The sequence below is a fragment of the Apus apus genome, chromosome 9, assembly GCF_020740795.1.
Source record: "Apus apus isolate bApuApu2 chromosome 9, bApuApu2.pri.cur, whole genome shotgun sequence".
In the NCBI taxonomy this organism is placed as follows: Eukaryota; Metazoa; Chordata; class Aves; order Apodiformes; family Apodidae; genus Apus; species Apus apus.
This window is the reverse complement of record NC_067290.1, coordinates 16,533,680-16,648,325: the sequence shown is the minus strand read 5'-3', so window position 1 is coordinate 16,648,325 and position 114,646 is coordinate 16,533,680. Positions and strand designations below refer to the sequence as shown.

General features: G+C 42.0%; 1 protein-coding gene across 4 annotated transcripts; it reads left to right on the top strand.

The window, feature by feature from the left end:
- Nucleotides 1-21,489: 21,489 nt before the first annotated feature.
- On the top strand, nucleotides 21,490-96,427 carry TAFA4 (TAFA chemokine like family member 4). Of its 4 annotated transcripts, none has more exons than XM_051627920.1 (7): nucleotides 21,490-21,634; nucleotides 32,273-32,400; nucleotides 46,436-46,571; nucleotides 49,460-49,575; nucleotides 83,322-83,477; nucleotides 90,875-90,958; nucleotides 95,414-96,427. In XM_051627920.1, exons 3-7 carry the CDS (start codon nucleotides 46,492-46,494, stop codon nucleotides 95,524-95,526), a joined length of 549 nt encoding a protein of 182 aa, XP_051483880.1. In that variant the 5' UTR covers nucleotides 21,490-21,634; nucleotides 32,273-32,400; nucleotides 46,436-46,491; the 3' UTR covers nucleotides 95,527-96,427. The 4 variants fall into 4 exon arrangements, with proteins under 4 accessions (XP_051483880.1, XP_051483882.1, XP_051483879.1 ...); XM_051627922.1 differs by lacking the exons at nucleotides 21,490-21,634; nucleotides 49,460-49,575 and adding exons at nucleotides 21,829-22,082; nucleotides 52,060-52,082; XM_051627919.1 differs by lacking the exon at nucleotides 21,490-21,634 and adding an exon at nucleotides 21,829-22,082.
- Nucleotides 96,428-114,646: the final 18,219 nt, after the last annotated feature.

Sequence of the window (114,646 nt, the reverse complement as noted above, 5' to 3'; positions counted from 1 at the left end):
GGCATTTTAAGATTGGCTTGTGGAAAAGTTTTGTGCATATTGAAGTTCCTGCAGTGCAGGTGGTGCTGTTGAAGCCAGTGTGTGACTGCAGCTTTGTGCTTGAGTCTGTACAGAAGCAGCTAATGAGCAGCTTCTCTTTCAAGCCATGGTAGCACTCACTAAAACAAGTGGTTGAACATATGGCTGGATGCACAGAGGGGAGGTTGTGGGGAGTTAATCCAAGGGCAAAATATCCTGCTAACTTTCAGCAGTTTCAACAAATTTGAGTGCAGCATCAGCAGTTGATGGCCAACATGTTCTTCAGCCTTTATGACTTAATATTACTGGGGTGAAAATATTGATTTGGTTGGTTTGCTTTACAGAAAGTCGCAACATTATCTTGGCAGCAGAAAGGGGGTTGGTTGGATTAATGGGATTTTTCCAATAGTCCTGAGGTAGAGTTTGGACAACAGCAAAGATCTGGCTTGTGACTTTCTTAAGGAGGGTCTGAGCCATCTCAAACTTGGAATTTGAGGGAATCCATGAGACTCTGGGGCCACTTGTTCCTCAGGCAGGGTATAGCTCTGGTTTATATTCTCCTGACAGACTATAGGAGTCTTGTTCTTTGCTACTTCTGGCTTATTGTGGGGGTTTTTTGTCTCCTCAGTTAACTTAAGCTTAGAGTCTGTATTTAACTGGCACTTGGACATCAGTCTGAGGAATTTAGCTTTGGGATCTAATGAATAGTGCCAATCCTGAGTCCTTACAGGATTGCCTATGTTTCATGTACAATGTAAACCAAAAGCTGTATTTCAAATAAAGAATGTATGGATGCACACAGTGTCTTTTCCTTTTACTTCAGGAGTCTTCAAGAGGTATTTTCAGTTTTTACTTGATGAGGTTCTGTGGAAACTGGGTAAGTGTGAGAAATGGTTTGTGATGGGGGGGTGGCAAATCAGGACTATTAATCTGAAGAGTGCAATTATAAATATTAAGGCTATACCTTTTTAAAAGCAATTAAATAATAATGAAATGGTTTAATCTTTGCTGTTAATCTTGCCAATTGCACCATTAGTGAGAACTCAGGTTTACAATGTCTCTTAATATTTTATTTTTTTTTAAGTAGGAGGGAAACTGAAGGAAACATTCTCCTTGAGAGCTTTTTAGCTGCTCAGAAGTGTAAAATGTGAGGGGATAATTGTGAGGGGATAATTTTATTTAATTTCAACAGTGAACTGTTGTTTCAGTTTGCAGTGTTTGCCTTGGAGTTGAGCTCTTGCTTCCACTCCTCTGAATGCATGTTTCTCATGGATGGGGCTTCCACTTCTCTGAAGTGGAAGAACTGCACCTCAGAACTCTTCTGGCTTTGGCCCTGACATGGCCAGTGTGGCCTGGCTCTTCACCATTCGTTCATGAACTCTTATTGTCCTTCTTGCATTTCAGTTCCTCACCTCACAGGCTTGGTGTGAGGGTGCTAAGCCTGAAGCTACTGATCTGCTGCAATGGGAGCTGCTCCTTGTGTCTATGGACTCCTTGAGGGCTCTCCACCTTGTTTCAGCCCAGGTCAGCTGCCTTAGCAAAGCCCACAGTGCCAGCTGGTTGCCACAGACTCGTTTTTCCACAAAGCCTGTGGTGTGAGGGATGGCTGTGTGATCTTCTCATCTGGGGTGGCAGTACCTCAAAGCAGGCAGGCAGGTCTGGGTTGTGGTTGGGGTAACCTTTCTAGAAAAAGGTATAGCTGGAATAAAATGACTGAGCCAGACTTGGTGAGCCCAGGTCTGAAGTTGTAGTAGCTTCTGTGTTGGTGGAATCGAGCAATTCATGGTTTTGGCTGTTAGAAAAGTATTTGATACAACATAGTACATCAAATGTGTGAAACCTTGGAGTAGAGGGTGAGAAATCAATGGCCTAATGCCCAGATACCCCATCACTTGGAATTTGGGTTTATTGTCTTGCTTGCTGAACATCATCTGTTCCATGGGGTCTGTAAATCTTGGAGTCTCGTTGTTCCCCTCAGCTTTTCAGAAGAGCATTCTCTAAGGTGGCTGCTGCTTATCCATCCCCTTGGTCTCTGTCGGCTGGAAAAGTCTCTTGCCTTGGAATAGTAAAGGTAAAGCTGAGCAGTATTTACTACCTAGTTTAGCAGAGAGCAGTAGGTGGCACTAGAGCCCTTTCCAATGTTCCCTTGTCAAAGGGAATCTCGTTTCAAATGCGAAATCAGCTCACAGAGGAGTACAATAAAGCAACTGCTCCTATAGATTATTATTTTGTTTTCCCTTCTTCTTGTTTGTGGAAGGAAAAGCCTGGAAAAAAGTCATCCAGGGAGATGTTAGTATTGAGCTTAAAATTGTTCAGATGCTATAATACCAGAATATTTTTCCTTACTTTCTCTTTAAGCAGCTTAGTCGGTGTTGGAAAATAATTTTCAGTCAATTCTCTGTAGCAAAATCCTGTTTCTCATTTTCTTGTAGAACTATTTTGTGCCAAACTGCCACTTTTTAGCAGTTAGTGCAGTTCCTGTTAGGCTGCAAAGTCTTGATTTTTCCCTTATGCAACACGTGATCCAGTTGTGCAACTGGATCATATCATGCACCTTCCACCACTGAATTGTCCACAAAGTGTAGTTCACCGGGGTGTGTGGGAGGGTGCATGAGCTTCTGGTGTCCTTGAAAATGTAGACCACTGACAAGCAGAAAATAGCAAGAAAATATTGGAAAACCGTGAAGTTCTTATTTAAAAGAACCCAATCAATTACCACAAGGATGTTTGTTTTTAAAGGAAAATATTTGTGCTTTGCAGGTTGCCCCTTTTCCAAACTGATCCCACGGTTGGTCATTAAAAATGAAATTGATTAACTTTCCTTTGCAGCTTTGAAACCCTTTGAGCTGCCCCAGGGTGGGATGCAGTGGCCTGCATTGCACCTTCTTGTTGGTTTAAGCTGGTGTTGGTTTCTCTGCCTGCTGTCTGCCCAACAGCTTTCAACAGCTGAGCAAAATGAAAACCAGCTTTAAAGTTAGTACAGGGTAGTAATTGTTGGATTTACTGTGTAAGAAAGTTGGAAAGCAGATGTAAGATATAATTTCAACATACAGTGAAGCAGAGAGCAAAATACCTATTTTCTTTTTCCATTTTTCTAATAAATAAGTAATTATTTTAAAAATAAAAGGACACTAAGGTACACATTGCTTCATTCATTTCCCTCTCTGTGGCACAAGAGCAGTGTGTCCATCGTTGACTTTGGTGTTTGAGTTAGGGCTCTTTGGAGTCCCTCTGTCAGCACACACCATGTAACCTGCAAACTGTCCTCCTTTCAGTGGTGCAGGGCTGAGACAGACTCCGAGGGGGAGGAAGGCTGCCACGGGTGGGGAAGGTCAATAACTGACTGCTACAAGTTGGCATCTGCAGGTCTGTGTCAGGTGAGGAACACGGGCAGATCCTGAGCATGCCAGGTACCTGTGTGCAGCTCTGGTGGAGCCTGCAGCAGGGGTTGTTGTCCCCCTTTGGGTTTTGATCTTTTGCACTTCGCAGATGATTAAAATCCTTGTTGCTGTCATGTAGGTTGAGGGAACCTGCCCAGGCCCCTGGGGTGTGCAGGAGGTGGCTGAGGGTCCGTGTCCATGATGGGGAGGGATCAGGGCTGCTCAGGGCTTTGTGAGAATGTTGGCAAAAGGATGTTAGTGGGTGGTGACCACCCTTGGACATCATTCATTACCCAGCAAGGACCCAGCAGATCAGTCAGTGAAAAGAGGTGTGTATCGAGCTGACAGCCCCGAATTGTTTCTTCACCAATTACCAGGCCACAGCCTTGATAGCGTAATGAAATGTGCCTCCCCCCATCACTTCATCTTTCTCAAACTGACTGGGTATTCTGAGTTTGTTGTGACTGGGAGGACTTCATCAGTGCTGGGAAAAATAAGCAAGCTATTCTCTGGTGTAAAAGGCTCGAAGGCAGAATGGATGCTGTTAAATAAAGATGCCTCAGTCCAGATGAAAATGTGCACAGCAAAGAACCTCATGGACTGGCTGAGCCCTCAGCTCTGGCTTCATTTGACACCCAGTGGGGGACCAGAAGTGGAGGAACTTTTCTTTTGCTAAACATCTTTATCCTTAGTGAAGTATGCAGCCTTTCTTATAACTTATTTATTGTGGCCTAGCATAGTCTAAAATATCAGACCTTCCTTCTCTGTCCTTTTACATATGAATTCTTTGATGCCTCTTAATTCATTATTTAAGCACCCTGCCTTCTGCTTTACAAAACTCCCTCCTCCCCGATAGCTTAATGTTAGTTGTGTATCCATGTCAGCAGCTTTCCAGCAGAGAAGGGGCAGGGTGGGATGCTCTGGTCCCTCAGCCCTCACCTCCTCTCCCACTTGGCTAGCAGCAGAGAGGTTTGCAGGGAAGGAGCTGGGCAGCCAGAGCTCGAGGGCCACAGCTCCAGCAGCAAAGCACTGAAATGATGCTTGAAAGTGTGTTGCTTTGAAGCCTGGGAGCTCTTCTGAGTGGGAAAGTGGCCCGGTGGCACTTTAGGGTAGGGAGAACAGGGCACCCTGGCTCTCAGTGGCCAGCCAGGTGGAAAACCTGCTCCTTGTGGGATCAGGAGTCCTGGCACATCCCATCCTGCAGCAGCGGCTGTGTTGGCGAAGTGCAGGGGAGGCCTTTGCTGGAGCTGCACTTGGAGCACAGAGTATTCCCTGCCTTGTCATTAGTTGGAGAACTGTCCACAGCTTGCAGCTGTAAATAGTGTCTGTAGATTTTGAAGTCTGAGTGATGCTTTGAATTCTCACAAGCAATCCATTTGCTCCCCTGGTTTGCTGTTTGGATTGCTGCCAAATGTGCCATTTCCCTCCCCACTTTCCTTGTGTAATGGCTGCAGGGCAGGTCTGCATCCAGGGTCTGGGAATCCAGAAGGTGTTATGTTGTTTGTAGCATGACTTTTCCCTAACAAAAAACCATGTGGTTAGTTCGATGCAGAATATTAAAACAATTAATTAAAAAACCCACCCAAAACCTTGGTAAATTAAGAACAACGCAGATACTCCAACCCTCCTTCTGATGCCCCTGGAGGAAGAACTGCCCTGGGCATCATCTATTCAATGTTTTTAACCTTTCACCCAAAGAAAAACTTGAGAATATTTTACCTTGTAATGCATGCTTCAAAGAAAACATTTGCAAATGGTATGTAATAAATCAATCATTACTTAATAACCATAATGTTTTCCTTTCGAATCAGGAACTCACAAGAAAGTCTAGGATTAAAAACCAAAACTGACAGCTTTCTGGTCATTTAATGTAAATTGCATTTTATTGATCAGATTTGAAAGCATTTAATATTAGCTTCATGCAATGACATCAACTGGGGTTGCTGCTGTCACTCTGGAGACAGTAGTGGAAAGGACAAACCCTCTGCCTGGCAGAAGGTTGTTCTCAGAAGTGACTTGTGTGAGGAATCCCAGATCCCACTGTCTCAGAACTCAGCTAAAAACTTTTTGCTTATGTTTTCAAGATGTTAAACAGTTTTCCTTATTTCTAAGGCTTTCTGGGTTTTGTCCCCTCCTGATAGAACAGAGTTTTCTTGTTCTCATATTTAGCTTCTAACAGCTCTCTGGTATCACATTTAGGCAGTCAGTGCTCTTCTGTTGGCAGATTATTTTTAACAGAGCAGTTTGTTAAAGCATCTTTTACGAGGGTACAGGCCTTGCCATGCTGCATCAGAGCACTGCTCTACAGGAAAGATTTCTCCTGAATGTTGCTGATCAGATTTTGTGCTGGGGGCATTTACATGAAGAAGGATAAAAAGGAACGTGACTGCGGATCCTGTGCAGATCCTTGTGCAAATCCCACTGTGGGTGAAATCCTGCTGGACAGCGACATCTTGTGAAGTAAGTACAGCACGTTCCTTGCAGTTTTGTTTTCCCCACGATATCTTTTTAAATTCCTTTCACCCAAGTTGTTCTTTTTTCTTCTTTTTAAGTGTTTTTTTCTTTTTTTTTTTCCCCCTCTCTTCACTAAGAAGTGAAGCCCAAGTTTATCTCTCTGGGGGTAGGTGTCAATTTACCCCTGTATATTCTGTTGCTTATCTCCTCTTGGAGTTAACCAGACCTGGACTGCTGCTCTTTGGTGTGGGGTTTTATATTTTATTTTTGGCTACACTGTGTTTTTTTGCCATTGATCCAAGCTGTAGGGTGGGGCTGGCACTGCCCACTCTGAGCTCCACAACTTGCCCCTCCTGGGACTTCAGCAGCACTAAGATTGCATCAGAGGTGGGGGCTGATGTCATTTTACATGGTGACACTTCTCCTGGCAGCCACTCTCCCAGCCAGCACTTCACAGTGAAAAGTTTTGGCAGGGCTGTTGCAGGCAGCTCTGATTCTTGTTGTTCTTTTTCACTACTGTTCTTGGAAGCAGTTTCCAATGAATGAAGAGACTCGTGTCTGCAGAGGAGCAGGGCTGTGTGTTTCTTTATCTGTATGTCTGTTGATGCAGACTTCCTAAGCCCCTGAGGTTTTTCCAGCTTCTCTCTAGTATTTGACATTTATTCTTTATGCGCTTTTCTAGCTCATGAATTTATTACATATCAACAATGATGCAGGTCTTAGATCCTCTTAAAAATTAACCAGCTCTGGAGCCGTGGCAATACTCTGACTCTCCTGGATACTTCAGCTCATCAACAGACCCTTGCTAGTATCTTTGCCCAAGATCTTTTCAAAGATCAGAAGATTTATATGTGAGTTTCCTTTATTTTGCAAATTAACTGGTGGAAAGGTGCAATTTTCCTCTGCAGAATTACATTGCTCACTTAGGTGGGTGTAACTTCCAATGACCTCTCAAAATAATCAACTTACTTGTGCAAGAAAAAAAAATCATGGCAAGAAAATGCATTTATCCTGAGCATTTCTTAAAAAAGGGGAACACCTGATGTTAATGAGAAGGGATGTCTGCATTAGCAGCTCAATTCTCTCTCCTTGCAGAGCTTTTGGGCGAAGCCATCTGGCCCTGATAGCCTGCTGGGTTTCACTCTCCTCTCTGCTGCCAGCTCGGGTGATGCTGCACCCTTCTTCTGCCAGAAACTCATAGAGCCATAGAATGGTTAAGATTGGAAGGGACCTTAAAGAACATCAGGTTCCAACCCCCCTGCCATGAGCAGGGACACATCACACCAGGCTGCACAGGCCTCATCCAACCTGGCCTTGATCATCTCCAGGGATGGGGCTTCCACGACCTGCCTGGGCAATCTATTCCAGCACCTTCCTACCCTCAAGGTGAAGAATTTCTTCCTGATATCTAACCTAAATCTCCCCTCTTTCAGTTTTAAACCATCACCTCTTGTTCTATCACTGCCCTGTCTGGTGAAAAGCCCCTCCCCATCTTTCCTGTAGCCCCTTCAGGTACTGGAAGGTGCTATAAGGTTTCCCCAGAGCCTGGGCATCCCCCATGCCAAATCCACAATTTGAATATCCTCACTTGCAGGACTGCTTGGTTCCTCTCCACATTCCCAAATATATTTTCTTTTTTACCTCTGGGAGGTAAATTACATCTCTGCAGTGTAGGGCAGCCCCTAAAACCTAGTGGTGCTGGTAGAGTTTCTTGCTAAACTTTGGTCCCCAAGAGCTGGGAATTTCTCTCCCTGGAACGAGCCCTTCTAAAAGCTGACTCTGAGTTGCTAAGGAACAGCTTGTCACTGTGGCATGGGCTGTAATCAGTTGTATGCAGGTAATTAGAAGTCACTACTGCTTTATTATTAACTGTTTGTTGATTAAAAAAAAGAATCTCCCTCTCTGTCCCCTGAGCCAACCCTCCTGCTACATCTGCATCAATTATGCATCATCTGTGTGATTTTTCTTCCTTTGGAAACTTGGCTTCCAGAGGCTCTTTCTGGTGCTCTAGCCATGACCTAACCCTCCTCTGCTGCATAATTCCTACCAGAGACAACACAGTTTCCCTGCTGTGTTTGCCACGCTACTGTGTTTCAGCAAGGCAAATAAATCAGGCTGTCTCCCATCACCGGGCAGCCTTGTTTGCTCAATTTTGCCATTCCATTTCTTGCTTTATTGAATAAGCATCTATTTATGTACCTCGTGTCCTTTCCCTGCCTGCCCATTTTTATTGAACCTTTCTATTGGCCGCACGGTTGGGTTTTCCTGACAGGGTTTTGGATCTTAAAATGCTATTTCTTCAGACCAGCTGTCACTTCTGTCCTAACCTTGTCCCATGAGATCTCTGTGCATCGCTCACATGTCTAGCTCTGCCTGCCTGAGCTAAGTGCCCCTTTGCCTTCTCCTCAGCTCTTTTTTTTTTTTTTTTAGTTTTAATACCTTTGTACACTACATCTTGCTGGGTTTTTTCCCCTGTCTTCCTATCAGCTGAGGGGAACATCTTATTTTTGGCACTGTTAAAAAACCAGCACCCATACAGTAAGGTTGTCTCACACTTGAGCTCCTCGTTGTGCTGGGATCTTGTGCAGGCAGTTTGGAGCCCACATGCATCCCCAGACCAGCATGGAGAACAGTGCCATACCAGCCCCCTTGTGAAACCATTTCCCCAGGAACAGAAGGAGTCTCCAGACACAGATTTCCAGGTTTATTTGAACACACATCAGTCTGCAATAGGGCCCCAGAGCTGCTCCCTGGGCAGTGAACTGCAAACAGCTCCTGGCTGGGCAGTTAGAGAGTCTCATGCTCCCTTTGCTGGAGCAAACCCAGCAGCAGCAGGGGAAGGTTGGGGGGTGTTACCCTGCAATGGGGAGCTGGTGTTGCCCCCCACCTAAAGAGTTCAAGAACTGGAGAGAAAGATCTTTCTGCTGATTGTTCAGTTTAGGAACATGGCACTTGGTGGGATTCCTCCCCACCCCAGCTCCCTGTTTCCCTCAGGAGGGGCTTATGGAGCTTTTGGGAGGTAGGAAAGCAGAAAGCCTTTCCCCTCATGGCTCCTGCTGGTGATCAGTGGCTGCCTGCCAGCTTCAATGTCAGGAGATGCTGAGATCTGTGGGGCTGGAAGTTGTTGTCTAAGAAAGGAATATCAGGATGTGAACGAGGTTTCTTGTCCTGCACAGCCAAACAAGAGGATGTTATTTATAGCTGCTCACTTGTGCCATAAGCACCTGTAGAGACTTTATTCTTCAGCCCCTCAGTGGAATCACAAATGACAGAAGGAGCTGAAGATGTAATGACCCTTGAGGTAGGAGAAATTATTTACCAAACCATAGATAAGACGACTTCTATCTCCAGTACTGTGTTTAGGGCACTCAATCTATTGCAAATAGTCATGCTGTGTAATTTAAAATTGTCCTGCATTCCTTGTGTCTCCAATTCTTTTCTTGAGAAACTAAATCCTTTCATAACCTAGATGCAACACAGGAGATGAAAACGGCTGGTTCGTGGATGTGTATGGCCATTCCAAGACAGCTTTATGTAATTGTTTTTTAAATAGAAATGCTTGCTCTATTTGTTTTGGTCTGGTCCATCCTGGTTTTGTTGTTTGCCATATGTTTTCTGATGTGTGCTCCTTGTCTAGGAATGAAAAGCTACCAAGACTAAGAAGCCTTTATTAATTTGTAACAGGCACAGTAAGAGCTCTTCTTGTTTTACTGATTTTGCACTTAGTGGCAGGTATAATGCAGGGATTATGAAGGAGTTCTTGCCGTTGGTTGCCTGGAATAATTTAATTTGTGTGTAGGGTAAGGATTAACAAACTATTAGGAACTGGGGATAGTAGCCCTGCCTGTTTGCCTTCAGCTTTTCAATTCTGCCTCTTAAAAGGGCAGGTGACTCTGGAGTGAGAAGACTTGCCACTTGCTTGGATCGAACATGGTCCCTACTCCCAAAAAACTTGTTTACTTCAGCAAATCTTTAACCACCACACACCCAGTGGGTCCTTCTCCCCTGAAATCAGGCAAGGATCCCAGCTTCATCTGTGTAGAAGGAACTGGTTTACACTGGTATGATGTTACACGGTCGGTCAGGTTTTTTATCTGTGCGTTCAGCCGCCGCACCGCGAGTCGTGTGTGTCCCTCCAGTGTCACCTTTATTTATCACTTACCAATCACATGTGAACCCTAATTTTAGTTTTCCTTCTTCTGAGGCAAGGTTTGGGAAGCACTTTAAAGGATGTCAAACATACAGCTGGAGACTGCCCTGGAGATTAATTTCACCCACAGGTTTTTCAGTCCTCTGGTGAGACCCAGAGGACAAGAGGGGGCATTAACCCACAGACCCTGAACTGATCTTCCTGTGACCTGATGGTGCTGTACAAATTAGGATGTGTTCTATGAAATGATATTGCACAGTGATAATCAGTAAGACACTAATGGAGTGGCAATCAAAGCTGTCAAGGAAAATGATCTACATGCAATGGCTTGATTATATTTGTCCTGAGATACTTTTATGCTAAAGGATTTTTAAGTTTTAATCAGTCTGCATCAACTGTGATGCTCTTGCAGTTGATCATGGAAGGAAAGCAACTGTTGATTGTACTAAAAGCATTAACTGGCCTCTGCTAATTAAAAGATAATGTCAATGGAACTGAGTGGAGTGTCTTTAGCCTTTCAGATAGACATTAAGTGAAAATCAGAGTTGGTAGGAAATAAATGTGGTAAAGGTAAGAGAGTTGTTTGTGGAAATAGCAGGTCGTGTTTCAGTAGAAGTTTAGTCCATTAATGATACCTAAAGTGCTGCATGAGCAGCAATGTGTTGAAAAAGAGCAGGCTCCCTCCTCAGCTGCAAGATGTCTTTGCTTGCCCTGCCTTGACCGCAACACTTTGCTTGGGGAAGCCTATGATATAGTGAACCCAGTGTGTTTCTGTTCTCCATAAATAAAGGAAATGCATTTCCTCACGAATTCATGTCACCTTTTAAGTGACCCAGACGTTCTGTGCTAAGTTCTGTGTTCAGTATTGATGCAGTCAGTGTCTACAAATGCAGCCTAACTTGCCTTTTTTCATTAATCTCAGTCTCTGTTTGGTGAATTAACTATGTACGAGCACATCCCTTACTCCTTGGAGACTATAAATGATAAACAGCCTCTTCTGCTTTCTACACTTACATAGATGCAGATTGAAACCCCTTGGAACAGAGAAGCAGTGGCACAAATTCTATATGAAGTCACCTGAAGATGCTGCCTATCATTGTCCTCCAAGGGGCCATGGTGGCCAGAGAGCTCTTGGAGGAGATGCCGAAGCAGCTGGTAAAAGTTTGGTGTGATTTTTCAGGCTTGTGCCTCACTCTGTGACTCCTGTCTTTGAGGACAAACAGAAGGGCCATTAAAATAACTGTTTTCCACGTGTTAGAAGTTAAGTCACATGAAGGAATATAGTGAGGAACTTCATGGTTCAGATTCTGGTATTCAAGAATGAGGTTGGCTCCTTGCGTAAAGCAGAGGCTTCACGGGGAGGAGAGGGGAGGTCTCTGCTTCTCTTCAGATTAGAAGAAATGTTCTTGAAACCAAAGGTACTCTCCTCCCAGGCAGTTTGTAACCGAGCTTTACGGCTGCCAAGTTGTATTTGATCACATTCGGCATCTCCAGCTCAGGAGGCTGCAGGGTGAGGAGCAGCCACTTCACTGGGGTGTGAAGGCATCTGAGCCAGCCCTGGCCTCGGTCTCTGTCAGAGGCTCCATCCAAAGTGTCTTTCCAGGCAGAAGATGTTAGATCTGCCACCAAGCTGAAATCTCTGGGATGAGGTGTGCTGACCCTCTGTGTTGCTGCTGACCTTTGGGTCAGGAAACCAGTGCTGGGATGAGCTGGTGAGCTGCAGACCCAGCTACTACTGCTCACACAAGGACCGTGGTGTCTGTGCCTTCCATCCCCTCACTCCCTGGGAAACAGATCCCCTCTGCTGGCCCCTCCTGCCCCCGTGCCTGCTGCACGAGGCCGGGCGGCCGCGGGGCCAGCACCTTCTGCACGGCCATATGATGCTCACCTCGGAGGAGGCAGCTCTCTAATTGTCTCTGACAAAGCAGCCTGGGCTGATCGGTGCCAGCTGCGTCAGGCCACTTGGAGGAGCAGATCCGTGCAGCTCCCTGCTTGCTCCAGCTGGAGAAAGGCAGAGGCACGGGTTTGTTTTGGGGGGTGTGGGGTGGGGGGACACCCTGCCCGCAAGCCCAGAGGGCTGGCTGCTGCGGAGCAGAAAAAGAGGACGACGAGATGAAGGGGAAGAGTTTCAAACACTTGAACAATGATTATTCTCAGTGCCATCTTACAAAAAGCATTGTCTATCTGAAGAGAAATCGAAATGGAAGGTTTTGATACAAACATCTTCTTTACAGAAGATTGTGTTTTTTTTTCCCCTTCTTTTTTCCAGCCTTCTTGGCAGTCCAAAGTTACATCTACTTATGGGAAGCCCCGAGAACTTTCACTGTGAAATTTTTCAGCTTTGAAAAAATGCCCTTTCTGTTTACCCTGAGCACTGAAACTTGTGGAATCCACCACTTTATTGTGCAGTGGTCAGAGGCAGATCTCTGTAGTGCCTGATGTCTCATTTCTCTCTGGTGTTTTAGAATAAGCTCTTATTTTCAGTGGTGGTTTGATTTGGTTGAGGGGTTTCTTTGGTGTTTTTTTTTGTTTGTGTTTTCTGATTTTTTTTTGTGTTGTTGTTTTTTTCTTTATTTTCATTTTTTTAAAGAGCAATATGTACACCTGAAGGTATTTTAAAGAAGCCACTTAAAAGGTTATAAAAATGAGAATAAATACTTGGCATCGAGATTCTTGGAGAGCGCCATGAATATTTTAATAGTTAAAAATCTAGCCAGAGAGAAATGAAATGATTTAGTGCTCTAAATAAATCTCTTTGTGGGTTTTAATGTGCAAAAATGGACAACAATGGCTTTAAAACCTCTCCACAAATACTTACATCTATGCCCTGACATACTTTATATGTTATATCCCCAGTCAGTGATGGTCTGTTTGATGCTGTTCTGGTCTGTTCTGGATGCTGAGGGAAGGTATCAGACCAGTTTTTCTCCTCTAGGATTTTTCATAATAACCTTTAGGTTTTGAGTAGAGAGTTTAGACCTTTGGCAAGACAGACATGGTTGTGAAGCTCCTGCTCAGCATCCTCATTCTCAGAGTTTTGGTGTCTTGTTTTGGAAACCAGAGAGGAAAGTTTTTGGGGAGGCTGGAAGGTCAAGGGAGACGTGGAAGAAGATTTTTCCTATACAGAGTGGCTCAGGCAGCATAAATTTTGCAGAGCTCTGTTCTCACCTACTTTCAAAATGTCTTGTGACTGCAATAAGTTTTAGACTAAAATGGATAATACTTGGTTTTGTCACTGCTTAGCACCTCCATTTCTTTCTCTCCCTCACACACACATCCCCCCATGTTTAGAAAAATGGAGCTTTTTGTAATACCAGCAGTGACAGAGGTGGAGCACTGCTAGAGATGTTGTTCATGGGACTGATTGACATACTAGCTAAGAAAGCCAGGGGTTTTTTTAATTAACCAAATGCATTACTGTCCATGAAACATGTATCCCTGAGTTCCATTTCTGTAAAATAATATCTTTCACCTGAGCAAGAGTACTTCAGTCCTGCTATAAGGCTGCCTTTCTGGCAGATCTCCCTGCTAATCAAATCTTCTGCATTGTCTTCCTTGCTTTTAAAGTCATCCTGGTTGCTAAATGTAGTGAATGCAGTTGCTAAAATGATGGTGCCAGTGTAAATTATTAAAATTACATCAAGTAATAAAGATGTGTTGTGTATAAAAAGGGGCAGAGCAAGGCAGTAGGACTTGAGCTTTTAAGTTACTTCAGAAAATCCTCTAGTATCTGTAACATGGACAAGCTATACATTCACTACAGTAGGTTTTTGTCTTCACATGTTTTCTACAATAAAACATTTGGATGCCAGGCTTTCTAGGCTTCCAGCTTTCCTTGAAAAAAAAAGAGAGATAGTCAGAAGTCTGCTCGTAGTGTTTTGTTTTGTTTATTGTGTGTTTTTTTTTTTTCCCATTAATTTTAAAAAGCATCTTGGGTTGGGTTGAACCAAAAACATTGGGTCCAAAATCCTAAGTTGCTTCTGAAAATGTGTGTAGGATGTTTGTAACAAGAAGCACTGGGAAGGTTTAATTGTATGAAGCCTAATCTGTATCTAATCTGTAAAGTAATTAATTTAGGGTGTAACATCTGTTTTCTTTTTTATTAAAACAGATAAGTTATTGAGAATCAATGAAATAAATAGAGCCTTTGTCACCTGCTGGCTCCTTGACCTCACAGTAATAAAAAAAGAACAGTTTGAGTTTTCCCTTTCTTGCAGCAGGCACTCAGAGCCTGGAGATGGGCAGTGTTATGGAAACTTGAAAAGAAACACTAAACAGCATGGATATAAGTTGGTGTTACATGAAAAAAAGAGTACAGTGCATAATCTCCGCTCTTGATGGAGAAGATGTGGTGAAATCTTGACTTCAGTTGCCATGGGACATAGATTAGCAGATGGTCCCATGGACAGACTGCTCTCCATGTCTATAAATAGTGCAAAATAATTTATGCAAGATCTTTCTTTTATTTTATAGCTATCTCCCAATGTGTCAATATCTTTCTGGCAAGGAAGCATCCAGCACTGGAGCTAGACTATAGGTCCTGTTTAAAGCCCTAGTATCGTATGATTATGTTACAGCAAAAAAGCATCTGATCAAGTAACTCATGATTGAAAAGACAGGCTGTGACAGCCTGATCTGAATGCACCTTCATTTAAAAAATAACTAATGGGTATCTGCAAGTCAGCTGGAATAATAGCTGTGGGAAGAGGGGAAGGCAGCACGGCTCCCAGCGGGGGCAGGGAGCTCTGTGCCATTTCACATCCCAGGCTGGCTGAGTGGCATTTTGCTTTGCAGATCTTGTCTGCCTTCAGCTTCCACCTCCCCACTGCTGGATGAATTTCTTTGCTTGTAGACAAATCTCATTGCCACAAGCTACTGCTTTTAGCTGCTCTATCCAGCTGGTCCTGCATGGCTTAGCTTGCTTGCCTCCTTCCTCTTTCCCTGCCAGCATCCTCTGGTGTTGGGGCTGGTCCCTGTGAAGCTGCAATGTGGGGGGATGCTCACCTAGGTTAGGACACATTGACTCCTATTGGGGTCCTGCTGCTCCTGTACAGCAGCTTGATGCTCAGTGGGATCAGCCCTGCTTTCTGCCATCTCACAGGCCAACATCTGGTCCTCGAGTCTCCCTGTGCTTCATTTCCAGCCACAACTGGATGTGAGCAATCCTGCCCAAGCTGGAGGAAAGCCTCACATCTCTAAGTGTCCTCCTTGCCTCAGGGCAAGCATGAAAAGCACTCACGTGTAAGTGGCAGAAAGGCTTTGTGTTGGTAGCAGGTACAGGAGATGCTGGTCCCCTAAAAAGGGCCCTGCCAGGGGGGCTGGGACCTGCCATCTCCTGCTCTGGGTTGGCAGTGCAGCCATCCCTGTGTGCAGCAGCAGCCAGCCTGCAGTCTCCACCCATTTGCATCCCAGGTTTTGCCTTCCCAACATGAAGAGCCCAGGTGCTCCAGCTGCTTCTCAGCAGGAGCTTGTTTCCCTCCTCACTGGGCTTTCCCAGGCCTCCCACTCTGTGTCTCTCTGAGAGTTTTTGTAATGGAAGCCTCATTTATTTTGGCTTCTCTTGTCACTCAGCAAACCTCATCCTGGCGGGCTTGGCTGCAACTGTTGCTTTACAATCAGGTACCAGATTCCCACTAATATTTATGCTTTGGGGTTGTTTGGGGTTTTTCTGGTGACGTTTGTGCCTCCTCTAAAGAACTAGAAAACCACACTTCTAAGCAAATGTGCAATCATTGTGCAATATTTACATGATGAATCAGTGGAGTGCAAGCAATCTTTCTGTCCAGTCCTCCCTTGGTATTACATTGAATTAAAGAGGTCCTAGCAAATAATAAATGAGCAAAGAATCTGCTAAGGTGCCTAGGTAAGTACAGGGAGTATTTTAAAACTGAGCACTTTCCTCTCCCAACAACAGCACAACATCTCCTAGCCCTGCAGGAAGGCTGAGCCAACCCTTTGCTCACCACGTGGACAGGTGAAAATCTAACAGAAGGACCCACAGAGGGACTGACTTGGTGCATCTCGAGCCTGATGCCAATCAAAATCAGCCACCAGAAACATGTATCGAAGGATCAAGGTCCAGATCCTGCTCAATGATAAATCTAACGCCCCTTTTTGTTGAGTGGGGATATTCTGGATTTACCTAGATGTAGATTTTGGACCCTGCTCATGAGCATTATGCTTTTTTCTGCAGGAATGAGGATTGTTTCTGACCTCTACTTAAACTAAGCAGCTTTAATCGTTCGGTATGGGAACACCAAGACTGGGCTGGGGGCTGAGGACACAGACATGAGAATCCTATAATCTTTGGTTAAGTTGTAATGAAATTGTCCAGGATGAGAAGGAAACAGATGGATTCTGATTAATTTCTCACAAGTGTAGACCTCAGCATCCGATGTAACATATGTGGTGAGCAAATGTCACTCATGCCTCCAAAGTGCAGAAAATATCACTATTGTCAGGATATATTCATTGGCATATTGGCTGCTAAACTCCCAAGGGTATAAGGATGCTGTGCATTACATTTAGTCCTGAATTAAATATTCAGAGGCAGAGATACCTAACCCTTTCCTGTATGCCTCACTGGTTATCACAGTTGAACTTAATGAATTGAAAGAGGGAGGGGAAGGGAGATTTCCCCCTCCTTTGTAAATCATTACTTACTGTGGAAGGAATACCAAGATGGCTTGATATTTCTGCTTTACAGAGCTCAGTTGACTAGCAAGACAGTCTCAGTTAGGGAAAAGAATGCAGCTTTGAGCTGTAAATGAGCAACTACTGTACTTTGATCTCATACTGATAGAAATCAGAGCCCAGCTCTGTGTTTGTGGCATTGTGCTGGGTTTTGTCACTTCTGTCATCTATTTCATGTGATTGCATATTTTTTTAAAAATGAAGTTCATTTATTGATTGCCACTGTACTGTTTAAGGCAGGTAAGAGGCCAGAGCTACTTGCTCTTGTCTCCATGTTGTCTTAGGAAGTGGAAGAAGCCAAGAATGTGAGTAAAGTGAGACCCCATCTGCACCAAGGAAAGAGATTCATTACAGCTGCCTTGTCCTGTTAGAATTCCTGCCCCAGACAGTTTCTCAGAAAAAATGTCACTAAAATACCTATTGGAGTCTTTTATCACCAAACTTGGGAAACTAATATTGAGCAGTGGGGCTCCTGAGTAACTCAGGCTCTGCCTGTAGACATAGGTCCCCACTTTCAGCCAAACCCTCTGAAAAGTTAAGCAATGCATATATTAGTCTCTTCTTCTCTAAAAATGAATGTCTCATTAGAGAAATGGGAGGGGGATGGGGAGGACTGGAATTTTGCTCTCTGCATCACTGTATGTTGAAATTGTATCTGTCTTAAATAGTACATTCCCCTCTCCCCCTGTGGCAAACAGTGCTCTGGTTCACATGATGTGCTGGTGTTTGTCTCAATGACCTCCTTTTTAACAAGAAACCGTACCTCATATTTTGGGGAAGCTGAATCATCTCAAAAGGAGCTTTATTTCTGATGGAAGCAAATGGAGCTGAGAGGGCTGGGAAAAGCCTGAGACATTCACATTTGCTACTGTCATAACCTGGCTAAAGCTTTCTCCTTCTTATGCAGTGTTTTACTTTCTTCTAAATTGAAGATGCAGCAGATTTCGGTGGTAGCTGGGACTGTACTGAACAGCACCCGTCTGCTGAAGTTCCACCCTTCATTTTAATTAAGACCTCTAGTTTTGGAAAACTTGACCTGAGATCCTTGTTACTCTTTTTTTTACCATTTAATGTTGTGACCCGTGCTGGCCTCCAGGCTCCTCTGGGCCTGTGAAGCACAGCAGTATTTTGTTTCACCTCTTTGCTCATTAGAGACAACTAGTAGGCTCTGTGCTTGAACCTTTACAAAATTCTAATAAGGCAACTGGACTCTGGTTTCTCAGAAAGCTGATATGTAACCAAGTCTTGGCTTTGCTGAAATTCCTGATTTTTTTAATTTTTTTTTTCGAAGTTGGCTGTTTCCAATAGTTTTCACCTGTTGTTCCCTTAATTATGTGGGAGAAGGGAGGGAACAACTTGTGCATCTGCAAAATTTTCAAACAACAAACTTTTCCTTTGTTGGCTGGAAATTTCTGTTCACTTTTTCTTCTTTGTCCATGGTTCCTGAGGATGCATCACTTGGAGTTTCTTTGCTCCATGAAGCTGCTACCAGTGTCAGAGGGACTAGATTTGATCATGTCTTATTGCATCAAGACTGCACAGGGCAAAGTCACTTAAATCATCTGCTGTTCTTCAAAACCACAGAACAAGGTGAGAGTGGCTCTTTTTCCCCCTGCTTTTTAATGTGACACTGGAATTTTCTTGAAATGCACAGTTGTGGTATCCCCATCCCCCACTTTGCCATCTTGGAGACTAGAAGCTGTGCTGGGACTCCTTAGCCCATAAAAGTGGTGGCATTGCAAAGCTACATCAGGACTTTTTGACCCAGCTTTTGTTGCATGGAAACCTCAGAGGCTCATTACACCATTTCACAGCTAAATGAATGCTGAATGAACCTACCTGCTGCTTTGCTTGGCACAGGTTTTTGTGGATAACCAGGAATGCCTGAAGCCACAAGAAGAGGTGAAGCCAAGGAGAGAGGTGGGAGAAGAATTTCTAGGGAAGCTAAAATGGTGGGTGTGGAGACTTGTATATTAATTAATTGCAAAGCTACTGAGAAAAGGAATATACAACCAATACAGAAATAGCTTGTGGCTAAAAATAGTTCCCCAAATCAGTTTAACTGAGAATACACTCAGTCAAGTGAAGCCATTTTCAAGGTGCAGCATGATGAGAAGGGGACCCAAGTGCACGTTGCCTTTGTCTCCTCAGCCAAGGCATCACACGTGAGAGTCCCAATTGCTGCTTCCTGTGTACAGCAAACCAGCCTAGATATTAAATTGAGGGGATAATGATGAATGAAACTGTGGGATGTGTCTCGATTATTCCAGGTTTCTAATGTATAATTGAATTATTTTGGTAAGTATATTTCAAGCCCTTTGATTTCTGGCCTCTCTTTTTAATTACTCAGCCCCCTCTTGCCCTTGTGCATTATTATGCTGTTCATTAGCATTCAGGGAGACTACAGAAGTTTGACTTCTGAATAAAGTAGCATACAAAAGAGAGGGATGCTTTTTATCTTACCACTTAATAATTTAAATAGAACCCTTTTCTTTAATCAATGTTTAGTAGTACAATAGTTGTTTATTTAAGCTGTTCATTGCCTAATTTTGCAAACAAAAAGGAGTGGAAGGATAAACACGTTTAGAAATAATGAGCTTTGTAACCGTTGTCATCTTCAAAAGATTTAAAATATCTACAGCACTTAGGAAGTTGGTTCATCTCAAGACAGTAACGTGGGCCCTGAATGTATCTGGATCATTTATGCAGCGTTAAGCAGTACAAGCCTATTTTTTTATTTGAGGGAAGCAGAAAACCTTACTAATTGCAAAACTGAAAGCTACTCAGCAGCGTTAATATTGTTGGCATGACCGCCAGCTGTGATGATTAGGATGTGTGACAGAGGGAGAGATAATTTGATCACAGGTCTGGGGACTGGAAGCTCCTGTGTCTTGCTTCTTCCCAGCACACCTACAAAGGCAAGGAAAAGAGAGAGAGATTTAGTCCAGCTCTCCCCCAGCGCCCACAATTTCTGGAGGGGTCCTGCAAGACACAGGGGTTGCCGGCAATATGGGGGTAACACCAGGTTGTGGGAGGGGTTAGGAGCTCAAATTTAGGCATGAATTTGTCAAAGGAAAATCTTCATGGAAGGGCAGTAATCAGGTGTGGAACAGTGCATGTGTGGTGCTCCTCTGTCACCAACAAAATGTGTCTTTGGATGGGACTGGGTCACTGTGGGTCAACAGATGGGAGCCTGAGCCGTAGCAAGGTCAGGGGGACCTGGAGAGCCCAACATAAAAGAGATGGACTTAAGTATCCTTCCCTCTGCTTGGCTCCCTCATCTGTAAAACAGGAATTGATCAGGGATATCTTGAGGATTTAGAGATATCTGGAGACCGCTTTGGAGGCATTAAAACTAGCGAGCATAACATCTGCATTTCAAAGTACTCTTTGGACATCACTTAATTCATTTTGACAGCAGCCCTGCACCAGAAATGTGACTGTCTGCATTGTCTGGGTGGGAACAGCCAGTCGAAGAGATGGGCCCGAGACAGAGGTGGCTGGGGCGGGGGGGGGGGTGTGGGAATGTGAGTGCAGGATAGCACCAGGTCAGGGAGAACAGTGAACTTCTGACTCCCTTGGCTCAGCAGCCTGGTTGTAAGAGCACCCACAGCAGATGAGCTGCTCTGTCCACACGTACGAAGGATGTTGAACCCATGTAATCCCTGTCTGATGTCTTGGCCAGCCTGCTTTCAACAAAATGTTCCCCAGGCAGCAAGATCAGACCCTTTTCCTGCTGATTTGTCTCCTGTCCTCTAAATCTTTCCTTTCCCACCAGTCCGTTCAGTTCTCTCCCTTTTCTCCAGATCTACTTCTCACAAAGCTTGGAGCTCCTTCACTTATCTGCCTTTTCTCTGTTTCTTTTTCTGGGCTTTGTGAAGGTCTGGAGGACTGGAAGGGTGTTAAGTGTCAGGGAGCAGTAAGAAAGAAGGTAGTAGCTCCCCATGTAGGGAACGAGATAGAGAAACATGATCTGATGCTGTGGGCTTGTTCACTCCTGTTTGGGCTGTATTGTAGCTCTCCTTGATTAAAACACCCAGCTGAGTTATCACAGAATTATGCTAACACAAGATGGGGGAGAGCTAAGGCTTGGGGCTTAAACCTTTTCTTTCAGGCTAAATGAATTTATCTAAGCTGTGAGATTTTGCTGCTGTATTATTAATTTACAGTGAACCGTGGTGTGAAAACTACTGAGATTTTTACTGGGTTCTGACATCTGCACTAAAAAAGTTGCACACGGGCAGCTTGGAAAGCAATATGCCATTCCACATCAGTAGCTGATGAGTGATTTCCTGTGATAAAAGTAGCCTGCCCTGTTCCACTAGGCAGATTTTCAGTGGTTCTTCGAATTTAAGGAATGTTTGTCCAGGATGATGATGGTGATTTGTATCCCAACAGTGTTTAGGGAAGGCAGCCAAGATCAGGCTGCTGTTTCCCTGAGCTCTAGGGTCACTTCTGGTGAGACACTGCCCTCTCTCACAGAAAGGAGACTAATACCTACAGATATTTAAATGCCTGCCTCCCACTTACGCACATATTTAGACATCCCCGTTTAAGCCAGCACCAGATCTTCAGGAGAAACTGAGGGTGTAAAAGGGAGTTTGATAGAGGTTGTACAGAAAGTCGGTGTCCCTGCTGGCAAGCCTGTCGAAGTGACCCCGGCTTTGTAGCCGGGGAAACAGCATCTTTCACTTCTGCCATTAACGCTGAATTTTTGAAGGCGTTAATTAATTGATAACCCCGCGGCTGCGGGCGGGAGGCAGCGCGGGCAGACGGGCGGGCAGAGGGGGCAGGTGCTGGCCCTGACCCTCCGCATCCTTCTCAAGTTGCTGCTACTGCCTCCAAAAGATGCTGCGAACCCCGACCCGGCTGGGAGCTGAACCAGCGTCTCCTTTCTCTTCCCTCGGCTGAGCAGCGACCGCTCGGATGCCGAAATAAGGTCAGGGCTGCGTTAGGCGGGGACGAGCCCGGGCTGAGCGGGGCTGCCGTGCAGCTCTGCCCGCGGAAGGCAGAGCAGCGGCCCTGGGGCGGAGGGAGGACAGGGGGACGTTCCCCCCGACAGCTCCAGCTCTGCACCTAACGTGGAGCCGCGTACTGAGGGAGAAGTGTAGGGAGGGGGCAGGGAGCCCCGCGGAGGTGGGAGACAAGGAAAAGCCGTAACACGGTGCTTCCTCCCCCTGGCTCTGAAGAGGAGGAGTGGGAGGGGAAGCTCCAAAGGCACTTCGGGCGCCGCGCCGCTCCGTGCGGGAGGCTGTGCGGAGCATCCTCCCGGCAGCTGCAGAGCGGGCCGTGCTCCCCGCTCGCCCGGGGGTGCTTCCCCCGCTCTGCGACCCTCGGGCTCCTGCCGCGCTTCAGCCCAGCGGCTCCTCGGACCAGCCGGCGGCAGGGTAAGCGGTGCCCGGGGGGCTGGGCTGGGGCCGGGAGGTGGGGGGTCGGGCTGCCCAGCCGGGAGTCCCCTCCAGGGGTGCCCTCCAGGGGTCCCCGCGGGCTGCCCGGGCCGGTGCTCGGGACGGCGCGTCCCGAAGGGCTGAAGGAGCGATCCCAGCTGGGGGGTGGGAGGCAGCTGAGCCGGGAGAAACGTCTAAGCCTGCGTGGTAACTCGCCTTGAGGAGCGCAGGTCAGGGGTGCGGTGAAGAATGGTGACTTTTCTGTTCCCAAAGTACGCCCCCGGGGCTGGGCGGCTGCCCCCGCGGGGGGCTGCGGGCTCCTTGCGCAGCTCCAGGCAGATCCCGCTTCCCGGCCGGCGGCTGGGATGGATGAGCTTGGAAGCGCGTCTCTGTCGCACCCCCCAGGCTGGGCAAGCTCTGGCGCTGCGAGCGTGGCTGAGCGACAGCTCCCACCCTGCAGGTATTCGTGGTATATTTAAACATATCCACGCACTAGTGAGTGCGTGTGTAACTCGGGTGCTGCCGTAGCTTCTCTAACCCCACTTGGGTTGGACAAGCTTGATTTGTAGACATCGCTCTTTTTTTTTTTTTTTTTTTTTTTTCTTTTTCCCTTTCAAAAATGGCTTTAATTTCAGCTACCGATTTTACAGCTCCTGAAATACTTTTCTTTCCCGGATCCCCTGGTTTTTCACCACTGGTACTTTTTTTATTTTACTTTTTTTATTTTACTTTTTTTTTTTTCTTTTTTTTTTCTTTTTTTTTTTTTTTAGAGGGAGATCTTGAAAATTTATTTAAAGTCGAGCTGAAATGATAACCAGTCCTTTCAGTGAGACGTGTAATTTCCTGACCCCACCAACTTCGCTTTGGCAGACGAAAAAGGCTGGGAATAATGACTTAAGAGATGCAACTTTCCCTGTTTCAACAAGTTGCTTTATTCTCTGCTCCTGTAATTTCCTCTGAGTCGCGGTCATTGTCATTATGTAGATGATGTGATACGTGTGATGTTAAACCTGCAGTCACTGGGGATTAATGCATGGGCATGACATCATCGACAGCCAATGGGGTGATGGGTTTGGACACGTACTGACCCAAACTATCCTCCAAACTGATGGGGTGATCCTGCCGTGCTCCTAGGGAACAGCACAAGTTTGGGCAAAAGAGGTGGTTTCCTAGCATGGTTTCCTTGTGTTCTCAGTCCTGTGCCCTCCTCCCGGATAGGGGTGGCTTGTTAAACAGCCGTGTGTGTGGTTAGTCTGGTTGATCAAAGGTTTCATTTCTCGGGAAGAGATGATTGGAAATGTTATTAGTTCCCTGGTATAGAGAGAGATGATGTGACTAAGCTGGTTGCTGGCAGAGTATAAACAGCCCAAGAGTTCTCAGTCTTGGTGGCAGGAGAGGTGGCTGAAAGATGTGTTCGAGCACATGGTGTGGATTCCCCTGGAACAAGCTGCCTCCTCCACCTTTTTACTTGGGGTAGAGCTGCTCACCTGGAGGTAGGCACAGGCGTCGTGTCAGGGGAGTGAGGAGGGGAACTCTGCAGCCAGGTGGATGCTGCCAAAGTCCTCCCGGCAGGAAAGCGCGTGTTCCCGGCGGTGCCAGTGGCTCCTGCTGTGCAATCACCTCCACCCCAGCACCTCGGTGCCTCTGCTGCCAAGGTCTAGCAGGTTTGAAGCCCTTGGCCTCAGTGAAATTGCTGTCTGATTACTCAAAATCTCAGCTGTCTTGGGTAGCTTTTGCAGAACCGCAACAGATGTTGGTGGGCACGGTCTGGCTCTTGAAATGTGCAGGATTTCAGGCTGCCTCTGCTCTCTGGTGCTTCCTCAGCCTTCCTCGTTTTGCAGCAGACCCACTCAAGTCCCCCGCAGGTCAGTCAGGCTGCGTGAGACCCTTTGTGTCACTCTCACAAGTATTTGCACACTAATCACTTGGATTAGCTCAAACATTTCGTTTGCTGGAGTTTGTAGTGTTGAAGGTAAATTTCTAGGTCCAGAGTTCACCCCTGAGGTCTCTGAGTAGTATTGTTTGTGATTTATGTGTCTGTGCACACACGTTCCCTTACGAGGACCATTGCATTGATAGCCATGCACACTGAATATTAGCAGCACCACTGACATGCCTCAGAGGTGTGTGTGATGCTTACGCCTTCAATGGCAATAAGATGTGACAGGATACATCTAATGAATTACCTTTGAATTAGAAAGCAGTAAACAAGCTGTTATTGGATTAGAGGAATATTAAAATTAGCAGAATGTTACCATCTTTTGAGAACCTGTGGCACATTTTTACTAGCTAGGAAAGGACACAGGTGACTGCAGACAGACAGAGAGGGTCTCTAGAGAACTGTAATGATTTTCATCTGTGTGAAATTGATTTTTTTTTTTTTAATGTCATTACTTACCATCTTCTGTTTAGATGATGCTGTATCAGATTTTTTTTTTCCTTCTAGTTTCACATTGATATTTGCTATCATTTTTCTGAGTGACTTCAGTGCTTATGGAAGGTACAGTTTTGCTGTACTCTGATAAATAAAAGCTCCTAATTACTGAAGAAAAACACAGGCAAAAATGGTCCAAGAGGCTTGGTGTTTTATTTCAGTCCAGTACTTAAGAGCTTTCTCCCTTGCCAGGGTGTAGAGATGGTCTGGGTCTGTGCCACTTATTCCACGGACCCTCTGCTTGGCTGCCTAGCAGGCTGCTCCAGCTCCAGTAATTCTGGGGTATGACTTAAAATGCATAAAAATATTCCCATTGACTTCACTGAGATGTATATAAATTCTTAAGAACTAGATTAAATCCACCAGCCTCCTGGTCATATATCTCAGTGTGCAGGTGTTACCTGGCATTGCCTTCCAGATGTGAGTGCTCTGGATTAGACCCGAATTGGCAACCAGTGGGTTGGACTCGTGTGGAGCAGCTCCTGATCTGTGCATGCCAAACTTTTATTAATTTAAGGCCAGCACCTGCTGTCCTCCCTCAGGCAAGCTGCCCAGTTAAGGACTGGGTTTTGAGTGAGAAGGGTAGAATCTGGCCAGTACTGCTTAAGTGTCAGGGAAAAAAAGTACATTTAAGGGGTAGACAATAAAATATTTGATGGAAAGCAGCTAGTTCTCAGGTTCTTGTAAAATAAAGTTTCTTATGAAATCCTGAAATTACTGTGTTCTTGCAGTGCCACCAAGCTCTGTTGGCCAACAAAGAATTAATCTAGAACTAAACTTGAATTTGTGGACGCAAAAAGTTGTTTTGCTTGGAATACCAATCTTTAATAACACTCTAAGACAAATATTTTATTCTTTTTAACCCACTTGTAACACAAATGTGGAGTAACACGATACCTTGGAGTGCTAAATTCCAGGTCACCGAGGAAAGTCTTGTTTTGTCCTGGATTTTGGATGCATATTTAGAATAAAGAGCTGTCCTATCGAAATACTTCTCACTCAAAGCATTGGATTTTCCTTGTCTCACTCTCATAGTTTATGGCTCTGGGACTCCTTGCCCCCTCTCAAGGTCTAGCAGAACTCCCTCAGCATCTCTTTTTCCCTTTGAAAAATTGGATAACCATTATGCAAGAGGTTTTTTTGAAGCCACTGCCAACCCTGCAGATCAGAAGATCACAGCACACTTTCACCTGAGGTTAGGCAGTGTGATCTGAGCTGCTTTGCAGTGGCAAAGCATCCTGAATACTTGCAAGCTGTGGGGATCTCTATTGGTCTGTGTCACTGAAGCCTCTTTGCTATTCTGAAGAGGCTTATAAGAAGGAACAAAGGACTGTAGATTTCACAAATTTTGCTTCATTTTATTTTTTTTCCCCAGCAATTTCGTTTGGAAAGGCTGTGGACTGAAAGGCTGATTTTCTCTGACTTGGTACAACTATGCCAGAGTAAAGCTCAAATGAGGGAAAGTAGTATCAGGTATCTCAGTGACTCAAAAGGTGACCTGTTGTTTTTGTTGCCCCTTCTGTTGTGTTTCAATTTCAGTTACACTTTACAGGGAACATCTGTGGAATAAAAACTCTGGTGGGGTCAGGCTTTTCTCCTTGGAGGACATTTCCCTCTGCACAGCATCAATACAAGTTTTCTCCCTCCTTCCTTCAGGTTGTTTTACGAGCGCTGTGAGGTTTAACAAGCAGGGATAATTATATTAGGGGGTAGCACCCCCATAGCAAGCAGGGATGAATATATTTGAGGCTAGCACTGGCAGCCTCAGTATTATTTGATGGTAGAAGTCAGGTTAAAGAAATTGGTCCCAGCCCTTGGTGTAGATCTCTTGCCCCTCTCCACCAACCACTGGCAAAGCAGGACCCAGTCATGCCGTACATCCTTCTGAAGGACACAATGTAGCTGAAGGCAGCCAGGACTTGCTGGTTCTGGAAGCAACTACTTCAAAGGAGAGAGGAGAGCACTGATACTTCAGCTCTTAAAGCATTCACAGACATTTTTTTTTTTTTTTTTTTTCTAGCCTGCAAGGCACTGCTAAGTAAACCAGAAGCATTTGAGTAATGCCTGGACATCTATAAAACAGTTAATACACGTTTTCCAGCTTTTTAGAACAAATTGCAGATCCCAGGTTCATATTTGCATAATTCAGTTCATTAACTCATGTGTTTGCATTTCCTAAACTGTGTGCCGAAATTCCCATTTGGCACAAGTTTCAGATTGTTAATCTGAATGTATAGGGGAAAAGGAGAAAATTTAGTTGTAGGTAGCATTGAATGATTAGTGTTTTGTTTTTTTTTCATGTTAACAAAATTAAAGAAGCTTCTTTTTAATTTATTTTTTTTTTTTTAATTTTTATATATATATTTTTTCCCCCCCAGAGTAATTTCAGGTGTCATCTCAGGTATTCAGGGAGAAATTTGGAAATTCTTAATTGATAGGGTACCCAGTCTTCATATGGATATCTCTGGGATTTATATGTATTGCAAGTTAACAAAGCTTCCAGCATCTATTCTGTGCAGGTGTAATTAAGGAGTGATTATACTTTGATGTCATTTGCTATTAGCTAGATTCCAGTTATGGGGATGATAGTATTTTGTTGTCAGATGCAAGTGGGAACATCCCTGCACGAGTGAATCTGTTTGAAGGACCAGTCTGTGGCTGTTTTAGTCTAGAGAACATAGTTACCCTTGTATTTCTTTGCTGCTTCCATTATTCAATGAGAATTATGTGTGTTTATGGTAGTCTGATCAGCAACCAGAAGTGCATTTCAGATGTAGATGTATTGTGAACTACTGAGGTTTACATTAATAGGAAAGATTTATCTTGTTGCAGTATTGAATTTATGATGTTAAGCTGTGATATTTTCCTGTTTCAAAAATGTTATATTGCAGTGAGCTGATATCAGGCTGATATAATGAATGTTTCTTTTTTAATTTAAGCCACTCTTAGATGCTAATAATGTCGGAGGCAAGAAGAGAAATGCCTTACTTCAGAAATGAATATAATGCATCTGTATTATAATTTCCTAGCAAAATTCATTTAACTTAGACTCCTAAATGAAACTTCTTGTGTTCTTTAATCTAGGAAACAGATGTTGTTGAGGTCTTTAGTGGAAGTATGAATTTGGACACAAGCCGTGGGGTTAATATACCCTATTTAAATTAGTCTTTGGGACTCCTTGCTCCTTGTAATTCTGAAAAGGAAATAGAGAAGCTATAGTTGGTGGTGATGGTCCCTTTGCTGGACATTCAGGCAGCCCACACTCCTTGCTGTTCTACTGCCAATTTCCTGGCAAGTTCTCAGCAGACGGGGTGACCAGGAAGGGAGGAGGGGTCCCTTTGTTGGTGTATCCTCTTCTAGTCATTGCCAGGGCCTGTGGCAATCCCAGAGCTGCATTCAGGGCATCTGGTTGCCCTGTTCCTGGGGAATGTGATAGAGTGTGAAGGAAATCCCCTTGATGTCCCACAGCTCTTCCACTGCCACCTGTGCACAATGTACCTCAGCTCCTGCCCCTGTGCAGCCCAGGCAGGCTCCTGGGTTGTGCCCTATGGAGCAGGCAGGGAAGGGGGCACTGTCACCCATGCTCCTACAGCTGAGCACGGAGGAGGCCGTGGTGGCTTCTCCATTCTGAGACCTCAGCACTGCCTCCTCCCTGAGGAGAAGGAGGTGCAGTGAGCCAGTGAGGTTCATGTTGGTCAGCTGGAGTTGTAATTCTGAAGCTAAACCCTTCCCTCTTTGTGTACACGCATCACTCCACGAGTGTTTTATGGATGTCACTGGAATTGGCCCAGCATGAATGCAGGTAGCTGTGCAGGACTGGTCCTGAGGGGCTCGTGGTGGCCGTGATACTATCTGTACTGAGCACTGTTAGTCTAATGACTGTGAAGAACCATGGTTAGGAGTCAAGTGCTATAAAATGTTCCCCAACACACATCCACAGCAGGAAGCAGACTTGCACATGAAGTAGGCCATTGAATCTGAAAAAAAGGGTTAGTAATTTTGTGAAATACAGAGAGATTGTCATTTGTGTGCATTCCTGTTATGCTACTCAGTTAAACAGTGTCTCTGAAGCCTTGAGTCTGAAGCCATTATTTGGAAGAATGTAAGAGAGTATTTGGCATTGGCTTGTTTAGATGAAAGGAACCAATGGAGTAACAGTTGAACTGGGGAAATATTTACCAGTTATAGGATGCATAGGCTTAACTGGAGCTGAAGGGGCAAAAGGCAAAACCATTATTTTAGTACTCGATTATCCCCGTATATTTCATTTGCTGCTAAAATGCTTCATTCTGCTTTTGTTTAATTATAGGTCTGTTTCTGTTCAGGGACCACTAAAAGAACTACATTGTGTTAGAAACTGTTACTAAACATCTGCACTGATTCTCTTAGATTAAGAAACTATTGGGTAAAGAAACTCCTTTTCTACACCAACGTGACACAGTGGGATGGCTCTGAGGTGAAGCAGAGCAATTTCTGGCAGAATTAGTGTAACCTTCCACCTGAGGAATGAATAGGTTCATTAAGTGTTAGAAATTAATTGGTGCTGAGCTTATCCACATACTTAATAGCATTTCCCTCCAGAACATTTCCTTCCTGGTTCTAATGTATTCTTGTGTATTTAGGTTTAACAATTGAATTGACATAGAAGCCCTAAACATTTAAGAATGGTTAGTGTTCAGAGCTCTGAAAAAGGTGCAGAAACTTTAAATACAGTTACTCACTCTGCCAAGGTGCATCTTTGCCTAGAACACACTTCAGGTGATGTTTCTGCTCTCTGCTTGCAGCCCAGACTGAGACAAGCTGTGGTGTTGAGGGGATGGTCAGGTAGCTGCCCCTTGCAGGTGGTCATAGGAGTTTGTAGGAATGAGAAGGAAATTGGGTATTTTCAGCAGAGCTCTTTCTTGAACAGACTCTTCAGCAATGAATAAGCTATTACTGTTAAATCTTGCTTGGAAATAGAGTGGACAGTGGCAGCTCTTTGTAATTAGTGTATTTGGAATATACATAATTCTTATTGTGGCTGAAAACTTGATACAACTTCTGTGTTTTCCTCATCTAAGAGGAAAAATAAGGACTGAACAAAGCCCAGCTGGTCTTTGTTTTAAATGCCTTCCCCCCCCCCCCCCCCAGTAATAACATCATCTGTTACAGTTAATAAGCATTGTTTCTTTTGTTTAAGTTCTTTGTTACAGAGACTTAGAGCAAGATGGCTCTAGTAATAAAAAGTCCTTCTTCTCTGGAATGTCTGTCTGATAATAGCCTGCAAGATTTAACAATAATACTGTAAAATAATTGGTTTTCAAATGAATAATTGTGTATAACTAATTGGAGGGCAAATAGAAAACCTTTGTCCTCCAAACAAATGTACTGTGTCTCTTTAAATATCCAGCTAATTTTTCCTTTTTCTACCCTCAAGACAAAAATAATATAAAATCTCATACAGGTTGTACTTAAATGCGACCAAACTGATAATTACATTATTATAGAGAAGGGCAGGATAGCTGGAGGATATGTACAAGGTGCATTAGTCCCACAAATAGAAGCTGATTTCCTTATTGATAGTAGAGACACGTTTTAGTCACTTTATAGAATTAACAATTGATCAGCTTGTTAGGTTCTAGTTCTTCATAAGCACAGCATGTTTATTCATTATTGTCATTACATGGTGCAGGCAGCTGAGGTCATGATTAGCAAGGCAAAATCAAAAAAACATTTAAGCTTGCTTAAATCTAACTTTTGCAACAGGCACTTCTGAGCAATGCACCGATTCTCACTTGCCCGAAATAAATATCACGGATACCTGCCCGGTTCGTTTGCATCTCATTTACATTGTTCAGAACCATCTGATCTGTTTGTTTTCCAAAAGTCAGTGATTGAGGCTTGTGTAAGAGCAATACGATGGGCAGCAGAAAAGCATTACTTTCAAATTGCCCTGGTCACTGCAAATAGACAGTGATGCACAGCTCTGCTACTGAACACGCTGCTGGAGGAGAATGGGAAGATGTTATTCCAAGAAATATATTCATGATTGTTTGCTACTAAAGCGTAAGTTATATTTTCTAAATCAGCATTGACTTCAGCTTCAACAAACTCCAATAGCAAAAATTCCCACAGAGGCTTCTCCTGCTCCAGATGACTAACATATTAAAGAAGATAAATAGTCATTTTTAAAATTTATTACACAGTAGGATTGAACACAAGAGAAAACCATTTTACAAACCTGAAAGCTAAGGTCACCCTGAGAAGAAAAGGACACTTAAGATGACTAGAAAAAGTCTGCTTCCTCTAGAAACTGAGATTCAAAGTTGACTCTTTTCACGGGGCCTTTTACAAAGCTTTAGAATCCCCAGTGCAAAACCAGAGTCTGTTTTGATGTGCAAATATTTCCAAACTGTGCAGTGGAGAGGCCTTTACACACTCACATCTAACCAGTGCTACAGGCTCTTAATTCATTACAGACTGTGAAGCTTTTTGATAGTGGTTTTTATAGTAAAATTCAGTATTGGGGATGAAATTTCTAAAATATTTCATTGGATACTTTTAATAGTTTTCTCCCTTTTTTCCCTTTTTATTCATAAATATTTTTATTAAAAAAAAAATCCAGGATGCATATTTTAGCCATACTGAATGCCATTAAGTTTTTGGTTCATAATTCAGACTTCCAGGAGTATGAGAAAGTGCTCAATTACGTTTTCTTAGGACTTGTTAATAAAGTTAATTAATTATTTTTCTATTAGGCTGCTTTATCTTAGCTAACACTGCTCACTTGTTTGAGCTGTAGCAAATCAGGACAACATTGATTTTCTTTAAGAAATGAATAATGAAAGATCTACATTCTTAAATATGTAGATAAAGATAAGTGACTTAATTAAAAATTATCACTGGAAGGTAGTAAGATGAATTAGCTGCTTTAATTTGTTGTACGTGTCAATATGCTGTAACATAACCTGGAGTATTACATAAAATCCATTCATTATGACCTTTTCTTTAATTCTCAGTGTGATTTCATGGTGTCTTCAGTTCTTGTTCTTTTGGCAAATGCTGGTGAATCAGGAATGTCAAATTCTTGGAACTATTTGCCCCAACTTCAGCTTAAGTAGGCCTTGGCTCTGCAGATGTTTCATGCCTATTGCAACACAGCCTGATGGAAATAGTTCTCCTCTGATCACCAGTGATGTTTGCAGGCTTTGCCTTTGCTGGTGGGAGTCAGGTTACGAGCTTGATTGTTCTTCCACTGACTGGCAAATTCTGCTCTTTGATCACATGTGCTAGGAATATCACAGCTGGCAGAATTCCAGGCTCAACTGCTTGCTGGTTTGTTGGTTTTTTTTTTGTTTGTTTGTTTTTTTTACTAGCTTTGCAAATTATACATGATGAAAAAGGAACATCTCAGGGCCTCCTTCTTTCATCCAGTGTGTCTTTTGAGATCGTGTAGCTCTCATCAGGATACACAATATAGGGAGGGACTGTTAGGAGGAGATACTCTGTTAAGATGTGGGGGTTGGTTTTATTAAAGGAGGAGATAAACAGCCTTCTGTTGGAAGGGCTGCTCTGTGTCACAAACTCTTCTGGTTTTTATTTGTTTGGTCTCAGGTAGCAGAGCAAGTTCCACCAGCGGATTCCCTGGTGGAAATAATTATGTGGATAGTACTGTGCCTTGAATAAAGCTTTCACAATTCTCATGTTTAAATTCTAAGTGACTCCCAAGTGATGCTGTTTTCAAGCTTCAAGATCCTGTTTGTTGTTTTTTTTTCAGAATATGTTTTCCCAAATCTCACTGCTGCTGCAAATACATCATTTGACAAGCATGGCTGAGCTTCTGCTTCAGGTCCTTGGGTCACTGCCTTTCTGCTGCAAGCACATTGTCCAACGGCTGTTTTGAAGGTTAGTTCTTCCTACTTTTTCTAGACATCTCTGTTAGCTTTCTAGGGTAGGACTACACAGCTGGTTCACAAAAGTTTTTGTACTTTGCCTTCTCCTAATGCTAAACTCATGGCTGCCCTGTTTGAAGTAATTCAGTTGGGTGATGGAAAGAGGGATGGTGTGTTGTAAGCAGACTATACTGTTAATGGGAAGGGGTTGCAGAGAGACTGTAATGTGTCTGGGTAAACTATTCATCGGTAGATAGGACAGGAGCTGAGAAGTCTGTTAGGATGTCCCTGTAGAGCTTCCATGGGCTGGTTTGACAGTACAGTGTGTGCTTTGGGCAGGCAAATGATACTCTTTGAGATTGCACCCAGAGCTGAGACTGCTAAACCGTGAAGCACGGAGGGCAGGCTGGTGCTTTGGGCTTCCTTTGATCCTGTTTTGTTCATTTTGCCTTGCTCCAGCTTTTGGTTACACTTAATACTTGTGTCAATGAAATGAGTAGCCAACACCTGCCACGTTATGAATTTTCCTGTGTTAGGAGTAACAAATGCAGCCAGTCTTTCCCATTCAGAAGAGGAAGACTGCCAGACTCAAAGACATAAATAAGAGGCAAGGAAAATTAATTGCAAACTTGTCAACTCTGGTCTGTCCTTATTATCATTACATGCTGCTTAGCAGATCTTTCTTAGAGGTGTTCAGGAAAACTAATTCTGCTCCTTGAGCAAATTCAGCTGAAGCTTACCCAGTCACAGCAGAGATACTGGTACTGATTGGTCTTCTGTGCTAGTGGAGCAACCTCTGGATTTTTGCTTTCACTCCAAAACATTTTTGCTCAACATTGTACAACACACTGGATTTGGCTGTGGCTCTGTGTCTCAGGAGACAGGTTGGCCAGATGTCTCTGGTGGATTAGAGTTCCAAGAGGTCCCGGATAACCTACAGCACTGCTTATACTGTTGTACTGGAGCTTAAACCAGGCTTAAGCATCATATTCAGAAAGCTCTGTTAACTTAGCATAGATCCAGGAGCAAAGCAAAGATGACAATGCTAAACATTAGGAAGAAATTCTTTAGTGTGAGGGTGGTAAGACACTGGATCAGGGATGTTGTGGAAGCCCCATTCCTGGAAGTGTTAAAGGGCAGGTTAGATGGAGCTCTGAGCAACTTGATCTAGTGGGAACTGTTCCTGCCCATGTCGGGGCTTGGAACGAGATGATCTCTTAGGTCCCTTCTAACCCAAACCATTCTCTGATTCTAAAACCCAGCCTGTTGATCCCTCCCTGCAACACTCAGGCTGCTGGCCTGAGGGCTGACACCCAGCACGTGGCTCTTGGCTCTTCATGAGCCTGCTCTGGATCACTGCCAGCACTTCTGGGTCTCTGCTGGAAGATGACCACTGTTGCTGAATGATCTATTTGACCCTAAATCCTCCTGAGAGGAGAACAGGAAGCTTCAGAAAGGAATACATTCCTGTTAGGGTGACTATGATAGGAATAATCCATTATTAAATTAGAAATGTTTCATATTCTTGAAGACCAGATGTTCAGACCTTCAGGTTAAAGAGGCAATGGATTATTTATGCAATACTGTTACTCTCAGGTAATAAGTTGGATGGTGTTATTGCAAGCAGAGAAATAATTAGGAATTCTTGTACAGTTGAGCAGTCAAATTAAAAAGGACAAAATAATGGTTTAAGAAACCAACTGTCTTTGGCTGGAGTGTAAAAGAAAATATTTAAAATTATAAACCACACCCTCCACAGACCATTTATTCTGTTTTATGCAGTAGTGTGAATATACCAAGCAAGTTATGTCATCTTTCTACCATGCAGATATAATAAACCACTTCATACTCACAAATGCCTCCTCGAAATTGTACAGTCTGAACAAATTGAACAGATAAATACCCAAGTATTTATTTTATTTGCTCAAAGCCATCAGCTAATAAAAAGGACTGAGGGTAAAATATGGGTGGTTGCCCTCTTTAAAAAACGTCCTTTGAGTGCTCACCAAACAGGACCTGTGAGGAGAAAAAGGAATTTTGTCTGAAACACTGTGAATTTTAGAGGATAGAGGTGGATAGGACTTAATCCCTGGTTTGAAAACAAGTGTTAGATTAAATTGGCAAAAAAATAGCTATGTGAAAACAAGTGGGGGTTGTCTGAAACAGTGCAAGGTACAGCTCAAAATTAAAAGCTTGTATCATTTTTTTTGATACAGTGGTATTCTGTGGTGACTGAAGGTTCAGTTATCTGCAGCCTCTTGCTAATCTTGGCCAAAATGTATGGTGTTTGGAAGGAAGTGGTTTCACTTAGGAGAAAATAAAAATCCAATAACTGATTTTCCATATAAGTTAGGTGTTTTTTTGGTTTTGTGTTGTTTTTTTTTTTAATTAGTGTTGTTGTTTTGCATTTCATTAGTGGCAAGTATTAAAGTAGAAGGTCTAACAAATTCCTGTGATGGTCCCTGAGAGGCAGTGCATTTTTAATACCAGCAGTTTTTAATCTCAAAGAGTCCTGTGCCTGTCTTTGCTAAGGGCAGCCTTTCAGTTTGTGTGGCTGTCTTCCCTATTGCCAGGCTATGGAAATGTTCATGCAATAACCCTAGAATTTGAATCAATGATACAACCACTCCACAGACCTCTTTATAAATGTACCTCACAGTGCAGGAAACTCAGATGGGAACCGTTAAAGTGCGAGAGTTTCACTTTTGTTTTCCAGTTCATTAATCTTTAAAGAGACACTACTAGGTCAAATGGGTCTAAAACTGATCGATTTACGAGAAGAACCCCTTTTTAAAAGTGAATCTCAACTCATCTCCTATGGGCAACTGAAAAAATAAAACCCCCAAAACACCACTACTGGGATCCTGGTGGGGGAGTGCTTAATTAGCTTAGCCCCTCACACACTCTTCAGTTAGTTATCCCTTAGAATGCATCACCCAGCCTGACCTGGTTTTCACAGTTCATTAAGTTTTTGTTCAGTTAGCTCTTACAGGATCTGAGAACTTGTGTTTGACTAATGCCTGCCATCAAGATGGGCATCCCTTCTTGGCTTTGAGGACATGTTCTCTGCCATGTGACAGCAACAAAGCATGTCTGTCCCCCAGTCTCTTACCAAAGGCTACTTAGCTGCATCTTAGGAGCACACACAGGACATCATCTGGTTACGACCCTGAAAGGGACATTATCTGTTGAGCAACACCAGGACAACAGCAACTGGCTCAGTATCTAACAAAGTGCTCATGATTGTTCTTGTTTTCCTGTAAGGATGACTGCCTGTGAGTTACAACCAGCCTACTGGTGAAGGTGTATGTGGCAGCGGGGTGGAAGCAAATGAGGCGTGTGGAGGGTGTGTTTTCAGTGGGAAAAGCTACTGGAAAGCTGTATGTGAGATGGAAGGACTCTTTAGTTATCTTGTCTACCTGAAACCACAGAAGGGTAGTATCTGTTGAGGCATTTCATATCTGCTGCTAATTCTAATATGATTGAATTTTTGAGGCTGCTTGTTTTATTGTAGTTATGTTTGAGTACTGTTTCCCTCAGGACAGTGTTCACAGTCCATTCACTCAAAAATGGAAAAAATATGTACTGCAGGGCTCTGAGAGACAAGATTCTGTGAACAGTCAGAGATCCCAGAAATGGAAGCCTCCTGCAATCCATTTTCTTAAAAAACATAAACATATTCAGCATCTATAACCGCGTGTCCACCCAAGTTGGCTGAAAATACTGGTTCTTATTCAGATGCCAATATCCATAATATCATACAAGCTCAAAAAGCACAATCCAGAGAAAGAGAAATGGTGATTATTTTCTTGGGCTCTGCCATTGTGAGCGTGACTGCAGGCAAATGGTGTTTGGGGGAGGTGAGGGGAAGCAATGCCAGTATGGCACTAAAACTGGAGGCTGCGGTAAAGGGACAGGGCTCCAGAAGACGTGAAGTGGAGGAGACACCATTCAGAGGGGGATTTGAAAGGAGGAGAACAGGGCAAAGCTGGTGTGACAAGGTGGGTGAATATCTGTGCCAGGCTTCGTGGAAAAATATTCAGTATGTCTGAGTTTTTCATGTTTTGTTTCCCCACTTCTCTGGCAAATGGTGTCTCATTATTAAAAGACTGAACTAAATGTGCCACTAAGTTAACTCTTTTTTTATTATTATTTCTGTGAATCTTGAGGATTTTTTTCATAAAATCCCAGTTTCCAGGATGAAACTAAGTGGAGGAGATTTTTCTTCTCTGTTTTCTAATTATTTTTAAGAGAGTTAATAGCTTGCTAGTGATGATGAAAAGCTGATTAAAAGCTGAATGTTGTTTACCCTGAAAATAAACAATCAGCAAACTAGTATTTTCAACAACCATAATTGCCTTAAAGTGAGGTAGGGGAAGTGGAGTGATCTCATACTTCATTTCCAACCCTAAACATTTCAAAGCATAATTAAGATTATGCCACTTGCCCTCCTCCAACTCCTCCCATCAATCATGCACATGGTTATGTGATCATGAAGTGGCTCGTGCATGAGGGAAGGTGCAATAGAAAAATAAAAATCCATCCTAGGTCGATTAGGAACTGAAAGTCGTTTTTTTCTGAGCTTTATGAAAAATATTTTTTGTTTGTTTTTAACCAGATAAGAAAGTTTCTAGCTTTAGCCATGAAGAGGACATGCTGTTACTCACTCAAAGTTTGGCTGAAGCACAATCAGAGCAACCAATTGAGTCTCCTTTATGGAAACATAGTTACTTGAGCTGTGAGAGTGACTGGAAGGAGAATCCTCTGACAGCTCAGGTGTTTGAGGGGGAAATACCATGCTCACATCTTCTCCCAGGAGCAGTACCAGCTTGTTGTGGTTGCTGCTGTCCTGCTTTGGTAGAACGGTGACAGTAAGGTGTCTAGCTCTGTTCTCCTTCTCAATCCCTCAGCATCTTTTGAGGTTTGTTCTTTTTACATTGCAACAGAAGCCAGAGCTCAATCTGTGAAGGGATGAAAACAGCAGCCAGCAGATGATTACCCTGCTTTAAACAGGGAGACCTTTCCTCACAGTTGATCACTGCATAACTCAGGAGGGGTCTCTCCCTGCCTGCCAGCCACTCTCTTGATGCTCACACACATGCTGCTGCCAAGGTCAGCTTCCCAGAGGAGGCAGGAAGAGGTGCCTCTTGTTTCTTCAAACACAAAACAGAGCTGAAGGAGAGGCCTGAAGAAATGGAAAGGATGAAGGAAGCTCTTTCTGGAGGTGAGGTGGCAAAATGTAATTTATGGGACTTGTGAAACTCTCTTGCATCAGGGCATGCAGTCACTGGTACTGCTGGGAATGAAAATACCTGAGTGAGCATGTTACCTTATGTATTCATATTGGAATTTGGATTTTTTCTTGTTATTAGGAGAAAGACAAAGGCCTGCAGGAGGGAAGGAGAGTCACTTCATGTACACGTCAGTTGTCTGCCAGGGCAACTAAACCAGCTGGGGCATGCTGATTGCACATCACAAATGATGTATCTTTTTGAGCTCTGTCCACTTCTTAAATTTGCTTTTTCTTCTGTCAATGTTATATTGATTCCAGGGCCACAGGACAAATGGCTCAGGAGATAATTAACAGATATATCTACCTGCTCATTTTTCTTCTTGACTCAGTAGTAGGCTGCTGTCAGGAACTGGAAAACTTTATATGACTTCTGGTATCTGAAGAGCACAACACAAAGTGTACAGCTGCAGCCTCAGTCAGGTCTCTCAACCTCAAAGAGAGCTAAACCCAACTCTGCCATATCCGTACTGTGCTTGTGGTTCTCCTCTTGGCTCCAGATGGGCAGATACTTCCTCATGGTACAATGCTGAGCAGAGCCCAGAGTTCAGGATTCAGAAGCTTTCCTGTCAGTGCTGGAACAGGAATTCAGTTCCCCCCAGCTCAGACAGTGCCCTGCACAGTGCAGGTGCCCTCTCTGTGAAGGTTCTTCCAGCCAAGCAGGATGTTGCCAAACCGTAGAAAAGCAAATACAACTCTGAGATTTGTTCTGAATATGTGGTGGTGGTTTTTTCTTTTTTTTTTTTTTTTTTTTTTCCCCATTTAACTAGGATCAAGATTGAACAAGACTGGATTCTCCTTTAAAGGGCAATTGTTCATTGATCCAGCTCAAAGTCCTCATGTCACACAAATGCCTTGCTAGCTTATTAGCAGTACTTTGCCTCTGTCCTTCAATTACATAAAATGAGGAATGATATTACATTTTTTTAGTAACAGTTCCTGAACTGATGGGTCATGAACCCCATTCTGGAATCTACTATTCAGTAGAGCAAGGATTTTTTTAATATAACTTGAGAAGAAGCCTCTTATAAACTAACAATGGTTCTTAACACTGAGTAAAAAACTTGTCCCCTAGCATGAAAGTCAAGTGACAAAACAAGATCAAGAAGCTGGGTTACAGCTCTTTGGTCTGTGCCTCCCTCCTGCTGTGCAAGTTTTGTCCTTTTGCCACAAGAGATTCTATATGCTAGGGGCAGAATTTTCAACCAGTCCCAAACTGACTGTGTTATCTTTGTGCAGAAATGGGAATGTAAAAAAATGTTACTTTTCAATTTGTTGGTAGTTACCCTGTGTACTACCCAGACACTGAGAGAGGTAACAGGTAAGCCAATAGCAAAGTATCTTGTGGTGTTGATAACACAGGTGCTAAAAATGTGCATTCAACCCATAATTACACCTCTGGAAATTTAGTGCTATATTTATGAAATGCTTTTCCTTGGAATCCTTTAACAATTAGCTAATGAGTCCCAAGTGGAACAATTATCCCATATACTCAGACAGTTGGGATTCTTCATCAGCCAGTGTGCATCCACTGCTCATAAAGCATATTCATGTTCTAAAAGCAAAACTACCTATTCTGTGCTTCCCCCTTGGAGTGTTTCCTGAATTGAAACAAAACAAACATTTCTGTGTTGGTGACACAGAAATGGACAGACCCCATTGCAGTCAGGGCCTCACACAGCTTAGGGAAGCATGAGCAGGCACGTTGTAACTACGTACTGTGAATGAGGTGTTTGGGGGAATAACAAGAGAGCATAGTATTGTGATGCAGTAGAATCACAAGGAACCAAATTTGGCTGCATAAGAACCCTCAGTCCACCAGAAAGATAGCTAAATAGAACACAAGCTGACCTTATCTGCATGAAATAAATAAATAAATAAATAATCAGTATGTTTAGGAGGTATTTTCAGTTTCTTTCTACAACAATTTTCCTCCACTAACCTCTGACTTGATGACTCTCTGTGGTCAGGGTACTGAGGAGGACACTGAACAGTGACTACTCACTTTGCATTTATATTCTAGTGCTTTCATTGCTCCAAGGCATGCAGCAGATACAGTTCTGTTACAGACCCTGAGCAAACAGGTGACCAGCCCCTATAGATGGAGAAAGGCACCTTGACTGCCCCACAAGTGTTCACCCATTTAAAAAAAATAACCTCCATCAAAGGTTCCAGGGGTTTATTGAGCAACCTGTACCACTAGTTTATCATACTTAGATACAGAAAGCTTCTCCTCATGCACCCAGCAAATTATCTTTGCAGGATGCTTAATTTATTTTTCTGCTATTTGCAGAAAGAACCACTTCTTCAAATCACATCCTTCTTTAAAGCAAACCTCTTGAAGGAAACAGCCTCTAGAAGGAGACAATGAACTCTGGACTAAACAAACACAGCTACTTCAGCATTTCTTTACTGCTCACACTTGCTGAGTCTCTCAATTTTAATGTCATTTCCTTGGGATTGCCTCGTGTTTATAATTTCAATGGTCACACAGACAGTGATCATCTACTTCTTGTGTGTGAGCCTTGGGCTGGCTACCCAGGTCTGGGACCTCCCAGTCCATTATCCAGAGGCACAAATGGACATGAGGCCCCCTCTTCCACCCTTTTCCTCCCTTCCCCAAGTGGTCTCTGCAAAGTAACCTACCAGCTCACCTGGCTCCCTGGTGAGGGGGAAGAAAAGTGAATGACCTGCTCTTAAAGCTATTGGGTTAGTGATCTTGTCCTTCCATGAGTAAAATTAAATTTCTCCATCAATTCAGGGTACAGAAAACAATGTCTTATTGCTCAGGATAATTTGTGCAACAACTTTACTGCTTTGCTACCTGGCAGGCAAAATTTGCAGCAGGGGAAAATGTGTATTTGCCTTGTCTGAAACATCCTGCTAAAGAGAGTTTCTTCAAAGATGTTTCTCTCCACATTTTTTTGGTGTGCTGCTGGCTGAATGTGAGTACTGCTCTGCTTCTAAGAAGTCTGTTGGGAGTGGACTGGGGCACTGTCTCTGCTCTGCCTCCTCTTTGAACAGGGTTGGAGCAATTCCTGTGCTTCCTTGAACACGGTGCCTGCAAGTCTGCCCATCTCCTAAGTAGGCCATACACCAGGGGGTGGGGAAGATTTTGAGCTGTAGCAAGGGGCTGAGAACCTGGATCATCACAATGAAAAATTCTCTCTGATAAATATAGTTGAAAGTGTTGAAAAGCTGGGCTGTAATGAGGAGATATGCTGTGTTGGCTGTTTGAGCTGGGAAGTCTGTGCAAACTTAAAAATGAAACCTTTATAGCAATACTTACCTCTTCAGGAGTTTACTTTGGCAGAAGAGTTCTTTGTAGGATAGTGATGAATAATAAAAAGTGCTTTATGGAGAAAAGGGGCTATTCTGACTCTACCACTAGAATAGAATTCATTCTCTGAGCAGTCCTGTTGGTCTGGGAGGATTTTTTCTGGAGGGAAAATGTGGACTCATTTTGACTTGAGAGATCAGGGTCTAAAACATTTTCCTGATAGTTAATTTTCTACATGAGATTCTGTTTAATTTAGGTGATCCTCTGATATGCAGAGATCATAATTTTGAACTGCAAGTGATCAGTTATTTGTGCCAGCATCACTCATATGCTTCATTTGCAAGTCTGCTTCTTGCCATGTAAATATGTATGAAAGCTGTGAGTCATGGTGACCACAGGTCCCCAGAAGATACACTGAAGTCAGTGTATACGAAGAAGCTCCTGTTCCCTTGCCTGGAGGGGACCTGAAACAGCCCTTGTTTGCATTGCATCAGGTTCTGAGTAGACATCTGACTTGTTCTGCCTCAGCAGAGGAGGCAACAGCTTTGATTTCAAACTCCTCCTTACACCGTGTGAATTTGAGATCTTCTGGCAGTCCTTTAGCTCTCACCTTCAGACCTTGCTTGAATTTGTTTTCTGATTCTGTGCGCTGCTGTTGCCACTGCTGTGTGACCCAAGCTTCACTGGATTACATTTGGGGGTCACAAGCTCTCTCTTAAACTGAAAAAGTTCAGCTGAAAAAGACTTTCCACCAGAGGATCCATCCAACCCACTATTCTCACTCTGGCAGCTCTGGCAGAATTAATTGAGAAAGGCTACATTGGTTGGGACAGAGAATTAGGGTGGTTTAGGCATATTTTTGCAGTCCTCTCAGCACATTCTCTTAACATGCCCACAACGGATGGAAGGTTTGTGCTCATCTCTAAAGGAAACAGTGCAGACAGATCTATCCTAGAGAACTCCAAGTGCTGGTGAAGACAGACACATTTCCCCCAAAGCACATGGCAGATAGGATGTGTGGATGGTCTGGCTGCTGGTGTGGTTGCTATTTCGTGTTATGTGGATGTCGTAGCAGTTCAGTACTCCACTCTTAGGAGGCTGTGGGTTTTATTTCCTTAAGATCTTATTTGCATTGTTTTCTTTCCTTCTCCACCTCCCCCAGTTGCTTCTAAGTGAGATTTTGAAAAACTCCTGTGGAAAGGGTGACAGACTAAGAGGCTGCCAGCAGAGACTGATGTCATAAATGGAAAGTGATGTAATCAAAAAAAACACTTAAAAATTGCAGGTGAAGAGTGCTGGGAATGGCTGCAGCCTCCCTGTGTTTTTTTGGCTACCTGCCTGGCTTAACAGTGAGGCAGCACCCTTGCAGTTTGGTACTACCTCCTTTGCCTAACTTTCTTTCTGTCTGAAGAGCCTTCTCACTTCTGTTTGCCTTATGTTGTGGAGCTTGATGTGATTGGGCCTCTCGGTGATCTCTGTGGGAGAGTAAATGCAGTGGAAAAGTTCATGTTGACTCTGGGAGAGGAATTGGGCTCAATAGTTTTCCTTTCTTGCACTGTGAGAGCAGTCTTACATTAATTACTGTACACGTAACTTTGTGTCCTTCAGTTTGCATAGTCCCCTCCTGCCTGGTGTAACTGTTACTTGGTGTGAGTAATGACGGGCAGAACTGAGACCTTAAAGCCCCTAACGTGTTCCTGTGTGCTGTGACAGCTGGGTAGGCAGGCAGGATCTATCAGGAGGGAAGATGAGGTACCAGCTGGAAGGCTTGTTACCTCTGCTTGTGGTATGGATAAAGATCTCCTCTGGTTACTTTGTCTTCTGAGGTCCACTTCAAAATACCTGACACTGAGAAATGGTGAGCAATGCAGAGAAGAGCTGCGTTCTGGATTTAATATTGCAAAGCCCTCCAAGGAGAGGTTTCCTCCACCTCACAGTTGTGAGAGCTGGGCCGGTGGTGCTGGGCTGTGAGCAGCCAGTGCGGGCAGCCGCGCTGGAGAGCAGAGGGCCCTTTCAGCTGCCAGCAAGAGCCCTGACGAGATCAGATGCCTAGAAGCAGAAGCTGGACAAATTCAGCTTAGAAATTGGGTGCAGTGTCTAAAGTGAGGTTAATTAACTGTTGGGGTAGCTTAGCTGTGGTGAATTTACTGCCACTCCAAGTCTTCAGATCAAGCTGAAGTTACCTGACCTGATGCAGAGATTTCTGGGCGAGGGTCGAGGGGATAAATTCAGAATCTAAATCGCATTATTTCCCTCTGCTGGCCCATTTCTGTCGGTTCACAAGGCGCCTTGAGGAGACAGGGCAGGGCCTGCGAGACGGTGCAGGGAGCGCCGAGGAGGGTGGGCAGAGGAACCCTGTGACAGCGACACGTTAATGGGATTGATAATGACAAGCCTTAATTTGCACGGACAGCTCCTTCCCGCACGCAGGGGCACCGGCACAACAGAGGCTTCGCGGCGGGAGGGCGGGCAGGGGGCAGGCGAGCGCCGCCAGGGGGCAGGCGAGGCCGCCAGGGGGCAGGCGAGGCCGCCAGGGGGCAGGCGAGGCCGCCAGGGGGCAGGCGAGGCCGCCAGGGGGCAGGCGAGGCCGCCAGGGGGCAGGCGAGGCCGCCAGGGGGCAGGCGAGGCCGCCGCTGGGTCGCCCCTCGGGCGGGCTGAGCGGCCGCAGCGCAGCGGGGCCGCTGCAGGCGGAGGAAGCCGTTTCCCCGCTCGCGGCACTAAAGCTTCCTTGGGCTGCCAGCAGCGTCACCTTTCAGGTGGCGGCCGTCCCCCGGGGGAACGCGGTTCTGCGGGGTGAAGGGGCCTGTGGAGGTGTGTGTTGTCCTCGAGCCCCGAGACGGGCGCCCCGCACGCGGTGGCTGGTGTGTACCAGGTAGCACTGGCCACGCGGGTGTCCCCTCTTGTCTTCGTTTCAGTCTGGATGCCTCTCAGATAGCAGCACTTTTCACATACCTGTAGTGACCAGGATAGATTTTGTGGTGGTGTTTTTTTTTTTTTTGTGTGTGTGTGTATTTTTATTTTGTCTTTTTTTTTTTTCCCTGCTTCTAAGAGATTTCAGATGCTGCTCTCTTTTTCTCTCGTTCTTTATTCAGTAGGACAGAAGCTGTTAAAGGGGCTGAGCGTGGGGTTAAACTCTCAGACTGGCAAATTGCCCTGGGAAGTCAAGTTGTCCCCACTTGGCTTCCTTCCGACCAGTTGCTTTACAGAAGAGGAGTCTTTTAAGGGATGCACTGTCTTTATTTTAGTGAGGACTTAGTAAGAATAGAGAAATTAAGGTCTTTTAAATATTTAATGGATGGAGATTTTATAAATTATTTAATAGCTTATTATAAAAGATGGCATTAAATGGTTTAGTAATCTATTCTCTACAGAAAGGAGCCATAAGAAGTATTTTACAACATGTAAATATTCGTAGGAAAAGTACCTAATTTCAAATGCTATCTTATTCCATCTGTCAAAAGCATTATGCAGTGCCCATACAGTTTTCAAATAACTTCTGACCTTTATTGTTTCTGTTCTTGAAATGCTTCTCCGGCATAGGGAAATGCTATTTAGACTCATTTAACTGGAGAGCAGAGGCAGGGACTAGCAGCAGACCCACTGATCAGAGAACACACACAAAGCATGATTTCATCATGAGAAGCCTGAAACTCCTTTTACTGTTATTAACTGGGTGAGCCTCTTGCTTCTGATCTGATCCATCTCCTATATTGATATAAAACAGCTGAATCTCAGTCTTAAGATTGCAGTGTAGGAGTTTGCCTTATGCCCCCCTCACACAACCCTATTTTATCGAGAACTATCACTGCCTGGGAGGCATCAGAAACCCCCAAGATATGCTGGTGGCTACATCATCCACTGCTTTTGCAGTATCCATTTAATTGGAATGAGTTAGAATAATCAATACTTCCTTGTCTTTGACCAGTTGTTGAACGTGTTTACAGAACAGATTACACTGGAGTTAGTGTTTACCTGTAGATCCATCTATACTGTTTTTTCCCCCCCGTCTAATAAAATTATGGAACAGATAAGCACTAAAACCCAAGTTAGTATATTGCAATATTGATTTTTACAAGAGCACTGTAAGAATATATTTATCTAACTGTCCTGTTATGAAATGGGTAAAAATGTGCCACACAACCATTTGAGTTATTCAATATTACATTGAAAAGCCTGTTTGTTTGCTTTCCCTCAATAGGCCTTTTGAGACACACTGATTTATTTTTTTTCTTTTATGTGTATTTGTGGAAGAAAGGATTAATACAGGCTGGTAACGCTTTGTCTTGAGACATCTCTTTGCCCACATTTTGTTTTGATTAGAACTGCTGCCATATGAATTTGGCTCACTCTGAAACTCCTCCACATTGGAAAGTGAAGACAGAGTAAAATGTGATTAATTATAGATTGCTGGCCTGGTACCTCTTTAATTCCAGCAATTACTCTATTTTCTCATGGTGTTGTGAACAGAAAGGAACTGAGTGTATCGAGCCAGGGGCTTTCCTGCCCTAAGCTTCTGAAAGGTTTCTGCCTCTGTGTTTCTTTGACCCTTGAGACTCTTTGCCCTCCAATGTGATAGTGTAATTGTGTGTTTCTTAAAAGCAAATTTCTAATTGATCAAAGGAAAAGTGAAATGAAAAGAGTGGTGGAAGAAGATGAGAAAAGGTTATTGTGCTCACTCTGTAGGTGAAGACCACATTATTATTGCTCTCACAAATTGCACTGAGTCGTGTTTTCAATAGCAGAAGGTCAACTTGAGCCCGGGGATAGAACTGAGAGAACAAATATAAACAATAAAAGTGAAGAGACTTGATTGTGTATGAAATGGAGTGTTTGAGCTCATTATTCTGGGGAACGTGTGTCAGTACTGCTACAAAAGTGTCTCCACACAGTAATTTCAAAGTGTAGCTTCTGGGTATAGGTGTGAGATGTGATGCCGGAAGCAAGTCGAGACAAAAGTGTCAGAGGGTGCTATAATGCACTGATCACACAGAGGATCCTTGGGGTGTGACCCTACAGACCCTCTGCTCCTGAGGCAGTCAGACTCCAAGGGCTTTGGCCAAATCTTTTGGAAGACATTGAAACATTTTTCCACCTGTCTTTCATAATCTCTGGTTCAAGCTGTTGAAGGTTTCAAGTAATCCTGTGCAAATCCATTTGCACTGTGGTGGTGTCTTAGATCTTGGAGTTTGCACAGCACTTTGATGGCGAGAGGGCAGGTGGTTATAAGGACACAGTGAGCTGCACACACTGTCATTTCTAGTAGAACCCTGCCTTTAGTTAATGGAGTGACATTTCAGAGGTGCCTTATCACAGTTTCTCTGGGATCTTGGACACAAGTGAAAGGAGCGATACGACTGCTGCCTTTTTCCTCGGATTGCACTGTAGATGGCACTGTGAAACAATGATTTTGGTGACAAAGATCTATTTCACAGCACCATTCCAGATGTTAATTGCAGTGTAATATGGCTTGCTTTCTAGGTCCCCAAAGAGAAGGAAAAATTCTGAAATGCAGAAAGGCTTATTTGCTGCCGCAAATGGGAATCTGGAATAACTATGAAAACCACACTGAAATAATTGTGTTTGACTGGAACAAAATTCTTGCAAAGTCCCCAAGGTAAGAGCACTTTTTATTTTTCAAATTACACTGAAGATTTGCTGTGCTGGTTCGCAACAATAACTACTTGAATCCAACAGAGAATGAAGGCTTGACATTTCTGAAAGCTGCAGCCCACTGATGTTGAAGGGCTCAGCACCCCTTGCTGCATCTGACTGCCAAATTTTGTTTCCCCTTGGCCTTTTTTAAGATCCCTTTCTATTTCTTTATGTTAGTGAGCTGATGATTTGTGTCCTGTCTACCTGCAAGGCAGACCAAAGTCTGCAAATGTTGTATCATTTTATTGGCGCTGGATGGTTTTAGCAGCCTTTAGTTTGGCTGTAGCTCAGTTGATGCTTTGTAGTCAAACACTTGTTCCTGGACTTGAATATACTTACAAAGGGGTAGGGTTACCCTGTTAACCTGATGAAACTTGGGTTCACATCCCCTAACTTCAGGAACATGGCTTCAAAAGAATCAAACTCATAATCTGGGGAAGGTTTTGAAATAAGGTCAGCACACAAGCATTTCCACTGACACCAGCTTTGCTCCTGCACTGGGAATGGTGGAACACCTGGCTTCACTTACATGCTGAAATAGCAGCTGTTGACCACATGGTGCATGATTTGGGACTCCATACCTGTCCTTTCCATCCACTTACACCAGAAAGGGCACGCTCAAAATGTCTGATCTGTGATATTTAATTCCAGAGATTAAATGCTGCTTTCAGACACACCTCAGGAAACTCAAAGTAAGGCCCCTGTCTTTATTATGATACTCCAGAGTGACTCCAGAGCTGGGGTCTTCACTAGTACTGGGATCAGATTCCTGTGGTTGCATTGAGAGCAGCAGATGGATGGTATTGCAAAATGAGAAGAAGTTTTGAGTGATTAAGATCTGAAATGGTAGCTTGATTTCAAAGCCTACTTGGCAGCTTCCTTAGACTGATATTGGATCAACAGCAATAATAACATTTCTGCTGGTTTCACAGTGACTCAATCCCATTAGCTGCAGTAGCATTATGTGGTTCAGCTGGGTGCAAGAGGTGAATTAGGTCCTGGCTTATTAGCTGAAGTGTAGCTGCCCTGAATTAACCTGGAAGTGATCCATATGAGGATACTTGGAGGGTGTGCAAGGACCAGTGACATCTTTATCTTCTGGGCTTGATTCATGCTTGCAGAAGACTCCTATATACTGCTGTGAAAGAGCCTCAGTATGTTTCTTCCTGTAAAGGTTCATTTACATTTGGTAACACACTGGGCTCAAAGCAGAGGAAAAGTACCTTTTTTCAAAAATCAGTCCTTAAAATGTGGCTTCTTCACATGTGATTTTTTTTTTTTTTTTCTTAAATCTGTAGACATGGTGAGTTATTTTTTAGCAATATTTGTGTAGCTCTTTAAAACAGTTTTGTAGGCTGGAGTAAAGTCTAGAAGGACAGCTGGAGGTGCTGGCTGGTTCACCAATGTAGTATTTTCTCAAGTGTAACTATTCTATTTTTTTTTTGCTAAAGCACATTTACATGCAACAGCCTTTAGTCTCTTAACTTTTGATATTAAGAAGTGCATTTGTGATTTGTTTGGGCTTTATCAACGTTCCCCTTCATACACAGTGAGGGACCAAAATTGTTTTGTGATGTGCGAAAGGGAAAACTAAGCAAGTACTTTTAAATGAGAAAACATGGGATCTGTTTTGGTTTCATTTGTAGATGGTTATCAGTTTTAGAAGAGGACTGAAGTGCTTCACCTGGCTGTCACAGTAGAGCTGTAAATATTGGATTAGCTGAATAGTCTCAGATATTCTGATCACATATAGATAAACAAATTGTTTAGAAAATACTTGAAATAATCAGAACTGGAATCTGCAGGGGAAGGAAGTTCCCAAAGGACTTTTTGGTGCAAATAAACATGCTTAGATAGGTTTGCTCAAATCCCACCATGCTGATTAACTGCACGCTAACGTCACTGCTATGAAAGCAGTATTTAGTTCAATTTATGCAAATCTATAAATTGCCTTTAATTAATTTGATGTATTCCTGCTTACAGCATTTGCTGAAACTGTGGAGCCTTGTATCTAAGAGTTCAACTGCATAATGCCCAATTATGTATTGCACAAGTAATAAATCATCATAACTGAGTTGAAGAAAATGATTAGATTACCTTTCTATATGATGAATAGCATAACATAAGCTATTGAGGGATTTAATTGTGGATATTTACAGCAAAATTACTGAGGATTTGTGTTCTTAGTTCAAACACTAACATGAATAACACTAACAACATCCACTTTCTTTAGAACAAATGTTTTCTGAAATGCAGCTTCTAACACCCTGGCAGAGCATGTTTGACTAAGGTGCTGGTTTCACAAGTATTTAACCCTCAGCAAACGCTGATCTCCAGGAAAGCTAACAGATGTTGTGTGCTTGGGAGGTCCATTCACGTGCATGGCTACATGGAGCTGAGAGCTTTAGCAAATATGTCCTGTGAAGTATTAAATTAAAAAAAGGACATTTTTCAGTGATGTTTCCATGATTTTTGAGGCAACTCCAGTTTCAAAATAGTAGCACAACTTATAAATATTTAAATTTGAGTGTGGATGGATCTTAATTAAAAAAACCCAAACCAGCACCTTCTTGCACATTCATAGAACTGTATTGCACTTAGAACGTGTTAATATGTGTTTGTGGGTAGTATGATGTGTGATAGGCATTGCCTTGCTTCTAATTATGGAACACACTTAACAAAGAATTAATCCCAGCCAAGGCACGAACATGACTTTGTCAGCGTTGCCTTGTAGCAAGCCATACTAATTCTTCTTCAGCATCTTTTCAGCTTTTCCTTCCGCACATCATTTTTATGTTACTCGCTACTAACATTATTCTTTCACTCAACTGCTTCCTTTTCTGCCTCCAGGATGAGATTCTGTGCCAAATCAATGCTTCTATCTGACCGGCTCTTTCTGGTCTATGTGTTAATGGTCTGCTGTAAATTGTTGTCTGCCTCTAGCCACCATCCCCGGGGGCACCCAGGTAGGAGCTTTTAAACTCATTATATGCTACTGAGACCAATTAATGCCACTCCAGAATTTCAGAGCCCACTTTTTAGCAACGGATAACTGATGAGCCTGTTGACAGCATGTTATAATCAGTGCAATGGGTTAAAAATATAAAAACAACAACAACAAAATGAACTATGAATTTTCATGGATTTCCTCTAGTAGTTTTTATGTACAGAGGCTCATCGGTTTTTGGAGTGGCTGCATGACTCCTAGGAATTTGGGATTTGTGTGTGTCCTTTTGCTCTATCCTTATCCTGTGATATTCTGAAATGTATCTTTATTTTCTCCCTCTTAATCCAGCTGTTATCAAGAGACTTTACAATGGTATCATTGGCTTTGGTGGGCAACAGATCAAAGCCCTCAGACTGACGTTACCCAGCTCTTTCACTGAGTAGCACAAATACTGAACTGGGGTTTAGTTCAGCTTGTGGTATCTTCCTTGTTTTCCTGAGCTGTATAGTGAGGCAAACAGACAGATACTGCATTTAGGTAGGTGCACAAAGTAGTATCTTGTTATAAATGACAGAAATAGCTCAGAACAAGCTGGGCTGCCTTCATAAAGAGATACCAGACTGGGTCTTCAAAGCAATATCTCTGTGCTAGGCTTGAAAACAGAAAGAAATACAGATGTGCTAATGCAAAGATATCAGTACAAGTCCTAAACTGGATAGCTGAGTTAGCCCTTTGTCACCTCTGACTTCAGAAGAGGAGAGAGGTAAGTTCACAAAAGACCACCTGCGAGATCTGGTTTTTAGGAGAGGTCAAAAGCCTGGCTGCAGCACCACGATGAGATGACTGCATTCTCAGTATCACTTCATGCTGGCTTGAGGATTTCTGCAAGTGTTGCTATTTGTGATGTAGTCTCATTCTTAAATTAGGTGTATTGTCTTCAATCCATATGTAATGTTCTTAGCTCTGAGCCAGACTCTTGTGGGTCCAGGTCTAATGTTAGCATCCACTTTGGCTCAGCACTAGGGGGTGGGTCTGCATTTGTTAGAGGCTCCATCCTCCAGATAAGACAACCTATTGATCTCTTTCCTGGCTGCTTCTGGAGATTATCTAGGTAGGAGCTGAAGGCTCCTGATGTGCTTGCCAAATTCTCTTCAGTCCTGACAAGCAGGACTCACTCTGACCTGCCTATATGTGCTGTGCCTCTGTGTGTGCTCACGGCACATCAGCGGTGTGTGTACCTAAGGACTACACAAAGCCCACTTGCTTTATCCCACCACCAGCTCTGTGTTCCCTGGTGCTCTGGAGCACTCACAGGTGTTTGCCATACTCACAGGCTATGGAGAAAAACTGACATGTTGCAGGAAAATGCCGTGAAGTGATTCCAGCGAACACAGTGTTCGAGGCCAGCCTGTGTTACTATTTTGCAGGTGGCTGTTACGGAAACCAGTTGAATCACTACAGTGAGGAAGGAGGTCTATGCACAATGACAAGTTAATTAGGCCCTCTTGACCTTTCCTGTAAACAACTGCTGCTTAGCAGAGCAGACTACACAGCCTTCTGCAGCTTTTGTCATTTCGGGAAGAGTCTTGTAAAATGAAAAAACACTCTTGTATCAAAGTACATCTTGAAGATGTATTTTGCATGTGTACCTAAGGGAAATATCTGTAACAGGGCAGTAGTGATCCCATGTTGTGGGCTTGTATGGTGAACACTCATTATGTGTTATATAAATCATGACAATCTTTTTAAGATAACATTTCCTAATGCTTAACTGCATACTTTCAATTGACACCAGGAGTTTTTTCCCCCATATCAAAGAGCTACTGCAAAGTACAGTCAAGCTGCTCAGCTGTTAAGCAGGGTTGCTCACTGTGCTTTCTCTGGCAGGCTAAAGAAAGGTTCTGCTCTTCATTAGTAGTATGGTCAGATTATGGAGCTCTTTTTCAAATAGACACCCTTGAACTTGGAGCCTTCATGCACCTTTTTTGGCTATGGTGTCATATTCTTCCCCAGACATGATTTTTTCTTATGTGTACACTGAAGTGACCCCCATCCCACTTTATGATTCCATGTAGCAGATAAAGCAGTCACCTCATTTTTGATTCTCCAGCTCCTACATATGGCTCCACAGAGTATTTAGAGGGTTTGGGGGGGCTGCTCTTATGGGGCCTGCATTTCCCATCCTCATCTTATCTTTGTTGTTTGACACACCATCTAGATTGACTTTCTAATATATGATCAGATCTGTGATGGAATCTGATATGTGAGCAAGAACACATCTTGTTCATCAGGAAAGCAAATAATTTAGAGCTTTTAGTGTAGTCTGTTTTGTGGAAAGCAAATAATTAGCCTCATTTGCTTAGTAGAAATTAACATGTTATTGGCAATTGAGATAAATTTTTGCAGTTAATAAACAATGTTAACAAGTAAAATGTCCTGAATCACATGAGAGGGATGAATTCAAGCTTTCAGTTTAGCAAAGGCTTTGTCCTCTGTCCCTTAGGTCAAGCAGCTGTAACCTGACAGGTATGTACTGAGGTGGGAAACACATCCTGTTTTGAGGCATGAAGTGCCTTGCTTGGGATACTTCAGAGGAGCTGGTTTGTAAGAACATGCTCTGTCTGCTCCCAAAAATCAGTGTGCTTCAAGCTATGCACTTGACATCACTAGTCACTTTCGAAAAAATGCTTACTCATTAAAACCAAGAAAGTTTATTCACCGAGAGCAAACAATAGAACTGAAAAGCAGGGATTGACTTTTTTCTTTTCAAACTACTAGCATTTTTAAGGAAACTAATCCAGAAAAAGACAATTATTGACTTTGGTTGTGTTAGATGGTGACTGAAATGATGACATTTGACAGCTGTCTCTGCAATATTCACACAGGAACAGAGACTAGATCTTTAAGGACCCAATAACCATCCTGTTGCTGAAAAGTGGAAGAGAATGCCAGTGAGCAATCCCTTTGACGAAAAGGATCTCCTCACTGTAATAAAGTGGAAGACAGACCTGATTCTTTCTTTTGTCCTGCAAAATATTCACCTCTATCAAATAAGTGTTAGTGGAGAAAGAAATTGTTCAGTCTAGCAAGCCAGTCTTGCCATGGCTCTGAAGCAGTGTAGATTTTGATCACATCTTGGAGGCCACAGCCTAGTTTTCACTCAAACACTGTCGTTGCTTTGACTGGCAGAGCTAACTTGGGAAAAGGCAGAGGATAAGTGTTCTTTCTCATTACCATGAGATCACTGAAGATGCTGCTAATGCAGATTATTTCAGCAGGCTCCCTGTACATCTGTGTGGAAGACACTTCAGAATGCTCATCTGACTTGGTTGCTCTGAATTACTGCCAGCTTTAGCCAGTAACCAGGTGCCAGATGCTGTTATCCCCCCACTGCCCTCCCGAGGGAAGTTAAAAAGGGAACACGGGAGAGAAGACTTTAAGCAAACAACCCACAAACTTAGAACAGGTTTAATGAAGTAGTAAGTATGATGATGAGGGTGAGCTACACATACATACAAACATGTAACCACGGGCCCCACGCTCCTCGGTTGGCAATTCCTTCCCAACCAGCAAAGTCCCTGACCGGACTCGGCAGCAGCTGGGGGAGCCCGAGATCCCGGTGACACCTCACAAAAGCCTCGGAGCGGCGGAGTTCTACGCAAGAGAGGCAGAAGGCGACGGGTTCTCTGGCGAGAGAAGCGGCTGCGGGAGCAGGAGGGACCCCGGGACCCCCGTCCCGGCCGCGCCCGGGGAGGGCGCTGCGAGCCCGTCTATCCTGAGCCCCAGGGCAGCAGCTCCCTGATTGGTCCGTGCGGGTCACCTGACACACCCTCTCCCTATAAAGCCGCCGCGGCCGCCGCTGGGGGGGTCCCGGGCGGCTCCGGTCGGGGGGGGGGTCTGGGGGTTTTCATCCTGGTCCTGTCGAACCAGGGCAGTTCCCCTTCCCAAGAGTCTGTGTCTTTCGCTGGCGACCGCTGCGGGAAGCATAAGCACCAGCCTAACCATGGCTGCGGAAACCTGGGCAGGGCTTGGGGCTCGCAGCGGACCTGGCCGGTCCCGGCTGTGCTGCCTGGAGCAGCACCCGCTGGGTAGCAGAAAAGGTTTGTTGTCACCTCACGGTTGTAAGTCAGGATCCACAAATGATGGGGCATTCAAAAGACACTTGCTCAGGTGACATCACCTGGGGGCTGGACTCGTAGACCAACTGCCAGCCGAGCAGCTTCTGTCACGAATTTCCAGTGCAGTTTGGCTTTTCTGAGGCTGCTGTGTTGTATTTGTATGTGATGATGCTCACCTGAGATGCTTACAGCCTCCTTGTCAGCGTGGAGTCCACGGTCAGTAAAGCAAGCATCAGGTGAAGAAGGCAGGAACGTGCCTGCCCAGTGAGTTAACCTGAAGGATGAGTAGGGAATTGGGGGATGCTGTTGGAATGGACTCAGGGGCTGTGTGGCAGGTGGGCATGGCTGGTAGTGGGAACACTCCGGCAGAAGGTTGCTGCTTTGTGTGCAGAAGAGCAATTTGTGTCTGGAGGTATATATCAGGCATGGTTCTGGTCTGCAAGGACCCTCTGGGCCTGCTTTTTTAGAACTCTGAACGTGAAATGTCACTGCCAGCTGGAGTTCAGACCTCTTGACCATGCTTTTGGTCTAGTAGCAGACTGGATTGTTCCGCATCACTTGCAGGATTTTGCAGCTTTGAGGCCTTTGTGGGCAGAACCCTGTCCCCGTTGGAGTCAGCAGAACAATTCCTCTCATATATGCTACGGGTCTATACTGTGTTAAGGGAAAGCTGCGTCTGCAAAGCCTAGCTTTGTGTTAGAAATGTTGCTGCTTTCCGGGAAAAATGGAAAATTGCGGGTTTCTTGTTCTCCCCTTGTTTTGGGGCTGGGACGTGGTGCTGTGGGGTTGCAGCAAGCGCGGGTCCCAGTGCCACCAGGCCCTGCAAGGCCCCGCAGGGGCTCCCGCGCCGGCACCGCGCCTTCTGCTTTCAACGAGAGCCGTGCGTTTTCCTCATTCGAATTATAAGTCCTTCTGTATTTCAGCAGGTCCAACGTGGTTAGTGAACATTAAGCTTTAGCCCTTTGCTCTATTTAACTCCATTTATGTCCAAATGTTTTATTCAGTGTGTTATTTATGTGTTTTATTATCCAGCTTCTAAATACAGTGTAGCTCCAAGATGAAGCCCTGGCTGTAATCTCTTCAAGGAATAACCTAGGAAAGCAGTGCTGTTGAGCAATAGGTTCCCTTTAAGACAAAAAGGAGTGGAGTTCACTGCAGAAAGTTTACTGATACATTTATTTTTGAGAAGAAAAGAAAAAGGAAGAAATACTGCTTATTTTACCTTTTTTTTTTTTTAAAAAAATCCTTAATTAACAATAGGAACTTTTACTATATATGTCAGATTTTGACAACATCTTCAATTTGGATGCATAGCTACGTCACCAGTAGGGAGCAATGCAGTGTTAATTTAGTTTTTGATATGGTAAAATGTAGCTTTGGTATTGTTTTCCATGAATGGACACTTTAACTGCATGGAATGTAATTATATATGAAAAGATTTGTGTATTCCAGGAAGCCAGAGGGGGGGAAAAATTGCAGACAAACCAGTGAATGTGCAGGGTTTGTGTATCTCACTTCATTGTGTTTCAAAAAGGGGGAGAGGGATGGGACTCTGAAGCAAGGAGAAGGTGGAATCTTATTTAACACACAAATTGCCACATCCAGTGTATCTGTCTGCGTGGCAGGAGGCTGAAACCAAGCTCTTTCCTACAATATCAAAGTGACCTGATTTTAAAGCCATTGGGGAAAGCTCGTGAAAATACTGGCTTTCTTTTCTTCATTTTACTTGACAGTGTCATTTTTTATGTAGCTATAATCTGCAATAAATGGTAATCTTTATATTCCATTGACCAAAATTCTAACCAAGAAAGCTGTCTTTGCTCTGTCTTCTTTTTTAATCTGCTTCTCCTAAACTTAGACCTTCTATTAGAAAAAAATACTGGATTTCAAATGGGTAGGCTTGTGGAACTGTGACGAGAAAGAAATGGTTGGATAAGTGAAAATCCACAAATGGGACAGAGAGCATCTTGTCCTCAGCGTTGATTTGGGTCAAGTGATGCAACAAGAAGTGGAACATGTTGTGCTCTGGGTTTATGAGGAGGTCAACACGCTGAGTCCTTGGGAGGAAGGATGCTTGAGGGATGAAAGCAATAGATTGAAATGTAAAAGACTTGCATTGAATTCCTTGCTCTGGAGTGATTAAAAGACCTGCCTAAGATGAAGTCCTGAGCCCACTGAAGTGAGAGTTTGTGATTCTTTTGTGATTCAGCTTCCAGCCTACTCTGGATATGCCATGAGTTTTTTGGTCCCAGCAGAAAAGTTAGACTTCATAGTTGTGATTTTATTAACACTTAAGCCAGTCATTCTTACACAATTCATCATTCAGTGTTTTGCAGATCACTGCCATTTTGAGGGATGGAAATTGCTTTAGGGCCTGTTCTGCTATTGATCAACACCACCATTCTTACTGCACGGGCTGCATTGCCACAGCCCCACCAATTACAGTAATTGGAATAGTAGCACAGAGCCTGTCCCAAGCTTAAAGTCCAATTTTAGTGTAGCTGTGATGCTCTCTCTACTGGAGAGTGTCATCCCAAGTGAGTGACTGCAGAGGCTTGAAAGAAAGTCTGTGGAAATGGACAGCAGTTTCTGTTCATTTGGTGATTTAGACTTAGTGTCTAGTTTTGTCTGGGCTCCCAGGTGAAGGGTGATTCAGAAGCAGGCTAGGACTTGCTGACCCTCCATGCTGGCTTCCGTCTGCCCATGGTTTTGCCTGTAGGTGGATACAAACTATTCACCCTATATTTAAGAGCAGGAAATGAGTTGTTATGCTGGGATGTAGCATCACACGTCCCACCTGTGCCTTGTCCGTTCAGACTGCTTGAAGAAGCACTCAGCTCTGCTCTTGTGCCAAGCATGGTGTTCTCCCTTGCCAGAGAGCTGCCCCTTGATGTTTCAATGGTTATGGTGTTGAATTGTCTGCTTGCAAGGATGTGTTCAGCAAGTATTTCTTTGTGGAAACCAGAAAATGTTTAATTAATATTGGAACGACCTGGAGATGGAATTTAATTATTTTTTACTAACCTTTAGGAGTTTTGTTGGTGGAGCACCTCCAGATTGCTGCTGATAGCCCTTTGCTGCAGCTGTCTGTTTTTCAGTGTTTGGCAGCATTCTTGCATTCCTACAGGAGAGTGATAACTGCTAGAGGACAATGGATTCTAAATCAGGAGATTAAAGATGTCTTGTAGGGTTCAGCAGGGTAATCTCTCCTCATCAGTCTGGAGATGCTATCCATCAGCACAGGAGTAGAGACTACACCTGACATTCATTATCTTCCAGGGTGGCAATCTTTAACGATATCCTGCAGATGACAGAAGTTATGAGTGGAAAATTCAAGGATCAACATTTCTATTGCTTAGTCTTTGGCCTGTCTCTTTTTTTTTTTTTTTTTTTTCCTTTTTTTAAAGGTCTTTATTTCTCTTTTTGTTTCCCTGATGGACAGCGTCCACCTGCCTTGCAGTCCAGTCATGGTTACTATTCTTTTGATTTGTGTTGTTGTTTAAAGTAATAATGACCAGATAAGTGTGAGGTAGGATTTATCTTGCTTGCATCTTCCTGATATTAGCTCTTCCATTAATTTCACACCTGTATTTCCTTAAGGTAGCACCCTAAGATACAGAAAATATTTTGGAATAAACAGATCTATTTTTACTATCTTTTATTTATTCATTTTTTGTACAGAAACAAATGGTTGCATACTAGCTTGGTGTGTTACACTTCTGGGGTGGAATGGCAGGATCTGAGTGCAACAGATAATGGTTGTGTTAAGAGGGGTTTGTGGGCTGTTGAATGTGGCTGATTTTAGTTTCATGTTGGCTGGCTGATGCCTGATAGCAAAAACGAAATTGTAAGCAATTGTAAAGCAAAAATTTAAGTGTGTCAAGGTGCATCTTATTTTCTGGTTGGGTTAAAAAGCTTAGAGTATCTTTTGTGCTCTGTGTATCTTTTCTTCTATAGCTCTAATTTTCCATGGGAGATTTCCTTCTATGTGGCAGGAAATAAAAGTTGACAGTGAACACAATGACCTTCCTCCTTCCTGCTGCCTGTGGATTGTCTCTGTCTGTGACATGAAGATGAGGGGGCTTCAGGGGCTCTAAGGTGGCATTAACCTCTATTTGGTTAGAGCACAAGTGTCCTTCCGCAACAAACAGTGCAAAAGAGGAGAGAAAAACAGCATGTAAGTCCCTCATTCACAGCTATGACATTTTTAAGGTACTAGATTGGATCCGGTGCTCTTCCTAATCCAATGCACAGCACAACGAAAGACAAAAAACTCTTGACAAGAGCATGGAAACATCAGTTTTCCCTACAAATATGTATTTGCAGGTCTTTTATACTATCCTATATGCCATACAATTTGAAATCATCGAGGTTTTCTGACACTCTCTGATGATGTCATTTGCACACTCTGGTGATATAATAAAAAGTATACTGAGGCAGTTACATTTTTGGAACCAGATTATTGCATTTCATGAAAAAGTAGCCCTCATCCCCAATTATTTTTTTTAAATGAGGCACAATAAATAACCCATAGGAATTGTGCTTGTCCTCTTCCGACAGCGTTTTTTGGAGATGCCCTCTTCAGAGGAGATCAAACAGGAAGATCTTGGACTGTATTTCATCCCTGATGTTTGTTGTTATGTTTTAGAAAACATAACGTACTGAAACTATGAAAACCAATATAGTTTGAAAAAGGTACAGATTCTATCAGTTGGCATAAATCACCCCAGAAATATGAATGTCTGGTCCAAATTGTGGATATGCTAATTACTTCTGTCTGTTGAGTCCTTTCAGCAGATGCTGGTATTCCTCCAATTGAAAACAAACAAACAAAAAAATCCCCCAAACTCAATCAGCTGAAATTTCTCATCTAGAAGCTTTTGAATTTTAATTGAGGTCCCCCCTGTTCTCTAGGTTCTCCCTGTTGGGTCACTGAGGAGTTAAAATGTAACTGATATTTTTATTTTCATTGTTTCTAAATGCATCTTGCTTAAAAAGGAAGAAGGAGCCTGATTGCACTAGAAGTTGCATTTTAGGACTGACACTTGTTTGACCATGTGTCCAAATGAATTGTCTGGTTTTGGGACTGACAGCTCATAATACAGTTTAGTAAGTTACTTGCATTGAGTTAGTTTTTCAGATTTTGTTCTGCTCCCAAGTTTTCAGAAATGGGGAGGGAACAACACAGTGGATTTTACTATCAGACCTCTGCTCAGGGTATCTTTTGTTCTTTGAACTCCATAGGAAAAAGTACTATAGAAAAAGAGTTTGACATTTCAGTTGGAAATACTGTGGCAGGTGTTCTGTTTTTCTCCCCCACCACACACTATTGTTACTGGAAATACAGAAAACCCACAACTTTGTGTCGACATTCTTTAGAAATGGAGTAAAATTGCTGCCCTTAGCAAAATCCTATTTACTGCAAGGGATACCATGGTCCCCAAACAAGGAATGAAGATAATTCGTCTACAACTGACAAATAAGCCTGCTATGCTAATGTGAAGAAGCATCCTTTTATCAGCCTGTATCACATGGTAGTTTGTGCCAAGCTAGAGAGAAAAGAGAGTTTAGTCTGAAAACATGTTCTCTTCTGGGGGAACAAATCTAATCCAACAGTGACTATGGAAAGCATTTTCCTGACCCTTCCCCAGTATAAAGAAATTTGGATTAACTGAATTCTGAATCAGAACCAAGGCCTGAGTAGGGTTGTGGGGTTTTTTTGGTCTTATTTTTTTGCAAAATCATTTCCATTTTTCTTTCAGCTGTAGCAAGAGCTGTGTCAAAACAGCATTGAAAAGAACTATGGCTGCAGAATGGCCAGTTTACCAGAGGGATAAAGGTGATCCAGCATTCTCTCTGTATTGTCTCTCGAAAAAGGAGAAGGGTCTTTGCCCCAAGTGCTTCAGTCTAAACAAGCAGCCATACCCTGGAGTAACTCTGCTCTGGCAGCCAGACACTGGAATCAGAGCAGTACAAGGTGTTTGTCAGTAGAACATGAAGTGCTTTACAAATGAAGTGTGATTATTCTCATTTAACAGATGGGGGGCTGAAAAGCACATGTGTGCACAGTAAATGCTTCCAGGTCTTGGAGACAAGTTGGACTCGGTTGCAGAGCAGTCCCAAGGGTTATATTTAGATTGTCTTGACTGGGACTTGTGACTAGGCTATTATTTGTGCATACAACACAGACCAGTACTTAAATACCATCACTGCAGTGTGTTACTGCAAAGGTATACACCTATCATCCTGAGATGCATCCTGTAAGCTCCTTCCCAAACTTATTTCCAGTATTTTCTACTCCAGTCTGTTAGCTAATTTGGTCAATTAGCCATGCAAAGAAATGGCATTTTTAAATTATTAACATTTTACATGGAAGGTTAAATGCTTTATTCTTACAGTTATTAAGTTTCACTAACTATACTTTTTTTATGGAGTATGACATGGACTTTCAGTCTGAGGCCTGTTAGATATAAACAATGTTAGCAAGGTCATTCCCTGACCAAGGTAAAAACTGCCTGTTGTGAAATGATGAGTTCAGTCAGGGCACAAGCAATGGAAGGATGTCTGGTTTGTGGCAGCCTCAGCAGATGGGTTGTAATGATGCAATGAATATTGGTTGTTGCCACTGCTGTTGTATTAGCAGGTTCACTAAGAACTGGTTTGTCACTTGCCTGTGGAAATGGGAGAGAGAAGATATCTCAGATGAGGCGATACTACAGTCATTGCATGCCAATAGGATGACAGAAACCTTAAAAATACATTCAAGTCCTAAGAACCTGTGCAACATTCTGGTTCTTGCAGAGCAATAAGCTGTTTCTGGGAGATCCTGTTCTTTCCCTGGAAGGGCAGAGTGACTGTTTAGTTGAAGAATGAGATTAAAGGCTTCATTGAAAGCAAAGGTACTTCTGCTTCAGACTGGAGATGCCATTCAGGGTGAGCAGCAATGCAAGTAGATGCTGGTCACTGCAGTTACGTGGGTGCTGTGGTGGTGTGCTTAGAAGCCTGTGTTTTAACAGATGAGTTACACTAGCATCTGTGTATGTATTTCAGCTTTTAATTCCATTTTGTGTTAATGGATTTCCTAAATACTCCTGTATTTCAATTTTCTCTTCTCTTTACCTTCTTTTCTGTATCTGAAAATCAGTAAGTGTTGTGGGTTTTTTTGTTTTGTTTTCTTATTGATGTAATACTGTAAATAAAGCATCAAGCAAAGAACTGATGAATATAAAAAGAAGACATTATGAAATACAGAAGCATAAAATGCTGAGCTTTATTAAGAGTATGTATAAAGAACAACATCCAATTGAAAAGCAGTCTTCAGGGCAATGAGGACCACTTGTTATTTTTTGCATAAATCTGGTGACTTAAGCTATCTGCTCCGTGAAAGAAAGACAATGTCAGGCTGATTGATAAAGTGAACAGGACATGATAGTCCTCAAGGAAGAAGAAAGGCAGAAATCACTTTCAGTGGAGACAGGATCTCATGATGTCATTGAGTGCTTGATAAGCCAATTGAAATCCAAAAATCACATTTAAATTACTGCATGATGAAATGAGAGGGAGATAAATAGGTCTGAGCTAATGATTACATACCCTCTTGACTAACATCAGCTATTGAATAATATATTGTAGGTTTGCAGTTAAATCTGCTGTCCTGTATCCAAACAAGTTCTAAACTTTTAAACATGGTTTAGCAACATCCTGGTAAAAATGAGCAAATGTTGAGATTATTCTTTACCTTCTGTGCTATGCAAGTCTTGTCTATGCAATGTTTGTTTGGGTGTGCGAGATATAGGGCTTTAATGCTACAGTTAATGTTCCTAAAAGGTAAATGAGCTTTTTGTGTTTTGGTATAGAGGCAAATCAAGGACATCTGTTTACTGACAAAACATAAGTATCTTAAATTAATCCTCCTGAAATTAAGCACTGAGAGTGTCCTGGGCTTGGTGTCTTGTTCAGACAGAGCTGAACTGAACATATGGCAGAAAATAAGGGCAGATACGCTTGCAGATTCTCTGTAGAAAGCTGACTTGGTGCCTGGTGCAATGTAATCACAGGGCAGCTCCAAGTTTTGCCTTTTACTGTAGTAGAGTGTGCTGATTGTGCAGTTAGACTGCTGAGGAAAGGTTTGTCTTTCCCTTTCTCCTAGTCCCAAGTCAGCCCACTTCCCCTGCTTCCCTCCTGTTCTTGATTTGCTGGAGGAGTTCTTGCCTATTGATGTCTTGCTGTAGAGTCCTGTTGGCATCAGAAATTTATCTTCCTCATAAATTGCTCTGTAGATTGTATGCTGACAATTTGAGTTGGCTTTAAATTGTCACTGCCTGTGTTTCGTCATCCACAAGTAATGATGTTGATAATGAAAATGCTGTGCTATCATTTACTAGTTCTGAGGCCCTCTGTTATCTCTGAGGGGATGCTAAGTAGATAGCAGAGTATCAGAATCTCATTTTGCTCTACACATCCATATTCCCAGCTCCCAAATACTGAAACAAGACAGATATGGGCTTTTAAAGCCAGATTTAACAAGACAGTTAGATGCCTATCACTGCAGATTAGCAGCCAGTAGGATTTTCCAAATATGTGTTTGCAAGGTAGTTGCTGAACTTCCACTTTAACTGTAAACACATAAGTAGATTTGAAGCCTAAACTGAGATCCTGAATGTTACAGACCTCTGTGTAACAGTCTCTCTGTCAGCTCCAGCATCTTAAAGCAGCTAAACAGCTGCAGGATCAAAGCAGATCAAGTCCGTAGACTGATTTCCCAGGCAGCACCAGGAATGAGCAGGAGAAGCAGAGTGCCTCTTTTGTCCTTGTGCAGAAGGTGCAGGCTGTTATAACCGTTTCTTATTCAGCACCTGTTTCATTTTACTTCCTCTGAAAACTTTCGTCTTGGATGGCATTGACAGCAAGGTGCAGAATGAGCATCAATCTGACAGTGACTCAGCCTCAGCCCTTGTTACCCATCGATCTTTACTCATGTGCTTTCTACTCAACCTGTCCACTGGATGGCAGCAGCAGAACACAGCCATAGATTCCTTTTTTTGTCTGAGGAAACTGGGGGTTTGTTCAAGTTAGAACGTGTTCTCCCAGCTTTCATGTGGCTCTGTCCTTACTTAATGTTCTGTTGTTTGCCTCTGTGTATCCAGAAGAGGCACCGCTTGGTCTGCAGTTTCCTCTTCTCCCCGTGTCCAAGAACATATATTGCTGTTCAAAGAGCTGGGGGCTGAGCCAGCCAAGGAGTGTGTCCGTGTGCCTGGTGTGGGTCTCACTGCAGCAATGACCAGCCCAGCTCATTGAACATCAGGCAGAACTTTACCTAGAAAGGGAACTGATACTGAGCATGAGTGTTTCTGTTCCAGTTTTTATTAGGCTACATCAACAGCAATTAAAACAGGCAGGTATTTACTGCCAGACAGCATGGGCAAATAATTTGATTTCCCACTGCTTAAAAAATGATCCTCATCTTGGCAGGTTTTGTAATTAGATTTGACCTTGAGCAATCCCACATTCCTCATGTTACTTGAAGCAGCATCTGAATTTTTGAGTCTCTTTAAAATGTAAATTATATTACTTAAAATATGTAACAGCATCCTGTGTAGCATTGTGCCTTTATGACATAACATGTTTCTTAACTAAGTTATTTTATGCTGAGTGCTAAGACCTACAATACGTTACATGTGTTCCAGCATTCAAATGGGATCCACTTCTACTCTGAGCCTAACAATTCACTAGAATGAAAGTGTGGGCAGTTCCCCTCAGAGTCAATGCTGCTTTTTTCATCTATTTGTGTGCAGTCTGTACAGTAAGAGAAAAGAGATTTCCAGTTAAGGCTCTCTCTGCAGTAAGGGCAAGTCCCACAAAAGTTAAAATTCTAATGATGGTGACATTTTTGGATATCTAGATAGAGACTGAACTTCAATCAACAGAGTAAGAGCCCTTTTATTTTTTGACTTCTGGTCTCTTGCAACTAAATGTTGAGAGCTGATTTACTTTTTTAATTGGTCTTGACTGGTTACTAAACACTGTAGCTGAAATGACAGCAAAATATATTTAAGAAAATATCACACCTGCTTTCTTTGGAGATGTTTCTAAGTTTATGAGGTAGTACTTATACTTACTAGAGGGTGAATATGGTATTAAGTAGATTGAATAAAGATAGTGGTGTTTGCTGCAAGCAGGAAATACGAAGGCAAAATACAGACACTTTCCCCAGGGCATCTGGGCCTATAAATGCCATAGCAGTGACACCCACCAACTGGATTGTTAACAGTAATTCCACAACAGTTCCTTTTGGATAAGTAGAAGAGACTTAATCCCAGCCACAAGTCCTAGTGGTGGTGTTAAGCAAGAATGTGGATAATTAAATAAGAAAAATCATTATATAAGGAAAAAATGCAAGCTTGGAGCTTGTGTAGGCTTAACCTCTGTTATGGCCCTCAATCTTGGAATGAAACAAGATTCTGGCAACTTGTTCACCTCCTTTTGAGCTTTCTTGCAGATATAGTGACATGAACCTGTTTGAAACTCATCAAAACAAGCTGTGTCCACTGGCTGAATGTATTTTCTGATGCTGCACTGTGAAAATTGGGGCTTGTTGACTTATGGGGCTGTCCCAGCTGTTGAATTTATCTGGTTGGTGTAAAAGCCTCAAGGAAAAATTGCTTTGAAGGAGGAGTTTTTAGAAATAAAGAGATTTCTTAATTAGGGTTAATTGTGTCATTCAGAGAAGGAAGGTAACTGGTTAGCACCATTAGTCTAGCTCCGTGATTGACCCTTTGGGTGTTATGTATGCCTCAGGTTACAGTTGATGGAAGATCCACAGAGAGTACAGAACATCTCTAGCTGGCAGACACGTAAAATAATCCATATGAAATTGGGGAGTTTAAAGGGAATTTGGGAGTTTTAAGGGCACAGCACAGATATGGGATTCTCTCCAGTACATTCATTAGGAAATGATGTGGTATAATCAAGAAATGATTTCTCTAGTTGTAATAGTTGTGTACAATGTTGTCCCTTTCAATTAGTAGCAACAAATACTGAGTGGTAAAGGTCATTTTTTTCAGTGCTCCTGGGTCACCTTTTGACGCTTCTGAAAATCCTGTCCTCAAAGTCTGACTCATATTACCCACTCTTATTATATGAGCAATGTCAGTTCCTCATCCTGGAATTACCAGGAAACACCAGTATTTGCCTCTTGCATCTCTTTAATCTTGTTTCATGTTCAGTGCCAGAGTTATAAAGTGTATTTAGCAGGATCCCACAAATAATTGCAAGCTGAGAATGGAATAATGATGGGAACTAACTAGTTAGCCAGATCATATAACTGCAGTGCTCCGTGTTGCCAGGAAGAACTTACTCCAGGTGGCTTGCAGAGTTATTGTTTTCAACCTCCTTGAAACCTTGAGGAAGTCTAATTTGATAAATTTTACGGATTTCTTTATATAATAGTTCTAAGAAGCCTTTCCCCCAGTGACCTAATTATGTCACCTGCATGCTGCACAACTTGCACTCAAGCAAGTCTGCCACAAGGCTTGTGAGCTTCCTAGTGATTTTTGTTGTAAATTGGTTTTTATTGTTTCTTTCCCCCCTCCCAGTATAAGCTGCTGACTTCAACATATTACTCCAGGCTGGAAGCTCCACTGATTTTTGGTTTGGGTTGTTGGTTTGTTGATTTTTTGTTGTTCTGTTTGGTGTTTTTGTGTTTTTTTCTTCATTTCCAAAAGGCTGCAGTGATACAACTCATTTGTCTTTTTAATCATTACCTTGTAATTAGAGCTAAGAGAGGCTGGAAAGAGATGCCAGGCAAGTCAGCTCTCTTCCTTTAAAAGCTCTCTGGGCACATAGCTGGGTCTTGGGAGAGCTTTAAAGGAAAGCAGTAATGAAAATCCTGCAGAAAAGGAAAAATAAGCCAACAAAATTAAGACTTAAGGGTGTTATTTTTATCCAGGGCTGGGAGTAAAAAGACTGTGGTACCTGCTGGGTTCATTCTCAGATAAAACGTTTGAATCACTAATTATTTTTAAATGTTCTTTTTGTATTAATGAGCTTCCCTTTTTGTTTCTGTCACACTGATTTCCCCACGAGATTTTAAATGATTGAAGGTGATGTTGATCTTATTTGGAGGTTTTGGAATCGTTTTACCTCAGCTTTGTGTGTTTTTAGTGAGAGTAATTTAATTTGAATGAAGTTTTGTTTTCCTGGAAGACAAACCACAAAAGCCACCTTATTTAAATGCTAGAAATCCAATAGCTGTGGAGTGGAGGCATCTGGATCTCAGAAAGTGTTTAAAAAGGCCGCACCTTTCACTGAGTTAGAAACAAAGCACAGTCACAGCCACCCTTGTTTATAGCTGCAAAGAAGGTGATGGTGGCAGGGAGAGAGATGGACTGGCAAAGGGTCAGGGTCCCAGTGCTGGTCTCTCAGAAGCTGAATAAGTGTTTCCTGTGACTTTGGGCAGGATTCTGCAGTTTTAAGTCAGTAGATCTCCAGTGCTGCAGCACCACGAAGCTGCATGTGTGTGTGGATGTGCTGACAGGATTGCTCCAGCACAGTAGATCCTTTGTTTCTGGATATGCAAAATGCTGCATATGCAACATTTCCATTATTTGTTCCCTTCTGAATGCATCTAATGCAGCGAATTCCAAAGCCTTTCTTTTGCCAACTGATCCTCCAAGAGTCCAGTGACTTGAACTCTCGGTGGCTTTTTCCTTAGCCTTTTAACAACCTTTGTTGTGTAAATACTAGTTTTTGTAGAATCAAAATGATGACTCTTAACATTGCTCTGTAATAGAGATGTTGCAGAACTAACCCACAATTTTTGTTGGCACATCATGCTGTACATGAGATTTAAGGTTTTGCATTCCATGTAGGAGGAAGAACATTAGCCTCATCTTGCACTGGCTTTCCTGAGGTCAAATGAAAACAAATGTTTCTGAGCAAGGTGGGGTTTTTTTGGTTGGTTTGTTTGTTTTAAACCAGATACCCAGCTAAAAATGGAACTCCAGCCCTTTTTTATTTCTGCAAGACTAGCTTTTATTATTTTCAAGGAAGAGGTGTCCAGGTGAATGCACAGGGCCTTAGCTGGTATTCCTTAAAACTGGATTATTTCCCCACACACACCTCTGGTGGTTACCTGTCCTCCAGTTCTCTCTGTTTTGACTGCAAAACTGGTCCCATCACTGTCTCTCCTCTTTGTTTAACAATTATTCTTTGGGTGTTTTGAAGTGAAGGGTCTTGTTTTTTTCATTGCTTTCGATGCCTTAGTGAAGGCTGCGTTCTCCAGTATCTCAGCTGGAGAACAAGGCTGAAGATCAAAGTGTCTTGTCATCCATGGTCTGGAGAGAGAGAGAAGGGCAATTAGCAGGTATGATTTGTGAGCTGAATGGTAAATGATGGGGATTTTCATGTTTCTAAAACTAAATGTTGGCAATTAGAAAAATCCCCCATCAGCAGGTGTATTCTCAACACCTAACTTACGTGTGTTAGTTTTTCCAATGGTGTCAACGTAGTCAACTTTTTTTTTTTTTAAATCACTTGTGCCTTCATGCAGCCATCATTTGGATGTTAGCAAGCAGCTGGAACCCTCTGTTCCTTATAGCTCCCTAGTAACTCTGTGCTATGATGCAGCTCAGCATGCAGATTTTTGAGTAAGGAGAGGCAATAGTTTTCAACATAAACAAGTCCACTGGGTCACATTAACCTCCTTCAGTTGCTGTGTTAAATAATTAAAATAAACTAGGTAGTGTTTAACTATACATATTTAGAGGCTTACTGAAGGAGCTTATTAGTTCAATATTCTAACACAGTGTCTTAAACCTTTCTGAGCTCCAGGATCTTATTAAATATTTAGTGCATATTGCTGAAAAAGTCAAGATTTGCTTTATTTTTTAGAGGCAATTGCTATTCTCAACATTCTTTTAGCTCTTAAAATACTGGCCATCTATAAAGAGTACTTTTCTCAAGTTGTCATTTTTTGCCACCAAGGAGTATTTTTCATTTGTACAGATCTTAATAGTACCCCAGGAATTAATGCTTGCAGAAGGCTCTGCAAGGCATCCATGCTGTATCCTAAAGAACCACCTCAAATGCCTTTTTAAGCAATTCATTTGACAGCAGCTCCGTGGATAGAAAGAAGATGTCTGTCAGCTGCTGACTGTGGTTTGGAGACATCAATATTTCTCCTCTTCTGTTTCCAGAAATGTCAAAATGAAATTAGTTAATTGGTGAGAATTTTCATGTAGTTGCTGCAGGATAGTAATTATTGATGACAAGGGCTGCTGGATGTGCACTAATACAGTACAGCAAAACCTAAAATTTGAAAATACAATGCATTATCCTGCACTGCTATTATGACTAGTCATTTTGCCATTGTCTACCTTGCTATGGATTCAGACTTTCAAGTTCAAGGTCTTCTTGCCAGCAGAGAGAAGATTTTGCTTTGCACACTGCAGGGTTTTGTACAGTTTGCTTTATAGCTGAGCAGAGGCAGCTTAGTGGATTAAAATAGCATCAGTGATATCTCTTGTCTCTAGGGTAATGAGTTACGAGCAAGGCAAAGACCTCCAGGAAGGGATTTTGTTTCTGTGGAGTATCTATTAGATGATCCTGTGTGGTAAACAAATAACAAATAGTTTCACTGAGTCCATTCTCATTTTGCCTAATTGCTTGTCTTCGTTCAGTACTGGTGAAGATAAGACCTATGATGTGTTGTATTTGCTTTTACACCCAGGGACTGATTGCTTACTAAAAGCATCTGGACTGTGTGTTTCTTCTCAGTCTGTACCTGGAAACTGGTCACTCCTTGTTACAGGCTCTTCTTTAGAGATGTTAATTCAGCATTTGTTTTGCTGTTCCATGGTCTGAGGTGGAAGCTGAGAGAGAGTTCCCTGTTCAGCTTCAGGAACAGCATCAGCTTTGTAGTGTGATGGTATTTGGGCAAGCTGCTTTCAACATCTTGCAAACAAAGATGTTTTCCACTCCCAGCAGCAAGCCTCCATATATTGCCTGTGTGCCTTGAAACAAACTACCTCATGCTCCACCTCTCTCCGAATGCCTAGAATTACTTAAAAGCTGACAAAGAATCATGTTTTGGACTGTCAGCATGTTGAATCTCTAGTATAGGCAGTATTCATCCCAGTAATTGCCATCCACCTCTTGTCTGGAACTGCCCTGTTCTTTAAGCAGTGAGTCCCCCATCAGTCATAGCTCTGTTCTCAGTAAAATTAGGAAGGACGTGTGAGAAATTCTTTTCAGGAAGGTAGCCCCAATTTTGACAAGGCACCACATACACAAATGTGTCTGTTTTTTCACTGTAGTATTTCCAGGCTTTATGAGGTCTACATTGACAGTCTTTTCCTCTTCTCTATTAGAATTTTTACTGAAGTTTGATGGACATGTAAAAAGTTCATTAAAAAAACATCCCTCTGGTTTAAACTGAGAGGAACATGAAAATAATTATCTAGTCTCTCTCACATGATTTTGATGATTTTTTTTTTTTCTTTAAATAACAATGTATTACCAAAGTTCCTGATAAAATGTCACTGATTTTAAGTAAATTAAAAATAAGGGAAAAAGCAAGGTATGATTTTAAAGAAACTGCACCTTTTAATTTCAGAGTACAAAATGCATTCCTGCAGGAGACAAATGACACTGGTTTGTTCTAGTCCATTGAAAGTAGCTGTCAAGTTTGTTGCCAAATAACATGTATGGTTTCATGTCTAATAGTTAGCAAAGTTTAATGAGTACAAACTGAGAGATGGAATTGTTCTCAGTAGGATGGTAGCTGAGTTCTTCTTTTGACACACCCCGTTGTTCATCTGATTGTAAAAGATACCTATAGGTGGCCATTCAGTGCTCTTAATGCCTCGACTGTATTAAAGAATGGCTCTGAAGCCAGGGCACCTTGGAAACGAATCCACCTCAGCTCACAGTCTGAATAGATTTCAAGAGGAGGGAAAAAGGGCAGCCTTTGTGGTTAACAAGAGGGCGTTGGTGGTCTCAGATTTTTACTATTGATATTTAAGGTACTTGTACCTAGAGCTCAGGGAGGGAGTGAAATTTATACTAAATACAGGGATTCAGTCCTTCAGGTGCCTAACTTTCACAGTCAGTTTGGAAGCCATCCTTGAGAACTTCTCCAAGTATTTCTGCTGGGAATCATCTGCCAGCTGGGGTCATCAAAACAGTGTCCTCTGGCCTGAGTGGGCTCTGGAGAGGCAGCAGGGAAGGTCTTGTGACGACTACCACACTTTTCTTCGTGTCCCGTCCACAACCAAGATGACAAGAAAAACATCTGGCTTGGGAGATCCCATGTGGGTATGATCTTTGTTGGAGTTGTCATGATGCTTAGGGGAATCACATTTGCCTGCATCATTGTGATGGTTCCATTGTACAGCTCTTGCCACTAGGATGTGTTAGAGTCAAAATAGTCCCTGAGGATCAGGTAGTGCTGAAATGTGTCATTTAGCCACCCCATGTGAGACTGCAAGTGCTAGGGATGGAGGTATGTTCTGGTGCTTCCCTATGTTTTTTGTGAACTTGCATGACAAATTTCCTTCAGTAAAAGTAGGATATTTCAAGTGAAGTGTCAGATCTTTTTAAAGGCCATATCTGAAGATCCAAGTCTCACTTGTAAACCAATGCTTTTTTGTAACTTGGAGTTAGGGATACTGTATCCATGGCCAGATCCAATTCTCAGTGTTTTGACTGTCAGCTTATTGGTCTGGCTTGCTATGTAGGTTCAAACTGTTGTCATTAAAGATAGATCAATATTTTTCAGCTTCTCAGAGCATGGGGAGCTTGGAACTTGATAGTGGGAAACCTGCATTTTTTGTTTGTAAGTGAACTCTTTTGGAGTTGTGTTGTTGAAGATGGATAGCTTCTCAGCTAAGGCCACTTCCAAAGTGTGCATGTTTATGATAACTTCAGGGCATCTGCTACCCATTTCAGAATGAATAAAATATTCATCTTAGATGCATCCTTGCTTATCACAAGCAGTCATTCACAGAGAATGTGCTTTTCACTGCATTTTACTGTTTTAAACCAAATAACTATTTTATACTCATTCTAGAATCTTTTAAATCTTCCTCCTCTCTTGCCTCTCCTTTAACCTTTGCCCAAAAGCAAAAGGAAATTTTGCCTTTACTTCTGTACTGCCATTTTTACATTCTCAGAAGCAACTTGTTGGAGACCTCAATTAAAATTTCATCTTATTTCATTTGTAATAGATGAGTAAAAGCTAAATGACTTGGTTAGAAATATTTAACCAGGAAGTTTGCAGGCAATAAATCATATGTAAAGGGAGAAAAGGACTTTTGAAAAGCCATTTATTTGTCAGCATTTTCATTCTGAGTAATGCCCTGCCTGTTGCCTTACAAGATTTTGTAATATTTTTAAAGCAAAACATGGATTTTTTATTTTTTATTAATACAGAAATGTAGGTATTTTTTGCATAACAAAATCCAGACTGCTTCATTAAAGAAGTTATGGCATGCCAGTCCAGGCATGTGAATTATTTTACTGAAATATTGTGCTTGCCAAGGTAGAATTAAACTGGACTAGCCAGGACTGTCAGGGTGTTGACAATTGAGTTCTCTTCATGGAGGTGGTCGTGCAGAAACAAATACTTTAATTGTATTGCTTAATCTCAAATAGTCAGGTTTGCATGCTCCAAAGGTTGCTATAAAGTGATCTAATTTCTTGTGCTCGAAAGAGACACTTGTAAATAATTACAAGATTCAATCACATGAGAACAGGAAACCTCGATGGATTAGTAATGAGATACAGAGCCTTTCACTGTTTCTAATCCAGATCTGCTTGGTAGTGTTTGGAAGTGCCATCAGAGAGGTGGTTAGTGTGAAATTAGCTGGAGATCTTGAGGCTGTTAGTAAGCACACACCCACCTTAGAAAAACTGTGTGGCTGTGGTTTTCTTCCTGACTGTCCCCTTCCCTGTTGTCCAGAGAGGAGACAGAATTTCTGCTGTTTCCTTGTATTGAGCCAGCTGGGCAAGATCAGTGTGATTCTGGCCACTTTCACTGCTGCTGAGAACTACCTACTGGGCAGCAATAATGCTGTCAGACATGAGTCCTCTGCTGTGGGCACCAGAGGGATGTCAGCAGAGGGAGGCATTAGAGTAGCTCATGTTGAAAGGGGAGGGTTATCGAAGAATAATGTGAGAGAGGCACTCCGATAACACAGAGTCCTAGAAAGAGTCCTAGAAAGCTCTGAAAATAACAGGGGTTGAACGGGCATGAGCAGAAGAGAAGCCTTTTTCCATGGCCTATTCAGGCAGTGTGCAAGTGTGTTGTACAGGCTGCAAAGGGCTTCAAGCTCTTTAATGCTGCTCTAACGCAATCGTTGCTGATTTCTGCTGGTGTGATTCACCACAGATTAAACTGACCTTTTTGTGGGTTCCCAGGAGCTTCAGGCAGTGGGGCTTGCAGAGCAATCTGCCTTTATGAAGCTGCTACTGCTTTGCAGAACAGCTATAATGAGCAATACCTGTTGGTCCTTCTCACTGTGTTCCTGATGAGACACTAAGTTGAAGGAAGGACCAGAAGGACACCATATGTAATCTGGCAGTGTCCACAGACTTTTGAAGTTAGTAGCCACTCTGACAATTCATCTTGTCAGTGAGGCAATGCATCTTCTAAGATCAAGAAAAGCCAACCACATGAGCAGAAACATTTTCAATGAGTTACTTTAACACAGTTTTTAAAGGTAAGGAAAATAAGCAGTGCAACTGTTGATTTGACTTTTATTCTTGGAGAACATGATCAGAAAGAACATTTTCAGAGCTTTGTAACATGCACACTGCAAGAGGAAAAACCCAAACATTTTCATTAGATTGCCATCTTTGTGGAAAATAGTGGAACTAATGACAACTTTACCAGGTCACTTTTAATCTTACTCAGACAGGGGAGATGGTGGAGCATTGATGTTAAAGTCAATGGCTCTTGGGGGAGACTAACCAGCTTTGTCTAAGTTAATGGCCTGCCCTTTCCTGCCCCACTTGTGGCTGCTCCATTATCCTTGAAAGCAGCACAAATTTGCACAGCTTTAACAGGAACATCTGCTTCTCTCCCTTGGTTGTTTCCTTCACATCTGCACTGGTTGTGACAGGGCTCGTGCTTTTCTTCATTCACCCTTGTTGCTCTGACCTTTCCTGTGGCTCATTTTTTATGCTCTGCCTCCTTAATGACTACGTTAATTCCTCTCTGCGTTTGCTGATAGTCTCATTAGGGCTAAGGGAAAATTCACCAGGTGAAGAAGTCTGTTGTTTTCTGGCAAAATGAATGTTTGTCAAATCTGACAAGCTACCTGGGATACTTTGGAAAGACAATTTCACTACAGTGTTTCTGCAGCTTGCCCAGTTGTGACAAGTGTTCCCACTAAAAAGGGCAATCCCTCTCTTCTGTAGGGAGTGAGGTATGTCCTCTTTTCTGGCTCACCTGCTGGTTGTTGTTTTTTTTTTTTTGCCAAGATCTAGAAAAGTGTCCAAGTGTCTTCCTGTTATTTAAACATCTCATTTGCATTGATTTCAAATAGATTTTGTTGCCAACATAAGCACTGGACATCTACAAGCCCTTGGGAATCTGACACTTCCCCTTCCATTTTACCTCCGTTGAGCCTCCAATCCAAATATGCTTTGTCAAGTGTCCTGGCACTAAGCCTGGGACTGTTGCTACTCACAGGTATAAAAAGTGCTGTTGTTGCAGCTGCTATATCACAGAATGAATGCACTCAGTTACCAGAGAGCAAATTTCCATCTTATGGTAGAAAAGCACGTTCCAAATACAATAATCTGCAAGAGTCAGGAGCCTTTTTAGTCCTTTGAGGGATGACAGTGAGGCTTGAATATGGTTCAAGGATTAAACTGTCGGACTTTCTCCCAGAGATGTAGTCTCTTTCTGTCAAAGTTAAGATGTGATGTGGAGGGAGACTTTTGATGTTGCTCTCCCATCTGTTCCTGTTATACAGGTTGGAGGATACAGTGGCTTCTGTGCCACTTACAAAAGTATATTTTAATTTTTCACTTTAAGCTTAATTCAAATGGAAAATCTGCCTAGTCACTGTTAAGGACTGTCCATTTTAATAAGAAAGGAAGAAGGCTTGGGTTCTTGGGTGCTTGGAAGGAGACCTATGGAATAGGGAAAGAATGTCTTAACCTCTAGTTCTTCCATTTCTGAAAAAGGGTCCGTTAACATTCCATTGTTCCTGATTCATATGATGCATTTTTCATAGCAACCCACATTGTTAGCCTGGACGAAATGTTTTTGTTGTTGCTAGTGGCCAAATTACAAAAGCCATATTTGGGTAGAACAGGCAGCATACTGACTGCAAAAGGGCCTTTTTGCTGCATGAGATCATAGACTTAATAATATAAATAACGTGGAGGAAATACGGGAAAAGATCAGCACAGGATATGTTGTGGCAGCGCCCATTTGTGCATGTACCTGGTTATTGAACACAGATCTCTAAATATGGCTCTCCAAGCTGCACCTCTCTGGGATTTGCTTGGGCTACAGCCTGCAACTGGCGTGTCAAAATTCTAGATTTTCACCTTTCTTCTTAGGTAGGGAAGATTGAAAAGTGAAAGTCGAGAGGCTCAAAAGATCTGCAGAACCTAGAAGAGAATAAATGGTAAACCTTTTAAAAAAAGTCATCAGTAGGAGATAGGAAATATACAGACCCTCACAACTTCTGAATTCTGACCTTTAAAATTATTATTTTATTGTTAGCTGTATAAGTCAGGGTCATGACTCATAATGCGGGCCTATGGGAGATCGTTAGCAGGTTCTGATTCTCATTTTATTTTATTGTGGCCATATTTTTTGTTGTCTCTTTCATTGTTACAGTGTAGCATTAAACGGTGGGAACTCTGAAGGGTTATTTTTTCCATCTAAGAACAAAAACCCTTTATTCAATAATACTGACCAAAAAAAAAGTCCAGTTGGCATTCAGGAAACCTCACTTACGCTTTGCACTTATGGATATAACTGTTAAAATAGCTGAAGTGCAATTAGCTGTTCAGCCAGGCTGGATGCAGTCTGCACATGCTGAAACCCTTTAAGTTCTCATCCCAGTCAGAATTAAAATTACATTTGTGCAGTTCAGTTTTATGACCTGTTGTTGCTTCACTGGCAGCTGGATCTTGGACTTGAAGAGCTGCGATGCTTTGCTTGCCCATTCCATCGGAATAAACCCAAGATAACCATTACAGCAAGATAAAACCTGATATAAAATGAGGCAAACTCTGAAAATAATTAATCAGTGGTGATCAAGACATAGGGGCTTTTCCGAGGATTAAAGACCAGCTGAGGAGCTGGTGGCCTGGTGCCCAGTGCATTAACAGATCTGATTGCTTGTAACGTTCCTCGAAATTCCATTTGCCTGGTTTGCCTATCGCATGAAAACGTCATCTCACTTCAACAATGAAATGCCATTCCAGTTCTTCTAGTATCAGCAAATACTTCTGCATGGTTTTAATAAACACAGACCAATTAACGGAAAGAGAGATTTGCTGCCAAAGTCAGGCTTTTCAATTCAGACTGTCAGATGAGACAACCAGCAACATGCTCATAAACCACATCTTCTAATGGCAACAGTTATGCCTGGACTTTTCTTGAGCAGATTCTCAAATGGGGGTTAACTAATGAATAATTATTCATTTGTCTGCCTCTAGCTGCCAAATTCAGGCACAGTCCTGTTACTTTGCAGGCTAATAAATGTAATTTCATTAAAGGAGGGAAACACATCTTTGCATTTAAAAAAAACCAAAACACAGAAAAGCGAAGCTCTTTGCACCTTTTAGGTTTGAGCTGTTTTGAACACTGAAATGGAGCAGAGTACAAGTTCCCTTGGTTGCCCTCCTCAGTTTTACCCGTTATAATTGGACATGAGAATAAAGATTCGCTTTTCACTTGAAATGAAGAAAATGCTTCTTTCCCAAGCAGCTACTTTGTTTTCTAGCAACTGCCATTTATTTAATCTGCAGAGCCTAATGACTTAGCTGACAACTGCTGTTTCATATTCTCTAAACAAATATCATTCTTGTTTGATGAATAACTTTCAACGTGATAAAAAAAAATACCTCTGGTATTTAGTAGATTACAAACATTTTTTTTTCTACAGCCAAGCCCAGAATGGTCATTTGATATTTCAAGTGATGGAGGAATGCTCAGAAGGGCACAGTTTTTTTCTTTTTCTCTTTCTTGAAGTTTAGAATAATACTACAGGCACTTCTGGCGTGCCAGGAACGTGCAGTAAAAAATTGTCCAAGCACAGTACTGAGTTAGTTTGGTGGGCAGCTGCACATGGCAGCAGGCTCCTGGGGACAGCAAGCTCACCTGGACCCAGGTAGGGCTGCATTGATGATGTCTGGGTCAGGATGGCTTCTGACATCAATGGACAGCTAGTTATGGATTTGGGTGGATAGTCCTTCCCAACTTGTGGCTCCAGGTGTGCTACTTTTCCTTTCCTGTAGCAAGAGTGACTATTTTTAGAGGCCATCAGCCCTCAAAACTGGGGCATAAAATTTAATTTTTGCTTACAAACTGGTGAATAACTGTAAGTCTGGCCCATATGGATGCGTGTACCTGCTTGCTTCAGGCAAGTAGAAATCTCTTTAGGGAACTGGTTTTATTCTTTTTCCCTTTCTCTCATTATAAATTTGTGAAGGAAGGAACAAATGAGAGAAAGAGTGGTCTGTGTGTAATAGTGAGAGTGAATGTTAATGGGACATGTGGGAAATACTTCTATATTACTGAGCAAAATGTTGCTCATTTGCTACAAGATATGATGGAAAACCAAATCTTTCCCTTGTATTTTCTTCTCTAGCTCAACTAAAATAGCCACACAGTAGAAAGTTTCCCACAGGAAATGATCAGCACCACTTTACTCAGAGGTACTTTATGAAGCTCTATGCTCTTAGATTTCATTTGTACAAGTGATCTGTGTGCTTGAAGCAGGATGACAATTCCTGCTTGGATGAAAGGCCGTCCTCATTGATTAACTTCAGCATAGCACCCCAGCAGGTAGAGAGGCTCATGTTTTAATTTGTTTTTGCTTCCAGGTCACTCTTCATCCACCTTTCTTCAGCAACTTTTCCCTCCTCCCTGCCCCATCTGCAGCACTTACTTTGGTCTTGTCTGTTTTGATTTATCGACCACGCAGATATAATGCTTCATTCCTTGGAGAAGTCTCAGTGCTTCTGTCTGATCTAAGGTCACCTATGCTACTTATTCCAGGAGACTTTAATCTCCATATGGATGTGACCTCTGACACTCTCCAAAGAATTCACTGTATTACATGATTCACTCCAGCTGTGTCAGCGTGTTCCTCCACCTGCACTGAAAGGTTGTGCTTTTGTTTTCATTAACTTTTTGGACTCATTATCAGAGTTTGAGATCACTCAACTTTTTTTTTTTTTTTTTTTCTTTCCAAATGCACTTCTAGATCTACTGTACTCCTAGGGTACAAACTTCTTGCTTATTTTGGGAGTGGTTGTTTTCCTCAGGTTGTCTCTTTTTGCCCCAAGTAAGTTCGAGTTGTTCAGTGATGATTCCCTGGTTATCCAGTTAAAAGGCTGACTCTGATTTTGCACATGCCATACTACTGCCTTCCATGACTGATGAAGCACAAGTGTCTTGACTGAAACAAAGGCCATAACTTCATGGACTGTGAGAAACTCTGGCTGGAAACCTGCACGTTGTGTGAGCATCAACCTCAATTCTTTCATCTGGGAGATCACTGCCTCTTTGCTTGTTTGCTTTCTAACAAATATTAGCCCTGGTAGTCACAATATCACTGTGTTTGATAAATGTGAGAGTAATGGATAGCAAGCTGGGTTCCTTGTTCTGGTTTGGTGGGGTTTTTTTTTGGTGTGTGTGCTACATCATACTTTCCCTATTATCATGGGCAGGTCATTATGGGAAGACGTATCTTGCCTATGTATCCACAGGCAGGCTGAACTGGCTCTTTGTGGTAGTTCTGGACTATCTCTGAACAGTACCTTACTGCCAACAAGTCAAAAGGTAGAACTTTAGTAGTGAGACTGGACTGAGTTGTATTTACAAAGACAATTTAAGAGAAAATATATACGTAAATATAAATATTGTATATCCTTGAGGAAGGAGAGCATCTAAGTCAGGACCTCACTATGAAAAAATGCAGTAGCTGATGGCATGTTAGTACAGGAAAGCTCTGCTGAAAATCTCAGCCTAGAAGATGGTGTGTTAATTTTACCTCCCAAGTGACTTTCAGCTTCTCTTGAGAAGCAGTGTCATCTTTAGAAACACCCTTTCTCCCCTTTTCCCTTAAGAAAACACTTGATGAGCTGGAAAGTTCTCATAAATATATTTGGTAAAACAGTGTGAAAAACAGCAAATGTTGTTTCCTGTAATATACGTGGGGTTTTTTAATAATATTTGCATCTGGGTGTGTTCTTCTGTGTGTTCCTGCATTTGTAAGCAAAAGCCAGCAAGAGATGAAGGTGGAACAGATGATCAACTTGCACTGAGCTTTTTAGAGTGCTTCCCTCTTCCAAGCAGCATCAGTGCTGATTTCTGAACTCACTTGCTCCTCTTGCTGTTGGCTGCAATATTAAGTTCCATAGCCATTCATCTCCCTATTGACAGACATCCTCTTACCCTTTAAATAAATGATGCAGTTGGTTTTGTGCAGACCAAGCTTGCTGGTTTTGAGCCTTACTGAAGAATGTGCTGAGCTAGGGTTGTATTGTCCTACTGTCTAGATGTGCTGTTCTCCACAGTACTCGTTGCTTTCTTCATCAAAGAGGACAGGTTATGAAACAGGAATAAAACCTCCCTTTAAATGTATCTTTCCCATATGTTTCTTAGCTAAGAAATTAGAAAAAGAGGGAGTTCTTCAGGATTTCAGAGAAAGACATGCTGCCTGCATGTATATGGCAAGGAAAGAATATTCCTTGGGAGTGATTAGCATTAGCCAGAGATAAGATGGGCATGGACAGCAAGTTTCTGAAAGCCTTCCTCTTTCTTTGATATTTTCCTGGTAGTTTTGAGGTATATCACTGTTATGTTTGATATTTTATTAATAATAATTGTATTTCACTCTGTTCGTTTGAGGATTTCAAAGAGTTTTAGAAGCATTAATTGCATATCTGCCCCCTTCTAAGAAGAAAGTGAAGATCAGGTCTTGTCAAGTGTGTTAGTTGAAAAATGTATTAAACTGAGAATAAGCAGTTCAGTGGTGGTTACTTGGTCAACTCTACTCACAATACTTGTGCTGGCTTGTCATGTGCAAGTCTAAAACTTCCTAGCTTGTACTTTCTTGTTGTTCAGAGATGATGACTGACTTCTCTGAAAACTGTGAAGGTTGCCTAGCAGCTCTACATAGTCTGCCAGCTTCCAGGCTGGAAAGCCCACGATAATAAAGAAATGGTCAGAGAGTCTGCATGTGGCCAGTTCATGAGGACTGAGAAGGCATTCTGGATGTGGGCATCTGAGGGCTGTTATTAGCCATAGGTACCTCAGTATGAAAAGCAGCAAAATTCATAACAGGGAATGTCCTGGAGCTCACTCCATTAGCAAGTCCTATCCTGTTATGTATGGACCCTGTATGGAGAGACAGGGAAAGTGTCCTTAGTGAACTCGAGTAGCATTGCTATTTCTAGGGAATCTAAGCTGTAAAGAAATTGGAATATGAGAGCAGCACATGTGCCCACCTCCTGATCAGGGATAACCCAGAGCCCTATGGTTTTCAACATTCATCCTCTGTCCTCCATAGTGCCTGGCTGGCAGACATCCCATTTTTGGTATGCAAGAGGTGTCCTATGGCAGGAACCTTTCTCTGGTACTGTTGCTGATGAAATTTATCTCTCCATAGAGAATTTTCTTATTTAAATGTGAAGATGTAAGTGAATTTCAACTGCAAATATTGACAGCCCTTAGGTTGCAGATCTGAATAGGTTTACAGCTATGAATTTATGGGCTTTTTATAAGTGAGCCCAAAGGGGCTTTGCTCTCCAGAGCCTGGCTTTCTCCCTATCTATCATTACAGTTGTTCTGGAAATGCCTTTCCTCGTGTGTCTCGTGTAGAAATAACTTACTGTGATCTTCACATTTTAAAAATTCTTTAGTCCCTGCTCCTCTAGTGCCTTGGTTTCCTGAGACTCCATTGATTATAAAATATTTGAAGGCTGTTAGTGAGTTTTTCTGCCATTACATTCTCAGCTGTACCTGAAACGTACTTCAAACCTGACCTGAAGGTTTATCTAGTACAAGATGGAGATCAGAATGTTCAGGAGAGTATTCTTTTATTATTTCTTTTGCTGCCTTTGGGCATCTGAATGTAGATACAACGGGTTTCAGTAGGTCTAGGTAGAGAATAGACTGAATTGATGGTTGGTTTTTAAGACATTGTGAGTTTCTGCCATTCTGCTCAAGCTGAGTGCTTGTCCTCTAGATTGCTGAACACTGACAAAAAAGGGACAGAAGGTTAGCTTAGCATTTGTTCAGCAGCTGTTCATAGATGTGTCTGAATATTAGGAAGAATGTGTATGTTATTCAACAGAACAGTGTTAAGATGTGCGTGAACAAGCAGGAGGAAATATAGATGTGAATATGTAGGAGGGGAAAGACTATTAGGGTAATCCAATTAATGCCAGTGATGCATGCAAATGTCTTTGGCTTTTTAGTACCTTTCACTGTTATAGTCCTTAGAGCTGTGCACTAGGGACAAGGGAGGAAAACACTGTCTTTCTTTGCATGGCTGCAAGACTTCCAAACCTTAGCATCCTGCCACTGCCAGCAGATGAAGAGGGGACACCTTCTCTTACCCTTTTGTGTAGCTGAGAATCGTGAGTAATTGTATAGTAAATCAGCTACTAAGCCAAAGGATGCATTCATGTGGTAACTTAATTTTACCTTCTCCAAACATCTGTGTGCCTGTTGAATCCTGGCACTTGAGGGGAGCACAGTCACTGCTTGAAAATTCAAACAAGATAATTGAAAGTGAGCCCCAGGTTTCCTGGGCTGTATGCTTTGGACCAACCTATTTGATTTATTTTGTTATTGACTTAACAGGACTGTTCACCTAAGGGAAGCAGGATTTGGGCTTGAAAACAGACATTTTTTTCAGCTACATATTGATTGTTGAAGCTGGATCTAGTCCATCCTTATGAAGTACCTTCTGAAAAAATGGCTTCTACTCTTATCTTGGCATCTGATATCTGGTGAATAATGACTTTAATTAAAAAGAAGACCTGGCCACTTAGTCTTTCAAATGAGAAACATGGAAAACTCAAGTATGTAGCCTGAGCAGTTCCAAATTTTTGCTTTTTCTTCCCTCCCTTATAAAATCTCATTCTCAAGAGACAGTCTGGACTGTGACCTTGCTCTCCTGAAGTCAACAGGAATTTTGCTGTTGACTCCAGTGAGTGCAGGACCACCCCTGTAAGCACTGTAAAAACCTAAGGGAAATTTTCCCTGTTTACTTCAAAGAGTTTTGACTCGGGCTGTAGAACTAATAAATAAATAAACTCTCTTAAATGAACAACCTCATTTTACAAAATCTTTTCTGTCAGAACCTCTGGCCAGCTGCTTCTTATCTTCAAACATTGTCACACGAGGTGTTTTGTAGAGCAATACTTTGGAACGAAGTGGCACAGCCAGTTTAATTCCTCTGTTTGTGTATTTGTTTTCCATGTTGACTTACAGAGAAGCTACTGCCCTATAAGCTGGTAGCTTTTATCATTTTTTTCATGTTTATCATGGTATGGTATTTGGCACTTTCACGAAAATTCAGTCTGCCAATAAACTTGTTGTAGTTTTGATGTAAGATACTTTTATGCTGTCTTCAACATTTTTCCAATATGACCATTTTTCTGCTGTAGCATATTTTGCTTAAAAGTACAGTGTGGCCTTTTCCTCAGGGAAAAAAACAAAATCAAAACCAAACCAAAAACCAGCTCTGTATATATAATTTCTTTTTACATGTTGAGTCGGAAGTAGAAGACTAAATTTCTTTTCCAGGGCTGCATGTACATAGTCTGTTGTCCACTGAGGTTGTTGTGAATACAAATTTGGCAACAAAAGTCAGCTTGGAATACTTGTGAAACCAAAACACAGGCAGCAAAGGAACATTGCCAAGACAACATTGTAAAAAGTTATGTGTATATATAACTGAATACTCTCCTTTTTGTTTTTTTGGAAAACTCCCTTAGGAGCCTAAATTGCATTGCTAACTCTTTTGAAGGTGAAGATTTCCCTCTTCATCAACTCAAAAATGTCTTCCCAAAAAGAACAGTGAACTTAATTGCTCAGGAAGGTTTCAGCTAGAAGGGCATTAGCCTGGCCACATTGCATCAGGCATCAAGGTGTTGTCTCTAAGTCCTGTGTCTGGTATTAGTAACAGATCCTGTAGGAGAAAAAACAAACTGAAACAGAGCTTGAAGGACTTGGAAGACTGTCTGCTTCTGAAGAAGCTCTCCTTCACCTTCCTTTCTTTTCTTTAGTCTGTTGTACCTTTGATATTGCATACACCAGTATCTGCACTATATTATCTTCTCAAATAAGGAGCTTGTACTGCTTTGATGTTGAACATTTTTATTGTTCTCAGCATTGTCTCTCTGTCTAGCTCAGTTATTACAAAACCCATCCTGCTCTGTAGTGCTGTTAATTTACAAGGTGCTTTACAAACACTGATAAGTGCCATCCAAGGCTCTACACTAAATAAGACCAGACAAAAGCAAGATGAAGCTCTTGAAGGCTGTTCAGGAAAGTGAGGACATGGAAATGACTTGCACAAACAGGAGAGGGGTTTTGTGAAGTGGGGTTTCTGAGAAAGGGGGTTTTAGGCTTTTTAGGCAAGGCAGACAGGAAGTTTGTCAGTGGAGGAAAGTGGTTTGGTGCAAGGAGCAGTGGAGCTGAAATGTGAAGGCAGGGGCAAGGAAATGACAGTGAGTTGTGAGGAAAGGCACTCGAGAGGAAAACAATAGGACAGAGTATTTGTCACAGGTTTCTTCAGTATGGGCTGGGAGTGAAGTAAAGAAATCCATACAGCTGGGGTTTGGGTTTTGTTGTTTTCTGTTTTGTTTGTTCGTTTTGTTTTTTTTTCTTTTTTGACAAAACGTGACATGTGTGATGGCTCTTCAGCCCATGTTGTTTTTAGCATACCTGCAGTTACAGGCATGGTGAGCAGTGCTTACAAGTTTTTATGCTGAAAACTTTTCCCACTACTTAAGATAAGTCTCGCTTGCATTAAATACAGTTCTGTCAGTTGTGTCCATTTATGAAGGGAAAGAATTAAATACAAAACCTAATGCAAGACAGGAAGTGAAAGGAAGGAGGAGTGTGCTCTGGCTCTGCGTGTCCTCTTGTTTAATCCATCTGACTATTCCAATCTACTTTTCTCCCAATGGCTTTGGAAGGGACAGGGAAGTTAAACTGAAAAATTGACTTGTTATGATGAACTAGTTTTTATTAGTAAGAATAGGACAAACTTGGGGAATAAGCCAGATCCGACAAGGTACTTTGCCCCTTCATCTTCTCGGGATTTAAACTGGTGCTTAAGAGATTCAGTATCTTGTAGGACTGTGCCAGCTGGCTTTTTCTTTATGCACTGATGTTTTGTTTTGCTCTCCATTACTTGTCTCTGCAAATTATTAGGCCAGCACCAAGTCAAGCAAGGGACGTGTGAAGTTGTGGCAGTGCATCGGTGCTGCAACAAGAACCGGATTGAGGAGCGGTCGCAAACAGTCAAGTGCTCCTGCTTCCCTGGGCAGGTGGCTGGTACCACAAGGGCTCAGCCCTCGTGTGTGGAAGGTAAGCAGTGTCCTGCTCAATCCTGGTTCGTTAAGATTGTTTGAGAAGTTTAGTCTCCTTGACTGTTTGACTTCCCACTGCCTCAAAAGCATTATCCTTCCTTTTGTTAATTTTGGAAGCATCTCTGTGCGTTGATGATAATGAGTCTGTGCATAAATCTGGGTGTAATTAATCCTCTTAATATATGTACTCGTCCATTTCGTGGCTGTGCCAATAAAACTTCTTAAGTTTTTTTTCCACAGAATAATTCTCCTTTAAAACTAGTCTGAAAGCAGCATAAGCTTATCTATTAACCCTTCCAGTTGTCTTTAGGCTTAGCAGCTTGTCTAAAAAGTCTCTGGGTAATAAATGCACCCCTAAGCTTGGACATACATACTGTCCTGGGCCATCTGATTTTGAGAACTGCTCTCTAGATGGATCTTTTACCATTTTTTGTGCCTAATGCTCCTATTGCTGGACATCAGTGCTATAATGATGCCCCATGCCTATTCCATTTCATGTATTGTAACCCCAATTACATCAGAGTTTGGAGACCAGAGCTTAATCTTTTCATACCTTGTAATTCAGGAACACAATCAACTTTAACTGTGCAATTTGTTAAATCAGAAGTACTTTGTATTTTTATGTGACACATCAAACAGCAGAAATACTTTTACAAATCACAGCTAGTAAAAGTCAGGCATTGTTTTAAGCTCTCTTAAGGATTGCAAAGGTGACACTGTCTTTCCATGATAGAAAGATATAAATGCATGATGCCATAGAAGCTTCATTCAGTTTGTCAATGCAAATAGTTGCTGAAAGAATTTAGTAGCTGTTTTTATTTTGGGTATAGTTGAAATTAAATATGACAAAATATTATGAATATAGGATTTTGGTTTCTAAAGTGGAAGCCTTTGATTCCCCCCCACCCCTTAGGGTAATCCTTTAACATGCTTATTTTTGCAAGCGTATGGGACTACAGTCAGTGTTATTCAGTTACTGTAGCACAGAAACTATCTTTCCTTAACCTCAGAATTAGACATGTTTTCTCCCATTCTAGACATATCTCTCAGTAGACTTCTACATTGTGGAAACCAGAAAGAGTTTGTTTTGAATTTGAATATTTCAGTCTCATATAGACATTTAATTTTTTTTTTTTTTTCAGCACCTTTTCACTGAATGCAGGGCTGTTTAATTTGCCTATATTTTGCCCTGAGCTTAAAGGGAAAGACATGCCCAAAGCAAAGAGTTGCTTTTCTAAGTAAAATAAAAGGTTTCATAGAGCAATTGGCTTTTAGTAGTCTTTGAAACTATTTTGTTTGAACTTCAGACCTTATCCAGTAGTAGTTATCATTTACATCTGGACAGCAATTGTCTCTGGTGGTTGGTACCTATAGTTCCTACCTCAATTTGTAGAATCATAGAATCTCTCAAGTTGGAAGAGACCCATAAAGATCATCGAGTCCAACTTCCCGCTTCTTGCAGGACAACCTAAAATTAAATCATATGATTAAGAGCATCGTCCAGATGCTCCTTGAGCTCTGACCACCCTGATGCCATGACTACTTACCTGGGAAGCTTGTTCCAGTGACTGACAACTCTCAAATTACTTATGTGCTAAACTGTGTTTGGGCAAAACGAAACAGCAATGTAGTTCACATTCATGATGTGTCCAGCAAGTACTGCCTACCTGTTGTGTCACACTATACAATTTTTCCTCATGCACAGACAGTTGCTTTTACCTACTGGAATTCTTGGTAGAAGTAGGCTAGTGCTCAGTGGTTTTTATGACAGAACCAGTATTCCCAGTACCAACATTTCAGAAAGGTCCCCTTCTTGAGACAAGTCAGAATGGATGTTTGCATGACTCTATTCAGCCATACACCTACAAGTAGAAGTGATGTTTTTTCTGGTGATACGTGCTAAGGAGGAGATTAAGCACTTTGTTGTTACAGAAGAAATAATAGATATCTGGGTGAATTCCAAGGAAAAGGAGTTGAAGTGTTGCAGGAAGGAAAGCAAAAGCGAGTTAAATCTTGAAGATACAGAAAGTGAAAGTCTTAAGTGCCTTGACTGCCATGGATCAGCCTTGTTCCATGTTGTGCAGTAATACTGCTGTGAGGCCTATCTAATGTTTATGCAGGGTAATGAATTTCTTCAACACCTTTAATCTTGGGAGCATTAGATACTGGTTGTAGGAGAAGTCAAGGTACTTTATTTAAAAAGAAGGATATGAAGGTGAAGATTGATGTTTATTATAGACTGAGATCTTCCTAGCATTTTTATAAGCACAGTAAAATCACTTGTTATAGCCTAGATGAGAGTACAGGGCAAGAAATCTTTGGGTCAAGATATTGTTTATCTTTTCCCCATGATAACACATTTACTTTCAATTGCACTTTGGATGAATCCAACAAGGAACTCTGTCATTTGTGCATTTGAACTTAGCTGTGAAAGCTACTGACAAGCACTGGCAAACAAACAAAAAAAACACAACAAGCCTAGTTCTTGTGTACATATGCACACCTCATTTTCTTGGGGGTTATTTGAGCTTCCAAGCACAGGCCCGTCTGATCCTTTGAGAAATGTTGCTGTAGATAAATTGAGCCATTAAACTCAGAAAAAAGCAGAGTGTGTGAAAGAAACTCTTTAAATATGCAGAGAGGACATACCACAGCCTGTGGACCCTACCTTGAGTTGTAGCTCTTCTACTTGACTGCAGCAATGGAAAATTTTGCTTAGCAAAGGTCAACCCATTCTTCTGTCAATGACTAAATTACATGTAAAGCAGTCATGAGATTTTGTTTATACCCATTTTCTTTATGGAAATAAACATCCTTGAGTAAGTACCTCCAGCTTGTCTTAACAGCTACTGCCAAGAAGATAAAAGATTAATAAATTTGTCTGTAAAATAGTTATCTTAGCTAAATGCTTTAAAAGCCTGTAAGTAAATCATCACTAGCCAAATAATCTGCCGTGCAGGCAATTCTATTAGTCCTAGAATTTATGAGGAGGAAACACTCAAATTGGAAAAAAATGTGAATGGGAATAAATAATTGTTTTAAGAATTTTCTGTAGGGCCAAAGCGCCTCAATGAAAAAAAGGGCAATTTTTGGCTGAAAGCCCATCTGGGTTCCAGGGAAGAGGGCATATATAAACAAGAAAGCAGAAAATCAATACATAACAAATAGATAAAAGGAGAAGTAGCTGAGATTTCCCTCCCATGGTTTTTGAATGAATTTCAGAATACGTGAGAATTTAAAAGGATGCTAATGCTGGGTCAGTGTTCAAAGGGGGAAAAAAACAAACAAACAGGAAACATACAGGAAAATGAATAGTGAAATGAAAACTTATGGAAGAAATCTTAATCCAGCAGAGTAGGAAAGACACCTGTATTTTTCTGGACTAAAGACAATATGAATTTGCTTGTTCAAGTAAAGAACACATTAGAAATAAATAGTAAGTTGGTCCATAATGCATAACATTTTGATATTGTCAGTGCTGAGGTGGATCAGTATCACAGTGCTCCTTTTGGTAAGAAACAGGATGGGGAGGTACTTTCTAACTTACTATTAACTAAAGAAGGTGCTAACCAGCATCTACTGGGATTAAACTTTTTGTCTGTTTGTTTCTTCTTCATTTTTAAATTCTGACCCTGTGTAATTTGGAGTCCTAACAAGCTGGTTAACAGCTCTCTGGTCAATTATTGTAATTAAAAATGTATTTCAGGATACTTGGGGTATTCTAGGAGAGCACTAGAGTTGTGTCAGCTTTGAAAGGGTAAGAGTTTTTGTGGCTTTCTGGAAAGAGATTTGTCAGGCACAACTGATTTCATTTCCTGAGGAGTTTTCAAGACTAATACAATTTCTGCTTATGTAAGCTCATGTTTTCCAAGTTACCTTGGAAGATAATGTATAATTTACTCAGCTAAAGATTTGGTTAATAAATACATCTGAGGGTACAAGAGTTATTTGTTGGAAGGTATTTGATTATGAGCCATATGCCATTGTGTGCAATGCTCAGGGGCACTTACCCAGCACAGCTCAAAACCACATCTCCCTGCAAAGCCACCAGTGGGAGGCATGCACCTTCCAGGACACTCCACAACACTTCCAGCAGTGACCCGAAAGCAAATACAGAATCTTTCCTGACAAAATCATGTATGGATTTCAGCTGGTGGGTCAGAGAAGTGATGATGACAAGCCTAAGGCAGTCACATGGCCAGGTCCTACTCACAGGAAGTTGAACCTGTTTGAAATAACTACGTTAATAAAGACAAATGCATCGTGGTGCAAAACTGAAGAAGTTCAATTGGCTGGACTTACTCAGGCAGAAGATTGAAAGTTACTGGGTTGCAGCACATTCAATACCTGCACAGGAAGAAAATGATGGTTGCTAATAGGTGCTTTAATGTAGGAGAAGAAAGCACAACACAAGAGGTGGAAAGAGGAAGAAAACAAAGGGTGTGTGTTTCATGCTGAGATTGTTTGTCAGAAGAAATGGCAATGGAAGAAGTTTCTTTCTTCACCTGTTCCAGACTGGTTTGTAAGACACTGTGTAACCAAACACAACTGAGGGCACAATGTGGGTCAAGGTGAGATGATGTTTTGACATATTTTGCCTTTATTCTCTAAGAGCTGATTGTTTCCATGGAATCAGGTTCTCTGTGGGGTAACGTCAGCAGAAGATTTATTTTTGGCAGGGTTTCTGGGTAGTTGCTGGCTGATTTCCAGCAAATCAGCTGCCTGATGTCAAACTAAAGCAGTCTCCCTTCATGAGGGTGATTGTGTATGAGAGTGAAATAGCTGCTCTCATTTCTTACTAAAGTCACCTGTTGAAACCTTTCCAAGAGTGCCTGAATCTGAAAAGAAGAAGAAACTATTCTATTCTTCAGTGACTGAAATGGTTACAAGGACAAGAACAGTTAAAGAACTCTAGCTGTGAAGGTGAACCCAAAGCTCTGATGGAGAGATGTAATGGACTAATCTCAGGGGTGTGTTGGACACAAACAGCTACAGCCAGTTAGGACATACAGCTCAGCAGAGTGGACTTCACAACTACAAAGAAATCAGACACAAAATGGGTGTAAGAATTAGTGGGTTGCTACAGCAAATAGTTGTAGACTTGCTGGAAGCTAATGGTGTGAGATCTGTATTAAGTGTTTCAAAGTGTTGCCTTCACTCCAAGGAGAGGTATCTGCACAGAACAGAAATCAGTCAACAGGGTAGGAGTCATTTTCTATGGAAGTGTCTAAATAGATGAAGAGAAGGTGAAAGATGCCATTTATTGAAGAGTTTGTGGATCTTGTTTGAGTTACAGGTGGACTTATGAATGCTTCCCATTCACATCTGTGCTTGTTTTAATGGAAAATCATACTGGTGGAGATGATGGGCCAGTTGCAGAATCTTCAGTTCCACATGGACCAGGAAGTTGCAAGGGCACAATTGGTCAAGAATGCTTTGTGAACCCACTCCTGTGCTGCACTTTTTGGCTAGTCACCTAATGCCTTTTTTTCTTTAATCAGGCATTAGGAGCAGGTTGATGCAGGTTGTGTGGATAAGGTGAACCTGCCATGTTTGGTGTATTTTCTGTGATGTTACCAGATTGCACCCAAAGCAGTGTGAAAAAGGTTGGATCTGAGGGGTTATCAGGGTAACTGAGGCACAAGAGATTCTAGATCCCTGCAGGAGAGTGAGAGGTGGTTTTCAACATCTGAAGTTGAACTGAGGTTCCTAGGATAGCATTAAACAGATGAAAGCATGTTCACCTGTCAGAGTGCAGGCAGAGTTGCAGCATCTCACTATCCAGGCTCACAACAGCACTGGGCAGAGCTGGGTACTGTGGTGCCCAGGCCTCCCAGGAGGACTCTCTGGCTTCGATGCACAGCTCTGAAGACACAGCTAGCTTGCTGCCAGGATCTGCTGCTTGCTTGAGGTCCTCTGCACGTGCCTTCAGTCTTCTTGAATTTGCCTTCTAGACTTGCTCATATTTACCTGAAGTAAATCTGGTCTAGGAATCAAGACAAATTTGGGAAGTAGTAGAGAGATGAAATAGATGACTGGACCATATGTCTGGAGTGAAGATAATCCCTCACCTCCTAGGAAGCACAATAAAGTTTAATCTGTTTTGTCAACAATCAGTCAGCATCAATGCAAATGAGCTAAGATCCAAACCATTGGTGGAAGAAATAATGCATTTATGTTATAAATTTACGAGATTGAAAGAATAGTTTATAAAAGCCTAACTGGTATCCCAGAAGTATATTTTTCCTAGTGCTTTGCACCTAGGCTTAGAGTGAAAGTGCAGAACAAAAGTAATTGAATGAACATTTCAGCAATGTCTCGATGTCAGCTTGCCTGCTTGTCACCCTCATGTGAAGGCTGCAGAGGTATGAATCTACCTTGAAATTAAAAGGAAGAAAGTGCATTACAAGGAGTAGACTAAATTATTTGTGTTAATCTCTTTTGGATGTGGTATCTTTTAAAGCATGCAATTCAATATTTTGTGCACATCGTAGCATAATGCGGAATAACTAAATCAACAGTTTAGGCCATATTTTATTTTGAAATCCAATTTAGATTATGTAAGATTGTGAACGGATACATTTCAGAATAATTTTCTGGTATTTGGTGAAACCCGTGAACAATGCAAAACTGTGAAATACATGCAGATGTTCCCAGATATTTGTGGGAAAGTGTATCTGTTGTTAACAGCATTTTTGTAAAGTCATTAAAACATTTGTAAAAATAACAAGCATGGTCTTATTAATGGAAATTGGCTTAAGGGTAGAAAACTAAGAGATTTGCACAGTTAAGGTGTAGTACTCTAGCCTTCCAAAACATGCTTCAAAACTGGCAGTGTAACTGCAAGTAAATTTTGAGTTAATAACCTAATGCTTGCCAGTGGTTTCCACATTCCTATCTGCCCTATTTGCTGTCAGACCTCCCATGCTTACATCTCTGTGCAATTCTATTTTCTCACTCAGTGAAGGGAGAAACTAGCATTGCTTCATCCCATCTCACATATGTGTATCCAGGTTAAACAAGAATCCCTAGTTTCATTCTGCCTCAGAGCAGGTAGTTGCCTGAAGAATGTAAGTGAAGAAGGCATGTCCTCTTTGTAGTCAGTGGGGACAGAAAGGCTCTTCCAGAGGTCAGTGCAAATGTTGGAGTCTGTGGTGCTTGCCTGTCTTCTCCATTTGCATATGACATTTACCCTTCTGTGTGCTGGTGAAGTTTTTTAGCCACATTTTTAGCTCAAAACCAGTCAGTGTGATAAGCTATTAAAACAATAACTGTTTGTTTCAACCTTTTGTAATAATACAATCAAACAGCACAAAGACAACCTCCCTACTAAAACAAATAGTATTTAAAAAAAGAAGATTGTATTCTGTTTCTCTTTCCTATTTCTTTTTCCAGCTTCCATTGTCCTGCAGAAGTGGTGGTGTCATATGAACCCCTGTTTGGATGGAGAAGACTGTAAAGTGCTACCAGACTATTCAGGTTGGTCTTGCAGCAGTGGAAATAAAGTCAAAACCACAAAGGCAAGTACAGAGATGGCCTATATTTGAAGGTGGCAGTCTGCTGATAGCACTTGCTCATTGCATTGCACCTGCAGGTGTGAGCACCTGTACTGGACTCCTCAGGGTTTTGGAAAGGGGTGATTAAAGCAGTTGTTCTCAGAGGAAACTGCTGGGTCAGAACTATCCCTGCTTCAGTCTTCTGGAAGCAAAGAAACTCTTTCATTGTGACCAGTGCTAGAGGGGTAATCGTGTTGCAGGATGAATGCTTCCATCTGCAGACATGGATCCAAAGTCTTTACCAGTGTAACCTAAAGTTAAATTCCTGTGCTACTGGAAAGCTCTTTAGCTTTTGAAAGCAGCAGCCTGTCTTGGAAGATGTTGAGAACCTGCAGTGATGTCAGTGGGAACTGTGGGATGCTGAGCACCACTGGAGATCAGGCTGCTTCAGATAATTTCTAATTACAAGCCATTATTTTTTATTTTTTTTTTTAACAACTTTGCTGTGCCATCCTATTTCCTAATTAATGGCCAGCAGAGTGACAATATTGTGTCCTCTGTCTGCTTAACAATCTTAAATGAGTTCAGTGCATTGAAGTTCAACAAGTCATAGCAAAGTGCATGGCTAAATATATCATAAACCTGGAGCCTTTAGCAGGCAGTAGCAAGGAAAAACATACACTTAGCTTTTCCCTTTACAGCCTCTTCTAGTTGGGAATGAACGTTGTTGATCAGGTTACAGTCCGAGTTAATAAGAAATACTGACACCAAATGTTTAATAACAGCTGTTTAAGGAGTGAAAACTGTGCTAATTGCTGGATGAAAGAGAAAATCAGATGATTTGGGTAGCTGTGGTGTGGTACTAGTGGTCCAAAGCCCAGCTACAGGTGTTGCATGATGGCAGGCTTGCTGGAAAAACCTGACCAAGCCAACCAGCCTGAAAAACCCCCGTTCTTGTATTTAAGATCAGAGGAATTGTGACCAATCAACATTATTTCTCAAATCCAATGATGCAGTCTATAGTGTGCCTAGGTCCTGCTGTTCTTCTGTGGTGGATGCTATACCTGAAACTTGACCTGCACCCTCTGGAATCAGTGTAGGTAAAGGGCAGGCACTTACTGCAAGCTGTACATCACCCTCAGACTTTACATTTTTTCACAGGCACTGACCTCTAACTCCTCATATATAGATAAGGGGTAATGTTGCAGCATCACACTGAGGGGTGAGACTGGTGAAGTAAGTCTAGATATTGAATAAGACAACTTCATCTCTGGACATACCAGAAGAGAGCTGGTATTTATTTTTACCAAAAGGGCCTTACTGGAAAAGAGTAAACTGGGATTAAATATCCTTAATGCCTTCAAAGCATACTAGAGGGCAGAAGACAGAATTTTATGTTGGTGTTGATGCCTGAAGGCCTGAGGCATCAAGTCCTCATTAATGCATCTGTCTTTTCTTTCCTATGAACAGTTGTCTTTTAGTTCATGGAGGTCAACTGAGCACAGGAATGATGTAGCCTGTGTTCATGACTCTTGCTCTTAAACAGTGAAAAGGGGCAGCCTGAGTCAGAGAAAGTTTACAAATAGAAGGGCAAATTTGGCACGGATCATTTATTTTATTATCCATGACAAATATTCCAACCAGCAAACTACAGGATATGGTCATGCCTTCTGATGAGTTTAGAAATGTCTTTATAAAGCTTGAGTGGGACAAATCGTCCTGCCTGCTATTAGACCTGTGCAAATTCATCAACTCTAGTGAGTTTGTGTGAGTCTAACAGAGGGCATAGTGAAATAACATGAGTGTAAATGCTGTTTTGTTAAACTCTTCCTCTACTTTTCTGGGATGTGGACTAATGCATTTTGCACTGATTTTTATCTCATTCAGAGACTTCTTGAGGGGCATGTAATTGAAAGGATAAGCAAACACCTGGCACTTGTGCTTAGATGGGAGTTGTTCTACTGTACTGCTGACATGAGAACTCTTGATTTTGTTTTGTTTTCCTTTTGCTGTCCTGTGTTATTTTTAGATTTGAACATTTTAAGGTAGGAGGACTGTATTTTCTTGTGCATGAGGTTAGCAACAGCATAAGGGAGAGCCTGATTTTGGTTGGAATCTTGAGGCACTGCAACAATATGAATGTAGGTACAAATAACAAAGTTAGTGATGAAGCTTTATATTGAAACAACACAAGAGAGTTGTAATTTTTAGCTAGTGATTGACCACATTGGAGAAGGGAACAGACAGACTTACTTAAAGGGCAGCCTCAGTCCCTCCCTTTTTAATTGCTCTGTGCTATAAATTCTGCCATTATTTTCTGTATGCGTTTTACGTGTGGATAATTCAGGGAAATAATTGCTTTTATGCTTTAAATACTTTGATTTTGACCCATAAAAGCTTTTTTCCATGCATTTACCTGTGTTTTTAGGAAGTGGATGTTGAAGAGTAGCTGTTGGAGGCTGGGGTTTAACAGAGCTATCTGCTCAGTAGTAGTGACATCATACTAACACTGAGTTGTACTCCTGTAGTAAGCTGTTAGTATTGTACCTTTTGAGAATCAGTGTGAAAGAATGAAATTTGCCTTCTTTATTGGTGCAAATGAGAAAGGACATGATTTGTCCAAGGTTTTGTGGGTGGGATTCATTGTGCCCAGCTGCAGGCATGTTTCCATCCAAGGAATTGTTCAGTTGTTTAGGGTTCTCCAAAGTCACATGGGGAGAAAGGGGTGATCTCACAGCCTGCCTGTGTCCATCCACAAGAATGTTCCCACAGGTACTTCCTTCTGTCTCCTGTACCTTAAAGAAGCCCTGGATGACAGGCTTACATGGAAGTGCCTGCTTGCTAGACAGCAAAAGCTGTGCTGCAGAATCTGTCCTGGCATCTACAGGAGGCATTTTGCCAGCCTTTGTGGATGGTTTTCTTTGGCTACCAGCATATAGTCATTGTACAAATATAATGAGTAATGGTAATTCCAGAGTCTAAACAAGAACTTGTAGCACAGACAATATTGAACTGGAAGGAAAATATCACAAAAAGAAAGTTTCCCTTGTTAAAGGGAAAAGGTAAGTAAGATATAACTTTGTTTTTTATTTTTAAAAATGAGCCAAAGATTTGCCCAAACTCAGCTCAGTCAAAAAGACACATATTCTGTTCATTATTAAAACTTTAGATAAAGAGGATTGTATGAACTGTCTTATCTGACTGTGACCAGGAGTCCAAACTATACAGCAGCCTTTGTGCCTCAGTGCTGAGATACTTAAATCAGAAAGACACAGCAAAACCCTTGTGGGCAATTATAGAAAATGTACACACACATTAAATTCTTCTGATTTAATAGGTGACTTATGTCTAAAATGTGAGAGTTGAGATTAATTTCGTATTACATATTTTTTCTATGTTATGTAGCAAAGATGATCTCATTACCATTTAAATTTCTAATCAATTTTTAAAGCTTTCTAAGACCCTGGGATCACTACTAGTTGGGACAATGACTTCCACACATTAATTATACACAGAAAGAGGAAATGCCCTTTAATCAGTTTTAAGTCCTTTATCTTTTAATTTTGTGAAAATATTAAAGTAATTTAAAGTGTATGAAGCACAGGAGACTCCTGATGCTACTCAGTACCTAGGTGAGTAGTTACTAGCTGAGTGGGACAGTAAAAATGTGAGAAGCTGAAGAGCTCATACCTCTTACATCAGTTACCTCAGGGGAGGAAATAAAAACTTCTCAATGCTGAGTGTCTGCTAAGTTTTGTAGCACTCGAGACACTATAGAGCAGAGCTGACAAAGCTTTCCTCCTTGCAGGCTGCTTATTCTCTTTGATTTCCAGGATGGGAAATCTGCCACCACCCCTCCTCCCCGTGTAGCCAAACTCGGCGGGTTTGTGCAGTGTGAGTGTGCACTGGGGCTTGCACACACCTCCCTGAGCCACAGGGCTGAGTGTGCCTGTGCCTCTAAGGGCAAGAGGCCATGGGTTCCTCTGGGGGAGGAGCTGTCAGGGAATGGCTTCTGCTGCAAGAACAATTCATGCTCTTTGCAGACCATGTTCTGTCTGATTCCCAGCTCCCTCCCGCTGGGAAACGTAGCAGTTTGCGTGAATGGTCTTTTGGGATGTAAGTCATACATTTGTGCTGTAGACACTGGTGTTGAAAAAGATGCTAAGCAAAATAAAGCAGAGGGAGATTTCTATGAGGTGTTGGTGGCAAATTTAATGGTAAATGGCCATTTTAAAATCTGCAAATCTCCCTTCTGATAATCAGTGCCAGAGTAGATGATATTTGCAGGTAGATTCTGCTTTGTGCAAGGTGTAGAGGTATGGCTGGGGCAAGTTCATTCATGGTTTAATTAATGTGTACGGTTTCTTTGCAGCAACAAAGCACGTGTTACCACCCTTGTTTGCCTCTGTGTAGGTAACTCTTTCATCTTCTTTCGTAGGTAACACGGTAGCAAAGGATAAACCTGTGGGTCACTACCAGAACAACGGCATGTGCAACTGTTGCTTGGCTGTTACACAGAGACCCTCTTTTGTGATGATGCTATTGACTTGATTCTTTGAACTTGCAAAATTAGTCAGCAAAAAGGACAATCTTCTGCTCTTTTCCACTGTGGCTGCAGTTCCTGAACCTGGATTTTGCTATACAGAATTGTACATTTTAATTTCACAAGAAAAACAACAAGGAGATTTGGTTCTACCTGAGATGCATTTTGTGTTCCCAAGGATCTGACACCTGGCAGAAGTTCCTAGAAGCACACACCTGAACTGTGGTGCATCAAGGATGAGACTTTCTAAATGACATTAAAATATATAAAATTGTTTAAAATGAGTTTAGATGATGAATGTAACCTAGGGGTCATAGAAGGCAAATGGACATGGATTATCTTATAGGTCTTTTCCAACCTAAATGATTCTATGATTCCATGGATTTATCTGAAGTACTTCTCACATACAAGACAACATAAAAATACAAAGCTGATCCCAATGCTAAGTGAGTTGACAGGACACTGTTAGTAAATTATGTCTTAGTGGTTTTTTTGGCTGTGATGTAACTATCAAGGCTGTATGAAGGTGAAAAGATGGAACTGATAAATCAGTAGCAATTATTGTAGGGCATACTTTGGTTCTATCTGTGCAATTAGATTTCTTTCCTTAGATAGTTCTAGGTAGTTTAACTTTTACATTCATAAGTGGTGGCAGGAATGCATGAGGAAGGCACAAAATTTGAAAGTAGACATAGCTTTTCTTGTTCTAAAATAAATCCTTTCTCTAGGGGAATTACAAAGTATACATATTCCTTGCCTCTTTGAATCTAGATATGGAACAGAATTTAGCCATTAGCTAGAAATATTCAGATGCCTCAAAAAAAAGGAAAGCATGCTTGTACTGCATGTGGAAGGCTTACTGGAAGGAGGGTAATTTGTTTGGATTTTCATAACTTTGGTTATATCCTAATAATTCTTAAAATTCATAAGCAAAAATCTAGATAAAAGTGAATCTTCACTTTCAATTAGTTCTTGCTTAGAAGTATTATAATAATGAAATGTCCAGTTCCTTGACAGACTGAATTTCCAAGTGGTTACATTTTGTGACACATAATTGTTCCATATTATTGTCGATGCATTTCATACTGTTTTTCTTATTTGCCTGTTAGTTTTTTGTCGTCAGGCTTCAGAAATAGAACAACAGTTATTAGAGGTAAAGCTGTAGCCATTTTGTTCCCCATTACATCATTTTGGGACTGAAGATGCATTGAAACAGACTGAAATGCAACCATGCAGATGGCTGTCATGCAGATGAACTTTTACTGTCCCAGCTGCTGAATTGGTTGTTATGCTTTATGTAAATATTAGGGTAACAATGTACATCTAATTTTTATATAGACAGAAAAGGGAAAAAAAATATTGAGTGTGTTGTACTAATTTAGGTTGTTGTGCAGAAGCTTTGTAATTTATGGGAAATACAGAATCAGCAGTGTGAAGCTGTTCAGAGTAATAATGGTTAGGTTTTGGTTTGCTAGAGTGAGTGGGAATATTCAGCCAGGTAATTCCACTGAAGTCAGTGATGGGAAGATCTGGCCCTATGTATTTTCATTTTAATTGCTCTGCTTTAGTTCACTTTCAATTATGTATTTGATTACAGCTGGGATCATAGTGGTCATTGTACTCGGTGATAAGTAAACTAGAGATTTTCAGCTCTGTGCTTGGACAGCTGAACAGTTAATAGACTGTGCTTGCCCTAATGAGCTCTACATTCCTAATATTTTTCCATTGTTTCAATTTTCTGATTAAATTTTAAGATTGCCTTTACTATTTCTACCGTTTCTGTGCATATGTATTCAACAATATCAACAGTGAAGGTCATTTTCGTTTACTATTTGTACAATGTTGACCCGTAAGTGGAGTTTATTTCTTTATTTTGGTAAGTGCTCTACAAAGGCAGAGTAAAAAAACATTGCTGAGATGTTCTAAGTGTAGAAACAAGAGTTTTAGAGAAAAGTTATGATTCTTCTCATTTTTGAAGATAAACACAAAGAAAATAAGTTACTTGTCAGTGGCCATGCATTGGACTTGTGGTGGAGTTGAGACCAGAGCCAAAACTTCTAATGAAGTCTTTCTCATTAAAGTCATGTGACATACTTACCCAAAAGGGCTACACTATGTTACGTGCTGTGCATCAGCCACCTGGAAGGTGTTTTTACTGCCATTGAGGAAAGGGAAAACTACAACACAAGTTTGATAGCATAGGATTATGAAATACAACCCAAATGAATGACTTGCCTCTCTAGGTCCTCATCCCATGACAAAGTTTTTATATTCCGAAAACAGTCTCATTCCGGAGGATCCTGGCTTGATTTAAAGCTTTTCCTGGCTCATTGCACAAATGCTGTAATATATGCCTGTCTGTTTTTCAGAGGATTGCTGCTTCTTCTAATGCTGTTGTCTGGCATCTGACACCAGTGTTGCCCTTCTGCTGAGTGAAAGCAAAATTCAAGTCTTTGCCAGCAGCTCTGTTAGTAGAACAGAGTCCCAGATTCTTGGTGTGTTCTCTATGTAAATGTCTTAGTTTTTGTTTATCTGCTTGTTCTAGAAGAGCAGTTTTTTTCAGCAGCATACCTGCAATCTCTCAGAAACCTCAATTTGCATCCCACTGTTATGCCTTTATGAGGCTAAAACCTGTGGGTCATCATGTCCAGGCTCTGTCTGGGCAGGGACTCTCTCCTGCAGTCTGGTTCAGAATGTAATCCTCTTGGTCTTAAAGTGGCAAAGCTTTACCATACCATTTCTAACAAGGATTACTGCAAACACTCACTCCTCTGATGAGACATTATTCTAATATCCAAGCTGAACCGAGTCATGTTGTGAATATGCCTTTAACTTAACTGTGTCCTTTTCTCCCTTCATTAGGATGACCCTGATGCATTTTCCTTCACCCAGGGGACATTTCAATAAGCATAAAATATCTACAGCCTCTTAATCTCCCTTTTTTCTCTGCCTATCTTTGTAGCCCTCTGTGCATCCCTCACAATTTAGGTGAATCTTTTGTTGAACAAAGATTGCCAGAATCATGCACTTTATTTGACATCTGCCTTTGCCAGTTTTCCAGAGTGTCATTAGCACTTCCCTATCCCTGCTGCAAGTACTTCACTGTCTCCAGCCTATGTTGCTTTTGGCTTTTTCAAAGCTGCATCACACTAGGAATTCACAGTCAGCAAGTGTTTGAGTAATATTCGAGGCTTGCTTTTTGCAACTCATGCCTCCTTGCTGCCAGCATATGTTCTTACTGATTCTACCTTGGAGAGCGGCCTTGAAGTTTGTGCAGCTGAATGTCACCCAGTTGCTCTCCCTGCTGAGGTCACAAGGTGCTGCCTGTTCCCTGTGCCAAGGTTTTCTTTGCAAGGCCATGGTTGAGCACTATCAGGACTGACTGGTGAGGAACTCCATCCTATCTTGTTTTGAACAGAAAGTGCCATTGTTCACTCTTTAGCCAGTTCCTTACCACCTTCCTTATCGTCTTCCATTAGATAAAGAAATATCTGTGGTATAAAAATAAATGCTTTGATATCTAAACTCGATTAATAGAGTTATCTTTATCTAGAAAATAAATTAACTTAATAGAAATCTCTTTAAGGTTTCTCTTGCATCCTACAACTCTGTTAAATCCGTGATGGATTTTATTTGATTTTCCATATACCTCTAAGTCTGTTGTCTTCAATGATTTGTGTTAGAATTTGTACCTAAGGAGAGTGAATAAAAATTTTACATTTGCTGTAAATTTTCTGAAGGGTTAGTTCACAGCAGACCTACTACAATAGACAATGTCTTTGAAGACTAACAGTTTGCTTGCAGACTTAGCAGATGCTGAGGTAAGAGAACACTTAAGACTTCTGTCATAACAGATGCTTCTGTATCTATAGAAATACATATGATCCTGTAACAAACTTTTAACTATTTAGGATAAATAAGTGCCTCTAAACTGTAGTAATATCATTTAAGGGACTGCTTTTCCCCAAGCCTTGCATTGTGATAATAGTTCTGAGCTGTTCTTATGGGTATGACTCAGTTACCATATTTTTCTCATTTGGATGGAAATTCACAAAGGTAATTGGTTAGAATAACAACCTTGATGAGAACTTGTGCATTATATAAAGTACTGTAACTTTATTATTGTTATGAGGACAGTGTCACCCACCAGGAGAAATTAATATTGCTATGAGAACAATTCAAGGGGCATTCTGCCCTACTCTGTGTGTCTGTGCCATTCCCATTTAATACTAGTAGAAATTATGAGCACTCAAAAGAAGAGCAGTTTGGGTAACAGAGAAAAAGTTTGCTCATCAGTATCATTTGTACAAAATGATCAATTCAGTTTTGATAGTCAATTAAATTTTGCCAAAAAAATTGCTACAGGCTACACTGAACCCAGAGACTCAAGCCTATGAGATGCCACTGGTGCATGCTACCAGCCCAAGGTGGGGACTGGAAATGAATACAGTTTTCTGGTCCTTTGAGATGTAAAGCTTTGTGAAAGGTGCAGAAATGAGGGAGAGTGGAAAGTAGAAAGTCAGCTCTGGCTTCACTCTTCTTGCCTACACCATCCAGTGAAGAAAGAAGATTGTGTAGTCTGTCTTTGTACCTCTTTCTGAGACTGAAGTTCAGAGACTTAAACATCTCTACTAGCCACTAGTTTTCATTCTGGAAGGTATGGTCAGATCACAAGTGATTAGGCAGTGCATCTAAATAAGGTGCTGGTCTTCAGCTGAAATGCAGGTACCACACATTCTTATGGTCTCTGGAGATATGAAGTGAGGTAACTTTAGCTGCTGTCAAGGTTGCAGCTGGGGGGCAGTAACTTTTAAAGATATCTTTTCTCTCTCATTTGTAGTTGTCTGCCTTGGCCATAACCTTTGTTGTACCTGCCAGGTAGTGGTTATTTAGAGACACTGGATGATCCAGCACTAGCAGTGACTTCTTCATTTAAGGTAAAAAAGGGTTTTATCTTTGTAAGTGAAATTTTACAGAGCTGACTCATTCCATTTAGATCTTGGTGTTTAGCCACTGGAGACTTGTCAGGAGAGGGATAGGAACACAAATGTTCTCTCTGCTCACTGAAGTTATGTTTCACTTTGTGGCAATCTATGCTGACATGAAGTTACACAGATTGGTAAAGGCGTTTGCACAAAAATGTATAAATTGTAGGAATCCATGGTGCTTTCTGCTCTTTAATGTATGCACTGGGTGAAGCTTTGGTAATCCCACTCATGGCTCCTGGCTATAGAGTCCTTTTTTGTGTTCTCTGCAATTCAGGGTTGTGGGTGGATGCACTTTCTTCACTTTTTATTTTTAAATAATTTGAATAATCACGGAGTTTTTTCACAGGAATGCCTTCCAGTCAGGAAACCTCCTGCTGAGTCTTCTGAGTAGAGGAGAAGTTTGGTTCAAATATGAAAAGAAATCTGAGAGAGGCAAGGTTCATCCAGTCCCACAAGCTATCTCTCCTGGGAGCCAGAAGAGTAACAAGGTGACACTGGTAAGATACCTCTACCTCCAGATATCCCGTATCATTTCTGTACAGGGTTATTAAATAGACTTTTCAAGAACAGTGGACATGTAGCCTTCATCTGCCTGAGACCTGAGAGCCACAATAAATAGTTGTCATGCACCTTAAAGGAGCATCTGCAATGAGAAAGAGATGAGGAACATTGTCAAAATAGAGAAGTAGCCTAAAAGATGGTAAAAATTAGGTACAGAATCTGTTTCCTGTGTAGTAGCATAAAGACCCACTCAAGTTCACACCCTGAATGATTTCCCAATTTCCAGAAATACAATTATTTTTTCTTTACCACATTTTTTTTTGACAAATGTGCCCATTGCTTAAAATTCACTAGTACAAGTGATTTGCAAGCAAAACTGTCAGCTCTTTGCTTACCCTTTCAATTAAGTGGCCCACAAAGTAATCTACTACACTGGTAAAATCAATGTAAAATGCATTACACTAAGTACCAACAAAATAAAATAGGTGCTTTGTAAAACAGCACTTTCATTTGCAGGCCTGAACTCAATTGTCACTTGGGCTCACAGGAAACTCCTGGAGTTGGTGATTTCACACAGGTCCAGAGGAATGCACAGTGAGGGTCTCTAGTCTGTCTTTTGAAGATGTGCCCACAGACAGCAGGAGCTATTAGGAGATCCACGAGGAATATTGCAGGAAGAGTACAGAAGTGGTACTGCCATTATACAGTCTTTGGGAAGTAGTGGGAAAGCTGCTTCATTCCACCCTAGACTGAAGCTTTCATAGCCCACGGATTAGCCCCTGGCCTCAGAGAGGGCATGGGTGTCTGGCAGAGGTTATCAGTGAGCTGAGGGGCTGCTGGCAGTGGTTAACTCACATTTATTTGACAGAGACTGTGCAAGTTGTGATGTGTATTTTGGGTTCTGCAAAGGAGAGGCCATGGGGGTACTCTGCACCCTTAACAGCCCAGATTGACTGGGGGGTGTGAAGTTGAGCTTTATCACCATGAGGTGCTGTGTCCCCAGACACTTTGTACGTGTGCTATGAGACTGTTCTAATCTTCTGATAGCAGGAAAATACAAACAATTGCAAAGGGGATAGGAATTCTTGCAGCAAGGGCTAAAAAGAACATTTTTTGTCACTTAGAGTAGAGCAGACAAGGCAGTATATCCCACAAGACACTAATGAGCCACCTGATGACACCAAGTGCACACCTGACCTCTTGACACATGAAGCGAAGATGACAGATGTACTGTCAAAACACAAATCTATCAACTTCATCATGTAAATCTGCCCACAGATGCTGTACAGTAGAGATCTAAGGGGAAACAAACATTTTAACTTACAGAGTAACCTTGTAAACAGGAACTTTTTACAGAAGACTCCAGTTAATAATTTATAAATTGTAAGCATGTCCTGAGAAAAGGATACTGAGCATTGGGTTTTGGCACTGAATGACAACAGGGTTAGTCCCCCACTCTCCTCAATAATGATGCATTCACTGGGGTTTATTGATATTCATAATGCATTTGCATAAAATCCCGTCTCTTCTCTTTTATATTATTACTTTTGGGCTCTCCCTCTCTTTCCTAACACACAGAGATCTATTCTGGAAGTTGGAAACATCCCAGAGTCACTTTTTTTGCTCTTTAATTAGGTTGGTAAAGACTTTGGTACTTAGAGCATGAATTAATTTTTTTTCTTGTTTATAAGTAATTCATTGTGACCTCTCCAAATGATAGCACTTGCCCTGTGTGAAGACAGTTAATTTTCCAAGATGTGACAAGCATAGTTTTTAATTAGATAGGGGTAATAATGTCAAAAAAAAGTTCTTTCTTTTATGAAGCACAGAGATATTTGCATTATTTTTGCTACAGCTTTTTTCCCCCCATGATTGAAAATTAAACCTAGCAACAAAACAGATCTGGTGTGTTGGGAGTTTATACAGGAGGAAAAATTTTGAGCTGTTTGTTATCTTTCAGGACTCTGCTCACAGAGCTGCATTTGTGAATACAATATGTTTATCCATGATGAATGTATCAATATTTTAGCTTTCATTTTGGAAAAGTTCTGTCCAAATATCTGTACATATTATTGCAGAGACACCCTCAAAATGTAGGTTGGGTATAGAGCTGATTGTTACTGTTGTGTCTTTGCTCCCTTGTTCCCTTGCCTTTTCCCCATTTCCTCACCCACCAGGTTTTCTTCCTCACCACAACAGGTTGTCATCCATGAAGATCATGAAGACCTTCATAAAATTCTTCATCCTGGATTCCTTTCCTGTCAAGCAATGATGAGGATGCTGTGAATCAGCAGGGGGCAAGTGACTGACTGCTGAGACAGAAGATTTTTTAGTGCAACTGCCATGGCCACCAGCACACCAAGGTGAGTTCAGCTCATTGACTGCTCATGGGTCTGGTCACTCCTTTCCCAAGGATCTGCCTCCCATGCCTTGCCCCTCTGCTCGACCTCTGAGAGCATCACACACTGGCAAGGGCAGAGGAGAGAAGAGCAAAAGTGTTTGGAAGAGCAAGGGTAACAGGAGGAGCTGCAGAAATTGATGGACTTGAACTGGGTGAAAATGGAAAGGTGTAGCTGTTGGTCCTTCCTCTTGGCTACATCAAACCCAGCTGTGCACCACATCAAAGCAAGGCTCTGGTTTTGAGCAATGCTGTGACAAGTGCAGTCCCTTTGGGACATCCTTCCTTTGGGAAAAGGCCGTGATGGTCATGAATCGGGAAGGCTGGCTGGGCTGTGTGGTGAGGCTGGGCTGTGCTGACAAGATTTCATGAATGAAATCTTGGTTTATGCATTCAAGCACCCTGTTGGAGTTCTGCAGTCACGAAAGGTACAAGGAGTGGACTTTCCAACGTGATCTAAAATGCCCGTAAGCACCTTTGAAGATATTTTGGTTAATAGTTCTGATGAGGCTATTTCAATCTGTCAAATCAAGTCAGATTTTGCTCCTCCTTTAAAGAGATGTACATTTGTAGAACTATGGTTTAATGGACTGATGGTAATTTTAGAGATGCTACAGTCTGCTGAATTACTACAGGTGCATTGATGAGTTAGACTCTGTAGGCCTATTATGAGCCATTAACGTTCACCATGTCAAGAATATTTCAGCAGAGTTACATTCCTGGGTCATTGATCTGGTGATCCATGGGTGTGAAGAATTAGGTTCTGTCAGACAAACTCTGAAACTGAGGCAGGAACATCTTCTGTACTTGCCACCAATATTTTTTTTGTCTGATGAGAGTCTCCGTTCAAGGATTGCTTTGGAAATTCCAGGGAGTTTTTTAATGAAGGAATGACATTATTGAGCTTGCTAAAGTTGTTCTCCCTTCTTCATAAGTAGCTATATAAGTGAATAAGAAACCTATGAAATGATAAACTAAACTCTTTCTTAATGTTTTCTAGCACAACACAGTACTTTGTGGGGTATGATTCATTATATTCTCAAACCTAGGAAAAAAATAAATCTTTGAAAAATAACAAAGTCAATCCTTTATATTTTTTTCTCTCTTGAATCCATAAATGTCCTGATCTGCATCATGGGTATCAGCTCTCAGTTGATTGCAGGGAGTGGAGAAGCAGAGGACTAGAGAGAGGGTCACCTGCTGGAGAGCAATGCTGGATGCAGTTCTGCTGTTCATCAGTCCTGCAGTGGAGGTTGCATTTGAGACCCAGTTGCAGGCTGTTGCGGAGAGTGACAAGATGGTTGAGTGAAGGCAAATGGTCTTTGAAATGCAGTGGATATCCTAGTGTGTATGTTTATCAATAGAATTTCTGTATGAATGATGGGGCCAAAGGTTTTCAATCAATATCTGAAAACAACTGCATCTTTCTCTGCTTTATTGCTTGTGACAGCAAGGGCTAAGAAGTCTAGACTGTTCCCATTCTGTCCCTGAGGCAGAGGTCCAAGGGAGAAGCCAGACTGTAGTGTTGCCTGGTGTAGATTCCTGCAGCCTGTGGGCCTACAGCTCTGTCTGCTGTGTCATGAGTAGGTGATGTAAGATGTAAGAAGCTTTGCCAACTTGTCTGTCAAATATTGACTGTGTGCAGCTACTGTGAGGCATTACAGGATTTGCAGTGGAAAACTTGGCTGGGTGGTAAAAGCTACATCTATACTCATTCCACCCACAACATAGATCTAGATTTTCCTCATTTCTGTTCTTCTCTCCCTTCCCCTTCTTATATCCAAACTTTATATAAACACACATTCAAAAGGCAATAGAGAGATACTCATTAAAGCCTCCTGCACTGCTGTTGCATGGACAGAATTTTATGAGGGCCATTTTTCCTTTCAAAGAGCATGTTGTTCTTCAAGAACATTAACAGTATTGTGCAGTGGGGGAAGCTCTTCATAACAGCATTTGGATCTCACAGACAGGTGCTGCAACATGGTTTCCCTGGAAGGACAGGCTTAAGGCTTGCCAGCTGCTCCACAGCTGCAACCAGATGCCATCTGACCCAAGGTACCCATCCTCAGAGCCCATGGGAAGCTGTTTGCCTGCTGACACTGCTCTCCTTTACCTGTGGCTGTAAGGTCACATCAAGGCACCGTGGAAATCCAGAAAAGGATTTATTTTTATGCAGTTGGAAAGGGTTTTACATTTCAATGCTGCAGTATGTGTGGCATGGCAAAACTTGCATTCTCACTTTTGCTGTTTCCCTTATAGTTCCTGATGGGATGGATTTGGATCAGTGGTAAATATGTGCTGAAGAAAGCCTAGTGTCAGGAGGGACAGATTTTCCAATTACTGTGATCAGTTTCTGGCTTTAATCAGCCTCCAGCACTGGCCTAGCCAATTTGCTGCAAAGGAACATGGAGTATCCCATATTTGTGTGGCAGGGAAGCACTGAATGCAAAGTGTTGTGTTGCCATCAGGTTGCAGTAAGGAAGAGACAGACAATGCCAGATGAGAAGCAGAGAATCTAAATGCTCCTTGTTTCTTTTATCCCACGCCCCCATCTTTCTAAATTACCTTGATATTCAGTGGTAGATTGAATTTGTGTTAACTGAAGGCAAAATGTAATATTTTATTACATATTATTACCAGCAACCCTTTAATTTTCATTTCTGTGCTAAATAGAATGTTAAATTTGCAGAAGTTTTATTTTAACACACATTACTGGAAATCTGAAATTCATTTATTTAGCTTTATAGGCAAACATGAACTTTTCTTACTTTGTCTTTTTTATTGCTCCAGCAGCCCAAGGAGACTGTCTGCTGTGGCCCTGCAGATGTGTCTGCAAATCTTAATAAATCCTCAAACTTCGCTTAATGTCTTATGTATATTAGTCACATGAGAATTTAATCACCATTTTGAGAGCCTACCATGGGTCATGGTCACAAAAACCATTTCCCTTGGAAATAATTACCCTCAGCTGCAATATAATGTGTTAATAGAATTCCTTTAAAGCAGGATAGCAGCCCTATTAACACTTGTCACTGCTCTGTGTATTTTCAGGATGTCTTTCTTTTCTGTTGTGAAATGGAAATGGCTTGGATGCACAGCTGTGAGCAATGAACTGACAAGTGATTTATTCAGAAGGAGACATCTAACACTCCAAAGGTGGTTGTTTCCTAGACATACTTGGACTGATGCAAGGTCCAGCTCTGCAGCCCTTCTGCTGCAAATTACTCAGGTGAAGTGGTCTGTGTAACTGCTCTCTTGCTGGCTGCTGTTTGGTGTTTGTAAGAGCTGCTGAACCAGGGTGCTAAGCTGCACATGCCAGTAACTGTCTACGGTGAGCTTTTCCTAGTTAAAATTACCTCAAAACCAGAAAATGAAACAGAAGTGTGAGCAAGAGACCTCTCAAACTCCTAGGAGAGCAACGCAAGTGCTGTCTCCATCTGTCCCAGTAATCCTGGACCTGCCTATGCAATGGGGAGCTGCTTCAACTGGTTGGACTGAGGGTGTCCACCCCATGACTACACCAAATGGCAAAGGTGTAAGCTGGTGATGGGCTTTGGGCTGAACTCCTGCAGATGGAGAAAGGTACTGACTCATGTCCTACCTCCTGTGAAAGATGTAAACAATGAGCAGTACAAGTGGTGCCAACAAAGGGGAAAACAGGCAAATAATTTGGCTGGGTGATGGTTCCATGAAGAACAGCATTTATTTTCCATGGCATATGCAATCTTCTTTCACAAAACACTGTGTTCATTACATTAAATTTGAAGCAAATGTAGAAAACACGTGACTGTAGTTCAGTATGTATTTGCATTGCTTTGCTTTTGCAATTAACTTGTTGACATAAAAGTCATTATCTGATGACATCTGGGAACAAAAAAATATGTTGTCTGGGGCAAAGGAATTCTGCCTGTTTTTGAAACAGCCATGAAGATAAACACTCATCTGGCTTCGTGCAAACAACCTGATCACTTCTTTTGGCAATTTAAATCAGCTGGCATCATCTCTGGGCTTCAGACTCCATCCCAGCGCCAAAGGTTGATAGGTAATAAATGTTGAAGTCAAACCTGACCTCATGCAGCCTCCCAGAGCTTAGAAGAAGCTCACAATATTTCAACCACAGCAGGTGCATTCTGTAATCCTTTATTAAAAACTCCTGCCACACACCCCCCCAACATGCAGTGGGGTCTTATGCAGATTAAATCTGACATGCTATGAAGTCACTACAACCTTTTGCTTACTCCTAATTAAATGAAAGAAAGCCAAAAAAAAAGATGAAGTACTTCTAAACAGAAATGTGAGGCAGGTGGGCAGAAATGATTGTGTCATGTTTGGCAATCACTAGGCCTGAAGTTCACAAGATGGGGAAGGTGCTTGACCTACTGTTCTTCCTGTGTGTGTGCTTAAATTAAATCGTAGGCTTTCTGTGAGAGGTAACTGACATTGTTTAATTAAAAACCTCTCTTCTGTTCTACCTGGACTTCTAATTCCAGTGCAATGTGTGGGCACACGGTGCTCTGTCTTCTCAGGGTATAATTAGACTTAGTAAGGCAGCTGTCCTGTTTACAGTGTAAATCCCCCTAATGATAAATGGAGTAGATTTATGGAGAAACCCTGACAGTACTTGAGACAGGGAGAGTAGATGATCTTTGCAAATAGCCAGTGGGTAGAAAGCAAATCATTATGTGCTAATAAGCCTCTGATTGCTGTGTGTTTTATGCTGGGGAAGATTAGAAAACTTGACTTTGCTTTATATTAGTCCTGGCTGCAGAGCTGGAGCACGAACAGGGTTCGTGGTTTTGTTTTGTTTATGGACAAGATTCTGACCTTGTGTCTTGTAGAATCTCTTTGAGAGTTCATGCTATAGTACAAGATTTTTGGTGGTGCTGGTGGCAAAAAGGCTTTAGAATTGGCTAGTCAGCAGTAATATAGGGAAGCAGGTTCAGCACCCAGCAAACCTCAATCAGATGTGAGGCACTGCACAGGTGCTCCCTAGAGAAATAAGAGGACACCTCTCTGTCCCAAAAAGCCCACAGCACTGGGAGATGGAGTACATCAAGGCTGGAAATGAGGAACTGATTTTATTCTTCTTCACAGGTGTGGGTCTGGTTCTGGAGGAGAGCAGAGCACATCAACTGCAGTCACTGACTTCTGATGAGACAGAGTTGGGGGCCAAGGAGGGGGAGGTCATTTCAGCTGTCAGATTTCAGAGACCAGAGACTGCTCAGCAGGGAAGAGATGAGGAACATATGGTGTGGTGGGAGGAGGTGACAGTGGCACTGAAAAGGGAGAAATATAATGAGAAGCAAACTTTTGGTAGGATACTGACTTTAGCAAATGCGGTGGCAGAGGCTGGGACTGGTGAAAGCCTGGCTGTGTTTGCAGAGGAGAATCAGAGCATGTAAGCATGGTGAAACTTGGGGGAGACATGAGTGGTCAAATTTCCTTTCATAATGGATGTGCTTCTCATGTCATATGTCAGCCTGGAAGCCACTGGAATTACAACATTTATTAGAGGAGCATTTTGAAGGATGGATGATCCATGTCCATGAGTTGCTCTCCAGAGAAATAAAACTGGGGGCCTCTGCTGACTACCCTCTAGCTTTGGTTTTAATTCAGGAGGGGACAGGAGGTACATGTCTGGCACACATGATCATGAAAGTACAGTCCTGGACAGATGGACAGGCTACAGAAGATGAGCCACCATTCCTTCCTTTCCCCATCGTGCCTGGGGTGGCTCACAGGGGCCACAGGAGTGAGACAGGAATGGCTCCAGAAGAAGCTTACAAAAGAAGTATTTGCTGATCATTATACATTTCAAAGGAAAAAGCAGTTCTATATTAAATACAATCTGTTTCAAGTAAAAATGTATATAAAATAGTAGTTTAGATTATTTTTTCCCCTACTAATTTACTTATTTTTGAACCATCCTTTCTCTACAAAATGCTTTGATTTAGGTAAAATGGCATTTTCTGATACGTTTCCTTAAAAAATTCCCAGCCTGTTGTCCCTAATGATTTAACCAACAACACTCTTTGGTGACTTTTTGCCAGTATGGTTTTTTTAATGTTTAATCATACTGGAATGCTGTTTAAAGTGGTTTTGGTTTTTGGTTGGTTTTTTTTTTTTTTTCCATTAAAAAAAATAACCTCAAGTGGGATAAAAAGGGATGCAGGGTTGTAAATGAAATGCTCTGCAAAAAGTGAAAGTAGTATTGCAGGTAAATCCATGCTCCACTTTCAGGTCTGAGATGGTAATAAATTGAACACAGAGTATTACACAGACAGTGTCAGATATAAAATATATTCATCTTGTCAGAGAGTGTACTAACTCTCTCAGATTTATGATCAGGTGCACTTAAGTGCTGTTGTTCTCATTAATCTTGATTTACAAACAGTAGCCTTCAGAATGAGGGGTCAGAAGAGACATGAGACTCATAGATGTGTCCCTCGGATAACTCACCTTCCCCAGCTACCGTGGATCTTTCAGTGCCCTCTTTCCATCTTTAATTACTGAAAGGTCTTTAATCTTGTCTGCATAACGGCAGGATATGATGAATGGGAAGGGTTGCCTGTGCTACTCCAAGTGTGGTTTTTAACAGCTGCTGCCCCGTGGATGTTGGTGGGAACAGCAAGGTAATCACACCTACTGCTGGCAAAGCTTGATGCTGAGAAAGTTCAGCAGGAGGGGGATGCTCTGGGAAGGGGAACAAAACAGGAGGAACATGGTTGAGGCTAGTGAAGGCAGCCTTGTGAAAACAATGCTGTTCCTGAAGAAACTGCATTTGGATGTTGGCTTAACATATGTACCATGTGTAAGATCACACCTGCCCGCAAAAGACTGTCCCTTTGTAACTCTTAAAAATATTGGGAGCTGGAAAACCAAGCTTCTTTCAATGCCAATAAACCTAGTACTTCCCCTAGTCAATTCTGGAGACAAATCAATCTTTCTGCATGCTGATTTACTAGGTATGATAAACATCAGCCTGGGCTGAGATGGAGGAGTACTAAATAACAAGCTTCCCAAATCTACTTCATAAGAGGAATGAACAAAAGGATTCACATGAGGGAGCTGCAGAACCTCCAGATGTGCAAAGGTAGGTGTTTACCAAATAGTTTTTAACTTCCTCTCTTGCATAGTGTGTCATAAAAAAAATTGTCAAGGATGGATTGAAGCACAAACTAAGTTGTGTTCTGCACAGTCTTCCTGGTCTTGCCTTTATGTACTTTCTTTGAGGATATGAAGCTGCTGCAGCATCTGTACATTCTGGGAAAAATCAGTGGCAGCATTAAGTGGAATGAAACAGTTATCTGAGGGATGCATTCAAGGTACGAAGTAAATCTACCTTACAGAAATGCTGCCTGAAGTGCACCAGCATCTGGCTTTGCCTGATCTCCACTAGAAAAATATTCCATAGCTATTGATAAAAAGGGCCTGTTTTCTTTACAGCTCTCCAAGATACTTTGTTCTGAGCTCTAAGACCTCTCAAAGGAGCACAGTTGCCGTGGGGGTTCATGGATGGAAATTCAGGCTTTGATGTGGCTGGGTCTTGAGACACTAATTGCTTTGAAAATCAGGATGGTGGCCCTAGGTTGGCATCAGATGCTGACTGGGAGCTACGGGAAAGACTTGAGCACAAACAAGATATGCCCTTGGCAACAAAAGCCACAGGAAAAGCAGTTGTTCCCTGTTCCCAACCAGCTGGAGCTGGTGCACAGTTCCCACACTGAGCTTCAAAACATGTTGAGTTATTATAATCCAGCCCAGAGGTGACAAATTCATGGATTACTGTTGCCACCTAAGCAGCCAGACTTTGCAAGGTGTCAGACCCAAGGCACAACTTTGACAAGTGTGGGCAGGGTGCTTTCCCACAGAGGGGGAGACCATGTTTCCATGAGCTGTTTAAAGAAATCTTTCTTCTCATCCTGCATTTTGGCTGTGCTTGGATTCGTTCACTTCAGCCTTGCTTGGATTCTGTTCAAGCCATCTGCTTCTCTCCAAGAGCTGTTTTCCTGGAGGTGTTCTGGCATGCTGTTAGTGTCAATGGTTGAATCCGTGGAGAATGAGGACACTGACTGTCATTTGAAGACTGCTGGTGACCAGGCCTACAGCACCTCTCCCTCTCGCTCTCTTCCAATCATCTTGCATAATTAGAGAAGAGAAGGAAGGATTATATGGAATGCTTATGGGCTGTTCAAGGAAGAGAGATCAGACCTGTCTTCACTCAGGTTTGCTGGACACTGGTGATAGCAACAATGTTGAGGATGAGCTGTCTACTTCTGGTACTTCTTGTTATTGACAGTTTCTTCAGCCTTTGTATCAAAGGCTCCAGAGTGATTCAGGAAGGTAAGGATGGTGTTATCCATGAGGACATTGGGTGTCAGCAGAGCTGTTTGTGTTGTTTCATGACCCTTCTGTGTGACATACTTGATGTTGGCCAACACGATACAGTTGGCAGGTAGCAGGGAGGTGGTGAGATGACTGCATGTAAGAATACTCAAGATCAAGGATCAGCTTCTGAAAGGCTTGAAGAAACTATTTATTGTTCCAGGAAGTACTTTGAAGATTTGCTTTTTTAACATCTATTTTCAATCCTGGCTTTATTTTTGGAAAAAAGTATTGTTTACTCCTGTTTATAACAGGGCATTTTTATTCTTCACTGACTTTTATCAGGCAGGAAAATCATCAACCTCTTTCACATATCATGACTAACTTTTTTTCAGAACTTGCAATGATCTGGCAAGTGTGAGGGGCTGAGCTTGGCTGGAGCAGAGAAACATAGACATCAGTTTGCTTGTAGGTGAAAGCTTCTTTTCTGGGAAGAGCCATATGTACATGATTAATAAGCTGACACTATTCCACAACTATTTTTTTGCTAGCTTACAGATTCATAAAGTGACCTTCTTGGTAGGTATAAAGGGAATGGATGAGGTGAGGCTGCCTGAACAGTGGCAGACACTATGCAATGAATTTCTTTCTGGGTGGTTTTCTTGCCTAGAACAAGTTGAAGCTTCTTGGCAGTTGTTCTCAACCATGCTGGTGTATAGTTTAACCTCTGGTCTCAGTTTGCACTAGTTATACATACACACAGTGGTGTGCTATATTTGTAGGACTTCCAGAACACAGTATTTCTGATTTAGTATTGAAAATATGACACAAAAATATGTCTGTCTCATAAGAAAATCCAGATAGTAACTAGATTTTCAAAACAGGAATGAGTTTATGCTTTTTCCTATAGCTGAATGTCTCTGTGTGAAGTTTCCACACGGTGGTAGCCAATTTATTGGTAATTTCTCTGAGAGAGTCAGAAGACTTTCTGTTTGGAGAAGAATAACACACTGTTGATCATCGTATTTTTCAGCCTGTTGTCTGTTTGGTTTTTTTTGGTTGTGTTTTTCCCCTCTCTTGTTTTGTTTTAATTCTGCTTCTTCAATGCAGGAATGCTTTCTGCATCTGAAACTAAGACCAGCTAACCTCTCTTCTTCATTTGTCTGGTACGTGATAAAATATATCCTGGAGTGTGAATTAAACCTTTTTGATGAGAGGGAGTAAAGATGAAAGAGCTGTCTTTTCAAGAGTCAAAAGCATCATTGAATCCTGTCTCAATGATGCAATCAGGAGTAAACATAACAACCAAAGAGAAATTCTGTTTAGTCTGACAGGTTTTATTGGCATCTGATCTTGCAGTCAGCTGCTAGAGCATTAGGCTTTCCCCCCCCCCTCTATTTTTTTTTGTTTAATTGTGTTGAAGAATGAGCAACTGGCTTCAGAACTGATTCAACATATGGTGCTGTTGGAAGAAATGCTTTCTGGGGATTGAGAAGGTTTAGGGCAATGATATTCCAGTAACTTCATCCTGGTGGATTCCAGTTCCAGGGCCCTGGAGGGGCTGGCTTCTCTCTGCTCTGCTGGACTTTATCTAAGGAGTTTTGCGTTTGTTCCTTAGTTGGATGCAACTAGTTTAATGAACCAAAGTATACTTCAGAGGGTTGGATGACCTTACAAGGTGACAGAGCCAAATGTCCAAAGACTTTCCTCCCACTGATGCCACTCAGGCCAGAGCTGTGGCTGGGAAGGAGATGGGCACCTCTTGCCAGGAGTAATTATTCAGCAAAGCCATCTCACACTGAACTAGCAAGTGTTGGTAATAACTGCAAATGCACCATCCTTGGTGCTTCGACCTGCCACTGCTTCTCTGTGTATTGAATGAGTGACACTCCTAGTGAGATGTAATAGCAGGTTTTCAAGTCACAAATCTACTTGTTTTTAAAAGTATGTAAAGCACAAATTAACACATATAATGAGAAACGGAATGATTTGTATCCCCAGAACCACTGCTTGGAATGTTTCTTTGTTTTGTTAGATTGGAAAGGCATCAAATTGTTTTATTCATTATTTCTCCCCATAGGATATTTTCCAGCTTTGTGTGTGTTTTGCGTTGTATAGTTTGGAATCTTTTCAGGCTGGAAAGTGCAGACAAAGAGACTCCCAATTTGTTTTGACAGTCTTACGTATTTTACACACTGCCTTAGTGCAAACACCACCCCCAACACTCTCCAATAATAATTATCTTTAATTTGATCTATTCCATGGAGCTAAAATTTATATAAACACCTGTGCAAGGACCAAGCCATCATGAAAAAAATCCTGCCTAAATACAAGTGCAGCAGGATTCACTCCTGGAAATTCTGCAAATAGCTCAAACAAGATTTTTCATGAATAATGATGGTCCTCTGTTGGGATTGGGGGAACAGGCTGGGTAGTATTTTTCAGTTCCCTGTGGGTCTGATTCTGTAATTCACTGCACTATTTTTTTTTTCCAAATAAGGAAGGGTTGTTTTTATAAGAAAAGCTTAGTAACACCACAGCTTTCTTGGGCAGAGAAGCACGAAGACAGGATAAAGAGAAATGCATCAAGGGCCGGAGGTTTCCCAAGAGTTTCAGCAGGATCTGGGTTAGGCTCAGTATGGAGAAGGATCAATGGGACACAAAGGCTGAGCTGGATTTATGGGTGTCGTTATCTAACAGCAGCTTTTGCCTCTCAAGGGCAGCTCCCATGAAGTGTGTGTATTGTGATGTTATAGAGGAATAAGCTATAAACTCATCAAACGTACGGCAGACTGAGGAGGTGTCAGGTGGATTCTTGCTTGGACAGACTCACGAGACCATAGAACAGGTGCAGCCAAACAGCAGCTGATAATATAAGTGCTGACTGCTAACAAGGGCTTCCAAAATGCAGCT

Coding starts and splice junctions, on each gene's coding strand:
- TAFA4 (XM_051627920.1), top strand. CDS start 46,492: ATGGGAATCTGGAATAACTATGAAAACCACACTGAAATAATTGTGTTT. Junction 49,576..83,321: donor CCATCCCCGGGGGCACCCAG/GTAGGAGCTTTT, acceptor GCAAATTATTAG/GCCAGCACCAAGTCAAGCAA. Junction 83,478..90,874: donor TCAGCCCTCGTGTGTGGAAG/GTAAGCAGTGTC, acceptor TTCTTTTTCCAG/CTTCCATTGTCCTGCAGAAG.